This window comes from Rhipicephalus sanguineus, chromosome 4 (assembly GCF_013339695.2).
Source record: "Rhipicephalus sanguineus isolate Rsan-2018 chromosome 4, BIME_Rsan_1.4, whole genome shotgun sequence".
Classification (NCBI taxonomy): domain Eukaryota; kingdom Metazoa; phylum Arthropoda; class Arachnida; order Ixodida; family Ixodidae; genus Rhipicephalus; species Rhipicephalus sanguineus.
The window spans coordinates 74,387,263-74,531,441 of record NC_051179.1 but is presented as its reverse complement, the minus strand read 5'-3'; the positions used below and the strand labels follow the sequence as shown (position 1 = coordinate 74,531,441).

Here is a 144,179-nt window from a genome sequence, read left to right as displayed (position 1 = left end):
TTCTTGTGTCAAGCCCTCACTATGGTTACAGCTTGCTTTACGTGGCTGCCTACATGTGCGTGCATATGTGTGTGTGTGTGTGTTGTGTGTGTGTGAAAGAGAGAGAAAGAAATAGAGAAGTTAAAGCCAGGAGATGGACCTGCCCGATTCGCTAACTTCTGCAGGCAAACAAAAAACAAAACGCACGAAAGATGAGAGAGAGAGAGAGAGAGAGAGAGAGGAGAGAGAGAGAGGAGAGAGAGAGAGGGAAAGAGAGAGAGGAGAAAGTAAGACTTGCTATGTAGCCTTTAGTAGTCGGTGTGTTTTCTGTGGAACTTAGCTGTCGATGTTCCCTCCTCGCAGGAAAACGCGCGTTTCAGTTCCGGAAATTAGTTCAGTGCAGGCATGCTCGCTTCACATCGCTTTTCACGCTTCTGTTGGTCGGTCTCATCACCCACACAGAGATGATTTGCCCAGCGGACAAAGTAGAGCCCGCTCTGTTAAAAAAAAAGAAGAAATGGTGGTGCTTATTGAGTCGGAACATCAGGTGCATAGTTATGAGGGACGATGCATTGAAGGAATGGATAAGCATGAACCTTTCGTTGGGCCCATATGAAGTGTTTACTATGTACTCCTATTGAACTTTAGGAACTATGTCTGGAATGCACCAACCATATGTCCAATGCCTTGTCTGAGCAAGACCAATCAACAAAAAGGAAGAAGCGAAGGCACCCAGCACCTGAGGCATTTCCCTGCGCGTATGCCTAATACATGCCGTCGACTAAGCTTTTTATTTATAGCCATTAAGGTGTCGTAACTGCATATATAAACTTCCAGGCCCGCACATGCCGGCCTAGAATCTCGTGAACACATTGTACCAGCTAAAAAGATGGTTGAGCGTAGAGTTAACGCACCAGCCCTGAGCTGATGCACCATTTTTTCGGCGCCGTAGATTTCGGCAGGAAATACGCGAGCCTCATCGCAAGTGAGCCGTGCGTGGGCAAGCAGATGCAGGTCCGGAGAGATTAACCAACACAATCTAATTACCTAGGAGAGCGGGGAAAGGCGATTCGCGGCAAGGAATCAACAGCCGGATCGGAAGAAATAAACACGGGGGTGCAGCCGACCGAAAAGAAACAAAAGAAATAGATACAATACGGAGCTAGAATGACACCGGCTGTATATATCCCGAGTTGGGTTCGCCAAACGACTCAGCAGCTGTTGCCAGAAATATGAATCGCTGCTTGCCGCCCCTGAAAGTTGGGACGTTGCCTTACAGCGGTACAGAAACGGTGACTGTACACAACACGAAACACGGTCACGCTGTCGTGGAGAAGAAGGAAGCCGCACAAGCTTGGATCGAGGCCAGCCAACTCGCTTGCAGGCCTGCGTTGTGGCACCACATGCCACCGCGACGAGCGCCAGAAACCTTGGTGAGGGTCAGATCCGGCGGCCGGCTGCGTGTAACTGGCGGGAGAAAATTGTTTTCCTCGCTGCTCCTTGCTGGACGTGCCGTGAGGTTATGAGGCCTTTCCCTCTTGCCCTCGACTCCCGAGGATCCCCTTTTTTGACGCTTCCGTCACTCACCATTTTTCTCGCTTTTTCCTTACACTTCCTGCTTTTACACAATGGTACCACGTCTTCGCCATACTACCTTTTCGCAGCCTCCCCTCGACTCACGCTTGTTGTTGTCCGCGGGCTTTCTTCTAGCCTACGGGGAACAATAAGTACGCAGGATATTGCGCTTGGCTTCGAGGATGGCGCAGGAAGGCGTCATAAAAACGCGAAGCCTTCGCAGTGAGGCGTTCAACCGAGATGTCTTTGATACGGCATCACATAACCCTCGTTCTTTCTGGTTTTTTGCTCGCCTTATGGGGTACGCCGAACACTTCCATATCGAGCACACGCATTTGGAGCTGTGATCTGATGGAGATGTGTTACGTGGAAGCTGCTCGCTGTTGGCGCGCAGAGAGCAACACGGACCTCTGGTCCTGCAGTCGGCTATTTCATTCTGCGGCGTCTGGCTCCTTTGTTTATTGTTAAAAAAAACCAGGTCAGGATTGTGTTCGGAGCATTTGTGACGAGAAAAACGCAGATGCCATGAAGGTACTGAAACGACGAAGTTAAAAAAAATATTTCAATGCACCGACGGGGTCCCACAACCATAACCTCGAGGCGACGCGCGCGCTTAGGAATGGTTGAAGGAGCGTTTAGTGTTTCCTATATGCGAACTGAGTCGATATTGCACGCATAAGATATGACTGGCCGTATGCATGGACAGTCATTTTTGTCCGCATATTTGAGCAGCCGATGAGCTAATCAGCCCGAGGCGCCTGCGATTGAACATCATTGCGTCACCGTGAAATAGGAAAGAGCGTTGAAGCTACCACGTCAGTGAACACATAAAGGCAGTTGCGTTTTTCTTGCGTGGTCAAAAAGACGGCACTTGAACAATCAAAGGAAACTCGGCGATCGAAGAACGGCAGAAAGGTTATTGACGCTGAGAGGCCGTTGGCAATTATTTCTCTGAGAAAACAAAAAAAAAATTATAAGGAGTTTTAAAATTATCACGCATCGTCGTTGCGAAGTGATGGACATTGATAGGGTTCCATATTGTTAAAAGCAACCAATTTACAAAGCCGCAAGGCTGTTTGAAGCTAGGAAATTAACTTTAAGCCTATTAGTGTATACTAACCATCATCTTCATGCTCGATGAACCTGCCTTCTCATAGGCGCGCACGCACGCACGCACGCACGCACGCACGCACGCACGCACGCACACACACACACACGCGCACACACACACACACACACACACACACACACACACACACACACACACACACACACACACACACACACACACACACACACACACACACACACACACACACACACACACACACCGGGTGTTCAAAGTTAAGCTTTATAGTTTTGTGAATATTCAGCTCTGAGAAGAACGTGCAAACCACCTTTGCAGATAAGTTATGCATCCAGGCGGACACAAAGTCAGACATTAATTATCGCCGTCAGCCGCCCAATTAACTAAGACTGAATAACAAACTTTTTAATGAATGCAGCAAGCGGGCATCTTTGTAGTGAAAAGTTGGAGGCAGTCGCGTTTCTAGGCAGTAGCACTTGGAAGAATTCTTCTGGCATGTCTGCGCCCCGAGATATCTCGCTGCAAAGTTTAATTGCGGTATGCATGATTACGCAAGCAAGACGGTGAGGATCGGCGCAAAGCTCCACCCTGATGTTACGAGCAGTCATTGCTTGCTATCGCCAGCCGGTAGCAAAAGGGTAACCGTTATCATCTTTGCCTAAGCCTTCGACCCGTTGTCAGATTAAACGCCGCACGCAACTGCCGCGGCACATCGGGGAGAAGCTTTGCGCCAGTGCTCACTGTCTTGCATGCGTAATCATGCAAACCGCAATTAAACTTTGCAGCAGGATATCTCGGGGCACAAACATTCTAGAAGAATTCTTCCAAATGAAACTGTGTGGAAACGCGACTGCCTCCAACTTTTCAATGCAAAGATGCCCGCTTGCTGCACTCATTAAAAAGTTCATTATCCAATCTTAGTTAATTGGGTGGCTGACAGCAATAATTATTGTCTCATTTTCTGTCCCCCGGGCAGAAAACTTATCTGCAAAGGTGGCTTTTCACGCACATTCGCAGTACTGAATTTAAAGAAAATCATAAAGCTTAATTTTGAACACCCTGTATACATATTCAAGTGTCGCTGCACGTAGGCGTGTCAATGAAACATCTTTAAATGGAGGTGACACTGAGCACCCCCCAACGGCGACCGTAGAGACCAGCTACTGCTTCTAATTTCATACTTTGAATACTTTCACAGAGGAGGGCGTAAATTATTTTTGTCTCTAACTAAAGGCGACAGCTGTTCGAGGGGATGATGAAGTAGCACCGTCTTCGAACTTAGAACGCAAGTACGGCGCGGTTCTTTCATGGAGGCAGCCAGTCGGAGTGAACTTAAGACTATGATCCAAATGCACACGGTGTGCATGAGAGTGACTCGCGTTTCTCGAGGAGACAAAAGAGAGCGCATGATATCCGACGGCGGGGGGTCCCAGTAAACAAAGTCAGGCTGCTCGCTTGCAAAGAAAAGAGATGCGAGTGGCACGGCATATTTGAATGCAATAGCAGCCGACAGCCCCGATCCGTCTTCTGTTGCTTTCTGCAGAGTTGCAAGGCACGCTAAACAATGAACGGTGCGCGGAGGGAGCACCGGGGCGTAGTAAACACCGCGACGCCTTTCGTTCCCTGACAGAGAAACAAGCATTGGCGTGAACGCACGACCGAGCACGTCCGTGTAGTCGGCCTCCCCCTGAGGCCTTCCTTTCGCGCCACTGCGTGCCCATATGCAGCGTTCCACGTCCGGTCGACAACAAGTACGACGCACGAGACAGAGACAGCCGGCGCGTTGTCCAATTTGCAAATGCATCTGGCTCGCGATACAGCAGCTAGCCCATTTTTTTTCTGGTTTCTTCGGATGACGTCACGGCGCTTCTCTTGCTCGGCTTCGATTCGGCCCGCGTCGTCCAATATTGCGAGCTCATCTCTCCACGCCCTTTGCCTACGAATCCCCGGAAAACTCCTGTTGCTGAATCGACGATGTACGGCCTAACTTTCCTGTAGTTCGTATCGTTGACGAGTCGTCATGAGCGATGTTTGCCGGCGACGCTATTGACGCATATTGCGTGCGCCTCTTTTAGTGCTGCGTAATGGCTCGCATCTCCGTTATTAACCTTACTGACTCTTCCTGTTGTTCGATTGTCTGTTGGACAGAAAGACATACTTTACTACTCATTCCATTGACCTACAGTGTTAGCATAGCTCTGAAACAGCACTGCATGACCCTGCTAGTAATTTGTGAAGAGCCACAGTTGCGCCCAGTTTATGTGGAAAACGCACGCAGAATACGCCAAGTCACCGCAGAATTGAACTCGTGCGAATGAACTTGAAGACCAACTACCCCTCACGTGCGACGTACGCCTGAATGAAACGAGTACGAAAGTAGGGGAATTGTCCGAGGGGCTCGTTCTCCGTGTTTTACACAACTAATGAAACCGATATTCGACATTCGAAGGTTGTGTGTTCGGATCCTACCGATAGAAAGGGTGAGTTTTCGTCCACTTTTTTTCTTTCTATTTAAGTCAGAATCACTAAAATACAGTTAAGAAACCACAAATAAAGACCCCCATGCATTCCTTGGCTTAATTGTCGGTTTCATTAGTTGATGAAACGAGGTAACACAATGCATGTGTTCGGAAATAACCTGGAAGCTTACCTGACAAGAAAGGTCGCACAATGGCGTAGCGCAGAGACCAACGTGTACGATAACTGCAGGGACAGGTGCTTCGGGTGAAGGCTGACTTGCTTTATGTATGTATGTATGTATGTATGTATGTATGTATGTATGTATGTATGTATGTATGTATGTATGTATGTATGTATGTATGTATGTATGTATGTATGTATGTATGTATGTATGTATGTATGTATGTATGAATGGTTTTAGGTACTTTGTGTACGCGCGCGTGTACATATGTCGCAATGCTCATTTATATGTGCCCTTGATGTTCATAACCACTTTTGAGTTTGAAACAACGAATATTTTTACTAATAAACAATACTGTCGCCTGTAAAGCGTACACCACTGCAAGCACATCAACTTAGCGGAAGTGCTGACTTTACAAAAAGCACTAAAACAGTATCTCGCAGAATTCTGTCAAGAATTTTGATAAATGGGGAGAATTTGTGAGGGGCCGCCCACTGAAGTTTCTAATGGGATAAAGTTTTAAAAGTCTTCTCATTAGGCAATGTTGAAATAAGTGAAATGTTATGACGCCCGTTATGCGATGTGGAGAGCTACACCTTTTCCTCAGCCCGGACTTGGCACCATCGTCTCGATCAGCAGACACCGGCATCATTTTTATCGAACTAGTGAGTGCATGGGTTCACTGGTATGTCACTGATAAAAGTAAGATCACGAAACACGGGTGAGCTAAACGCCACAGCGCTCCCGCGCACACTCCTGCTTCGTCAGAATGAGATTATTCCGACTACACGTGATTACCCAGGCATACTTAAGGGGGGACGTGGCTTTCGTTACCAACTTTCTTATTTCTTCATGGATTTTGATGAAAATTGGCACACTTATTTGAAATGTTGTTTTAATGCTACTGTAGAAATTTCATGAATATATCTTTACAACTTTTTGATTTACAATATATTTCACCTTCTGCTCTTGTTCCGAGTCTGACTCGCTTAAAAAATGTGATAGGAAACTCGTTCAAAGTGCTATGCATTCTAAGATGTCTGATTGCGGGCGTGACATTCTTAGATTTTCTTATTTGCAACAAAATTTTTTTTAGTTTTCATTTTTCATGAGGTGACTGCGCAACAGGCATCGAGGCTTTGTGCAACTCGTCAAATAGCTAATTATCAAAACGCCATACTGAAAAAGCAAGAATGTCACGTCCTGAACTGTGCTTCAAGGAATATAGAACAAAAAACGGAACTGAAATAGACCCAGCGGTCAGTGAGAAATCAGCGGAACAAGCGAAGCAGGAAGCAAGAAAAGTCGTTTTGAGAAAACGGCTTTTAAAGTTGTACCAACGATATTACTTCATCAAAAGGCACTGGGGTCGTAATCTTTTGAGTCCTTCGTAATGTGCACTTTCTTGAGTGCCCTGTCTTTAGTTTGAGGTGCCTTGCTTCTCTCAAACACAAGAAGATTGTGATCTTTAAGGTGTTTTATAAGGTTGGACCTCCTGCACATGTGGCCTTTCATCGGTTGTGCCTTTGTTTTCTTTCTTTTTTCTTAAAATCCTTTTCTGATATACAAAGAATATGTAGCATGAATTTTAAACGAAGTTATGAAGTGGTGTAATAGACATGACAAAAAACAAGATATTGTAATTCAAGTAGGTCATGTACTATGATGATTTGCCAGCTTTCTTGTATTCATGCTCTCATTAACATAATTAACAGTCTTGATTGCAATTGATCATTGAATCATTTTTATAGGATACTAAGAGCGGCTCTCATCATGGCAACCTATCCCTTCCTCCTAAATAACAGGCAGTTATGGCCAAGACATTGGTGGAATGGGAATTCCTTAGCAGTTTATTCAAGACGCGAACTGGGCAGATATGAATTCATCTCCCTGTTTCACTCGTCAAGCTAATTTGTACACCTCGCCTGCGATGCGCTTCATCATTCACCCGGTCGCGGACACGGTTTTCTGCGAGGCTTTTATTTTTTCAGATGATTCATGAGCGCTTACGGCGATACCAAGCACGGCCCCAAGCGCGCCTAAATTGCATCAACAGTGCTTTATTTCACCTCTAAGTGCTCGGCCGCATAGTCCGGGAAGTCGGCACGCGATGTGCTGGGTGGCGGCATTCGGTGACGATGCGCAATATGCCTAGGTGCGGCGACGAAAAATAGGCGCGCAACGTGTTTGGCCTCGCATTGCGGGACGCCGACGCGCGCCCGCTGCGCGACGAGCTTGGCCGTGGGGTCCGCTGCCGATGTGTAAAATGACCATCCGCTGTACCGAGAAGCCGGCGGGGGGAGCGCTTCGTTCCTTGCGAAGAAGCACACTGCCGCGAGTCCGCTAACGCGTTGCTCTTGCCCGCAAAGTTCGAGGTTCGTCTCGCGTGCCGACGCCGTGAGCGGAGTTAGGCCTAGTGACGACTCCGAGCAGTAGACGCGCCGGCCGCGGTGCCCGATGTTTCAAAGTACGTATGCGTGGTCGCGAGTACAAAGAGTCGTCCTGCGATCATCTTCGTCACGACGTCCGAAGTGCGCATAAGCAGAACCCCCAACCACGGATCCGACGAGTCAACGCTAGAAAGTCGGTCCGAGACGCGCGTTTGCGATGTTCGCTACGAGTGCGGCGCGCCATCGTAATCCCACCGAGCTTCCGCTAGTAGCTCCAAACTAAAACGTAGTTCTTGTTCAAAGTTATCGTCGAGCCGTGAACACAGAGCGATTGCGAACACGCGACGAAGTAGCGCGACTTTCGACAGCCGTGAGCTCGAGACGCACGAGCTGCAGACGACGATCTCCCGGAGCGAGCATCGGACCAATGGCGAGGCGCGCTGGGGCAACATGGCGGACGCGGCCAATCGGAGGGCTCGAAACGACCTTCGAACATTTGCTTTTTGTGCGATTGTTTTCGAAGGGAGGAGCCAGCTACGGCGGGGAATTTGAAGACGGAGAAATGCGCTTTCCGATGAGCCCAAGATATCGGCGCCCGGTGGCGTCGTTGCGGAGCTATGATTTTTTGAAATCAGTGTTTTTTTGCGATTTCCCCAATAATTTTCGCCACCTCGGCAGGCGCAACAATTTTTTTATAGCACTTCTACGCGGTTTTCGGTGAAGATATTTTGGAATCGGATATAAAAAGGGCTACAGAAACTGAAAATGTGATTTTCAAAAAATCGATTTTTTTGCCATTTTTCGCGATACGAAAGCCGCGTCCCCCCTTAAAAGAGAGATATCAAACGCTTCATCCGGGAATTTGGTCAAGCACAGATATTCAAGTTACATTATGCACAAGGAAAACACCATCGAAATATGGGCATCGTGCACAAACAATAAGTGGCCTCAGTGTCTGAACTTATGCTTCAACGCAACAGAGAAAACAAACACTGTACCACAGGATGAGAAGTGTTGAATCACCGGGTATAACATCATAATACATATCAATTGAAGCAGGCATTCTATGCCTCACTGCTGCTTCGCCTCCACTAGCATTACACAACCTTGACAGTCGTGCTCTTCAAATCTCGTTTCCGAAGCAGAAACACTCGAATAACTCTCTATCGTTGGAAATAAAATGACTAGGTGATTCAGAAAAAGCGTTAAAAAAACAGCGGCTGCGAAATTTGTTCCCAAACGTCTACAGCGCGAATTTGCTTAACAAAATTTATGTCAATATTAACGCATCTTCGCAACACAAGAACGCTGGCAAATGAAACAGAAATATTTTCCAACGCCAAAACGTCAAGTTATTTCTACTCGCCACGTTTCTCTTTGCTAGGAAAGACGGCCGTTCAAAGTTTCGAGATTTAAGCAATCTAATTTCAAATTGCCTGATGTGTACTGGCCGCAGTGCCATTGGCTGCGCTCCAAGTAACAAAGGAGGCGCTGGGCCGAAGTAACGTTAACCTTTCAGACCATCCCCTTCAATCTCTCTTCCATGCACAAACCACAGACACAAAAGAAAAGAACCAATGAAAGGGCACATTAAACGGTCCGGCGCCTTTCTTACAAGGCGCAGTTGGCGATTGGAGCTCGGCAAAGCAGGCCGTAAAAGAAAGCCACTGGGCAACAAATTTCGCGCCAGGCGGGCAACTTCAATCTGGACGGCGAAACAAGTGGCGCTTGTGTGTAGACGCTCGGCTTGTTTCTTCAGTAGCACCACCCAATCCTTTCTGTATTGTTACGTGCCTTGTATTCTCTCCTCCTGTTGGGGCCATGACAGGGGAGGAGAAAGAGGTCGTGGGGCATGACGCAGTATTGTACAGCAGGCGCTGAGGGACGGCGAAATGACAGAAAGGCGGTCTGATGTCAGGATCCGGCCAACCGCAACGACCCGGGAGTTTTTGTTAAATTATTTTCTTCTTTATCCTGTTTTTTTTTGGTACTCGGGGTAATAAAGAAACAGCAAACAAAGAAACAGAAACCAGCTGAAAGGCGCAGTTACAAGAAATAAAGAAAGTGATTGGTGGATCAATCCGACGCTGGAACAATTAGACGGAAGAACAGAAGCTCGCACTGATGTACAAGTGCAGATACGCTAGTGTGCTGATATAAATTCTCTCAGGCACACAAACGAGTGTACTAGAACCGCGTGCAAAAGCACATTGCTTTCGGTTGATCGTTCCCTTTGTTCCTCCCAAAGGGCTGTGCAGCCGCGACAAAGGTGGTGAGGTTTACGGGGGCGTAAACTTCATTTGTACGAATAAGAGATAATTTTTTTTATGTAATCGTTATTTCAATAAAGAATCCGGGTTATCCGCTTATATAGGGAAGCAGAAGCCAATCCTTACATTAGCAAAAATATCGCTTTACTGATTCACCAGACTCGTGTTTTCAAATTGGGGATACAAAATTTGCTCTTTGTCACTAGCTCGTAGCCAGAGAGGGCGTAGCCTAGGCAACATGCAGTTACATGTGAGGGTGGCTGTTCTTTTGGATATTTTCGCTCTCTACTCTTTCTTTCTTTGACGAACATCTACAAACTACGGATATGTATCAGCATACATCATTGCAAGGTGGTGGCACGCACACGTCATGTCGTGCACTAGAGTGATGCAAGCCTTTCAGCCAATGTTCGTGTTCGCCCATAATACTGCAATTAGCTTAAATTAAAGTGCCCTGCAGTTGACAAACAAGAGGCTGATAATGAGGATGATTTAAATAGTTCTGGCTGGGGTAGCATTGTATAGCAATTACATTTAGTTTATTGAAATAGATATTTACAATTTGCAGGTTTATGTGACTGTGCAACTAGTTATTTTTGTGCACGAAGGCCTGAAGTGCTGATGAAGTTATTTAAGACCAACCCATGTACCAACCTATGAACACCTTATTACACAGGCGTTAAATGTGACTAAATAAAAAGGAATGGCGTCCAGTATTCACAGGCGTTGTATTATTTACGCTATAATTTTTTGCAAACCAATATCAAAGCCAGTCGTATTCAGGGGGAGGCTGGGCAAATATCATTAGCGAACATTGCCGGACAATAGAAAAGTGACCTTGCCAACAAAAAGTTTTGTGAAACGATGTGGGAACATGTGTCAGGGAGGAACTGGGATTAACTTTGGTCTCATGGGACGCTTCACGGAAAAACAGTGCAAATTTCTGTAATACGAGCGTTTCTACAGGCTGCCCAAAATAAAGAAATCTTGCACCTCCTGACTGCTTGATATACAACTAGCAACCTCTTGATATGGCAACCTTCTATATTTGCGTCGTGAACACCAACCATTATTTTATGTGAACTTCAGATCATACGAATACGCATTCTATAATAATGATTGTTTATTATAATATTAACTAAAACAGTATTTCCTATACATATTACAAAACGCCTGCTACAAAACGTGCCCAATAAAGATCCCTTAACGACCCGTGTTTATCCACTGCTGGGCCTACATCTTCGCTGCCATAGCTTCTGCAATGGAGTGGAAAACAATATACGCTAAGCCAGCATACAACCATATGAATGCTCCATTTACACGCCGATGTGTTGCCACAAAGTCTTCCGGGCCCGTATTCACAAAAAATTGTGCTGAAAATTTTCGCAAGAGAACAGTTTCAGCCAATGACGATGAGAGACATATTAGCGAAGCCGGCTGACTAATGGGAGAACGCACTTGCGAAATAGAGGTTTTGTGAATTCGGCCCATGATGTTCATTCGCCACAAGCGATCAAAGAGCCCATTCCAGAGCCACGCCCATTTTTCCGCTGCCATTTCTATAGGTGCGGAACATGCGGAGGCTATATCCTTTCGTGGCCGCCGTGTGCGTGTCAAGGCGAGGAAAGAGCCTTGGAAGATCTCAGGACTTGTCTAGCTGCAGTCATGGTGCACTCTAAGAAAAAAAAAGAGTATGCGTGACTCTTTTCGGAGAGTTCTGACTTGCCACGTATAGGACTCTCTTTAAATAGTCACGGTGACTCTCTTGGTGGGTCAGGGTCGGCTCGCTCTAGGAGAGTCCCCTGACCCTCTAGGAAGAGTGGAAAGACTCTCATCCGGAGGATCACGTTACCACTTATAGGGAGTCAGACGACTTTTGCCGGTAACGCTCCTGGGGGGGTCAAGGGACCCACACCGAAGCATCAAGCGACTCCACAAGTATTTTAAGCTACTCATTGAACCCTTGCTCTACTTTTGCGCGACTACTGTTGAAAATAGTGGAGTATTCACTTTAAGCAAGTGCAATAATTTTTGCCGTTCTGCCCAGCGACTGTAAAAAAAGAATGGTTCAGTTTTAGCATTATTTAAAAAAAACTCGTCAAAACAACACATATTTTCCAGCAAAGTTATATAGAAAGCGCGAAAAGATGGTCTGTGATTTCCAATTAAGAAGTTTGGGTATTCCTCATTTACATGCTTCTACGAGTATAGCCAACTAAAATGTGTGGCTGTGATGTGCACAGTGTCATATGGTGCTAAATGAACAGCAGAAATCGCCATCATGTTTCCATATTTATTCCTTGTGATTAAGAATAAATCAAAAAGTGGCGACAGCTTGAGGCATCAGACTTGTGGCTTGCTAGGTTGTCGCTCCTGTCCAGCGTGAGCACCATGAAAAACGGTATCTGAAAAGCAGAACGTGATATTATGATGAGAAAATGAAATTGCAGTAAAGGTTTGCAAAACCTACACAATAAGTGGTTCACACAGACATAATAAAGGCTAACAACAAAACAACAAAGCACATCCTCCGGCAGCCAGGGGCATGCCGTGAGCGGTTATTGACCGCATGTTTTACAAACGTAACCCATCCTTAAATACTCAGATAAACAGATGCGAGTACTAGGGCCCGAACGACACCCAGCGCGTGCGTACGCCGTCTACGTCGAGATCAGACATGTCATATGCTAGAATTAGCGCACATAACTCCCATAATCACGTACACTCACTCGATTCTGTTATAGCGCCCAACGTCATCGCAGTGTATGCAAACCACGAAAACAGCAAACAGAAACGAGGGAAAAGAGTGCACGCCGGCGGCCGCAAGAACGCCCGCCGTCGAAAGTCTCGAGCTTTTTCACTTTACCGGCGAGGCGTGTCCAACTTGAATGACTACCGCGTACGTTCTGGAAGCCACTGTACTATATCTGCACCTCAAACTACCGTCTTTAAGCCAACAAAAACCATTACATATAGTGCGTCTGAGCGTTCTGTACACAGGCTTTCTTTTTTCCGCGTTCCCACGCGTGGAAGCACGCTGCACACTCAAGGTCGATGGAAATGTTATTATGAAGTAGACTAAAGTGCATCTCAAAACGACATCTTGCACCTTCAGTAGTGCAGACACGACGTGCGATCAGCAAGAAATGACCCTCGATTATTTTTTGCATCGCTCACTTTATGGGAGCTTGTACAGCAACGCGCATAACGATGGCAACTCGTTAACTGACAGCTCTAGTTGGGCATCCGCAATAGCCCCGCGGATACAGGCTACTGTTGGAAATGGCTGGCAGATTCCGCAGAGCTGCTGCAGACGCCCAGCTAAAGCTGTATAATTAGTACCTACGAAAGCAGTACACTCACCGTTAACTGGTGCCCGTTGTCGGTGTCCGCAGCTCCATGAATATTCGACCTCCAAGCGTCACTTCGTGCGCGGAGCCGGCGTCAACACCACCGAAGACGCGCAACCAACACAACCACACAACCACGCAACGCATTCCAATAGACCAGGAGACTGAGACTGACTGAGACGACTGAGAGAGGAGAATGGCGCGCCACGGCGCCACCCCGGCGCCAACCCCGTCTGCGTCGCCGAGCAAGGCGCCACAACGGCGCCAAAGGGCGAGCGTGCGATATGTATGGCGTATACGGCGGCTCTTCCGTATACCGAAGCCAATCGAAACGCGCTTCAGGAGGGTCCAGTGACTCCTTCCCAAATGCGAACTCTTTTTCTCTGCCTGTACCTTCCAAAAGGGGTCAGATGGACACCCGAAGAGAGTCACGGTTCCATGACCCTCTTTTGACTCTCTTTTTTCTTAGTGTGGACGGAAGCGGCTGTGTATGGTGGGACACACACCGCGCGAGGAAAGTAGCCAATAAAAGGATAAGGCGCAGCCAATCTGACTGCAGGTCTTCTTTCTCGAGCACCGTTGCAATCACAAGCACGGGCACCACAAGCGACGGGACTTGGCGCTGTGGTTGTCGGCCAAGCACCACTGTCTACGGTAAGAAAGCCAATGAATCAAGGGCTCGTTTCGTTTTTTTTTCAGCACAGCCTAATGAAACCCTATCCCCCATACTTTCCTTCGTTTCAATGTCTGTTTCATTAGATTGTGTCTAATACGTGCACTGTCTTTCTCAGAAAGAACGCATGCCAATAACGAGTTCAGGTTGAACGAAAATTCTTTTATTCAACGCAGTAAATTAGAAATTCTTAAGCTAGAAACAGTCATTCGTTTTTAAGCGAATACGTAATCTCTTGTAGCTTTTGTCAGCCGTCGTCTTAATTACCTAGGGAGAAGTTGAAGACCTTCTCGCCACCTTCCTCTACTTTGTGCGCTTTTCACCAAGGCTCAACGAAAGAATAGCGACAACGGGGACGGCAACGCTGTTTTCTGTCACTCCTGGTTAAGAGCTCCTCCTAGAATGGTGGCTGCGCCCGTCCGATTAGCGGATGCTTGTCGGCGTGGTAGTCTACCATCCGCGGCGGCTTCCTCAGCACCCGCACCAGTCACAACAACTGTTGGATGAGTGCCTTGTTCTGTCACGGCTCCTTTCCCGTCATCGCGTCGCGTGTCCCCTTCCGTCGCCAGAAGAGACTCGAGGATCCAGGTCGACGCTACAGAGTGGCCACTGCTCGGGAAAGAGGGGCTTGCGAATATTTTCCTCGGATTACTCACGTCCTTGTGGGGCGGCGAATTACGGGAGGTCTATTCCGTCTTGGCAGAAGCCGTCATGGCGAAGGGGAAGGCCGTTTTCGTAGTCACCGATGTAGTCTTCGATTTCAGAGGAGACAGACAGTCGGCATCCATCGCGCAGGTCAGTCCTGTCTTCGTTAGCAGCGGGATTCTGCTTGGCACACCTGGTCTTGTCTGCGGGCGCTTCCATCTGGGCGGACTTGTGCTCCCCTACCGAGGCTATTTAGGGCACAAGCTCGTAGCCTGGGGTCGCAGTCTACAACGGCTGTCGACTTGTCCCGCTGTGTTCGCGCTCCACGAGAAGCGACAAATATGTCGCTAGGACAGCTTCTGGAGAAGAGCCACGACAAGTGAGAGGTCACCTGCCAAGGAAGAAGGAAGGCACAGCCAAGGATACTCCCGTCTTGAGACCCATTTGATCTGGCTGTAGATGGTGTTGTAACCGGCAATACAAGGAACCGGCCTGCAAGGGACGCTCATCAGCGTACCTGCCATACGCTGTCCGCGTTCCACAGGAACGCGGGAAATCACCTGGTGCGCTGCGAGGAACGCGCATCGGCGGGCCTGTTATACGCTGTCGGCGTCTAGCGCGTGCTCGGACCGAGATAAAAGGAGCGCGTCGGGAGTGCGCTGGGGGCTTTGGCTGGGGACTCACTGGCCTTCGCTCGCCCTCTCGTCTCGCTCTGGGCCCTTGTGATGTTAAGGCGCGTCTCTACGCCTTGGTTATTAAACTTCCTGTATATATGTAAATTAAACAGGTTTTCTTCTTGTACGTGAGAAGCCTCGCAAGATGCCTTCTTCGCCGGAGCCTGGGTGCCAGCCTCAACCTCTCCTCGGGCACATCAACTGGTTGGCAGCGGCGGGATCGGTTCGTGTTCTTTCCTGGTACCGATGCTGGTGAGTGCTCACTTTCCGTAGAGATTCTACCAGGTGTTTTGGATAGATGGTGATGTTTATCCCAAGGGCTGCTTTGTGAAGGCTTGGGTTTATTAGAGGTACCTTCACGGCAGTTTGAGCAACGGAAGTCTGCACGGAGTGGCCATGGATTTGAACAAATTGAGAAAACCGGATTTAGTGCTTTTGTGCGAGGAGCTGGGGATTGAAGTGGCGACTATACATAGAAAGCCACATTTAATACAGGCAGTTAAGGACTCTGGCGCGGATGAAGAGGAGCTTGCCGAGTGCTGGGAGCTAATTCAGGAGAGGATAAAAAGGGCACAAGAAGACGAAGAGCGAGAGACCATCAGGCGTAAAGCAGAAGCTGCAAGTCAAGAAAGGGAGCTGGAAAGACTGCGACTTGAGCTTCAGATCGTAAAAGCGAAACGTGCCAGTAGTCAGGATGCAGAAAATGTAGGGATTCAGGATAGACCGTGCGAGAGTAACATTAAATGCGCGGCTGAGCTAGGTGATGAGTACAGCGTCTGTCGCCATTCAGGGAAAGCACGCGTTCGTCCACATAGCAAACTGCCTCACAAAGATTGCCCTGAGGGTCAAAACGATTCCTACAAGGAAGAGGTAGAATTGCCCCTGTATAGCTGCACTGAAGGAGCACAGAAAGGTTTTTTGGCTACTGGCGGCCACTTTAGTAAAGAAAGCTTTGAGCTGGTGGCCGCCGATTCTGGTATACCGCCAATTGCGGTAACAGGCGTCACAATCACGGCCGAAGACCAGGTGAATGACTCGCTAGTAAAGAACGACAGATTGACTTCTCGGTTTAGTGCAGTTGCCATTTTTTCGAGTGAGCAGAAAAAGAGCGCGCAGTCACTCGTCAATGGAGAAAGTATACAGTCGGATGTGCTGTCGTCAATATAGGCACCGTACAGTCGAGTTTTCCAGTGCGACTGCAGCGCCAGAATGCAAAACCTAGCGGACAAAAAACGCAATAATGAGACGGGGTTGATCAAAATGGAACGCGATGTGCGCGTCTCCCTCTCTGAATGAGTGGGCGGACTGCGGCCGGGATACACGGGGGACGCGTTCGCGCATCTGTTTTCTGCGTGCCCCTAACGGCCAATGCCAGCGAACTTGGGACGGGCCAGTGCGAGCAACGCAGCTCCCTCTGGTCAGTGTACGGTGCCTATACAGAAATGTTGATGGGCAGGACGGCCAAAATGGAACGGTCAATTGTAGGGAGCACTATGATAAAGCTGGAGAAAGCGACATAGGAGAAAATAACAGATTGTCAGTGCACAGCTGCTTCAGCGGCGAGGAAGCTGATGCATTTTCTGTGGTGTCTGGGGTTTCAGAGGGCACTTTCTCAGATATTTTGTCTATTAGATCTTGAGCCAGAGGAAGGCGTTCGCATGCAGGTAGGGGTCGTTCGGACGCTCCTGTCTCCATGCGACCGGAGACAAATCCTGCGGTTTGGATCCCCTCTTTTCTGCACCGAGGATAGAAATTCTGTGAAGCGTCCGGGTCTTTTCATGCGGATTTGCAGACACACGTCTCAAAGAGCACACTTCAAAGCGTCTTTCTGTCTCGGGTCTGGTCAGCATGTGAAAAGTTTCACCCGTCTGGTTTGGGACGCTATCACCTAAGCGTCGATTCAGCTGGCCACCACCATGCAGGCTTCTGCTGTGCCACAAATTAAGATAGGAGCCTCGCAGTAACGTAAACCTGGTGGATCTCGGGAGAGCTGAGTGTTCTCAGCGTTGTTGTTGGGTTTGAGCGCGTCGCTTCCCGCTTAAGCCAGGCAGAAATCCAGCTACAACTACTGAACTCACAGCGGAAGATAGAGGACACTATTAACTAGCCACTGCGGACTGGCCTTTCTGCAGCGCTTCGTGCCTTGATCAGTGGATGCAGCGGCGACCGGGCCTCTGCAGCTGTGAACAGTCCCATGCTGTGACCAAGCGTGTGTTTGCTGTGGTTCGTTGCGACGTCCAGGTGTGCCTTCCGTAACACGGGCTGTGTGGTGCGCGTCTCTGTGTTGTGGTGGACAATCAGTGTGACGCCTATGGAGATGTGCAACGGCCACTTCAGGGAGCAGTGCCACTGCAGCCCTTACGTGACCTCTTCGGGCGGCGGACGAGCTGTTGTAACCGGCAATACAAGGAACCGGCCTGCAAGGGACGCTCATCAGCGTACCTGCCATACGCTGTCCGCGTTCCACAGGAACGCGGGAAATCACCTGGTGCGCTGCGAGGAACGCGCATCGGCGGGCCTGTTATACGCTGTCGGCGTCTAGCGCGTGCTCGGACCGAGATAAAAGGAGCGCGTCGGGAGTGCGCTGGGGACTCACTGGCCTTCGCTCGCCCTCTCGTCTCGCTCTGGGCCTTTGTGATGTTAAGGCGCGTCTCTACGCCTTGGTTATTAAACTTCCTGTATATATGTAAATTAAACAGGTTTTCTTGTTGTACGTGAGAAGCCTCGCAAGATCCCTTCTTCGCCGGAGCCTGGGTGCCAGCCTCAACCTCTCCTCGGGCACATCAATGGCAACAATCGGTTAACTTCAAAGGAGAGAAACGTAGTCAAAGGAAAGTTGATCGCTTGGTCGTTTGCTGTACCTCGGTGCCGTGGCTAAACGAGGGCTAGTGGATCCTCTGTGGGATCTGGTTCTGGCTGGCGCCAATAATGTTAAGATGGTTGGCAACCGCTTCTACGAAGGATACGTCATATTCTGGTGAGGATGACGACAGTACTGTTATAGATTGGTTTAGGTTTTGATTTCGAAACCTGCTCCCTTGCCCTGATGGGGCGCATTAACATTGTATATATACCACTTGTCGCTGTGTCGCTATTACAATGAGTCTTTCGCTCGGCACTCGGCTGCGTCCGTTCTGTCTGCGTCGGGGCCGCCGTCCCGGCGTGCACCCGGTACTTCGTTCCCGACGCCACAAGTACCCCATATCGTTGTCCATGCCCACAAGAGGGGAATGTTCGTTTGAAATAAAATATGAATAATTTAGTAAATAGAGGACAACAGAATAGTGATGGAGAGAAAAAGAGCAAAACGTAAATCACGTATGTGTGATCGAAGGTAACCAGAAGAGCTTCCCAATATTATGTTCTTGAGTACACCGTTGCAATAATGAAATTGAATGAAATGAAATAATGAAATAATGAATGGCAATAATTGTGGCATAGAAACTAGGAAATGCAAGAAAGAAAAAAGCGTGAAAGAAAACAACCATAAAGATGTTCCAAAGCAATAAAAAGTTAGTATGTGGGAATTGAACGTAAGCTACGGCATATATATTGAAAAAAAAAAAGCAATGAATGGGTGTAAATTTCTGGACGAAGATACACAACTACAAAAGTTCGACCGCTAGAAACCTTATGGGGTCTCTTGCAGTTGCTTTTATCTCTTTGACTTTCTTAAACAACGTTAGAACCTCGAAAACGAGCATATTTCCGTGGCGAGATTCCTTTATCGATGCGATTTTTGCAAGCCCATATATAGTGGGTACGAACCACGATATGGAAGCAGAACTAAAACACGCGACGGAGGCGCGGTGCACGCGCGAATGGTCGTAGCCCCGGCGCGTGGTTCTCGCGACGCGATCGCCTGGTCTACGTGGTCACTTCGACGCGCCTTCGTGCTGCGGGATCGACACTGGACTGCGTGTACAAATGCTGTCTTTGAAGAACAGAGGTACGTATCGTTCGAGGTATTCGAGCGCTTCATTCCTATCTCTTCGCCGTGTTCTTTGTAGTGAGTTTTTTTTTTCTTCTTGAATCAGCAGCAGGGGCATTTAAGGAGATATGGCGTTATGCTGCCGTAAAGAGAGAGAAAGAGAGGTATAGAGCGAGAGAGAGAAAGAGATCGGTAAGAAAAAATCCGTTATTTTCTGCAGCTGTTTAGGGTAGTTGCTAAGCGCTCAAGGTTGGGGAGAGCAGAAAGGAGGAAGGGGTTGGCCATTCTTAAACGGGGAAGCGGCGAGGTGGGAGTAACCACATAGGGTCGCAATGTGGCCACATTTCCGTGCATTGTTCTGTTACTAAGCGCTGTGTGTTCACCCTCTCTTCACATAAGCTGAAATGTCACGACAATTAAACACCATAACAAGTATGCTCTTCGTCCGTACACCATACACAAATTCCTGCAAATGCCATTGGGAAAGGACACACTCTGCGCTCTCAACATCTCAAAGCTAACTTTCTAAACCAAGCCGATGTTAAAAAATAACGCTCAAGTCAAGCACCGCTATCGTGTTATCACTATTATAGCCTCAAACACTAATTTCAAATGTTAAACACACACACACACAAAATAAACTCGATCACTCGACAATTATCATTCACCATTGTTGGCGTTTTGCATTCCAAAATCCAGACATGATCATGAGAGGCGCCGTAGTGGAGGGATCAAGAAATTTTGACCATCTGGTGTTCTTTGACGTGCACATAAATCTGAGTACACGAGCCTCAAGCATTCAGCCTCCGTCGAAATGCGGCCGCCATGGCCGTGATTCGATCCCGCGACCTTCAAGTCAGCAGTCGAGTACCATAACCACTAGACTACCGTGGTGGGTTACTTGACATTTCACTGTCGTCTATTGAAGCAGGTGAATCAATACCCGATTTAGGATAGTGTATCTGAGTATACAACATGGGGTCACTGTCATTTACCTGAATGGCATCTTCTTTTGTAGTTCGCGCAGTGTCCGCCTATGTGACAGCGAAACAGCGATGGTTCGACGGGACGCAGATGTTGGTGGCGTATTTGGCGCCCATTTACCTCGCACCCCTGCTCCTACCAGGAACCACGGTTCGTAGAAACGTTTTGCTTGTATTGCATTTTTTTTTCTCTCGCTATCATAGTGTGCCTTGAAGATGTTGCATATCTTCTCGACGCAGGCTGCGTCCCTTTTTCCATTTTTTTCCCTCACTTTGCTAAGCCCTGTCTCGTACATAGTCGCATACGAAGGTTTGGCGGGCGGCTACAAAAGCATATTTAATTACAACGTGAATGAAACGTGATAAAGTACTAACAAAGAACTGCGTAAAATGTATCAAAGAACTAGGACACAACACACGTTGTGTTGTCTTTCTTCAGTATTGCTGTCGCCTGCGGCTTAGTATTTCGTTTGGTTCTTTTGCACTGCAAGTAATCGCACTAAACAGAATATGCTTGGGAAGCTGTGTAGAAGTAGTGTGGTCGTAAACGCGCACGTTTGCATCGCTGTTTCGTAGAGTGGCTATTTCGAATCTGCAACGCTTTCTGCGGAACATAGACTTCATATATTGCAGCTGCAACTTGCTACCGCATGGTTAAGTGGAATTTCATATTCGAGCACATTCGTGCTTCCAATATAAGTGTCCACGTGCGGGCATGCGCTTTGGCAACCAGGTGGCGAAGAATCTAAAACTTCAACCAGATGTCCGCATGCTTGCTGCCCCAATAAATAGATAGTCCATCACAGGGACTCACACAGGGTCACAGCTTTAGAAGAGACGACATCTTGCTTTGACAGCCTTTTTCACGATTCATAAGGAGAACTGTGCTGTAAAGTCGTATAGTGAAGCTACGAACACGATCCCGTTTCTCAGGAAGGTCGCTGCGCCTACTGCATGCTGATCGTGTTCGAGTTCTGGGTGCTGAACGTGATCCCGGCGCCCATGGCGTCGTCGGTGCCCTTGGTGCTGCTGCCGCTGCTGGGCGTCATGGACCCGAACCTCGCGGCCGGACATTACATGAATGTACGTGAGCTGCGTGCACTGTATTCTTGAAGTCGAGCAATTGTCTTCGATATGCTCGCAATTCGCATGATTTATACGAGCATGCGTGTGGCAGCACGACGCAGCGTTCCTGAATGACTTCTTTTTTTTGTTGCTTGCGGGGGACAGATGTCATCTTGCGATCGGACATCCTTGTGCGCGTCCGCAAACGCTGCCCGGCTCATGGTGTTCGAAAGGTGGGACGATTTAAAGCTTCCCTGAATGATGTCTTTAACATCGACCAACCTCTAAAGCCCGCTTTATGGTTATTGCGCTGCCGACACTTTGTTTGGCTTAAGCAACAAGTAGAGTTTTGTCGGAGGCGCTTATTCGCTGGAAGCACGCAAGCCGGCACTCGATGTATACGCCAGGGAGGGGAGAAGGAGGGGCGGAAGCGATAGATGCTCAGAAAGGAAGAGGCGTCGTCTACGCCTCACCGGAACTGGTTACCTGTACTGCACTTTTGGGGAAGGAAGAATGGGAGAAAAATCAAGGCCATTCTTCCCTGCAAAGTGGATGACCGGCCGGGCTATAAAAATCGTGGTAAGAACATGTGGGCCGCGTCCGGCCAACACCACCGAACATTGTGTGCCGGAGAGGCCGATCATAAGCGGCAGGCTGGACGGGACGACGCGTGCCGCCAATTGGAGAAGGCGGCGAAGAGACGCGAGTACCATACCACCAAACTGCAAGGAGCATAGTCGAAGTTAGAGAAGCTTACGATTCGCCGCGTCTCTAACGTTGCCAATCGCGGTCAAGTCGTCAAAATACAGTCTATCACGCACAACACAACTAAATCCGAAATGTTGATCCATAAAGTCTCTCTTCAACCATCTTTTAAGACCAATCAATGAAGCTTTCTTGATTCCAATCCAGTACATAAGTCCCCCAAACGCAGGAGACGATGCTGTTCATCGTGGGCGTGGTCCTGCTTGCGCTGGCCATGGAAGGGACCAACATGTACAGCCGCGTGGCGCTCGCAATTCTTGGCGCGGGCGGCGCCGGCGTCAAGGCCGTGTTCACGGCGCTCATGGCGCTCGCCTTCTGCGGCACGCTGCTCTTCGAGAACGTCCTGTCGACGCTCATCGTGATGCCCGTCGTCGAGTGCACCATCGTCGAGATCGAGAACGACGCCCTGACGAGTGCTCGGCGACGGCGCATGCTGCGCAGGGCCTCGATACTGGCGCGCCTCGCGAACCAGCCCGAGGTGGAGCCGTCCAACCATCGGTTGCCGGCACTCATGGGCTCGGCACCGCAGCTCGTCGGTGCCGAAGGGCTTCCCCAGACGTCTCGTCGCAGCAGTCGCAGCAGCCGCGACATCTTACGGACGCCCGATTCGGGACAGTCGTCCACCTACGGCAAGGGAGCATTAGGTGCGTTGGATGAGGATGTTGAAAAAGGAAGAAGTGTACTTTAAGCTATCCTGAACCAACCCTTCGCTCGGTAAGCAACTGCAGACTTTGACCAAAATGGCGCGGTCGCGCGCTCTGTCTCGACTGACATGAGTAGACTGTTCCTACCCTTGTACTTGCTGTTCGCACCGCTTGCTTCGCGGCGAGGCTACAGGCAGCACAAAAACCGCTTCGGTCACTGGAGCGGCCGTATTCTCTTACGTCAGCGTTTTGTAGAATTGTGCGATATCGGATTTTGATGGAATTAGCTGCTAGCGCTACTTTGTGTACCATTCTAATTTGTTGCTGTCGGATTGATTGCTTCGCCCTTGCGGGGAAACTGTGACTTTTTTTTTCGATGCGTTAGATTCATTAAAATTACTTATGTGAGTCCGAGAAAAATATTTAAAAATTAAGAAAGAGCTACTGTTGGGGTGGACAGTGTCTGCGTTTCCTGTCCTGACTTCAATGTCCTTGGCTCCGGAGGAACAGGACAGCGCCGGTTCCAGGTGTCTATGCTATAAGAATCTGCCAGCTGGCGTCGGCTGACAGCCTCTATAGCGGTCATTCCACGCGCTGTGTTTGTAAAAGTAGTGCTTCAACTATGTGCTCCAATTCGCAAAATTTGGCTGCGACGTTCACAGGTCCGTCCTGTATCTGCGTGATATGTTCTCTTAGTAAGCCAGACGAGTGGTTAAACGCTGTTTGAAAGGCAAATTGTAATGAAATTCAGGACAACGGAAAAAGCTGCAGTTTCAGACGTATAGCCAACGTAGGGAAACCTCATTACATACATCTAAGGAGTAACCAAAAACACGCAAATAAAAGCGGCGATTACCGCTTTTCGAAAATAGAACTGTCTTTAGGTCATGATCTCCTTGACGCGCCATTATACCACCTAGCTGTTCTTGGCACCCCTCTTATTTAAAACGACACCAGAATGGCTCAGGTAAAAGAGAAAAAAAAAGGAAACGTAATTTCAGAGAATTGCGCGCAGTGTGTGCGTCTTTGTATAACGTTTATCCAACGCGACGAAAAAAAAAAGCTTCGGTTTGTGCAAGGTTCAATTAGAGCGTTCGAAGTGCCATTCCTTCTTGCGTTGCTGTTGTCCGCAGGTAGTCGCAAAAGGAGCAGCGTGATCACAGTCGACTTCGCTGCCAAGCTTGAACAGGAGTCGCAGTGAGTGGCTTATCGGCGCATTCGTTGTGCGGAAGGAAATGGTTTAAGCACTTCTTCTACAGGCTCACAACTTCGCTGTTGCTTTTCCACTGGCGTTATTTCGGGTCAATAATACAGCTCTCGGTACACCAACCAGTAGTCCTAGGGTCCGACAAAGTTTTATGCATTTGCGTAGTAAACAATGCTATGTCTCTCGAAAGAAGGAGTTGGAATCTTATACAACAGTTTCTCCACAAACCCATCGACGACGAGGATATATTGCAGTGGTTCTTGGCGTTCAGGCGTGCCGATAGCCTAAGGGAAAGGCCTGGGCTTTCTGGTATAGTGTGTCGCCACACGACTGTTTACAAGATGGCGGAAAAGCTTGACTGTGGCGCAAAATACATGTATCTTGGACTACAGTCAAGTATATCTAAGCAGACCAAGCCCCAACTCGCCCAAAAGAAAGTAATTTTGCAAGTATTTTTGGTCATGGATGTGATACCTGTTACAGGCAACTGCCCCACTGAGTTGAGCGCCGAAGGAAATTTGAAACACATAGAAGATGCGTCTATGTAGGTAAAATGTCTCTCTGCTGCTGGCTTCTAATTACTGTACTGAGTGCATCGAAAGGTAGAAAGGCAGCAGAAATGCGCAGTGAGTTATCGCAAGAGCGATGAATAGCCGTATCGTGTAAAAGATAGTATGATGACTCGAGCTATGTTGTTCTTGTTCATAGTAACAGAGTGTAGTAGTGAAAATATGAGGCTGGACACACGGGAAGAAGTAAACAAAGCAAACATCTCTCGATCACTCAAGTTTCTTAAAAAGTGCATACACGTTAATATTAATACACCGCATATTAGGACCCGTAACGAAAAACAACTGGCATCGGAGAGTTTATCGATGACAACACGGTAACCCGCTAAGCATCAAGCATTACGCGTCGAATTCTAGAAGAGAAGTGAACAGTGCTTATCTGAAACGCACACTAATAAACTTTTAATTTTGACTTCACATCACTCCCTCTGTCTGCCGCAAATTATCCCATAATGTCCCCGTTCGTGTAAAGCGTATTTGAACCCACAATGACCGTATATACGCTCTTTTTGTCTCTTCTTTACTTGCACTCTAAGGAAAAAAAGATAAGAGGTGTCCCCTGACACTTCTTTGCTCCACATATGACTCACATGTATAACTCTCTTTACAGAGTCACGCTCTCTTTTGCAAGGTCGTGTGTCCCACGACTTTCCTAGAGAGAGTCAACGTGACTTTCTGAAGAGAGTTATACACCCCACGACTCGTCTAAAGAGAGTCAACGTGGCTACCTAAAGAGCACCTGTGAAAGTCACATGTGCTGCAAAGAAGATAGTCAAGAGAGTGACATGTGTTGCAAAGAGAGTCAACGTGCCTGCCTAAAGAGCACATTTGAGAGTCACATGTGAGAGTCACATGTGTTGCAAAGAAGCGTCAAAGGACGCCTCTTTTTTCTTGGAGTGCGGGTGAAGATCGTATCAAGATTTGCCTTGCCTTCGCGCGTGTTCGCCGAATGAAGAGGACTTTCATGCTGCGGTGTGGAACCCTTTACCGCAGGAAGTACCTGCAGATCCGGCGAGTGTTACTGCTATCCGTCGCCTACTCGGCAACTCTCGGCGCTGTCGGTTCGGTCTTCGGCAACCCAGCCTCCCGGGTTCTCCGCACGGTGCTTGAAGAGTAAGAAATCAACACCTACAGAGCTCGCTCTGTTGGTTCGCTCGTTTCATTTATTTGCTGCCCTTCGATACAGAGCGTTGTAGTGTTGACAAAAAATCTGAAGGTGACTCTGATTGTTGACTTAAGTGTCTGGTAGCGGCAGTCGCACGTCGGCGGCGTTCTTTGTACCATGGTGTATTCCTCGGGTTAGCCTTTGTGTTTCGTGTGCTGCTGATGCGGATCTCAGAATACACGTAGAAAGAAGTGCGTGGTTAAGATCTGCTCCACCAGGTGTTGCAACGATCCAAGCTGCTCTCAGGATAAGCGTTTGCTCCTTCAATGAACTGATTCAATTAATTTTTGTTGACAGTTAAGTGCTCCTTATTTTATGCAAACTTATGCTCCGGTGTCGTATGTATCCAATTTAACTCTCATATTCAACCGGAACCATCGATTTCGCAGCTGTTTGATTTTTTTAAAACATATTTTCGACTAGAAGTGCCGGGAAGAGAAACAATAGATTCACTCGTTGCATGTGCCACAAATAGAAATACGCGATTGCAGGCATTGACAGATTGTTCTTGATAGAGTGGCGAGAATGAAGGACAGAAAAACACGAGTAGTTCCTTCTGTCTACCCTTGGTCCACATGTAAACTTCGCCTTGTAACAACAAATTAGCCCTATCTGAAACCTTTTGGCACAGTCTTAGTATTACAGCGTTTGTATGGAAGAAAAAGATACGGCCATCGGCGGCATCGCAACCTCGCAGCTTGAAAAAGAGGGCGCTTAAGCTTGCATTTAATTTAGCTTTCAGGCTCCGTACCGGTGACACATGCAAAGACAGTAGGCGTGCAAACACGGACGCAAGAGAAGTCACTGCTGACCCACAGGTCACGGGTTCGATCCCGGTCGCGGCGGTCTCATTTCCGTCGAGGCGAAATGTTGGAGGCCTATGTACTGTGCGATGCCAGTGCACGTTAAAGAACACCAGATGGTCGAAATTTCCGAAGCCCACCACTACGGCGTCCCTCATAATCATATCGTGGTTTCGGGATGTAAAACCAGATATTATTATCATTAATAGAGAAGTCAGCTCAACAGAAATACCTACAAAACACTGAAAAGGCGCACAGCGGCCTAAAGTAGGCACAAATACTTGCATAAAGAAGAAATGCCTGAACCGTTATCGCTCGCGTAGACCCCCACGCGTGCCAGATTGATAGGCGTTAGCCTCTTGCCTGGGCCTGTGCAGATAAGTATTTGTGCCTACTTTCTTTTTCCGCCGCTGTGCATCCTCTCATTATTTAGTCGGCAATTGTGTTGCCCTGTTTTCTCTTCTGTCCTGTTCGCACGCAGTCGCTTATCACGAAACCCTACCAACTAGTTCAGCTTCGTCATTCTAAACCAGTGACTCTCATACGGATCACTTCGTTCTTTTGCCCTGACAGGCGCTACTCGTTCGACCGGCTCAGCATGTCGTCGTGGATTGTCATCTGCCTGCCTATCTCTGCCGCTGGCATCCTGGCTTGCTGGGTAGCCGTATTCGTCGCCTTTCTCAAGCAATAGTGAGAGCGCTTGCTTTCGTTTCGCTTAAAACGGTGCTTGTTGACAAGCTTGGAAGCAAGCGCATGCTCCGATTTCGAAGCACCACTGAAACCGCTCTTTTTGAATCCGCCCGCTGTACATTGGCGGGGTGCACCTTAATTCGCGGCATACAACGCATTCCGCATCTAGGCCTAGCGAAGCCGCTGCGTCAGGGATTTAAAACAGCGATCTCGAACTGGGAATAAAAGAACAAAAAAGAAAGCAGAGTACCTTGTTTGAATAGAGCCATCAAAAAGGCAGTGAAATGCTAAATGAGATTGCGGCGCCGACGTTCATAATTACTATGACTATGGGGGATACAATGGTGACGGTGTTTTGACCGAGTGCTACGAGCGAGCCCGTAAAGTACTCTCGGTTGCCCTTTGAAGAGAAGTCGTTTCTTGATACAATTATGCGACCTTTGTTTAAATATGACCATGAGAAGATGACCCTGTCTTCCCTTTTATCTGCCTCTTTGTGCAGTGACTGCGAAGAGGACGAAGAAACGAAGGAGAGCATAGCGAAGATACTGGAAGAAAAATACCGCGCTCTCGGAAACTTCAGGTGCAACTCATATTGGAGTTCGTGTGTGTGTGTGCGTCAAAACAGTGCCAATCTCAAGCTTTGTCACTGTGCACGATAGTGCGCAGTGACATGCTAGTAGTCGGTCTGTAGCACATTTCTGACGTGGAGTGGATGGGCCCGTTTTTTTTCAAGGCCCATGAACGATTAATTCGTTCACGGTTCCTGTAGGAGTTTCTTGTGCCGCCATTCGGAGACGCATTGACCCCGAAAATCTCGGAGGACGCGACGTCAGTTCAGCCCTATACGCGTGACGTTTACCCGCCGAGATCATCGTCGGAAGTCGTTGTTTAAGCATAATATTCGCTAACTTGCTTGCGAGGCACGCTGTTACGAGTGATGACTTGCACTTTACGGCTACCATTAAAACAAAAAGCGTATTATTGCAGTTTATCAGTATTGAAATTTGAAGCAGAGACTGGAAAGATAACAAAATAGCTTGAGATGAAATTATAAGGGCCGCGCAAAAAGCGTTCTAAATAAATAAAAATCACCAGCATATATTTCAGCTGGCATATGTTACAAGCTTGGTTATGCAGAAACTGCGGCTTTGGCTTCGATGCAGCTTGAGCTGACTCATTGAATACGTTTAAGGAGCCGTAGATTATGTTGGCCTAAATCCCCGCACCGTTTGTTCTGCGCAGTAAGCTGGAGTTCTTCGTCATGAGCTGCCTTCTTGGGCTTTTCGTCGCGCTGCTGCTCCGGTCCGAGTTTGCCACGCCGTACGCTTTGCCGGACGAATTTGGACTGGTGTAAGAAAGAATTAGCTCTTATTTATTATTGCTGGCTAAATAATAAATTCGTGTATCTACGTGGCTCTATAATTAAACCGTCGCCATGTTAATGCTCGAAATTTGCACGGAGGTGTCATACATCAGCAGATGTTTCTTGACGCCGCATTTGTATGTCGTATTGCTGTTTCTTTCTGAATGAGTTAAAAACTCGCGACTTTATTCAATTAAAAAAAAAGTTCTGCTCCTGTTAAGTCTTTCAGGTTAGGACAGCTTACAATGTTAACTCGAAGCGACCGCATGAATGAATGAATGAATGAATGAATGAATGAATGAATGAATGAATGAATGAATGAATGAATGAATGAACAACTTTATTTGTCCCTGGTTAAAGGGAAGGGGGCAATGGGACAGAGGGTGGGGGGGGGGGGGGAGGAACTACTTGAAGTAGGCCTCCTCTACCCTCTCAGCCCACTCCAGGATGACTTCCTGAATGTTGGGCCTCGAGCTGCGCAAGGCAGCCTCCCACTGCTCCTCATTAGAAATTAAGCGTGTCAGGAAAGGGGAAGAGAGATCTTAGGGCAGCGCCACTTGATGTGGCTTAAGTCTGCTGTAAAGCGGCACATGAAATCGCCACGTATACCGTACTCACGTTTGAAAAAAAGTGACCTCTTAATTTCAGCGTAACGACTGCGATGAGCAATTGTTCGCAGTAACAGCGTCATGTGGCTTCAAATCTGGCCACTAGAGGCAATTTTGGCTCTGATATAAGCGTTCCAGTAAAAGCTACGCCGATGTGGCACGAACTGTAGACCCTCGAAACGAGAGTACGTGCATATTTACTTAGCCATAACTTTTCGCGTTTCAATCTGTGAGTATACTCTGCACTCCAGGCGTTCACGTAAGTATAATTGAAACGATTTCACGTATTCTCTTGGAGCCACGTTCTAGAAAAAGACACATTTTTTCTAGAGGATGGCAGAATAGACTGAAGTATGCAGCGTCCCTAGTCCAAGATGCTTTGCCCTGAACCGGCCAATAACAAAAATAAGTGTATTTCAAATGAACGTATTGAACAAGTTCACCTAGTCAGGAGGTGCGGATTTTAATAGTATTCCATAATTATTTTGAGGTGATGCATGTTCGCTATGCGTATATTTGGCAATTATACGGAATAATCTATTTCTTACGGGTCGCAATCTTCGCTGAATACCTCGTACACGAAGCTGACATTTCTCTCCACGTTGCTTCTTTATAGGGTAGCGTTGCCGTCCTCGTTGATTTTTTTTTAAATTACGCTGATGTTCTCTTCCTGTGAAGAACGTCTACTAACAATGGACCGAATTTCCCGCATGTCTATCGCCACTGTCATCAAGCTCTTTATCAGCAGGTTGTATAGTTATTGTTCGACTAATAAAAAAGTCGCAGTTTCGCCGCAATGGCGAAGCAATGAATGCGATAGCAACAAATTGTAACGCGAAGAAAGGAAAGCAGCTCGAGATATCCAGCGCGTCAAACAAGCGCAAAGGACGCACGAAAAGAACACGCACAGGACGAGCGCGAACTATCAAGTGTCACAGCTCGACACACAAAGCTCGCTGCTCAAACATAAAGAAGGACGCATGAAACGAACGCGCAGGTATAAACAGGACGAGCGCGAACTGACAACTGTCACAGTTGTTACTTATTTCTGTTTGAACAACGTTCTCCTTCCGCAAACGCGGCTGCTGCAGCGAGCGAAGTGACCTTCGTGCGCTGTGTAACTTCAGCGCGGAAATCGCGGTGAAAGCACAAGATATACACCCCCTCCCTCCACGAGATAAGCGCGCGCGCAGGCGACCACGCCCTGTACGGTGAAGTGCAGGGAGGCGCGCACGCATCGCTACGAGCGGGGCAATGACCTTTAAAGCGCGCCACTCGCGAACTTCGCGCCATCTCGCTGGTGAGCAAGAAAGCAAGCTGAAGTAAATGGCGTATATAAATAGCTCGCCGTTAGCATGCTGAAAGCCGGTGCTTTTCGTGGCCTAGCCGTCGAACGTCGAGCGCTGCGGAGTGAGAGGTCGCCCGTTCGATTCCGCGCGTCGGAAAGTATTTTTCTGAATTATTTCTCTTTGTGGGTTTTACACACACACACACACACACACACACACACACACACACATATATATATATATATATATATATATATATATATATATATATATATATATATATATATATATATATATATATATATGGGACATGACGGCGACGCCGAAGGCAAAAACCAGCCGAGAGGGTTCATATAATAGCTATCGCAATAATATTTTCACCCCTTTAATTAATAATAACCCGCGTACTTCAAGTCTTGTTTGATACACACAGTGGAACGTCGTGCTAACGTATACAACGGCCACGTAGCAGCCGTGCCTCGGCAATGCGAGAGCAGAAAATTGAGTCAATGCGTGATCTCTCAAACGGAATGCAATGCCTCAGACAACCTCCTTGAACGCACTTCAGAGGCCTCCAAGACACGACGCTCGTGTTCGTGTTGGTGCTGGTGTTCTTCGCGACGCCGCAAGAGCCGTGCGAGCGGCTCTTCAGCGAGTACGTGCTCGAGTGGAGCCTGGTGCAGCGGAAGGTGCCCTGGAGCGCGTTCATCACTTACGGAGGCGGACTGTGCGTCGCCGGCGCCATCAAGGTACGCGCTCGATCACTGCCCTGCAAACACTTCCTCATCTACGTCTTCCTTGAATATATCCGAATAAGACACAAGTTAACAGAAAGAGTGAGGCGTTAAGTGATGGCGAACTGTCGAACAAGCAACATCACTCGAGCCGCTGTGTCGTCGAAGGGTCTTATCTTGCTCTGAGAAAGACACGTCTTCGAAGCGTTGGCTGCCGTAGTATTTCTTGCTCGAAAACTTCGTATTCCATCACTGCCCAACACAAAGGTAACACAAGGAATGAGAGGGAAGACCACGTGGCGAGTTGTCTTAACGATAGCCCGGGTGTTAATTTGGTGCTAAACTTCAGAGGGCGAATTCTGTACGGGACATAGAAGAACACACAGACACACAGGACAAACGCGTGTATATATGCGTGTTCTTCTACGGTCCCGTACCAAGCTTGCGCTCTGAAGTTTAGCATTATGAACCAACTAGCCCAGCAACAAACTCTCTTAAGGTTAATTTGCTGCTTCATAGCAAGAATCGGTACCAACTGGCCCCGATTTACCATCCGTATAACATCTCATTTCTTGAAAATTTGCGGAGAGAGGTTGTCAACTTGCCTTCGCTAATGAACAGTTTATTGTGCGAGGCATCTGCAAGTAGGCAGGGTATCATTCGCGAAAGTGCAGTGTCAGATGTGGCATGCTCCGTAGCCCCTCGACATCTTGCAAGAAAGACACGATTATATTAGTAGCGTTATGGATTGTTAACCGAGTCGTATCCGTGTGTGTGCTGATTTAATTGTACAGCATAGGTAATATTTTTTTACTCAGCTTGAAAGCTCATACCGCGCGCCACTAACTTCTAGATTCATTTCCGTGGAATGTAAGCATGCACGGTAAAATTAGATTCTTTCAGTAAGCTTTACAGATGATATGTGAAACGGCTCTCTGATAGCTGCCGGATCGTCCTTTTGCGTATTAACCAACACGACTGTTATGTGTCGTACTTGATAAGATCCCAGGAAATTTTCTTTTGCAGTTACTCCCATGAGCAACTGAACTCGTCGTAACTGCATGGTCGCAAACTACGAGGGTTATGGCTGTAGAGGTGGTGCAGGTGTTCAGACGTATTGTTAGCGCCAATCCTAACGCATATTTTGAATGTTTTGAATTATAATTGTGTTTTATACGCACTGTAATATCCGTGTTCCGAGGCTGTCACGCGAAAACAGAAAGAAAACTACTGACACTTTTTTAAATGCGAACAGCATTTTAGCTGCTTCCCTGCAATTAGCACCTACCGACCGGGCGGGTATCCAACATACGATACCGCATATAAGTCAGCAATGAAGTTGTTTCCGTAGCTGCAAACGAGGAGTTGCACTTGGGTTAAATATTTATTCGATTAGTCACCGAAGTGGTCGTTCTCCTTTACGTAAGAGCGCTTGAACAGAGATCCTTCTCGTAAGTTGAAGTAGTTCGTCCATTTTCTTTACTTGGACTGTACGTTAAGTCAGAACAGTGTGCGTGCTGACAGTTTCTGATTGCTTCTCGACAATGATTTAGTTCTGACTGACGTCAACGTGTCTCCTCTCGCAGGAGTCCGGTCTACTGGCGTGGCTGTCCAGCGCGATGATGGTTATGCGCCACTGGCACCCGGTGTTCGTGCAGCTCGTGCTCATGCTCATCACCACGGTGCTCACTGAGGTCAATAACGACACCGCCGCGGCCACCGTGCTCATCCCCATCGCCTGCGACCTCGTGAGCCTCTCCTAATCCCCTGAAGCATTCACTGCGTAGAAATTAGCTTTTATTTCAGTGCATACCATGCGTTGTCTGGCTTTGATCGTGGGTAGTTTCGGAAAGCCATGTTTAAAAACGCATCGAAAAGCTTGAATAAAATCCATCCATTTTCGTGGGTGTGGTGAGAAAACCACGTAATTTACATCAGCGGCGCTTTATCGAATAATTTTCATCGTACCTCTGGCAGCCATTACTACTTGATCATAAGCGGCAAACGACGACACATGACATGTTTAGTCGCCTGTTCGAACAAAGAGTCATGTTCCTTGCTGTCCGGCTGAATTGATGTTGAGGACGCTGTCTTCCTGGTTTCTTCTATCCAGATTCTCTAACGGGGTACGATCTATACTGCTGGCCAAAAATTACCGTGTTTACTTGCATATTACTAGCACAGCTTAACACTGCCAAATTTTGCCTGGCGTTGGTTAATGATGGCTAATGATGAATAACGCTCACAACCCGTTCAATAATGATTGCCAATGTTGGTTTCTGCTGACTAACCATTGGCAAATGGCGATTAGTGTTAATAAATTATAGTTGGCGATTGCTTAATTATGGAAAGCAGTAGTGTTCGCTATGGTTAACTTATGTTGGCTACCTAATGTTTTAACCGTAAGGCTGTCTTCAACCTGAATCGAATGATTGAGTCGTTTTTCCTCCAAGTCTTCTGCGCAGCTCAATTATTTCATTATTATTCTCCGCTCTTTGGATTCAAATGCATGAGTGGTCAATCTCGCTGAGCGAGTGCACATTTCGAAAACTGCGCAGGCCGAGTCCACGCTGGTGAACCCGCTGTATTACGGCGTGCCCGTAACAGTCGCCTGCTCGACGGGCTTGCTGCTCCCGGTGTGCTCGCTGCCCATGGCGCTCGTGCATGCCAACCTGATCGAGTACCGGCTCTCCAGCGTGGTGCGTGACAAGTCAATACCTCGAAATAAGTATATGTTGCATCGCTATATAGCGTGTTGCTGTGTACCACCCGCCTATGGACTGGTAACACTTGCTGAGCGTATACGTAAACATTGAAAGCTTGTGTTCAGTGTGGAAAGCTTCGGCTAACGTTACTAAGGTGTCACGAAGCGCAAGGAAGTTGATGCCAAAACAACCGACTCGCAAACACATTTATAAACAGAGAGTTAGCAGGTAAAAACAAACAAAGAAACAAAAAAAAAACATTCGGGAGTTTTACATACCGAAACCAAGTTATAATTATGAGGCACGCCGTAATGGGGTCCCCGGATTAGTTTTGAGCACGTGAGGTACATAAACGTGTACATAATTTAAGTGGACGGGTGTTCTTGTATGTAACATGTAGGCGAACCCGCACCCTTGTGCGTAACAGCGCAACGCCGTCAACGTTGCCATCACGACGGGTCAACACGCGGGTTACACACTCCGGCTCTAAGAGCGCTACGCAGTCGGTAAACCTAACTGAATGATATCCGTATGGTAGCAAGCATCAAATAATTGCCTACATTGTTTAACTTAAACTGAAAGTCTTCGCGCACCACAGCACGTTTCCACTTGCGTGACTGCGCTTGAATCGGCAAATATTGCAATGAGTCCAGTTGGCGGTGCTGTTGCGCTGATTCCACTGATTCAAAGTTCTCACGATGCACCAGCTAAGCCACAATTCGATCTTGCTTTTTAAAACCACGCAGTTTGAATCTGAAACTCGTCTTACATCAGTGCAAGACGCTTTAGAAGCCACTTTTGTGACTTTTTGTCCAATTCGCTCTACATGATCGCTTTAAAATGTTGCTGCTGCATATTGAACTGAACATGCACCATACGTAGCTTGAAAGAGTGATTACTAAATGCCAGAAATACAGTGTAGCCATGCGGTTTCGAAAGAGATATATTAAGCTCCATTATTAATCATGTAATGCTTTTAGCTTCCGTTTTCAGCGACCTTCAAGTGATTGAGCGAAAAGCCAGAGAACCGTCATCCGGGCACTCAAACGACAACATCCTGGCATCGTTGCGAGAACAAAACGGGTACATCCGGGCAACCAGTCAGAAGTTAAACTACTGTCTCTGGCCCTAAAACCTTGGCACAGTACCGCACTGCATACGCTAGTTACTGTCCAAAGAAGTTAAAAAAACTCCGAAATCTATCACTGAAGCTGTAAATTCTAGTACGCAGTGGTTTTATTTGTCATTTCCAATAACGACGTTCCCATAGATGGCTTGCACCGACTTCACGGAAACCCCGTATGTTGGAGCACCAGCATGTGGAGACGCGACGCTAGCGATGCCACATTAATGCTATCAAAACATCACATGCAGGTTATTTCATTACGCACGCGCAGAGGCGCTCCTGCCACGTCGTCTTCACATTGTCGCGATTTGTTTGTCATCAAAACCACCATCGTGGAGTACCAGTACATTCAGAAGCGGCGTCCATGACGTCACGTGCAAGCCATCTATAGGCCTGATACAGGGAACCATACACTTTGCCTGTGCACTTTTCAACGCCAACGGTCATGAGCTACGCAGTGCGAGTTTTGCCGCCTCCTTAGAGAGATGGCGCCACGCTGCGTGCGGCGTTAGAGTTGCTTTATATCCTACCTGAAGCTAGCATATACAGCACCTGTATGCGGCGCACTTGCGACAAGGTTCAGTTCTAAACAGGTTCATTCCGGCTTAGTAAGCTTTCTGGCCTGCGTCGTATTGTGGCTAGCATCTCCAACAAATCTGCTTTGCCGGTATACCCATTTCGTGCTTGCATCTTGCTCACGAATATTGGAGAGCCAACCATTTTTAACGTCATGCCTCGCTGTGGTCCAAACGCAAAGGAATGTATAAAAAAACAGTTGCAGTCTAGCCCCGGGCACAAGTAGCAATAACCGTTGGAGAAATTAAGTTTATTCAACTCTATTTTTACGCAGCTGTCGCCAGTCTTTTTCATCCGTCGGAGAAATTAAGTTTATTCAACTCTATTTTTACGCAGCTGTCGCCAGTCTTCTTCATGAAAGGCGTCACCATCCTGGCCATTTTCGTGTCGGTCCACACCACCGGCAGCTATTACTACAGCTTCAACACCTTTCCGCAGTGGGCCAACAAAACCCTGATGGGGATCAACAGCACAGCCAACCAGTCGCTCTAGCGTCGCGACTGAATTTTGGATGCGTCTAATAGCAATTAACGCGATACGCAATGATTGATATACGATTAATCGCCGAAATAAATCCGTCAACCAATCGCTCGTCAGAGACGACGGCGCTTCTTAGCCTTGTGCCGCCGTCAAAAATGCTGACGCGCTGTGAAGCCGATGCCTATTGCCGCGGCTCCTCACTTTCGCCATGGTCCACTCGCACGGCTTTTCCACTCGAAACACGGTTGTTCTGCAGTACGGTAGCGCATTAACGCATTCACTTGCTTTTATTTCATATTTCGCGGGATTTATCAGCACGTGCACGGTTCTCGTTTACGAAAGGGAACACGTGATCGCGTGGCCGGCGCTCTGCGGCGGCTGCCTACAGCCCCTTCAACCGACAGCTAACGAAAGCACGCCCGCTTTTGGCGTCATTTATTGGCAAACAAAATAACCAGTACTTGCCCATGGACAAGCGCTGTTAGATTACACTGCCTCTCCGCCCGCGCAACGGACGATGCCTGCAGCGCGTCGTCTGCTGCCAACAAATCGAGTGAGGTGCGCCAGCACGGCGCAAGCTGATGTCAGAACAGCAGATGTCAATTTCCTGGCCTCTCCAGTAGTGGCGTCACATACACGCGCTAACGTAGGCTGTTGCTGCCTTGAGAAGACAAGACCACGTGTCTAAACGTTGGATCCAGCGACATCCCGTGTGCTAAGGATTCTTCATCGCTTCAGGCTTCCATCTTCCCCTGACCTCCTACATTATTTGGATTACTATGCAATAAAGCATGTTCCGTTAGAGTCCGCCTCTTCGTTTACGGAAGCTTCCCCGTCACCACAAATGCGTGTCACGCTCTTCCCCGCTGCGGCAACTTCTTTATTCTATATGTTTCCTTTACGTCACCATTACAGCGCTTAAAGTAAATCGTAGATCGTGGCTTGTTGGAACGTGGTTTGAGCTAGTATACTGAAGAACAAACGTAAGATTACTAGATATATCAGTTAAGATCCACTTTCGCGGTCGTGTTTTCGAATTTTGGGCAAAAACGTGATCGCATTAAACGCGCGAGCATGCATTATTTCCAAGGGCCGCTTGCCGGGAACAAAACCAACAACGTATTAGGCCGATAAACGTATTATGTAGAATGGTATAAACGAGATTCTACCGTAAAGATTTTATTCTCTCTCGGCGGTCTTTTAGTATAGTGCTAGAATTACACACGCTACAGAATTACACTAGCGCGCTCGGGAGCAAAGGATAAAAAAAGAAAAAAAAAAGCGCTCACGGTTATGACGTGCGTTGCCGTACGCACGTAGCTTCTTGCCCTCTTGTTATTTCCCCTGTGTAGCTTTTAGCGCGCACGCTGGGGCGAAAGGCAAGAGAAATTGCTTACAGCGTGCGACAAATTCATATGTAATCATATCGTGGTTTTGGGACGTTAAACCCCAGATGTTATTATTATTATTATTATTATTATTATTATTATTATTATTATTATTATTATTATTATTATTATTATTATTATTACAAATCCCTATGACTCCGCTCGCACTTGAGGAATTCTAAAAATTTTTGCGGCAGCCGATTCCTGAGGCAGTAAACTACGATAGTGAGGTCATTACCTGGAAAAATGTTGCAGGGCTGCTTTAAGGCGGCATGCAATGGTTTTGCGGCCAGTTGTCATCACCAAATGTTTACGTGATACACGACGCCTCGTCATGAGGGGTTGTGCTGGCGAACTTCCCAGGGTTTAAATATATACGCAATCATAAACACTCGAGGCAGCGGACCGGAAATCAGCACCTCGGTGGCGAAGTCATCTCACGCGTAATTCGAAGATTTTGAGTCCGCATCACACATGCGACAACTTGTCGCTTTTGCTTACGCTTTAATTTCCATTCGCGTAATTTTTACTGAATTAATTCAAATAAATAAAAGTTAGCTGTCTTCTGTTATAATTGATTCTCTTTGTCTCAATAATTAATTCTGACTAACTGATACAGAGTACTTGAATTTCGTTCGATATGTCACAAATAATAATAATTGCTAGAGTGATGAGTCCCAAAACCACGATATGATTGAGAGACGCCGTAGTGGAGAGCTCCGGAAACTTCGACCAACAGGGGTTCTTCAACGTGCACCTCAACCAAGTGCATGACCCTCTAGCATTTTGCCTCCATAGCAAGGCTGCAGCCGCGGTCGGGATTCGATCCCGCGACCTTCGGGTCAGCAGCCGAGCACCATAACCAATAGACCACCGCGGCGGGTGATATGTCCCAATTTAGGTTACGTTGTTAAACTGCGAAAGTTCCGAAGCCGGCCTGGCCTCTCATTTCGAAGGTGGGAAGGTAGAACAGCCGAGGTAAGAAGGAGAGGCCGATGCAAAGACTACATATCTCGTTACCGTACCGTGAGCAGCTCATCGGCCCCAGGTGTGGGCAACAAGTGTTGTGGAAGACGGCGGAGCCATGATCGCAATGACGCGTCGGCGTGCTGCACATTTTGCACGGGATAATAAATGACGTATCCCATGCGTAAACGTGAAGTATTTTTTTGCATAATTCATATAAATATCATAATTCATATTGCGGATCGTCGAAGTGCCCATTAAACGTCCGTAAGGCAATGCGCGCAGCTGCACACATTGTTGATGCTTTTGCTGCTGCTGCTGATGCTTAATTATTCCTTAGTGCTCTGTAATGGGTGGGCATTTAAACCACCCGCTCGTTTCGCAATTCACATGGTGTGACACCCGGTGAAATTTTATCCTTATGCCACGAAATATTAATTGCGTTAACGGGACTCTTCACTCTACATCATGCCTGTACGGGGTTTCTTTCCGAAACTTGGCTCAATTGTAAAACATCTGACTGCCCCGCAGAAGGCCTCGGTTCGATTGCCACTCGAACTCTATATTTTATCATTAATTTTCATATATCTTAATTTTTCGCTCACGACAACGCTTATTTTTTTTTTTTGCTCACAACCAACACCAGCAACGCCGACACTGGAATTTCTGCGACGTGGGCTGTTTAACACTCTCACGTTAAAATATACAATACAGCAGTGCTGACTAACTGGTACATTGCTCCTTTTGTTACATATCCTCCGACATACTCAAGTATTCTCGGAATATAGGAAGAACATGCTAAACTTGGAACCCTAATTCAGACTATCGTCTTTTGATGGTAACATGAAAAAAAGAAAACCTCTTAAATATTATATCCAGGGCTGGGCAAAGATACTTTGAAAATGTATCGCGATACGATACAAGATACTCAGGGAAGAAGTATTTGAGATACAGATACAAGATACTGCAACACTGATTGTATCCGATACGATACATTCCAATTGTATCTTAAGATACTTCGATATATTCTCAAATTTGTTAATATATATCTATATAATGCAGCATTAAACGCCTATGCACATAGATGTTCGCTTGAAAATTTATTAACTGCGACCAATTGTGTTTCATTTGAATGGAAACTGTTAGTATCTCAAAAGTTTTGTACTTCTTGTTCAATGTATATCTGTTTCATTCCGAAACAACTTATTGGCGCTGTTTTAGCTGCTTAACATGACAGCTCTTTATACATTTCGCTGATAGTGGTTCTTGCTTGTAGCTTTTGTATAACTGATGGAAGCTAGTCGCTGCTCTGCTTGCTGACCAGCAAGCGGATTGCCAAGTGACCATATGAACTTCAATAAGAAGCCTCCGCACGATGGTGCAAAATACCGCTGTGGAGTTCTACCTTGCCGGTAAGCATATTACGGATTTCGCAATAACGGATCACTGGACAGGTGTACGTACCAAGAACATGTGCAGCACAGAAACGTTTCAGACGTATTGTACAGTTGCGAAAGCGCTGCAGGACACCGCCGCTATTCATGTTATTGACACTTATAGATCCGATTACCTGGTGATTAGCAACAGTAAAATGATTCAGGGAAGCCTAAACAACGAAAAGAAATATATCTAAGTAAAATAGAAAAGCGGTTCCGTATTAAACACAGCTAATAAGTATAGAAACACGATATAGGAGGCACCCCCAAGAGCTAATAATAATTGTTGCGTTTTACGTCGAAAAACCACGATATGATTATGAAAGACACTGTATGGAGGGCTCCGGAAATTCTGACCACTTGGGGGTTCTAAAACCTACATATAAGCACATGAGCACCTACCATTTTCCCTCCATCGAAATCCGGCTACCGCGGCCTTCGGGCCAGCAGTCAAGCGCCATAAGCACTGGACCACCGTGGCGGGTAACCCCTAATAGCTACGACAATTAAATTCAGTGCCTATGGAAAATGGCGTAAAACGACTCTTTGGGACGCTCATGAGAAAAACAGAGCATGTGGTATAACAGTGTTTCTCGAATATCTTTGCGAACGTATTTAAGATGGCGCCTAATAATCTACGTTATTATAATGCAAACTCAAATTTGCTAATTTACTTTGCAGTAAGCGGAATTGTCGTTACTGTGTACTCCAGGGGCGCCCGGATTATTATATATTTGTTCTCAACATCACCTTTATATAACAGTAAATTCAAGTGGAATATAAGCATATAAACTTACATTCACTTGAAGAAGAACAGAAGCAGAAATGACGCATATAGTTAAAACCATGTATAAAGCAGAGAGCTTACATTGGCAGCACGTTAAAGGCATATTGCAGTGAGCAGACCGGCAGAAAAAAAAAAACAATATAGAGACACAGGTAATGTACGGGATGGAAAAGAAGGACAGCTAAGAAATAGCTTCTGCTAACAATCAAATTATGTTTTTAAAAATTCTTTGGATAAAAGAAAAACAGACGTACGCCAAGATAGCGTCTGTTAGGTGAATGCTTGTTCTGTTAAATCCAGCATCGGTACCGTTGGTGCTATAGCTGTTAGAATCTTATTTGCATATAAGTCAATCTCATTGCATGTAATGCAAACTTACATTCACGAGATCCTTCAAATCGCCGAAGTGGGAAAGCCACGAGAGGCAAAGCAACCCACCATTCTTGCATTATTCGGACTTCGTAACGAAGCACCACACAAGAGAAACTTCGATAATGACTTTACAGCGGTATCAGCATGTGTGCGAAAGACGCCTCACGTATTGGAGTACGCGGCACAGGAGAGTGGCTAAGTGTCATGGCACGGACAAAACTAAAAAAACGATTAAACAAAAATTCGGCTGCGCGCAGACGTTCGCGCGCTTGTCTGTCGAGACGACGCGAGCGCCACCGGCGTAACTCTGCTCAACCAATATATAGGGACGCTCGGAGCTTATCGCCTATCCTCGCTGGAAAACTCTTGCAGAAAGATAAAATAATGTCACTGCCTTTCGTTTTATTCCGGTGACTTAGTGGCAGCAGTTTCAGCTTGAGAAGCTCGAGCTCAGCCAACGTTTATAGCTTCGCACGGTGGTGGTGCGATCGCAGTATCTTGTATCTTAAGATACACGATACATTCTTCAATGTATCGGAAATACAGATACATATACTTGTTTTGCGAGACGTATCGCGATACAGATACAAGATACCCAAAAAGTATCTAAGATAGTATCGAAGATACATGTATCTGCGATACTGCCCAGCACTGATTATATCGCATGCATTTTATTACTGCAATGAATAATTACTCGCAGAGTTCATTGGTTAAATTGCAGTCGGAATCGTCAAATTTCGAACCTAAAAAGCCACGATAGAATTTAAAACATCGGTTCTGCCTTGAGGCATTCTTCCCCGGCGTAGCAGTCCCCGGCATAGCACTCTTGTGACGGCGCTGTGACGGCACGTGGGCGTCGTTGCTGTCAATCTCTGACGGATGGGGCGTAGGCCTCGGCCGTTTCTGGAAGATCAGCGGCCAAGCGAGACAGCAGAGCGCTCGTCATTACACCGCAGCAAAGCGGCAGGAGAAATCTGGTGAGGGCTGTTATCGGCAGCCGCAGCCACGTTGGAATACCCTCCCTCCTCCACCGCTGTATCGTCCGAAACAGGCTGCCCCTGCCGGCGCTTGCCTCGAACTTTGCTTGGAATCTCGAGGCAAGGGACCCCTTCCTGATGCCCATGTTGTCAAACCCGAAGCGTTCGACTAGCCACAGCGTTAGGCGTATCACGAAGTTGTGAATATCTGCGAGGAAATGTAACGCCGTTTGCAATTACGACCAGGATACGAATTACGTACGCTTGCAAAATGATAATGGTGACGCAGTAGTAAAATGAATTACAAGCTCGGCCCTTAAAAACAGAGCGCCTGTGTTGTGGTTTCGTACTCTCTATCACTTGCGCAGGTTTTTTTCTGAGATGAATTTGCACGTACAGTATACTCACGGACTTAAACGTGACATCATATGTTTTAGTATAACGACTGCTCGAGATAACCACGTCATGTCGTGACGAATATGGCCTTTAATGATAATATTGGCTCTGATCTACGCGTTCGAGTTGAAATTACGCCTATATGATCCGAACTGGAGACGGTGGAAACGAAAGTGATGTGCGTTACTTAGCCCTGAATTGTCCTGTTTCAATCCGTGAGCACTGTACTTGGCCGACATACTGCCTTGAAAAATCCCAACGCAGGCACCCCAGATTGATTTTACTAATAAACTTACTTAGTGCAGACTAACCAGAAGGCTTAGTTTGTTTCTTTATATCGCATTGCACAATGCTCCCTCCTAGCTGCTTCCTTCTTCCATGCCGGATATTGAACCGCCATCTGTGTGTTTATTAGCGCAGCACTTCAGTCGCTACAGGCAACAATGAAGGTCATGCGTTCGTATGCAGGCAATAATGAAATGTGACAACGTGAAATGACAGGTCACCTCGATGCGCTCGATAAAATCAGATTTCCGTATCGGAAACGGCTGGACGCCGACAAGCCCACGATAGAGATGATCAATTATTGGAAACGGCGCATACAAAATACGCATGTGACAGGCGCACCCTCGAGCGCCGTGTTAAGGCCCGAACACACGTACGCGTTGCAGCGCGTCAACGCGTGACTTCTTGACGCGGCGCCGCGCCCTCTCCCTATGTGGAGAGAGGGCGCGCGGCTACGCGAAGCTGCGCGCCCTCCCGCTCCATAGGGAGAGGGCGCGGCGCCGCGTCAAAAAGTCACGCGTTGACGCGCTGCAACGCGTACGTGTGTTCGGGCCTTTACAGTCGAGCGCGATTTGAAGGTGATCGCGCGAGCGTCGACCAAGAACTACAACAGCGCCACGGCCCAGAATCCCCTTTCGAGGAGAGGGAGATATCATGCAAGCTTCCCTCACTCATTTCGCTGTTCCTTAAGCTGCGATCACTCCCGTCTGAGAAAAGGAAGGCACAGTTTCACTTCGTTTTTTTTTGTATGACAACGAGATATATTTTATTCAACTTGGCAAGCCGTTCCAACGAAGCAGTGCCAAGCTCCAGCTTTACCAGATATTTCCCAAGAATTTTGTTGTCATCCGCGGAGATAAGAGCCAACGAAAAATACACTTGATCGCAACGAATGGAAAGCTTAAAATAGAGAGAAAGGGTGTAGAGTTCGTCGTAGGAGAGATTGTTCTAGCATGGAACAGCCAAAGAGGGCGAGAAGAATTCGTAATCTTGATTTTCACTGTTTCGAAACGTGCCGCTAGGCCCCTGGGACGCTAGGCCGGTCGACGCTCGCGCGATAACCTTCATATCGCGCTCGTCCACCCGCGAACCTCGGGCGGGGAGGGGGGGGGGTGATGGCAGCAGAGTGCGCGAATTATGCCACCGACACCGAAACCTGTAACTCGCAGAAGCTTCGCTTAATGTACGGTGAACCACGGACGTCGTGAGTACCGCTTGATTAAGTGCAGGTAAGTTGGCGTAGCGCTGTCAAACATAAAACTCACAGGGTCTTTTATGCATTCGCCGAAGAGGACTCGAATGCGAAAGCCATCTTCTTTTTCCTTTCAGTCGATGCACTGATCCTTCCCCGCCCCCCTCCAAAAGATTTATGCACTTCACCTGCTTTTGCACTGCCGTCGTGACTGGCCGCCTTTGACCAATAATAATATCAGGGGTTTTACGTTCAAAAACCACGATATGACTATGAGGGACGCCGTAGGGGAGGGCTCCGGAACTCTTGACCATCTGGCGTTCTTTCACGCGCACTGACGTCGCACAGTACACGGGCCTCTATTGGCCGCGAGATCGAGCGGAGTCGCCGCCTGGCGGCTACTGGCTGAAGCGCGCCTAGTGTGGATTGCTCCCTGCGTCGTCTGCTAGCCACGTCCGTGTTTGCATGTGCACGTACGTCCTGCACGTTCTCAAAAGGCGGTTTGTTCTGTTATTTTAGCGCGAGTTTAACTGCTCGTACGTATATTTAACATTGTGTACAGAAGCAAATGAGCTTGCTCGGCTGCATGCGCATTGTAATAAAACATTCGAGAGGGCTGTGTATTGGTGTCGTACCCTTCGTTCGCCAGAATCATTTCAGTGTTGATGCCGCTTTCTGGTTCAAGCACACCCTAAAGTGCGCTTGGCATAGTCCCAAACATGAGGAACATTAAATAGTGTGTGAATTCAGCGTTTCAGCGACTCGGTGGTAAACAAAAACGAGGCTCATGCACTTTCGCGTTGTTGTTAGGTGTATAACCGCGGCACTCCAGTTCACGATGAGCTTTAGTTGTGCTTAAGATGTCCTTTTATTGTACGGTCGTGGTCCCGCTACAGCGAAATATTTCTATCAAGTGAAGTCTGAGACTTCGATACTCAAACTGTCCCTGAAAAAAGAAAAGAAAGAATAACAGACAAAGGAATGACACGGTAGTGATAAAACGGAGTTGCTGGCGCAATTTTAACTTGGGGCGAAATTTATGCAGAACCACCCGTGTGCTTAGATTTAGGTACGCTTTGAAGGACCCAGATGTTCAAAATTAATTCCGACGGCGTGCCTTACATTTATGTCGTATAAGTTCACGCAAAACCTCATCCTTTCTTTTTACATTATCTTGATCGTTTGTGTGGAGTTGTTATAAATTGATGGAAGGCAGCGGACATTATTAGTTTAAAAAAAAAGACACTTCTTCCACAAAATAACTGGACCTTTGTTGCATCATTGTCATGCACGTAATCAATCGATAAAAGCTCTGTGCTAAACTCTTTCCTGCGTATATATGCGTATTCGCGTGAACAGTGCTGTTGAGCTCATTGCACAGGAATATGGGCTGGTATGCAAATGAACAAGAAGTAAACACTTAGGTAGTTCAGTCGTGCGTAGTACACAAAACACAAGCTAAACACGTACAGAGAAAACAGCAAAAAGCATCATATAGTGCGTAAGCGCCGACTGTCATCCAGGGCGAGCATCCCTTTCATTATTTTATTATTATCTGGGGTTTAACGTCCCAAAACCACCATCCTTTTCATCGGCAGATTGCGCTTCTCTCACTAGTAATAGTAACGTTGGATGATCTTCGTGCATCGATTCAACAATGACGAGCGTATATATTACCAGTAAGCTGCAATCAACGCATTTTATTCGCCGACAATCGGCTCAAACCGCTTGCAACGAAGCGCCGCTGTGCGCATTTGTATACGCGCCTCCGACCGCCTCTCCACACTAACGCGGCGACGGTGCTGCCACCTATAGGTCGATCTCGCGGCCAATATCATTTCGCCTCTATCGAAATGCACCGCCGCGGCCAGGATCGAACCCGCCACCATCGGGTCAGCAGCCGAGCACCGTAACCGTTACACCATCGCGGCGGACGCCTTCGACCAAGCCGCATGATGGCGTCATCACGCGACGTCAAGGTGGACTTCATGATGGCGTCACAAACCTTGGTGATCTGTGACGTCACGATAACATCATGTGGTGACGTCCTCACATGACGACTTTTTTGCATCACTTATGTTGACGCCGACGCCGCGGGACGCCGACACCGATGGTTGATTTTCGTCTTTGACAAGGCATCTAAAGCTTTTTGAGGTAAAATAGTTAACGCTGAAGAGGGACAGCATGACATGGCAACATGGCCACTAGCGCGCAGTAGATTGCACCACGCATGATTACACTGAGCCTTCTTGTACGTATTAGTAATTTCACCTGGTAGAAGTAACTTGCACCGTCAATTTTTGCAGCTCAACACCCTAGGCGCTAAGCTACCACGTTAGGTACAGCTCGGTTTATACTATATTGCCTTTCGCGCGCATACGTTACTAAACATATGACTACTCAGAATAAAAAAAGAAAACAGCCAGTCACCGGTAGTAAAACTGCCTATATATCATTCATCTATTAACCCCACTGAATGTCTACCTAAAAATGTAGCAAGGTATTCATGGAGGATAAATTTATTTTAAACATAACGAATTTCCTTAATATTAGGAGACTGCTTTTTACATTAATATACGCACCACGACTAAAGTGAGTGCGGTGAATGAATCTGCGGTGTTTTTTTTTTTCTAAGAAAAAGGTTTAGCGCCGCGCTGAAAGAAATTAAATACCACACGACCACATATTAACCCCCGGCCCCACTCCTAACTTCTTTTAAAGATTTTTAAAAATAATGTGGTAGAATTGTGTGAATACATTTCCTTTTACCCAGCCCAGTGTCATTACTGTACAGACAAACCCGGTATATAGGCGTGAAGCTCTAATTCAAGATATTCGCTCAATCCTCCACAGGCGGGAACGGATTAAATTCCCGCCAAGAAAAGTAAGTCTGGCATTTCTTTTAACGAGTGTCACGGATATCAGTCAAACGGTTTGTTCGAGGCCAGGCAACTATATACACGGGCCAAAGTGGGCGCGGGTAGCGTGGAGTAACACTCTCTCATTTGAAGCACATCCGCCGTGGTGAAGCACATCCGCCTGACCTGAAAGGCGCGGGTTCGATACCTGTCGCATTTCAATGGAGGAGAACTGCTAGAGGGCCGTGTACTGTGCGATGTCAGTGCACGTCGAAGAACACATAGATGGCGTAAATTTCCGGAGCCCCTCCACTGCAGCATGCCTCATAGTCGCACCGTGGTTTTGGCGCGTAAACGCCATAAATTATGAGTATTGCTATTTGAAGCATTTTTATTTTTGTGTCTTGATGAACGCAGGTCTGGCGTCGACATCGCATCAAAATTGGGTCACCGCAGAAGCGTAGCTCTTAGTGATATTCCATACTTGCTGACGAAGGCAGACGATAAAGAAAGGAAGGCCTGTACTTACGTTTGAACGCCCAGAACCACACCAGAAGGATGACCAGGGTCAAGAGTTCCATTTCAGCGATTCACCGACAAAGGAAGATCACCTGCGACTGAAAAAAAAACAAAAAAACAAAGAAAACCCCGATATGTTCTTAAGCGTGTCGTTGGGGACATTTTAACAAGACAGAAGTTCAGGGGAATATGGATGCTTGAAGTGACAAAAAAGTCACAGTTTCGCCGCAACGGCGAAGCAATGAATGCGATAGCAACAAATTGGAATGTGACGCGAAGAACGGAAAGCAGCTTGAAATTTCCAGCGCGTCGCTCAAGCGCAAAGGACGCACGAAAAGAACACACACAGGGCGAGCGCGAACTATCAAGTGTCACAGTTGTTACTTATTTCTTTTTGTACAGCGTGCTCGTTTCGCAAACGCGGCCGCTGCAGCGAGCGAAGTTACCTTTGTACGCTCTGTAACTTCAGCGCGGACATCGCGGTGAAAGCACAAGACATACAACCCCCCTGCTCTCTTCACGAGGCGCACGCAGGCGACCACGCCCCGTAGGGCGAAGTGCACCGAGGCGAGCGCGTGCAACGCTAAGTGCGGGGCGATGACCTTCAACGCGCGCCCCACGCGCACTTCGCGCCATCTCGCTGGTGAGTAAGAGAGCACGCTGAAGTAAATGGTGTATATAAATAGCTCGCCGTTAGCATGCTGAAAGACGGTACACTTTGTGGCCTAGCCGTCTAACGCCGCGCGCTGCGGAGCGAGAGCTCGGCTGTTCGATTCCGCGCGTCGGAAAGTATTTCTGAATTATTTTTCTTTGTGGCTTTTACACACACACACACACACACACACACACATATATATATATATATATATATATATATATATATATATATATATATATATATATATATATATATACGATGCATGACGGAGGCAACGGCGACGGCAAAAACCAGCCGAGACTCTTCATATAATTGCTACCGCAATAAAAAAAAACAAGTCATTGAGCAGGGAATGTCTGGAGCCAACGCTGCGTCAAGCGGGCTTGCGGAAACGTTGGCTCATGCGAAGTTCCGTGTTGAATTTTTTGCACCATTGAGGATAGAGCAGCGATTATCTCCCGCGTGAATTGTAACTGACGGAACACATTTGGGTTAGAAAGCGAATATCTCGCACTTCGAAGATAGGTGCGTCAGTGAGGCTTCTATCGCATTGTCAGCAAAAGAAATGGCTTTTTTTGAGTGGTTGTGCACGCGTTTGATGGTGTTCCTTGGGACATGCGCATATATGTAGATGAAGTATAAAAAGGCTCCCTCTGCATCGAAATAAATTGTTGAAAGCTTGCGCCCTGTGTGGTACGTCGTGTCCTTTATGCGCAACGTTGTATCCACTAAGGGTTAGAAAGCTTTTCTTGCGTTTTGGATTGGTGTGCTCCATTCACAGCTACGCCACTTGCGTACCGAGTAAAGCGTTGTAGTATTTTTTCTCCCTCGTATTGTAAGCAGAAATGGCCGGAGCGCATTGTGTTTGGACCTATAGACTTGAGACGAGCTCCGTTCCTCGCGGTGCCTTATATAATGTTCGAAGTTTCTTTGTTTCTAGCCGGAAAGCTATTCTAGAGATAGATGAAACCAACAGTATCGGAGAAAGGTATCTTCGCAAGAAGGATGTACGCATGTAGTTGACACAACTTTCTTGTTTATCATCGTATGGAAGACGTCATCATTGTAATGAAGCTCTTCATTACTACGAGCTTGCTGAACGTTGCTTCAGACCTCTGAATACTGTCAGGATCGCGATCTTTTTTTGGCGAGAGATAACCTAAATAGACCAAAATAAGTATAATGTTTAAATAAATGTAACCTTAGAAACGTTCACAGCATAATTTCTCAATGTTGTGGAACAGAAATAGATACAGCTCTTGCTCGTCCTCGAAAACGTTAATATGTCTCATACGTTGAGATTAGGTTTGTGCGCCCTATTTATCGTTGCTACAGTGTTATGCCTATAACCTTTAGGACCATAATAATTCTGTGCGATCTAAGCAGATGGTCTTTACAATCTGAGATGCGCATGATCACGGTAGTCCAGAAAAATGAAAAAAAAAATTGACGAAACTTGCATTAGGCCACGCAAGGCTTAATGCAAGTTTCTCGAATACCAGCAAACGTATTCAGGTTTCGCAACACAAGCAGACTGGATAGCGGGTTCCCAAATAATGCTTCATCGGGCTTCTCAGTAGAACAGGTTTCAAACAACGTTCCTTGCCATTACATGATGGAAAAATGAAAGTATTTACTCCTGACTATTTGTAGCTCTCACACTTTGCGAAATGAGCAATATATAAAGAAAAAGCCGCGTCAGCGTTTCAGAGCATGAACTTAGTAGGCCATACCTTCCAGGGCGTTGTTTGCTTGCTTGCTTGCTTGATCCTCTTCTACTGGCTCTTACCCACAAAGGGGGATTGGCCATGAAACCGGCGGTAAACATTACATGGAAATTTGGAATTTAGACAAAAGTAATTGAATGAATCGGACTACAAGCGAGTATTGAAAATAAAATAAGAATCTTTGGGTTATGTGCCAATAGAATGAGAAAAGAACTTTAATATCGAAAATAATCAATTAGAGAAAAGAATTATAAAATACCAAATTGCAATAGGAATAACTTAATAAGGAACTCTTCTTGTGTCTCGAAGAAATTCGCAGACAGCTATGCAAACGTTACTGTTGCTGTGGCCCAGAGAAGACGCCCCAAGGGAAAGAATATTTGCAGAATCTAGAGGAATGTTCAAATTTCTCAATAAATATTCGAAATGTTTTTTCCTGTGACTGGAGAAACGACGGCAATGTATTAAAAAGTGATCAATGTTTTCAGGCTCTTGACATAAAAAGCAAAGAGGGGACGGAACCAGACCAGCCCTGTGTAAATAAAAATTTAGAGGAGGAATACGGCGTTGTTGTTGGTTGGTTGGCCCTTCGCCTTGGGGGTTCTCTTCTTCTTCTTCTGCTGCTGCTACTCAGTAACAGTGGCATGGCATGGACCTTCTTTTTCGTCACATACGGGCACACAGCCACCAGTCATTGTAAAGTTACGAATATTTGTGCCGTGTAATTGGCGCCCATGTGAGAGACGAATGCCAGGAGCTGTTTTGGTCGAGGTCTGCCGTGTGTCTTAGGTAGAAAATTATTATCATCATGAACGGGCACGTGCTCAATGAGCGCCCAAACACTGGGCACAGATGGCTAACAAGAGAAGTTGAAGCGTACGACCCCTTATTGGTGTTTGCCGGCCGTGTGTTACCTTAACGTTTAGTGGACCAGTGTGTTCAGTAGTGGGATTTGCCCAATTTCTGTGGCCCATAAACGCTATGGGAGTTTTGTTATGGCCGAGGAGGAAAAAAGCTAGAAGGCGAGAGAGTGACTACATATAGAGAGAGAGAAACAAAGAAAGAAAGGCATAAAAAGAAAGAGAGAGAAAGAAAAGAAAAAAGACAGAAAAAGATAGAAAGATAGAGAAACAAATAGACATAGAGAGAAAGAGATAAAAGGACAGACTCATGAAAGAGATAAGAAAGGTGAGCAAGCACAGCCATGTCTAGTATAGTATAGTATAGTATAGTATAGTATAGTATAGTATAGTATAGTATAGTATAGTATAGTATAGTATAGTATAGTATAATATAGTATAGTATAGTATAGTATAGTATAGTATAGTAGTATAGTATAGTAAAGGGCGGGAGAGGCACAAGTGAGAGGGTAAAAGCCTAGCCAAGCCAGGGCCAGCTAGGTGCCCACCAGTGACCAAGCCTTGCGCGGCTGCAAGCTGCGCAAACTTTTTTAGTACGCGAAAAAAAAAAAAAAAAGAAGTGATTGACGAGCGCAAATGCACTGTTCAAGATGTTGTCGCATTAAGGCTTCGTTGTCATAGAGTGTGCCGTTTAAAGAAAACACTTAATACATATAGGTTCATACGAATGAAACACTATAGGAATAGCCACGGCATTGTTATGGTTTTCCAGGAGTGGCTCATACACGCTACAGGGAATAATCAAGAAGCAGGAGGCTTTACAAGCTTTTTACACGATATCACATTGAAAGGTGTAACGAGAACATTAATGGGAGTGAGAAAGGAAACGTAAAAGAAAAGAACAATTCAGTTCATTCTGGAATGAAATAGTTTAAGGTTACGAATAAAATGAAACGAGATCAGTTCATCCCTTTTTAACTGCGCTGCGTTACCTTTTTCATGTTGCTATTGAAGTTATCACTTACCTGCCACGGTGGTCTAGTGGTTAAGGTGCTCGACTGCTGACCCGCAGGTTACGGGATCGAATCCCGGACGCGGCGGCCGCATTTTCGATGGAGGCGAAAATGCTAGAGGCCCGTGTACTTAGATTTAGGTGCACGTTAAGGAACCGCAGGTGGTCGAAATTTCCGGAGACCTCCACTACGGCGTCTCTCGTAATCATATCGTGGTTTTGGGACGTTAAACCCCAACAATTGTTGTTATGAAGTTGTCACCTGAATGCGTGTCTATGTGGCTGATTATTAGCGATGACGCCCCAAGGCTGATAATCGCAGCCGAAGTTTGTGATAGCGCAAAGCGGCAAGTTCATATCACATCGACACCTTACGTGCCGCATCTCTGTACGCGTGTGTTCTCGTGATAGCGTTTTACTCTTCTGTGACGGAGTCGGTAAATTGATTACTTTCGCCGAATAAGTGTGTATAAGCGGTTGCCAAAAGGCTGGACCGAGCAGTCCTTATCCCCTTGTTCATCAGTAAATACTCAATAAAGTAGGTACCACGCTATAAATTATATTCATGTTACGTTTGCCTCCTCCGTTGCGGAAGCCCCAGGACACCTCAAATGTGTGCCAGGCTCTTCGCGCTTGCGGCAACTTCTTTCTTCAACTATAAGTTTGCTTTGCTTAATCATCACTGCCTTTAAAATGAATGCAAGTAAATAAAAAAATTAAGCGAGCTTCGTGGTGCCAAGACTGAAGGAAGTGCGGAGCCGGAAGACCTTCCTAATTACTCTTTATTTGTGATTCTTTCATCCTTTCTTTCTTTCTTTTTCTATCTGTTTTTTCATGTCTCTTTTTTGTCCCTCTTCATTCCTACTTTTCTCTCTGCCTATTTTTTTCACCTTCTCGCTCTCTCTATCTTTCTCTTCCTTCCCCTTCTTTCGCTCTGTCTCTTTCTATTTTTTGGTTCCTCTTTCTTTCTATCTCTTTCTCTCTCTTTGATTTTCTTCCTTTCTGTCTCGCTCTCTGCTTTCTTGTGTCTCTTTTCTACGTCAGTCTCTTTCTCTCTCTTTCTCTCTGTATTTCTTTCTCTGTATTTTATGTTTTTGTCTCTTTCTTTCCTTTTTTCCTCCCCTCTTTTCTCTTTGTTTCTATGTTTTTCTTTCTCTCTATCTGTACTCGTTACCTCGCCCATCAAAGTTATTGAACCCCACGCCGGATAAAGCGGAGCACGCTTTCTAGGGGCGAAGAAGAGGATGAAGAGGATGACGAAGAGAGGGCGCGCTTGGTTAATGGCAATGATAATTTTTGTTTGCGACAAACGGAGTTACTCCGAGTTTTAACAGCTCCGCTCTCAAAGGGGCCCTGCAACACGTTTCTAAGTAATGATTGAATAGCTTCAATAAATGCGTTCATTGTCTCACGAACCGACTACCGCAAGAACTTTTAGACTCCGTCAAACACGAGCGGAGTTACAGGGATTTGCCGCACGCTCAAGCGCTTTCTCTGTACTTTCGTACAAGCGAGCGCGCTGAAAGCTACGCAGAGGGAGGGGGGGATGAAAAGGGGGCAAGAAGCTACGACCGTTCATAGGGCACCGCGAAAGCCGAGGAAACGTGTTGGCAGACCAGCTAGCTTCTTCCACCCACGAAAACGCTGCCGCCAATACATCCATAGATATCCCTGCACTTGACCTAAAACCCTTCCTTGAACGAAAGCTCAGGGAATATTGGCAGTGGTTATGGGATAGGCAAACACATAATAAACTTCATCTCATCAAGCCACATATCGCGTATTGGCCGTCAGCAACAAAGTCACGCCGCACAGAAGTAACACTTACCAGGATAAGAACAGGACACACACACAGTACACACTCACACCTTCTATCCGGTGGTGATCCACCCATGTGTGAGAGATGTGGTGAAACACTAACCGTAATTTACATCTTAATACAGTGTAAGGAACTAGAAACGCTTAGAAAACAACACTTCCTACTACCCTACCTGCAACAATTACCCCTACACCCATCAATGTTCGTCGGTAGGGAACCCGTTTTTAACCCTTTCAGTCACGAATTATGATGCACTGTCTGCAAATGCATCAAATTTGCATGGCATGATTTAAAGACACTCAGTATTACATTCCAAGAAATAAAATAAAGGAATGTGCTGTACTGTGTGAGTTTCAGCGATTAATTTATTTGCGTGTAATTAAATATCTAATTATTCTGCAATCAGTCAGCTTCAATGCTTGCAGAAAATGAATAAAATGTTAGGCCCAAAATGCATGCAGAGTTTGTTTTTTGGTTGTATGCTTTTCGAGCGAAGAAAAAAAATACTCTTGACGTCGGTCCTGGAACCTCGCACGTCGAACGATCGTCGAACATGGTAGTGTCTCTAGCAGAGTGATAATCTGCAGCTATAAGCAGCATAATGAAGTTAAATAACCGCTAGTTGTCCACTCAGGAAGCCTGCACGAATGTGCACACTAAGTTTCAGGCCATTTGAAGGAACACGTGGTGCGTGATGCGACTCCGAAGTTGATGTGTACAAATGTACACACCGTGACTGAAAGGGTTAAACACGAGTCACTGTTTGCGTTTTTTAAAGACGTCGATAGCTTTCACGTCATATACCCAGGGAATCCGTAGCACGACCTCTGAAAAGAGGTTGTTGCTGCTGTAGCTACATTGCAGAAAGCACCTGCCTCCCTGCCTTTGACCTGCAAGGCCTCGAGCAGGCATTCCTGCTATCTTCCCATCTCTCACTTGTAGATATCATGCTCACTTGTAATTCCTTCCACACCCATAGATCACATCACGTATCACTGCCATAATTTTATACTCTGTACACACCTTTTACGCTTCTTTATGACGCGTGATTTTAGGCCTCTATACAGCCATAAACACGCTGTCGTCGTAATCATTGGTCGTCGCTAACACCGCATAAACGACATGGCGCCCTTTGGCAGAGACATGGCCCTTGCGCTACAAAAGCCCACTAATCATCATCATCAGCACATCATGACTTTGAGGCCTTTGTTTTATTTCTTTTTTCTTCGAACGTGCGGCTCACTTTCAGTGTGAATGAGAGCGCGATCGCGGGCACGAGGCGACATCCCGTGGCGGCATCTCGCTGTGGCAGCGGTAACTACGCACTTCATGAAGCTCAAATGAGCCAACGGCCGTAGACTTTGGGTTTATGGCGCAGTAATTTGGGTATATGGGATCATTCGTAGAAAGAAGAGGCAGTGATTTTTGGCTCACTTTGAGAATTAATCGTAAATTCCAGGCCGCGTGCTGCGTCCTAATGTTTGGATCACGTGCCTTCAGGAGCCCGGACTACCGATCGGCAGCGTTTTCTGACCAGTCTTAAAAACATGTTGCAGCATCGATTTAATATTTCGATTTTCAACGTTTTCATTACTTGTTGCCTTCAAATGACTAACGGAAATCGACACATTCGGTTCTCTTTTTATTGCGATAGCAATTACGTGGATAGTCTCGACGGGTTTTTGCCGTCGCCGTCATGTCCCTCCCGTATGAAGTCCAAATCAATAAAATCCCCCCGCGCATCGTATGTTCTACCGCGGCTAAAAGCGCGCGAGGGGGGTGGGCGGCGAACGCGGCCGAAGCAGAGATCAAACGAGCTGTCCCGTTTCCGTCGCTCGAAGGGTGCATGCGATAACATCACCCCGCTCGGGAGGCCTGCCGTCGAAGCAGACTGCAAACGCCTCACCCATCTTTAACGAGCAATGAAAAAGACGCGAAGACGCGAGGGAGTGGGGGGGGGGGGGACTTTGCACTTTGAATCTAAGGGCGCGGTCGCGATCGCTGGCGCGCGCGCTATCTCGAAAGCCATCACAGCGGGCGGCTGGTATACCTTTCTACGTGCTGCGCTCTCAACGCGAAGTGACTATGCGGAGAGCATCTCTCCCTGGAGCGGCCGCATTCTCTTACACCAGCGTTTTATAGTTACGCGAGATCGGATACAAAACAGTTAGCTGCCAGCCTCACTTCATGTAACACTACAATTTGTTGCTATCGCATTCATTGCTTCGCCCTTGCGGAGAAACTGACTTGTTTTCTCTTTCATTACGAAGCGAGAATCTCGACAGCGGGAACCCTGAGGCCTTGACGTGGCGTGCAGTTGTTTGTGGCGACTCGCCATCACGAAAAGTATATCTGTTACGTGAAGCCTGCTGTATACAATATATTAACGCGATAGCGTTAGAGAGCTCGTTTTGCAGAAATGCCGCCGTCTGTGTCGGCGTCGCTACGTCGCTTGTGCGCGAAAAATCGTCCGTGACCGAAAAATCGAGAAAGATGCAAAAAAAAAAAAACACGGTTGATCCCTCCGTCATAGGAATCGGAATAACACGAAAGTAAAGCGTGCCCTTAGAGAAGTGACTGAATGCTTACTGTACATTGATATAAGAGGAGAGGAGGAGAAAGAGAGAAAGGAAAGGCAGGGATGTTAACCCGTCTAGAAGGACCGGTATGCTACCCTACACTGGGGGAAGGGATGGGGGAGATATAAAGAGAGAGAGAGAGAGAGAGAGAGAGAAGGAGAGCACGCACGCACAATGAGTCACACACATCTCACAGTCATGCTAACGTCGTTAGTCTATAACCGATGGTGCAAGTCTGATGCCTTCAAGAAGTTGAGCACTGCCTTCGTCGCCTTCACCCGTGATGACCTCTCAGGACGATATTCCAGAATGGTTTCTGCCGTCATCGGTCTGGGATCTATGCGAGCAAGAGCGACTGCGAGGTTTTTTCTCTGCGCATTGTAGCGAGGACAGTCGCAGAAGTTGATATAAACTCTCTTGATATAGGAGAGTTTGCACAATGTGTATTAATGTCTGGCAGCTAATGGCGCCGTTTAACGTGTATGCACCCACTTTGATTATTGGTGGTACATCTCCATCCTGACGACTAACGTCCATGTTAAATGATTACACAAAACCTTGTGGTAGCTGTAGTAGTTAACGGCGAAAGCGTAATCAGTGAACGAGGTGTGATAGCCAGAAGAGCGTCGCATATTGGACGCAGAGCTTGTTCGCCATCCCGCGGCATGTTAAAATGTGATTGAACACCCACGGCCGCACTAGAGGGATACGCAAAGCGCGTCGTGTCGCCCCGGTAGCCCGGCTAGCCCGGCTGCGATTCTTCTCGGGGCGAGCGCGACAACGGGGAACGCGGTGTTACAGCCAGGTGAGGCAGGCGCGCGTCGCAGAGCTATTTTTGGTGATGCTGAGCGAGGCCGACGCTTTTACGACGCTTGGGCAAAGGTCGCCACCTCGCGGTGTGTTAAGGTATTGACAAAATTCAACTTCTATTGAAAACGCGCCGAATGGGACGGACGCGTAACGCGTTGCAGGTGCTAGTCGCGGAGGCCACAGCAATGACGAATTACTTTACCTTACCACTCCCAGAGGTCAACACCACCCAGCCAACCGGGAGAGAGGTAGATATAAAAGGCGCGTTCGTAAAGCCTCCAGAGTCTGTGACCGTGGCGCAGTGGATAGCGTGCCCGGCATCTGTTGTTGCGGGCCGAGCGGTCGTGGGTTCGGTGCCCGTTGACGGTACCTTTTTTCTTTGCCATCTGATTGCGTATATTTTTTCGACGTCATTTCCGTGACGGAAATACGTCACTGAAGTCTTGGTGGACCCCGGCATAAAACACTTTCGTGTTAAAAAATAAGCAATAAAAATCTTCGGTCCCATTGAGGATCGAACTCAGGCAGTTTGCGTGGCAAGCAGGTGTCCTACCAAAAGGCCACAATGTTACTTGCAACTGCTTCGGGAAAAAACAGTACATAAATGCCATGTAGTGGAAGGAGTCTCCATTTTGTTCGGCAGGTGTCACGACAAAAACGAGCCCATTCGGCGATTTGTAGGCGCATTGGCGAGGCCATCACACTACGTTTATTGCGCAACGCTCTGCTTCGAAAAAAGCCGGGATAGTGCAGCCATCGCCGCTAAAAACGCACACGAACTTTCAAAGAGCTCCCAAAATGGACAACTATGTCCATATAGCGGAAAACATATCAAGCCAACGCCTCCTTTTATGGCCTCTGAGATGGCAGGCGCGCGGCGTCCCCGCCATCTCGGAGGCCATGCTCCTTTCCAGAGGAAGCGTTGATCAAGCAAACAGCAAACATTAGATAATGTGCTGCCATCTGTGAGGCATTGTGAGAAATGTCTCGACTCTAGCATGGCCTCCGAGATTAGCCCCGCCGGCTAATCTCGGAGGCCATGACTCTAGCACAGGGAAGTGCTTTAGATCGAAAACCTGTACCAGTGTTATACATGGAACGCGATCACAATGAGTGGTGGCGTTGTCAGACATCCCTGGAGTTTCATTTTAGGCCGAGAAAGAGAGAGCGGAAACGAGAAGCCACCATCTCCAGACGAGTTCAGAAAGTTGACGCGATCGCCTGGTAGCGTATGCTCCTGCGCACTAGCTCACGAAACGCAATCGCCGAGAGCAGGTTCCGGCTTGTGTAGGACATAAGGGGCTGCGTCACATGCCAATGCTGTCAAAAAGTATTAGTATGACGGACTATGAAACGGGAAACCCTACTTGCAAATGTGACTACACTATAACCATAGCTCTTAATCTTGCGAACACGTGTAAATGTGCAGTGTTCACCTATTGTTTTGTAAGGGATGGTTGTTATTTGAACTTAAGAATAGCAAATCTCTGTGAGGAAAGCAGGAAACAATACAAGCAGGATACAGGATACAAGCAGGAAAGCGGGAAACAATTTATCAGGATACAATAGTTAGATAAAATATTTGAATAAGCTGTTTCCAAGAGCAAATCATCTCCACGTGTGGCGTAGCAATCTCTCGTTGTGGAAGTTTTCGTAACCATGCTGGTGCGGACAACTCGATGGCGATTACATGTCGTTTCACTACGAGGAATGATTTTTCATACAGGAGGCGCAGCAACGGAGTTGGTTCTTTGTGGGTGGAGGCGTAACATAGATGACGACGCATGGTATTTTCTACTGAATGAATGCCAGAATCTCATCGAGATGGTGCCCACGAGAGCAAGAAGGAGTGCGATGGCGCATGTTGGGATGAGCCAGGTAGACCCTACTGCCAATTTCGCCAAGATGCTTCGGTCCCAGCGTTGAAGCGCTCTGAATGTCCCTCTTTTTAATATGCCTTCCTGGATGCCAGCTGCCAGAGATGCATTCCTAATCCCGAATGGCTTGATTCTTTCGCATCGGAGGAGACGTCGCCTTAACTCGACGACGTGTACGTGTGGGCCTGCAAAGAAAGTTTAAATCGGTGTAGTCGTGGCCACATGACTGCATCGGTTAATGAACATGTTTAAAATGAAATGGTGATAAAGGGGCCAGAATGAAGTACAACACAGACACTCGGCCCGCCATAGTGGTCTAGTGGTTATGGAACTCGACTGCTGACCCGAAGGTCGCGGGATCGAATCTCGGCGACGGCGGCTGCATTTTCGATCGAGGCGAAAATGCTTGAGGCCCGTGTACTTAGATTTAGGTGCACGCTAAGGAACCCCAGGTGGTCGACATTTCCGGAGCCCTCCACTACGGTGTCCCTCATAACCATATCGTTGTTTTGGGACGTTAAACCCCAGATATTAATAATATCTGGGGTTTAACAGACACTCATATCGGCTATAGGAAAGAACCGATTATGTCGTTGCCTTTTCCGTCAGAAAAATAAAGAGACAATATTTGGTGCCGCATTCATCCTTGGCAGACGATTTTAGTGGAAAGAACACAGCGCAAAAGGCGGAGCACCAGAAAAAAGGAGGACACTGTGCTGACTTACAACAAATACTCATTCGTGAAAACCGCGCATTATGTACTTGCGCAGTCTAAAACGAAAAGAAAAAATGAACACAAGAATGACAACCAATGATTATACAATCAAACTGTCAGCATCATCGCTGCATATCATGCGCATTGCGCGTAAAATCATATGAGAGGTAATCGCTTTTCTTGTCTGATAAAGCAACTGAATGCCTGCTCACGAACACGTTGCCCAGCCACGCCATTTGCAAAGCCATGGCGTGGCCCATAACCTGAGGAGAATAGCCAGCAGATGCCAGGTCAATGTGGTTTTCAATGCCCCTGAAAAGCTGTCTGGTGTCTCCGTTCCTGAGTTTCGGCATTGTGCGGTTGTCATGCGTCATCATGACCAGCTGACACGAGAAATCCTGGACGCCTTGGAAATGGCTATAGACTGGGGAGCGTGTTCGTGGGCAGGCCTTCAATTGCTTTGACAGACAAGGACGTTGATTGCCTTTCAAATGGTCGTCCGCGCAAGGTGCATGGTATGCAGCGATGATGCTGACAGTTTGTTCATCTAACCAAGCCCGTATCCAGGGGGGGGGGGGGGGCTAGGGGCTTGGGCCCCCCGAAATTTTGGTGAAGTAGGCTTTTTTACCAAAAATTTATAATGAAAATAGGCGTTTTTCTCAAATAGTCAAGGTTTTCAGCAAGTCGCCCCCCCCCCGAAAAAAATTCCTGGCTACGGGCCTGCATCTAACCATTGTTTGTCATTTCTACGTTCCTCCTTTCTTTTCATTTTGAACTGCGCAAGTATACATTGTGCGGCTTTGGCGAATAAACCTTTGTTGTAAGCCAGCGCTGTTGTTAGTGCCCTTTGTTTATCTGGTCCTCCATCTTTTACACTGTTTTCTTTGCATCATGTTCCACCAACAAGCCCAAGCATCTACTTTGGGAGCTGATTCGCGGCGGTGACACGTACAGTAACCTATATTATAGCGGGTGTGTAAAAGTAATATTTGTAGGTTGGAATGATTACGACGAAATAGCGCACCCACTGAGCCAAGCTGGCTTCAACGAGGTTCATTAAAGAGCGCCACCGACCGTAGCGTACACTTTCTCTTGGTAATTTTTATTCGCTTCTTTTTGACTGAGGTCTCTCAGCAATCCTTATGATTCCTTTGCACATACTTTCATATTGCTCAGCTGTCTTTCTTGGACGTAAAACCCCATCAATTATTATCAGAGTTGTTTGTCCTTTATTCCTCTTTGTGCGCATTAGCGACAGTACTAATACATAAACAGCTATGCAAAGTTTCCAGGTATTATCGCACATAGTACAGCACGAAACATTCGTGCACTAATTGCCTATACGCGTATTGGCAAAGACGGACACCATTTACTCGATTATAGCTAACAGTCGCCCTCAGAACGCTGTCGTGGCGAGCAGCGCAAACAGAGGCGCGCAAATTGCACCGCGTCAGCACTCGCTCCTTCAAGGGACACTAAAGTCAGACAACGAAGTGGTTTAGATTGATTAATTGTAGCCTGAAAACTCTAACGTCAATAATTTCACGATCATGCGTTCATTAATAGGGGGCATAATCAAGGTGAAAGATTCGTTTTTAAATTTCGCGCCGAAATCTCCGCGCGCGACGTCACTGATTTCAACGTGTATTTTTCCTGTTTCGGCGACATTGGCCGAACGAAATTTCCTGAAACTTGAAATATTAAGCCTATGGCTCCCTCAGAGGTCAATGCGCTTCATTTTTACTGATTAGGAACTACGTAGGACCTAGAAGACGCCATCAAATATCTGACGTCATGGCGTTTAATGCGGGAATTTCAAGGTGGCGTCGCCACCCGCATTTTCTTTCGGCGCGTTTGCTCGCTTACAAAGTGTCCACTCGCGGCAAGCGTGGTGATTTTGGAATCGTGAAAGAGTAATTTACTAATGCGAGAAAAATCGTTTTTCTCTTCAGTGTCCCTTTAAAATAACGCGGGCCGCAGCATCAGCATGCATATACCCTGGGGTGTCGGCGGAACTTCGTGTTTGTAGACAGCGAATAGAACATTTACAACATGGCGTGGTCACAGGAAAATGCATAATGTCGCAAATAATTCATGCGCCTGGAATTATTTGCGTAATGTAACGGACGAAACGTAATTACTCCTCGAAACTGTAAACGAATAATTGCTCTAACGAGACGTCGTCTTTCATCCTTGCCGTAAATTCAGCGGATCCAATTCCCAGTAAATAACACCGCAATGTGGTTTCTGGGTATCTGATTAACCTTTCTGCAGGCTAAGGAAACAAATAAGTATCATTTATGGATGCAAATTGTGCCTGCATCCTCCTCCCAATCCCTATTCACTTAATGTGAATGCGGAATTCCAGAGAAGCAGATGTTCTGGCCTTGCTCAGTATTACACAATGTTGCCATAGATTCAATTCCGGGGCATGCGGGCTTAAATAAGTTTCTATAAATTACCTGTGCGCTAGTTCAGTTCATGAGTGTTTTGATGGGAGTGCAAGTGTTTGCTTAACTGCTTTTCTTCATCTTCATAAAAAAATTCCAACCATAGTGATTATTTTAGTGATACATTGCCCAAGTACCACTCCGGTAACCATTAGACGTTTTTACTGTCATGTTCAATGAGTCGCAATTAAAACTTCGCTGTGCGATACAGATATGCATGCTGATGATCACACAGACGAAATACTAACATTGAACAGGCATGTACCGCCATGCAGTGGCGCGTTCATAGGCACGTGAGAAAAACGTGGGATGTTTTTTTACGAGTTCGGTAAAAATAGAAAAAGATGACTACGAACGGTTTTTGCCTGGCCACCTTCACTAATTATGTTGCTGTCATCGCCACTTGCTGGCGTGTACTATTAAGGTTTAGCGCAGAAAATTTTTTGTCGACGCGGAAATGGACAGCCTCAATATGGCTTTAGGAATAACTAAGTGACGTCACACAAGAGCATATGTTTTATCTAACGATTAGACTAATGTAAAAAGAACGTGGACATTGTGCTTACTTTTTCCCTGCAGAAAATCCAGGAGGACCATGACAAAGCACCACATAATTTCGGTCATGTTTCTAGGATCACCTGCCGAAATAAATTCGATTCGATTAAAGTCGCTAGTTGATAATATTTTGGCAATATTCTGGTTGGTGAATTTTCAGTAAACTTCTACATCTGCATGCGTAGTTGAAAGTTGAAACCGCTGCATTCAGAGTTGTACCACATCCGCTAGAAAGACTCCGTTTTTTTTTCTTTTCGTAGCCCTGAGAAATCAAGTAAACGCAAGATATCAGGTTCCTCAGGCTGGTCTTGTGAGCCAAGTGCTTTGCGAAGTACGGGAATTTCTTTCTATAAAATAGTATTACGTTAGAAGGCAATTTTAGAAGTTGAGTAAACGAAGGACTTTAAGATAAAGTGCTCCTATATTTGCTGACGTTCTCGTTGAAACGTTTTTTTTTTTCAATCTCTGGAATTGGCTTCCGATGTATTTATGAAAGACCCAGCTAACCTACTCAGTGTGAACTTTTCGAAAGAGTCAAAAGATGCAAAGAGGCAAAGGCGAAACGATATATCTGGGCGGCTGTGGTACGATGTGTTTTTCGAGACTATTACGGGAGTGTGGTGCATTCAGGATCGACTGGCATTCTAAACAACTCTGGAATATTTCCATAGACACTTACAGCACAGCGTTTACAGGAGTCTACCCAACCATTCACCACTTTTGACTACCCATCCCTAGGCATAGTCACAATCATGAGTCACTCCACCACCGATCAGGCTTGATTATGCCATGACCTGAACTGTCAAATTCTAGTTTTTTTGTCGTCGTCTACTGGCCACCTTGCTTATCACTAAACCAGCCGATGTCAAAAACAGAAAGAATGAAGGAATGGGCTCTACATGCTTCGCTTGATCTGGACAATTTTCATAAGCAAGCGAGCCCCTGAATACATGAATAATAAAAAAATATGAAAGCAATTTACCGAGCATATCCAACATTGCTTTCGCAGTCTCATTGTGTTCATCCGTACGTTCTGTATACTTCATTTATTGTTCTCTCACTTTTCGTGACCCTTTTACGTTTTCTTAGTACGTTCCAGCCGACCGGATGTATCTTTTAGTTATTCATCTTGTTTTTGCCTTTATCCATATCTCTATACAACCGTCTATTTTGTTTTGGAGTAGCAGGCTAGAGGCGAGATTGTCAGGCTGACCTCTCAGTTTTATTATCATTCTATCTTTCTTCTTTGGCTATTTCTCTTTTTATACTACGAGAAAAAAATTATATCATATGGATTTACTTGCCAAAGCAAAGCTCTGATGTCAAAGCACATGCACAAAGGGATAGTACAGATAGAATCTCACTTGTCTGAAGCAGTCGAGCGGCCGGCTGCGGACTGCAAAAGCGCCGCTTACCGGCAGTCGCTGGGTTCGAGATATGTTGGATGCAAGCGCCAAAAGCCTGCATGCGTCATGACTGCTAGCGGCCATTTCTGTTATCGGCCTGTAGATTTTCGCGCGAACGAGGGTGGGCGGGATCTGCGCTTATTCGCTGCCTGCTTTGTCGCGTGCAGCCGCCACCGTAGCTGATAAAAGAGCGAAAAATGAAACACGATTCCCCTAATAGATTCGTATCTTTTCGAAGCCGAAAGACTGGCAGTGTTTAAGCTATTAATTTTTGAAAAATCACAGCAACTTGAGAAGACGCTTAACGCAACGTATAGAATACGTTGCTCATCCCTCACCTCATTCGCACTTAGAAAAGGGTCTGCTGCTGATGCGGCAATCAGTAGGTCTTCCTCAGGCGACGTGGACCTTTCAGGGCGACCACGGATTCCGTATTCGATGCGACCTGTGTCACGGCACGCCTTTAAGACTCTGCTCACAGTTCCCATTGGGCGTCCTGTCACATCATAAATGGCTCTACGGGTCATTTTACGCCCCATTATTGCGATCGCTAGCCGCTCTTCCTTCGTTAGCCCCGTGGAGCCATCGCAAAAAATTCGTTTTACTGCGCGTCAGTCGTCGTTTGCGTCTATCAGTTCATGTGGTAATTGGCGTTAACGTCACCATTCACCGAGACACCGATGAATCATTGCCATCTTTTATCTTGAATCATGTGTAGTTCTCAGAGCGAGTGCATGCATTCCGGTGCACATCGTCGCTTATCACGGGCAGCGGTCGTTCCACAAGCGACAGCAAGCAAAAAACTAAAAAGGAGAAGAAAAAGAAAGTAACATAACTGACTATCTCTTATGATCAAATTTACAGGCTGACATCGCAGATAGGCCGAAGTGCACACAGTGCACATGCCACGTGCAGGCTTTTGGCGCTTGCATCTAACATATTTCGAACCCAGCGACTGCCGGTACGCGGCGCTGTTGCAGCCCGCAGCCGGCCGCTCGACTGCTTTTAGACAAGTGATTCTATCTGTACTGGTTTGATGACTGAAAGAAACGAATGGTCAATGGTCTTCTATTGTTAAAGATACGAACGTTATCGAGTAGACGCCTTCGGAATTGGGGCTGCATACCTTGCTGATCGTCGTGGCTGCTGCGCCGGGTATCTCGGTGCTTGTTTCTTGGTCTTCCCAGTGCATCTGGCTAATACCCACTAGTGAAGATTGGCCGCGTGTCACAGAAATCGGGGTGAAATTCTACCTGCCTGAGCTACTGCCATGCGGATGCCCTGGCTGGCAACTCTACTTTTTACAAAATACTAGGGGTGAGCGAACATTAAGACATTTCCAACGACGAATCGAATAGCGTTATACACGATTTGTTACTTGAATCGAGCAATGCTTTCCTAAATACAAAAAGCTTGCCAATAATTTTTAAATAATAAGCACCGACAGGAAAACCCCAAAGAAACAAAACGTAGGAACAGTGAGGGATAGATTGTTCTTGTTTTAATCATTGAAATAAAAAGATGCCACTTTCCTATTAAGAATGCTATGTCACGCTGATAACGCGCGCAACGTTGCTGACCGCGAAGTCGGGTTCGGCGAAAAATGAAAACCTGGGCAATGGCCCTTGAAGCGTGGAGGTGGAAGGCGGGAGAGGAGGGTGCTCGGCGTGGCGGCTCGGTTAAAAGAAAGACGGTACTTTCCCAAAAATATCCAGGGACTTTAGTTGTGGCTAGAGTCACTGTATATGCTACCTTTAGGTAGCAGAGTTGCGCATCTGTCTTCCAAACACCACTAGCAGCCATGCATTGCGGAGAAGCTAACGCACGGGACAATTTTGTATTTCTCGACGCCGACGCTGCAGCGAACTGAATTAACAATAGCCATCGAGAGCCAATGTTTATCGCCGGTCTTCGACACGCCAGATATATTAATCGGCGACACGGTAGGCATGTCGCCTGCAAAAACAGAGTGCGACTTCACCGCATAGCTGTGGTCGCTAGCCGGACCTACGCGCAACTCTACTACTCAAACGTAGCATATACAGTAACACTAGTGGTGGCGTCCGTTGAGCCACCTGGCGAGTGAGGTTACGTGGGGTCACGAGGAACCTAACTCCGCCTTTTTATTGCGATGGCAATTATATGGAGAGTCTTGGCTGATGTTTGCCGTCGCCGTCGCCGCCGTCATGCACCGTATATGTATATGTCTATATGTATGTATCAAAGCCACAAAGAAAAATAATTCAGAAAAACTTTCCGACGCGCTGAATCGAACGGGCGACCTCCCGCTTTCCAGCGCGCGGCGTTAGACGGTTAAGCCACCAACAGCACAGTCTTTCAGCCTGCTAACGGCGAGCTATTTATATACACCACTTACATCAGCATGCTTTCTTAGTTACCACATAGATGGCGCGATGTGCACGCGTGGCGCGCTTTAAAGGTCGTCGCCCCGTTCCTGCGAACGCCGTTGCTGTTCGACCTACAGGGCGTGGTCGCCTTCATGCGCTTATCTCGAGGAAAGAAGGGGGCGGCTGGCGGGGGGAGGGGGGGAGCGGGGGGTTGTATGTCTTGTGCTTTCCCCGCGATGTCCGCGCTTAAGTCACAGAACGTACGAAGGTAGCTTCGCTCGCAGCAGCGGCCGCGTTTGCGAAAGGAGCGCGCTGTTCAAACAGAAGTAAGTAACAACTGGGACAGTTAGTTCGCGTTCGTCCTGTGTGTACCAGTTCGTTCGTTTCGTGCGTCCTGCTTTATGTTTGAGCAGTGCGCTTCCAGTGTCGAGCTGTGATGCATGATAGTTCGCGCTCATCCTGTGTGCGTTCTTTTCGTGCGTCCTTTGGGCTCGAGCGACGCGCTGGCAATTTCGAGCTGCTTTTCGTTCTTCGCGTTACATTCCAATTTATTGCTATCGCATTCATTGCTTCGCCGTTACGGCGAAACTGTGACTTTTTTGGGGGGCTTGGCACTAGTTGTAGACAGTTGTCTCTCGTGGGAGGTTCATGGGGACGATTCTGAGGATCGTTCCCGCGGACTCCCTTGGTGAGTCGAACGTCGGCAACGTCGCATTCGCGGTACATTGCGTGTGTTATATGCGTTTGTGTGTTATATTATCATTATATCACTTTATTTGTCTTATTGCCGTAGTTATATGAAAGATTCGGCTGGCGGGCTCGCCGTTGTGCAAAAGCTGCCAATAAGTGTCCATGTGTTCGTTGCCTCAACATCAACTTACCAAAATCTTATAATATATACAGTGAAAGAGTAATTCAATTTAGTGGCATAAAAATCCGAACTATATATTACCCCTAGAGGTTAAGACCGCGCGTAGCTTCAAGCAAGGTAGTAAATAGCTTTTCTTGAGAACCGACACCTGTAACTTACTTACATTATCAATTACGCGTGATTAGTGAAGACATTTTTTAAGGCGAAAGCCTTATATGCCTCACTTAACACGAAATTTAACCGTCGGGGTCCGCGTCTCGCGTCCTGCGGCGTCGGGGATGAGTGGTGCAAAAAATCATCACCTGATGACGTCACAGATCACAAGTATTTGTAATGTCATCATGACGTCACAAGTTCTGGCGTGACGTCATGTGACGTAACGCCACATAATGCCGTTGTAGCGCCCTCCTTTAGGTGGCGAACAAAACCGGCGAGCGCGCGACCTCAAGAGAAAGATCACAGTTTCGCCGCAACGGCGAAGCAATGAATGCGATAGCAATAAATTGGAATGTAACGCGAAGAACGGAAAGCAGCTCGAAATTGCCAGCGCGTCGCTCGAGCCGAAAGGGCGCGCGAAAAGAACGCACACAGGACGAGCGCGAACTATCATGCGTCACAGCTCGACACTTGAAGCGCACTGCTCAAACATAAAGCAGGACGCACGAAACAAACGAACAGGTACACACAGGATGAGCGCGAACTGTCACAGTTGTTACTTATTTGTTATTTCTGTTTGAACAGCGCGCTCCTTTCGCAAACGCGGCCGCTGCGAAGTGACCTTCGTACGCTCTGTGGCTTCAGCGCGGACATCGCGGGGAAAGCACAAGACATACAACCGCCCGCTCCACCCCCCCCCCCCCCCCGGCCGCCCCCTTCTTTCCTCGAGATAAGCACATGAAGGCGGCCACGCCCTGTAGGGCGAAGACCAGCGGCGTTCGCAGGAGCGGGGCGATGATCTTTAAAGCGCAACGCGCGCACATGGCGCCGTCTATGTGGAGAATAAGAAAGCATGCTGAAGGAAATGGTGTATATAAATAGCTTGCTGTTAGCAGGCTGAAAGACGGTACTGTTCGTAGCGTAACCGTCTGACGCCGCTCGCTGGAAAGCGAGAGGTAGCCCGTACGATTCCGCGCGTCGGAAAGTTTTTCTGAATTATTTTTCTTTGTGGCTTTTATATATATATATATATATATATATATATATATATATATATACGGTGAATGACGGCGGCCGGCGACGGAAAAAATCAGCCGAGACTGTCCATATAATTGCTATCGCAATAATAAAATAAAACGGCGATTCGCGGTGGTACGTGCTCGTGTTCCCTGCTGGCGTTGATTCTGGTTCATCCGTCTCGTTCCTTCGCTCCTGTGGCTTATAAGCCTACACCGTCATCACATGACATCGTAACTTGGTCAAAGGTGGGCCGATCACGGAGGCAGTGCCAAACCAGGTGATGTGCCTCCGAACCTGGAGGCAGTTCGAAACAACGCTAGGTGCACAAAGCTTTCGGTGGGTGGCAGGGCAGCATAAATACATCTAGGGAGCCTACACGACCGGCCGTTCATGTGGGCTCCTCAATTACATCGACTGAGAAGAAAAAATTGGCCGCGTATCTGCGTGCTTCGCTGCAAATGTCGTCTAAAGACGATAGAAGAGGCGCTGCGTGAGATATGGACGCCATCTGGCAATACGTCGGGAAACACGAGTGCTGTGTCGCGGGCTGGTAGTCCCGGCGCAGCGGCAGGCGAAGACCGGCGGTGACCAACGCGACCGGTGGGGACGCCGGCCAGCCCGAACACGCTGTTTGGCGCGATGCGCCGAAGGAGAAGAAACGTCCGCACTCAACGAGTACTCTCCTCAGACTCTCTTACTTACACGTCGCCTGGGTAAAACAGGAATGCCAGAGCGGCGCCCCCTGTCATTCGTACAATGCAATACTGAACCGAAACCGAAACACAACATGAGCTTGTGCAGAGGGCACGGAGGAAGACAAGTTTCAGTGCAGTCGCATTTTCAGCGCACCTTAAGAAACTAGGGTTGTAACATTGTAGGGCGAGTAGGGCCAGAAGGACCGTCACGACGAAAACCTGCCTCCTCAGTCGTATTCGCCTCTAACGTTGGTGGGGCTTCGCGTTCCCTCCTCCGCTCCTGGCCTTTCCACAAAGCTACTGCCTAAGTACGAAGGCTCCTACCGCGTCCTACGTCAAGCATCCCCAGTTAACTATATGATTGAGCCTGTTCAATCATCTACGTACCGCCGTCGTCGCGGCCGCGAGACTGTTCACGTCGATCGACTGAAGCCGCATTATGACCCACCAGTTGTACCTGTTCCTTAGGTCGCCAGGAGGCCAGGATGGCTCCTTTTCCGCGGGGGAGTGATTTGTAACATGGTAGGGCGCAGACAAGAACGCCTGCGAAAGAAGACGACGAAGACGGTTGTTGTTGGCGCTCGCGCTTGCTCGGCTTGGACCGCTGATCGCTTCAGCTGTGGCAATCTTTTAATAAACGCGTTACTGTCTCAACGTTAAACGCATACCATCAAGGTCTTTAAAATTGCGTATCTATGTATTTTCTGTTAAAGGAACACACCGCCTAATACTTAGCTAGTGATGTTGCGCCTCAGATATGCGTAATGTTTGCTTTTTGATCAACAATGTACACAAGTATGAACCTATTCAGCCGTTCACGATGGCTGGCCCTTGGGCAAGTGGTTCAACTTTGGCCGAGTGGCTGAATCGAGGGACGTGCCGACAAACAGAAAGACAGACAGAAGGACAGACAGAAGGACAGACGGAAAGACAGACCAAAATTTCTGCGTTTAAGTTCCCCAAGAAAGACTATCGTCTTTAAAAGAAGATGGCTTTCGCCTTCGAGTCGTCTTAGGGGAATGCACAAGGGATCCTGTGATTTTGTTTACTATAAACCACGACATGTAATAACATACCGTTCTGTTAAATTCTGCATCTGACATGTGTGTTTTATTTTTAACAGTGGACTGGAAACTAGCATTCCCTGGCTATCGGTCCAGATATCTGTATATCAATGATTATGTAAAGAAAAAAATAAAGCACTTCAACAACAACAAAAACAACACTACGGTGTGAACTGCGTCGATTTGTTCCACGAGCGGCTTTCTAGACCCCACAGCATAATGATATTCATGAACAGTTCGTCTCTCTTCTCGAGTGCGCTGGGGGAATTCTTGCTCACATTGCGCGTATTTCTCGCACCCGAGTTTTTTCTTTTCATCGTCTGCTTCTACGGCCTCCTTTGAAGAACGATGTCGCTCATTAGCATTTTGATTAGGACGAGGTCTCTTGAGCCGTAATTTTTTCACACGATCTGACATCCCGTCGCGTAAGGGTGACCAGAGTGAACGCTCATCATCGATCGCCTCCTGCGAGTCAAGGATGGGCGCATGGTAGGGATGTTCTTGCCCCACCATTTTTTCGTTGGAGGAGCCGGCTGTGGTTATTAAGTGGTTGAAAGCAGGGCTGGGCAAAGATACTTTGAACTTGTATCGCGATACGATACAAGATACTCGGGCAAGAAGTATTTGAGATACAGATACAAGATACTTGCGGAATTATTGTATCCGATACGATACCTACCAATTGTATCTTATGATACTTCAATACATGTGCAAATTTGCTTTTATAGATGTATATAATGAAGCAGCAAATGCCTATGTACAAAAGTGTTTATTGAAAGTTTCTTAACTGCGACCAACTGTGCTTAATTTTTAATTTTAACAAAATACCTACCTGTTTGTATCACAAGATTTCTGTCTTTCTTGTTCAAGGTATATTAGTTTCATTCCGAAACGACTTATTCGGATTCGTTTGGCTGCTTCACATGACTGCTCTTTAACCGCTGCGCTGTTAGTGGTTTGTGCTTGGCACTTTTGTAATTGATGGGCGTCGCTGCTCCACTTGGCGACCAGCTAGCAGATTGTCATCTACTTGCAGGCACGTCATTAAGAAGCCTCCGCACGATGGCGCAAAGACCACTGTGCAGACTTACCTTGTCCTCAAGCGTATTACCGTTTTCGTAATGCCGCATCAAAGGACAGGTGTAGAGAAGCAACAACGTTGGGAGCGATATCGTTTGTGACGCATCGTGTGTAGACGATGAACTACATAGTCAGCTCACAATTGAATGAGGACATAAAACTACAATGATTTTTCATATTATACTTATCAGCTGGCGTAAAACGTTCATTAGGAACACGTTCACTAACGTGCGTTTTCTTTTCTTTTACCAATTCTACTCCGAGAGAACTTTTGTTACCCAGAATCGTCTCAGACGTATTGTAGTGGCACAAAGCGTCGCAGGATATTACTGCTATTCACACTATTGCTACTTCTAGCTATGCTTACCTGCTGATTTGTAGCAATAAGAAAACTCTACGGTGACCTAAAAAAGGGAAACGAATATATCTAAGTGAAATATCAAGGCAGTTCTGTATTAAACAATCAAAGTGAATGAGTATACGGGGTGTTTCACGTAAGTAGAACCAAATATTAAAAAAATTTAGACAGCTTCGCATTAGTGATGCCAAACGGCTTTTATGTTTCTCTTTAGTTTTCTCTTTCTTTTTCTCTTTTTTCTCTTTTTATTTCTATTTATTTCTTCCTCTCTCTTTATCTATTTATTTCTCTTTCTTGCTCTTTCTATATTTCTTCCTATTTTTCCTTTCTTTCTCTCTTTCTATATTTATCGCTTGCTACCTCTTTTCTTCTATTTTTATACGTGATTTTGCCTGCATTACGCCAAGCGACGACAGCATACGACAGCCCAGGCCCCATAAGTGCTCCGCACTTATCATCATCAAGACGCTCGAAGAACAAGAGAAAGAAGAGTTCCCTTTGGCGCGAGCGCGCGCTAAAAAATGCTATGCTATTCTTGGTTTTGCCTGCGTTACGCGAAGCGACGACAGCATACGATGACAGCATACCACATCATACGACAGGCCGGGCCCCTAAAGTGCTTCGCACTTAAAAAAAGTGGTTAATCGCTACTGAATGAAACCAACGGTATATAGTTTACTGTCATGTGGTGCTCCTAATCATATTTTAGATACGAAGCATTTTATGGCGGAGTTCAATTTGGTGAGGGTGGTGGTATGCGGCGTGACCACCCTTACTGCGCATGCGCAAACCCTCTCCACACACCTCCTCTCCACTCCCCCTCTCCACCCCCCCTCCTCGTTTAGATAAAAGGCTTGCGTTAGGTCGTACAGATGCTCGGTCACTCCGCCGGCTCATGAGTTCCAACGTCAACGTCGGCGCCATTTGCAGTAATACCTTAACGCCTCCCGAGATCGCGAAGCAGCGGGTAGAGCAGCCGAAGGCTCGACGCGCCGAAGCGCAACGTAAACGTCGGCAAGCGGACCCCGAGCTCCGGGCTAGGGAAGCACAGCGCAAACGGCAACGTCGGCGGGAAACTGCTACGGATCAAACGCGGGCTCGACACGCCGAAACGCTGCTTTGCATAGCCTCATCGTTCCCTTTAGCGGGATAATAATATAATAATATCTGGGGTTTAACGTCCCAGAACCACCATATGATTATGAGAGACGCCGCAGTGGAGGGCTCCGGAAATTTCGACCACCTGGGGTTCTTTAACGTGCACCTAAATCTAAGTACACGGGCGTCAAACATTTTCGCCTCCATCGAAAATGCAGCCGCCGCGGCCGGGATTCGATCCCGCGACCTTCGGGTCAGCAGTCGAGCGCCATAACCACTAGACCCTTTAGCGGAGATGGTGTAATTTTTTAAAAGCGAACTATCTTATGGCGGAGTTCAATCCGGTGGTGGTGGTGGTGTGCGGCGTGACCACCCTTACTGCGCATGCGCATGCCCTCTCCACTCACCCTCGCCACTTCCCCTTTCCTCCTCTCCACTTTCCCACTCCCATCACCCTCTCCACTTCCCCTCTCATCTCCCCCTTTTGACTCTTCCTCTGAAACGCGGGCTAGACATGGCGAAATTCTCTCCTGCGCAACGCCGCGATGAGCACCAGCGCATGCGCGTCCCCTCCCCCTATCTCTCCTCTCCTACGCTGCCCCCCTCTCGCACGCCTGCCGACCGCGTTCCCCGCTCGCCCTGTGAGAATTAACGGCCAGGCTAGAGGGAAGACAAGACGCGTGTAGCGTTCCTCTTCGCGTTCCACGACGCGAGGTCGGTAGCATGCCCAAAGAACGCCAACGGAACGTGATCGTGCAAGTGCTCCGGCTTCGCATCGCCTCATGGTTCCCTTTAGCGGGAAATGGTGTAATTTTAGGGGCGAAGCTCCTTAAGGCGGCACCCGTTCGTCCCTCGTAGTCGTCGTGGTCGTAGTAGTGAGTAACAAGTCTTACGCTCTGACCTCCAAGGTGGTGCCGGTGGGAGATTTCTCCTGTGCGTTGTTGAACAATAAAAAATTCGCAGCGTGCGCGTTAACTAAAAGCCGAATTCTTCTGTCTCTCATTCCCCATTAGCAGCCATTGGCATGTTCCAGTAGAACGTTAGTAGAAGTAGAAGTGTAAGTGTTAGCTAAAAGCCGACTTCTTCTGTCTCTCATTGCCATTAGCAGCCATGTTTACCTCCAAGGTAGTGCCTGGTGAGATTTCTCCTGTGCGTGATTAAACAATAAAATTTTGTTCAAAACGCCGTTGATTGATGAAATAAACCAACGAAAGACGCCAGATGTTTTGTAAAAGCAGAACGAAAGAACGCCAGATGTTTTTCTTAAAGTGTAGTAGTAGTAGTTGCATGTAGCCACCTCGCCCGATCGTCAACGGGCGAGGTGGACCGGCAACGGCGCGAGGACCCTGCCGTACGAGAGTTAAATCACACTAAAGACATACTTTGCGGGCGATACACTCTAGTGAGCTTTCACTTTTCGTCTTAATGTACATGATAAAGAAATTATTTCTACGAAAAACGCAAGGCACACCTTGAGCAATATGTTTGGTTTTGGGACGCTAAATGGAACCATGAGGCGATGCGAAGCCGGAGCACTTGCACGATCGCGTTCCGTTGGCTTTCGTTGGGCATGCTACCCACCTCGCGTCGTCGAACGCGCGTCCTGTCTTCCCTCTAGCCTTGCCTTTAATTCGCACAGGGCGAGCGGGGAATGCGGTCGCTCTTGGCGCTCTTTCGCTCGGGAGCGGACTTCTTCCTTGCATTTCACCGATCACAAGTGATAATGAAGGGACCACGTAAACCAACAGTACAATAAAAGTTTGATGTTTAATATATACACGATGTTTCACACTCTTTGCTCTTGGCGCTCTTTCGCTCGGGAGCGGACTTCTTCCTTGCATTTCACCGATCACAAGTGATAATGAAGGGACCACGTAAACCAACAGTACAATAAAAGTTTGATGTTTAATATATACACGATGTTTCACACTCTTTATATTATGTACTGGGCGCATTTCACGGAAGAGTTTCACGGTTTACAGATGATTCCCTCCGTAGCTTCGCCCCACTCATCATCATTCACCCCGTGGATATGCTGTGATTTTTTTTTTTTTATACTGCGCTTAATTGGTCAATTAAATAAGGTCAATTATGCCACATTTTTATTACTCCTTTAGGGCCAAGTGCGCTTCCTCACGTCGTAGAGCGTATTTAAAAACGACTGGTCCAACTTTTTCGCGGCGTACATGCTGTGACTTGAATATTTTCGGGCTTTTAAAGAAATCCCACGAAATAAGAAATAAAAGCACGTGATTGCACTCGTGTGCTACCGTACTGCAGCGCTCTTAAACGTGCTGAAACAACCGGCACGCGGACCGTGAGCCTATCGCTTCTCAGGGACGTTGGCGTTTCCTTGCCGTGTGCAGCCGTCAGCAGTGTTGACGCACTACAGAAACGATGCCTATCAGCGGCCGCTCATTTCGCCACAGTCTATGCGCCGGTTGTTTCGCTAGAAGCACATTTGGGAGCGCTGCAGTACGGTATGGCACGAGGGCAGTAACGCGGTCATATTTCTCGGCCTTTCATTAAACGCCGGAAAAAAATCACGAAGCAGCATGTACGTTTCCGCAAAAAAATGGATCGGTCGTTTCGGAATGCTCCCTGCAACATAACGAAACGCACTTGGTCCGAAAGCGAATATCACAAATGTTGCATAATTCATCTTAGTTCATTAACAAATTAAGCGCGATATACAAATACCCTAACGAGAGCCACATGACGGCAAACTATGTCGTTAGTTCTATTAAGTTGAGAATTTGTAAATAAATATTTGGTTCCAGTTACGTGAAACACCCGTATAAACACAATACAGGCGGCACCCCTAACAGCTATATATATATATACGTATATATATATATATATATATATATATATATATATATATATATATATATATATATATATATATATATATATATATATGACAATAGCTCATGACATACCGTCAACTCACACGTTAAAGGGACTGTCTGCCGTCCTTCATCGCTTTTCTGTTTTGTACTGCAATAGAAAGCGTACCGTCTGAAGTGTCCAACCTTGCAGCGGTTTCTCTGGAAAGTAAGTAGAAATTATTAAAACAGAATTTTTTGATGTGCGTTCGGTCTTCTTCCATTGGCGTGAAACAACGCCCACAACACTGGTTGGTGGATGCGATGACAATAGTAGTGCCGGTAAAAATTAAAACCGAAAGCACATGTAATTTCTGTAGGATTACTTTATTTTCGCTGAACACTAATGTAATGAATGTAACAGTCGTTTTCAACGCGCTAGCGGTTCAATGAACCCTTATTACACGATTACAGAACACTTGTTTTGCTGTAATCGCAGTCTATGCGTTTATTTGAGCACTGCTGCCGCAATCCAAGCCAAGTTGATTTATCAAAAAGAGACGATAAATGCACGCCTCCACAGCGCAGCCCATCCTAATAACAATCCTAATAACAATATCCTAATATCCTAATTTTCCTATTCTAAGTTATCCTAATAAGAATACAGCGGCACAGTACGACCAGCGCGGAGGGTCGCATGGCATAGCGCATGAGTTGAAGCAGACGAAATCGAAGACGGCGCCGCAAGCAGCGCCACCGGTCGCCTTTTTGGATGCGCGAGAAAAAAAAAGCAAAAAATTACTCTCTGACGCAACCGAAACCTGCCTCAAGTGCGTAAAATACAATTTCACGTTATACACGTTTGTTTTTAAGCTAAGTGAGTCTACCTGCGAGGATTTCTTGTCCTACCAGTATTTTGACCGCGTCGTCGTTGGGTGACGCTAGCTGTCATTCTTTCGCGATTTTCAACATCAAGGTAAAAATATAATTCCTTTTTTATGGGACAAAAGCGTGCTCGTTACCGCCGATGTGACGAACGATCTTCTCATTTTCACCACAATCAGAAAAAATTTTTCCGATTGGTAGACAGTCCCTTTAAAGTCAGACAATAGAAAACTCAGTACGGTACGAAGAACTTTATTAAAAGATCCGGAGAAGTGCCACTCCTTGCCAATGGAAAATAGCATAAAACGGCTCATGGCGACGTGAATGAGAAAAACGGAGTACTTGGTATTATGTTTCTCAAATCCCCTTCCTAACACTTTGAAGAGTTTTTCTTATAATATCCAATATTATCATGCAAACTCAATTTCGCCACTTTTCTAAATCGTAAGCAGAATTTTCGTTACTGTATACTCTACGCACGCTCAGATTATTTTACCTTTGTCCTTAACATCGCCATGACATCAAAGTAAACTCACATGAAATGTAGATACGTAAACAGAAGCAATGACGCAGGCAGTTAAAACAATAAGAATAAAGCAGAGAACGTATTTGAGCAGCAGGTTACGAAAGACATAATACAATAAACAGACGGGGCAAAAACTACGCAGAGGACTAGGATGCAAACAGAGGGCAGCAAAGAGAGCACTTGTGCTAACAATCAAATTATCATTAAAAGAACTTCTTGAATATTTCAGCAAGGAGAACGAAGATACAGTACGTCAAAATATTTCTGCTACGTAAATGCTTATTCTATTTCATCTAGCATCGGCACCCATAGTGCGGCATTTGTTAGAATCTCATTCGCATCTAAGTCAATCTCATCGTGTGTACGTCAAGCTTACATCCACAAGATGTTTAAAATCGCTGATGTTTGAAAACCGCGAAGACGCAAAGCAGCCTCATTCTTGCATACTTCAGACTTGAGGCAACGAAGTACCACGCAAGACAAACTTCGATAACGACAGTATAGCGCCATCAGAAGTGCGAAAGACGCCGCACGCATTGGCGTGCGCAGCACAGCACAGTGGCTATCGAAACGAGTGTCATGGCACCAAGACAACTAAAAACGTCGAGCAAACAAGAGGTAGGCTGCGCATAGACGTTCGCGCGCTTGTCTTTGTCGAGGTGGCCTCGAGCGCCATCACGTGACTCTGCTGCATCAATAGGGACGCGTACACCTCATCGCCTGCGCTCACTGGAGCACTCTGACGGAAATATAAAAGAATGTCACTGTCGTTAGCTTTATTCAGGTGGCTTAGTAGCATCAATATCAGCTTGAGAACGGGAATTCAGGTCGACGTTGATCGTTTCGCACGGTGGTGTTTCTATAGTATCTTGTATCTTAAGATACACGATACATTATTGAATGTATCGGAAATACAGATACAGATACTCGTTTGCGAGATGTATCGCGATACAGATACAAGATACCCAAAGAGTATCTAGGATAGTATCTAAGATACATGTATCTTCGATACTGCCCCGCACTGGAACTTGAAAACAACACCTCCATAAAAGGAAAACAGCCTCTACTTGTTCATAAGATATGTATAGCCCTCGCACCCAGAAAGTTCAAGCGCGATACCGCTTGAAGGAACATTATAACCTCTTGTTCACCGTTATTTCTGGTATTGGTGTATCTACATGTGAAGAAAATCTCCCACCACGGTGGTCTAGTGATTAAGGTGTTCGACTGCTGACCCGCAGGTCGCGGTATCGAACCCCGGCCGCGGCGGCCGCATTTTCGATGGAGGCGAAAATGCTAGAGGCCCGTGTACTTAGATTTAGGTGCACGTTAAAGAATCCCAGCTGGTCAAAATTTCCGGAGCCCTCCACTATGGCGTGTCACATAATCATATCGTCGTTTTGGGGCGTTAAACCACAGCATTTATTATTATTATTATTAGTATTATTATTATTATTATTATTATTATTATTATTATGTAAAGTAATTCGACAGAACCAAATATTTCACAGGAAAATAAGTATTCTAATTTAAACATAAATGCGAAACGCCTATATTTCTAACTTCCCTTTTTTAAAACTCCAAAATACACCTCTGAGTGTGTCGCAAAGAGGTTTTCTTCTCCGTGCCAGTTCTCAAGTGTCTGCTTCTTTAGCCTGCAGGACAAAATACACGCGTCAAGTAGGCTGCGTGTACTTCTTTTGTTTGCAGAGGAACTGTGGTGTCTATATGACGGCCAAGTGGGTTTCTGGGCCTTTATTTTTTCTATACGATAGGTTTTTCTTTTTTGGTGTCGGAAAGAACTGAGCACTTGGCGACTTTTCACTCCTCAGCCCTCTCGAGGTGATTAGAAATGCTCAGCACGGACAAGCGTGGACGGCAGCAGGACTTAAGGAAATGGCGCCCGTTTGCGAAATACTCCGCTGGTCGCTAATTCAGTGCCGTTAACGCTTCGTGGAGCGTGCTCAAGGGGGTAGTTTGGCGCTTCACACTTGAAATTAAGTCGACGTTGCAAGGAGGAAATCTTTTTTGGAGTCGTAATTATACAGAGGGGCCGCCGTGCGCCAGGCTATTCGCAGCAACGACTGCGGACGACACACACCACTGCCCATTTCTGATGCACTCTCTAGAAGCATACGGCACTAGCTCGCCGTGCGGCTTTCCTCACCAGCCTGGTTTCATAACGATAGGGCCAAAGGCTGCGTAATATTTAACGAGAGTAGAAGACGCACCACTAATGCTTGAAAGCTCTCTTTAAAACAAAGTGTAAAGTGTAATCTCTCCAAACATCGCGTACGAGCGTAATAAGAATATTTGAAAATTAAACTCATCCTTACGAAGGGCGCGGGTGAAGGAAAAGCTCCAAGGCATAGCGGCTTGTGAAATAGCTTCATGAAACTATGATGTCGCCACTTCGCCTGCTTACATGAAATTCCTTGCGATTGCATGTTTCAGCAACCGGTGCTGAAAATAAAATCGGACATTTCTTCCATTTCACACGTAGAACGTACAAGCATTAGCAGGAAAAAAGAAACGCTTGAGTGCTTGAGATCGTTACGTCACGACGAAGATAAGGGTTGTGAATTGAACAGCCACAAGTATACCTGTCAACGTCAAAGCGAGAATATCTGATGAATAGTACATAGAGTAATTTGTAAAACTTCGTTGGGTGTAGTGATTTCTGTAACAAACAGCGCAATATTCTTGTCCACATCCTGCAGCGCCACATCCCTCCCCGAGCATCGACGCTGCGCTTGAATTTTACAAAGGGGCTGAGACCCAGCAGGTAGCTTGGTGATTATGAAATTCTGATGCTGACCAGAAGGTCGTCGGTTGCATTTCTGGCAACGGGAGTTACATTTCAGTGGCAAAATATGTCAATAACCTTATGTCAGTGTCCTGTTTTCGGGAGCATGAGACAATTCCGTGCGGGCCAAAGTATAGTTCGCAGATTTGCAGGACGCCGTGTCAATAAGAACCCATGTTTAGCCCAGGTATTTCTTTCGACAGGTAAGTGCCATCAATTATTCGGTTAGCGTAACGTACGTGGTCCTATGTTGTCGGCACAGGGACAACGTCTTGCTGTAGTATATAGGTATTTGTTCATAAACGGCAGGAAAGTCCTTCCACAAACAAGTTAAAAATATGTGCGAGGGGACGATTTCTGCAAGGGCGTGGGGCGATTCGAAGGTAACTATATATCGACTCAAGAACGATGGGCACGTTTCTTTCCCTGACTGATTGCGGCTTTCTTAAAGTTGTTACGGATATTATGATTGGCATTCTGAAGATTTTTTTTAACAGCAAAGCTGTTAGTGAAATCATGAAAACGGCTGTCGTCACCGAAAAAACTTCGACGCACCGTTGCCACAGCAACCACCACAGCTGCGCACCACCTGGCCTCGCCGCGCCTCGCTACCGTGACGTCACGCCAAGCCGCGCACGCACCGAAGCCACGCCTGCCGCGTCTGACTACCATGACAGCTGCGATGACGTCACGCCGAGCTGCGCGTGCGCCGCGCAGCAGCTGTGTAGAGGCCACGCCAAGTTTAAAATTGGCGGCCCCTAGCAACCATTTACGTCATAAAATACGTCATAAATACAGTTACTGCGCATGTGCGTGTCTTCGGAATCGCTATAAAGGAGACGCGCCTCGTCGTGCTGAGGAAGTTCTGGCCATGGGGCGCCCGAGGAAGGTCCTTAGTCTCCGTATAGCAACTAACTCTGCTAGTGCAGAGGTAATGGGGATGTCTAACGCATAAGAGCAGGTCTGGTTGACATGTGGGTGAGAAGGGCACACTAAGGAGGTGTGAAGTATAAAAGATGTCAACCCGGCGTACACATATGCTCTTAGTTCAAGTTGCTGAGGTACCGAAAATAAAGGGCGGAACGAGGGGGTGTACCTAAAATAGTGTTTCCATTCACTTCCTGACAGATGCATCCAAGTGGCTTGCTGGTGGTCACTTGGCAATGATCCCACGGGGGCAGTGACAACGTAGGTTCATCAAGAAAAGGGGCTTTAGGGTCCATGTAATTCACTGAGGCAGCAGCCGCAGGAACATTGCTGTGCTTTATCATCCTTGCCTTGCCTCCTCGGTGAATGGGCTCGTACAGCGTATTGAGATGTGCTTCTGCCTGGAGTGTCGGAATCGGTGCGAACCTTGGAAGGCCTGTGATCACACGCATGGCTTCACGATTAAGAGATTCCAATCACGTTTGTTCTGCTTTGGTGAAGCGCTGAAACTGTGCTTGGTACACTAATAGAGGCTGAAATACAGAGCATACCAGTTGCCGTGCGATACGAGTTCGCGCTCCGCCCCCTAGCTGAGCGACGCGACGAAAAAGATCCTTTTTTTGAGGCCGAAATACGATCTGGGCGTTGGATCTGGGGTTGATACCACTTGAAGAGTTCGAGCCACCATGTAAGGCGCGTAGCCACCATTCGCTCCAGGAGCTTACATAAAGTTATAGTAAGCGCAATTGGTCGCAGGTTCCCGAGAATCCCAGGTGGTTTGCCTTGTTTTGGGATGGCTCCAACAACCGCATGATGCCAATACGCTGGGACTTCTCCCGATAACCAGACACCATTAATGGCATCCAGAAGCCACACAAGTGCCTGTCCTTCCATGCTTTTGTATACTTCATATGGTATCCCATCAACGCCTGTAGCTGTCCCGACGTTTAGCCTTGTTGATCGCCGCCAACAGCTCGGCCATTGTAAACGATACCTTCCAGACCTTCCGTACCTTCCAGATATTCGGTGTTTGGGACGGCGTCCGCCTGTTTCGGAATGCCAGATTTGCTCAGGAGTTTTTGAAGCTCGAGTTTGAACATTCGTGCAAGGTGTGCGATAGGCTTTGGTTTAACGCAAATTTAACTTCAGCCAGCTCCGTGCGTCGTTGCAACGAAAAGCGCGCCAATGCCTACCGAGTTCTACGAGAAATGTTCCCTGAAGAGAACGACCACGGTGAACTGAAGATGTGCAGGACGTGCCGGGACATGGTTTGTGCGTGGAGCCGTTCACAGTTTAACGTCACCAACGGTTTCAAGTACTACGACAAGCCCGCATCGCTACCGCGACTCAACGAGGTGGAAGAGCGAATGGTGTCCCCGAGCACCAGCCAAGAAACGCCATTGGATCGACCAGCTTTGCTGTTTCAAGTCTTGCGCAGCCAGTGCAAGTTTCTTGATTTTTTTTTGTTGAGTTGCAATAGCCATCAATAAGACCAGGATGAAGGACAGTCATCACCAGTGTTTCAACAGTACTGGAGCTTTCTAGCTTTCCGCCAGTAAACTTGTCTTGCGCGCTCTTCTTAAGAGACGCCACAACAAATTGTTACGTTGGACGTAATATAAGGGGAGCTGCTCGATCAGTGTCCGACAGCCCGAGCCTTGCAGATTAAGGACGACTGTTCCTTTTTTTTTCTGTTGAATTTGCATCACCATTCAGTTTCGTATACCAATGCGATTCGTGGTAGCATTGCTTTCATAGACCTCGGCTGTGTACACATGGGAGTGTAAAGTATCCGCACAGACCTTGCGCACGTGCCCTACTTTGTTTTCAAATATCTTTCATTCTTCTTGCCAGTCCGTAAGGATAATGACATGACGAGCACTGCTGTGGATAGGACCGTACCGCTGGTCCAAGATCTACGTAGTTTAATTGGTCTCCCATCAGTCTTTCCTTTTTGTTCATGACCCGAACCTTTACTTGCTGAACGGCCTTTATCGAACTGCCCTACATTATTATTTTTTAGCCGCTCTTTGATTTCGAGTGCCTAAATTACCGAAATAAAGAAAAACAATAAACGTATGTAGAAAAGGGACGCAATGCTGCAGGCGATCATTTATGCAACTGACTGAGTCAAAGATAACGTGCGCCGTTCCCAGGCATTCTCTTCGCGATCGATCGCAGCTCACTTTTTCTCCATTATTCGACATTTTCTGTCTCCTCCCATTGCGCGTGTGGCCGTTCGTACGATGGCCAGCTAAGTCTTTTTGTTTTGCGTTCCATCGTTGGCCGTTACAATACTTTTTGCTAACTTCACCGCGTGTACTCACAGTAACGCTCATTTCCTCCCTTTCTCTTTATGCCGCTGTCTATACATCACTAAGCTGGTCGAAAGAAGCGGGAAAGAGTAAGCACAACCTGGTACTCCTTTTCTCTCTCCACCCTTGATATTCCAACATTATCTCACGCCCCCGGCTTCCTTTGTCTTGCCCGAATCTCATGGCATTTCTCGGTCATGTTTCTCCTTTTTACGGGGTACATAAGTACAGCAGCGCATGTGCTTAAGAAACCTCCCTTGTTTTTCTCTTTCATTTGTGCGGCCTTCTGCCTTCCTTCCCCGCTTTCTACCTCGGCTCATCTCTTCTGACTCCCTGTACTGGTACTGCATGCAGTTCCTGCCTTACTACAGCCCACCGTCTTTGCTCCTCCTTCCACCCTCACTGCCGTCGCATTGTGCGAGGGTATTCTTTGTCCCAGTGCTCGTTTTCACCCGCCGTTCTCGCTCGTTACCTTTGACTCGGGCCCTCTCCCGGCCAGCCTGTCCAAACGCGCTCAATAGTGCCCTCCGTGTATGTTACACGTGAAGGAATGAAGGGCTTCCTTGGTGCATTGCCTGCTCATAGTCTCCTTTGTTCTCAGGTTCTTTTCAACCCTTTGTCCTGTTGCGATCCCTTTTGTCGAAAGGTGGTACGAGGGCGAGCATGTGGAAGTGGTATGGATGGCGTCCACGTTCCTCGGAGTTGCACGTCTCTGGTCGATGGAGCAGAGGGCGTCAGGGCGGAATGAAAAGGGCGGTCAGAATTATTTTCGGAGCGTCTGAAAAGATGCGGGGATGTCGTCTTGCATGCCTTTCTTTGCTTGCACAAGCGATCTTTGAATGGCGAGTCACTTTCAGAACTTCTAGCTAATTTCTCATAGGCTGCCCCTACTCTCTAGATTTTAAACGGACCTCGAAGGCACGTGCATGTTTAGTGTGCATCGGAAAGCACGCAAAGCCCAACTTTCATGCACTACTGAAGAGGTTTCGTAAACAGGGAAATTGCGCAAATCTAGGTAAAATTAGTACTCCGATTGTAGAAGAGCAAAAAAAAAGAAATGTTGGAAAGCCTACCACATCTGCGTTCGGTTTCTTTACCCTACGCAAGAAAAGAGGTTTAAAGTGAAACAGACGAACAAGAGCAGAAGAAAAGCACTAATAGTAGGAACACGTTCAGCTGCCCTTAACGCCTACATTCGGTGACTTTACTCGTCAATTTCACCATGTGTGTAATCCACATGCTCCGCCCCTCCACTTGTGTGCATCGGCGCAGGTGCACGTTTTCCCTCACGGACGCGTAGTCAGCACTTCCAAGGAAGACTTAAGGCGTAGTGGGTGCTTCGCAACTGTGCTTGAAGTAGGCGCATTCTAGGGTTGTTTGAAACGGCCAACGTCACACGCACGGACGTTCTTTTCCTTGCGGCGCAGTTGAGGTGTTCACTGAGAAGCGAAGCGAGGCTAGCGATTGAGAAGGCGATGCGAGTGGGGCCCGATTATGCTGTCGCGTTCTGATCTTGAAGGTGAAGCTGAAGCGTCCTCCGAGTTTTTCATAGTCCCGAAATCTTGCTTTCCAAAATAAATCTGCCGTCCAAACCTGGCAGTGCAGCCTTCTGTCATTACGGTGCTGTTATAGGGCAGCGGGGCGAGTCTTGCACTCTACTAAAGAGACGCTCTTGCGCCAAAAATACAACGAATTCAATATTTCGCACTGTGCGAAGCGCTACCGTCATTCTACGCATTTGCGCGACATGGATAACGCGACTCGATATGAAAAGTGGATTCAGTCACACGGAAAACGTTCGAAAGACTGCTTTCTCCCCATTTGGCCTTTTATAATCTGTACACGTGCTACTCAGCCCACAAGCAGCACGTGGAGGTCGCTGCACTTTACTGACGTCATCTTTGAGGCGTGTGCTTTATGTTCGTCCACCTCGGTGGGGTTGTTGCCACGGGCTTGTTTTTTTTTTTTCAACCAAGCATTTACGATACCTGCTGATTTCGATTTCTATGATGATAATCAACATACTACAATTGATAATGTAGATGAGTGCATATAGCCAGCCGGAAATATTGCTTCCGTCACCAGCATTCCAAAGAACACATTGACATTCGATGCTTTTCTCAGAAAGGCTGATGTTTTCAGATATTTTGAGTGACGCACATCCTATACTTTCTACGAAATATACAATAGTCATACTGCTACTCACAAGACTATTTTAAGGGCAACTCAGCTGTGATAGCTCGGTTCCACATCGTTGTATTTATTTACGCACCACCCTGCGCTCTGCGAAAACGTATAGGAGTTGACATGGGTAATGGATTGCCCGGAGTATTCAAAGGAAAACAAGCGTTGGAAGCAGCTGCTGTACTCAGCGAAAGGTCATTAATGGATGCGACGGAGCTCGGCAAGTGTTTCCAGTCCTGATTTGGTCTTGAAACGAGAGTCACAGTGCTCACTAGTTATACATCGAATCACAAAACAGTGTGCATTGGTATATGCACACTGACTGGGCTATCGATGCAAGATCAGATGGAACTCGGCCGGCTGAAACGAGGATGTCGTTAGTCGTGCCGCTGGCATAATGTGTGAGATGTGAAAGGCGCCGATATGTTCAAATGCCCCAGTGAAGATCTAGAATGTTTCATTTTCAGAAACAGTGACAGGGAAAAAGTAATTCTATTGGGTGAAGCTTGCATAAAGGGGCTCTGACAGAGCCCCTTTATGTCGTAGCACGTTTATGACAGAGCGGCTCTGTATGGGCTTCAGCCTCGGCGCAGGCCAACTCAGGGTGACCTGCGCGGAGTTCATCACGCAGTTTAAATTTTCTTTCAATTGAATTTTTCAAAATTTTTCATAGACACATAAATATGCAAAATATGTGCAAAATATGCAAATAAATGTGCAAAAAACTGTATCGCCAGTAACCGATGGTTAGGGTAGGCCTTTGGTCAGTTATATACATAGCAGATACAAAGTTTTGTGTGCAACTGTTTAGATTATCTGAGAAGACCTGATAAGAAAAAAATCGGTACATTTTTAAACAAACTGAGAAGAAAACCAATGGAAAATTACATAATTTTTTAGAAGTGCAGTTTTTTCACAGAAGCCTTGATTCAAAATGGCGATTTCTACCTCATCAGGTACAGAATTCTAGATTTTGACGCCATGAAACTCAGTCAGTCTTTGGGTATACGTGTTATTAAGTGGTAGGTTAAAAACTCACAGGGTCGCCTATGCGACCGCCTAAGACGACTGGAAGGTTTAAGACATTTTTTTCTTCTTTTCATTCGATTTACTGATCCCCTCTCCCACCTCCTCCGAAAGCTTTCTGCACCTAACGTGGTTTTGCACTGCCTCCGGGATCGGAGGCACTGGAAGCCTCCTGCACATCACTTCGCCCCGCCACGGTGGTCTAGTGGTTATGGCGCTCGGCTGCTGACCCGATGGTCGCGGGATCGAAACCCGGCCGCGGCGGCTGCATTTTCGATGGAGGCGAAAATGATTCAGGCCCGTGTACTTAGATTTAGGTGCACGTTAAAGAACCCCAGGTGGTCTAAATTTCCGGGGCCCTCCACGACGGCGTCTCTCATATTCATATCGTGGTTTTGGGACGTTAAACCCCAGATATTTTTATTATTATTCTGCACATCACCTTGTTTTGCACTGCCTCCGTGATCGGCTTTCCTTTGACCAAGTGACGATGTGAAGTGATGGCGTCGTAATGTGACATCATGATGTCCCAAGCTTTGGCGACCTGTGACGCCATGATGACGTTGACGTCATCACGTTATGATGATTTTTTTGCATCACTCGTGTTGACGCTGTCGCCGACGGTCAGTTTTCGCATGTGATGAGGCATTAAAGGCTTTCACCTTAAAATTTATATTTGTTGCGTTCCTCTTATTTCGATTAGGTATAATGAAGAAGCTTTGTAATAATGAGTGATTTCCGCATAAAATATTGCAAATGAATATTGCAACTTTGATTTCGGATGCAATAGAAAATGGAAACCTACCAAGACAACCGAACAGCGTGGTATTATCATAATGTGGGCTTCTGTATGCTTTAATGTGCTGTGCCCCCCCCCCCCCTTTTTTAAACCGAATAACGGGATATAAGTATGTTTTATATGTGCCAGACCATTGTTCCCAACAACATATGATGTGACAATAGAATAGAGAAATTTTAAGTAACATTACGATGTTCCCTACATTCGATTAGTGAATAATAATAATTACTGGGGTTTAACGTTACAAAACCACGATGATGGATGCCGTCGTGGAGGGATCCGGGAATTTCGACCACCTGGGCTTCTTTAACGTGCGTCTAAATCTAAGTACACGGGCCTCTAGCATTTCGCTGCTATCGAAATGCGGCGCCGCGGCCGTGATTGGATCCCGCGACCTTAGGGTCGGCAGTTGAGCTTCATAACCACTACACCACCGTGGCGGGCGGAATGAGCCAACGAACGCTGCTTATAATTTGCATGTCAGCGCGCTGTAGAGGGCACCATTCTTCGTTGGAACGGACGTCTGCGCTCGAAGACGGGCGTCGACCTTACTTCGATCTTGGAGTCTAAAAGCTACCGTTTATTTGTCACACTGTAGTTGACGTCAAGCACAAAACTACTTCCGCCCGGCTCGTCGCACTTGGCTCAAAATAAAATAAAGCACCATAGTCATCTCGATTCTGACTGCTTCGCACACCATCAATCACCGTAGTGCGTGACATCTCTCGGAATTTTTCTGACCTTAATATATCTTTGCACCGCATGAATAATAATGGATACATGATTAAAAATTCTCCCTTTCATTTCATGAACCATGTGCTTTCGCTGATAGTGAGAAACAGCTTCTCTGCTTACGTTCGTCATGACGCCATGCTCACGTGTTTTTAATGTATAAAAAGAATCAGTAGGCGACACGAATTTTTATTCGATATTGTTTCGTATATCAGAACCTAAGATGCCCGCTTTAAGGAATATGGCATTTATTCTGCTCTTGCTGACTATAATTAACGGGTAAGTACGTCAGCTGTGCGCCTCTGAGCGTGCATTCTTGCTGTTTTGCGCTGAAAGTTGGAAACAGAGTTAGCTCTCCATGCTTTCGATAACGCTCAATACGATGGTGTTCCTCGAGTAGTTGTAGTTGGGCCGTCGCCGCCTGCTGCGTTTCACCTTCAATTTACAGCGGAACAACAATATTTTCCTGATCACCACTGGGATCTGAACGACTGCCTTCGCGGCACCGAACCGTTTTCAGCTGGACCCGCTGTGCACAACATGACCAATCGTGCTGCTTTGCTGCTGTTTGTACCACGGTGTAAGAATATACTCAGGTGATGACACTCTTCCCCCAACGCACGGGAAACCGCAATCCACGCGCGTCCAGATAATGTTCGGGTTCTTATCATATGATTTGCAGTTTCATCGGCGCCGTCTTGGAGGGCGCTACGAAAAGCGGGGCAGTCGTTTCTATAGCAATGCGCATGCTGCTGATAACGTGCATTTTTTGTGCCATTTTGTTGGATAATGTGCATCCGCCAAGCGGCGTCGAGGGGCGAAATCGAGAGAGCAACAGGAGAGGGCACGGCGAGCGCGGTGCACTCCGCCTCAAGCCACTAGATGGCGCACCGTTCAACGGACCGACGACCGATTATTTTCTGGCCGCTTAGGCGCGCGCAGTGTCAACACCTGAATATTCTTACACCGTGGTTTGTACACGGCTTAGCATCCAACATGCAATGTGAATACGTGTACGTTCCGGGATGAGAAAAGGCAATAATTACGACTTTGCATGTATCGCCAAAAACATGTTTTCCAATATAATGGGTATGTGGATAGTGAAATACTGCTACTGGCGAAGCGAATGGACTAGCCCAACACAGATGATTCAACTCCGTTACACTGCTGCCTTTCTTTCTGGATCAGAAAATGAAAAACAAAGCAAAAACTAAAAAAACAAACAAAAAACAAAGATAACTCTTCCTCCACCTCACGCCGCAGGTATGGAGCAAATGTTGTGAAAATGACACGCGGTACGTTAGGAGTGTTTTTCCAAGAGTGAAAACCGGTTCATTCTCTGTGACGTTATGGCACATTGGGTTTGTAAACCTTCACGGCCTTACCAGTGTCATGCCAGCACTTTCATTTCTCTTCCTTAGGTTGGTTCTGTTGAGAAGCTCAATCCCAATTCTTATTCTTCCTGTTCCACAGCCACTTTTTAAAAATTGCGAATAGAATTGAAAAGTGCGACTTTTAAAAAATTTACGAATATTTGTGCCTGTGACAAAAATATATGAAACCGAGTTCTTCAACGTAACGTGATGCTTCACGGTCACGCTAACATGGTTGTTTTCGCGTTGATATGGGCAAATGTGTCGGTGAAACATTGATCGCAAGAATTATCGGGGACAAGACTTTTTACTCGCAGGCAGCCTTTAGTTCCTTTCAGATATAAACAAAGTTAAGCTTATATATTTAACGCCAGGTACTCTGAAGAATATATATTTTAGTAATTACTAAGACGAAAGCCTTATGTGCTTCATGAAAATGGTAACGTGGTGAAAAGGCGGCGTGAGGTATAGAAAAGCGCATGAATCACAAAAAACCAACCACGCGCCTCGTGATTGCAGGCAAGTGAGCTTGTTTGTTTGTTTGTTTGTTTGTTTGTTTGTTTGTTTGTCCTTCATCACCATGGCACATACCCACTCCGGGGGATTGGCCAAGAAATCGTAGCTTAAAATTTAGAAGTTAATTTGCACAATGTTTAATCATAAAGAAGATTAATAAAAAGGAAATATTAGATAATATATCAAATAAATACTGCACTTACAATAAGATGCGATTTCGCTAGTAGACCAGACTGCCGCATTAATTTGATCAGAAAATTTTCTAATAAATTTGTTAGATTTTAGCGCATTTTTATTTACGAATAGTTGACGTCGCGATTACTGGCGTTCACTTCGTCTTTGCGACGTTCGCATCATTAAAAAAAAAAGAAACAAGAAAGCGGCGTTAGCATGACTCAATCTTTGTATTGGCGGAAGCGTGAAACCGAGGCGATATAGGAGTATATAAAGAAGACGATCCCCTGGCGCAGCAGACGCCGTGGAAAGCTTCTGTGGAGCGCTGTCGGCCAACATAATTTGCCGTTATTTGGCGCTCGTTAGGGTAGCTTTATATTGCGATAAATAATTAAATATGATCAATTGTGCGAAATTATTATTTATTCGCTTCAGGGCCAAGGGCGTTTCGTTACGTGGTATAGAGGGAATTGGAAGAACACCGATCAAATTTTTAAGGACAACGTAGACGCTGCGAGACGATTTTTTTGCTGGCGTTTAAAGAAAGCCCGCGATATGTAAAATAAAACCACGTGACTGCGCTCACGCGCTAACGTATTGTAACGCACTCAACCATGCTTCGAGCGAAAGAACCGTACGCCCAGACCGTGGCTAAACGAGCAGCCGTGGCTGTAGGCATCGGCTTAACTGAGCGTTAGCATTGTTGACGCGAAAACTTGAAGCAGCGCGAAAAAAAAAAAAACGACGACAAAAATAGGAACACAGACAACAGGACTATTTTTGTGCCTATTTTCGTCGTCGTTTTTTTTTTCGCGCTGCTTCTAGTTTTCGCATCATGAACCGACTCAACCAAAAGCTACAGGTTGTTGCTAACATTGTTGACGGCGGCACAAAGCAAGGAAGCGCCGTCGTCCCTGATAAGCGATAGGCTGACGGTCCGCTCACAGAAAAACATTTGTGGTACATTCAACAAAAACATTTGTGGTACATTCATAATGATTCCTTTACATGGTATTTTAATGCATTTCGAGTCATAATGAAATTAAAATTGCCTTCTAGCGTACTTGGGACTGGACCACTAATTGATGGTGGAGGACTATATCCGCCAACAACTCCAAGCCCAATAGATGGTGGTGGGCTACCAAGCTGCGGCGAACCGGTGAGGAGGCTCTGTTCTGAGATCTCATGTGTAGCAAGCCATCTAAATGCAACTAGATATGAATGTAGCCCTATAAATTTAGCGTATACCTTATCTTGGCAAGGAAGGAAGGAAGGAAGGAAGGAGAATCTATTGCTGGGCCTGTTGGTACATACTTGAAGAAACTAAAAAAAAAAAAACAGCTTACGGACGCGTACACAAGTCGACAGACACTCGCTGGAACACACCAGCGAGTGTCTGTCGTCTTCCCTTCTTGTGTACGTGTCCGCAAGCTAGTTTTTTAGTTTCATGAAGGAAGGAAAACAGGAGAGAGAGGAAAGGCAGGGATTTTAAGCCGTAACATGCACGCTGCCTGCATGCGTGTGACATATAGCTTCTTGTCAACATACGCCTGAGCCTCTCAGTAAAAAGGCAACTTGGAAAATTAAAACTAGGGATATTTTTTCCTTTTATGAAGCTTCTCTTTTACGTTTATGTAACATAACCGCAGCACAGGTGCCACTTTGTAACTCATGCTTTGGCGATGCGTATTTTCACAAGGACTCCCTCTATGCTGTCTATAAATTATTTATACAGGGTGTTTCGATAACTTCAAACAAAGATTTCACAAAAAATTCGGCAGACCCCACGTACCGTGGGAATCGATGTTATGCGAAGCATGCGCGGGATGGTGACTGTGGCGTAATTTTTTACATTCAGCGAAACATTACGGAATGACGCTAGAGAAATGCGGAAGTGGCATAGGCGCACTCATATGTTGGAGTCTGCCAGGCTCTGCCACTCGCCTAGCCACATGTACTGCTTTATTTGAAGAAATAAAATGCATCATCATCATCATCATCATCATCATCATTATTATTATTATTATTATTATTATTATTATTATTATTATTATTATTATTATTATTATTATTATTATTATTATATAACCAGCTGTTTACATGCCGTTGCGTATACGATGCCAACAACAACATGGGTGTTACGAACACCAGACGCAGTAGCTGATATGTAGTGCTTATATTCTTCAATAGTGAACAGCGCGATTCCGAACAGGACAAAGAAGGAACACAGATGCACAGGACAGGCGTTACTCGCAACTAAGCTTCATTCAGGACAGATTCCCTAGATATGTACACAGCCGAGTGGCACGCGCACTGCGCGTACGTTAGAGTCACAGTTGCAGTTGTTACAGTTATGCTTGCACTTGTCTGTTATGAAGGAGAACGCACGCATGTTTCACGAACCTTTTGTGCATGTGTGGCAGGGGTTCTTGACAGTTCTTGAACAATGTCATCATCGCCGTGATCAGTGAGCACCAGCAGCTGGACCGGACTTGTTAATCTGATTCGTTCGTGATCGCGGTTACGCGGAGTCTAAGTGCAGTGAAGTGCGAGGCATAATACAGCTGGTGGAAATCCTGGATGCCTCTTACGATGAAAGAATCTATGATGCCTCCTGTCCTGGACGTGGCAGCGAGGTCTATTGATGCCCTGTCCACATCCAAGCCGTCTTTCATGCAGTATAAGGACCAGGCGTTGTTGGGTCTTTATAAACCAATGTTGAAGTCGCCGGTAATGATGAGAGGCCTGGTGCTCTCGGCAGATTTATTGCAGGAAGCATTGGCCCCGGTTTTTGCGTAATCCACATTGTCCACGTTGCGGACCACGTGAACGAGTGGATAGTAGTTGAGAGTCTTCCAGGGGTGTTCTGTCGTCAGCTCCCTCACTTTCCTTGCGTCCGCCGCGGTGGTTTAGCGGTTACGGTGCTCGGCTGCTGACCCGAAGGTCGCGAGTTCGATCCCGGCCGCGGCGGTCGAATTTCGATAGAGGCAAAATGCTAGATCCCCGTGTACTGTGCGATCTGGGTACACGTTAAAGAATACCAGATTATCAAATTTTCTGGAGCCCCTCGCTACGGCGTCTCTCGTAATCAATCGTGGGTTTGGAACATAAAACCCCAAGAATTATTCATGTTATCACTTTCCTTGCGTGTCAATGTGTGTGTTCGCGGTTACCGTGTTCTTTGAGGCTCTGTATCACCTGTGGTACATGCCCGCATAACATGAACTCTGGAACGCGGGTATGTGCCACACGTGACTGAGAGAAAGGATTTCACGATGTACGCGACAGGTATTTTGCGTTATTCATATCATGACCAATGAATCGTGTTCGTAATACATTGATCCCCTGCTATGCCAATTTTGGTATATTACAAGTTATGTAGACGACCAGGAGAGCACCCAGTCGTAGGCAGCTAGAGAGAGAGAGAAAAGGTTTATTATGGCAGAAAAGCTGAGAGGTCGGCCTGAATCAATGTTCTGGCCTGCTACTCAGCAGTAGGAAAGGGGAGAGTGGTAGCGTAGGCAGCTAGATAGATAGATACGTAGATAGAAACGGCCGAAGTGCATGAGGTTCGCTAAGAAATGCTTCGCATTTATTAACGTGAAAATCTTGCCGCGTACGTCGTCAAACCCTTTCCTCCAGAGACGCGTGGCACATGTTAATAACAGAAAACATAGCGCGCGCTAGAAGAAGAGGGAGACGAGAAACGGCGCGTGGTACGCGGAGCTTTGGTTTTTTTTTCACTGGAATAAACGGCAGCGTTGGGACGCGCTGATCTATATCTTCAGGCGTATTGTCCTTAAACCCGGTTTATATTAGGACGAAGTCTTCGGATTTTACAGCACATCCCGTTTACCACGGGACGCGGTATACGGGTATGCGCCACAGATGATTGACAGTTTATATCAGGGGCGTAGCCAAGGGGGGGGGGGTTGGGGGGGTTCAACCTACCCCCCCGAAATTTTTCATTTTTGCTTGTGTATATATACACGCACACATACAAACGCACGCACGAACATACATAAAGTATGGTTGAACCCCCCCCCCCCCCGAAGAAAATTTCTGGCTACGCCTCTGGTTTATATCTACCCAGGAACGGCGAGAACAGACAGTGGTAATTTAAATGCGAGAGTGTTAAGAAAAACCGACATCGGCAGCGTTGACCCGACGAATGAAAAGAATAAAATTAGGATCCTAGCTGGAATCGAACCCAAGCATTCTGCGTGGAAATCAGGTATTCTACCACTGAGCCACGCCAGGTCTATGAACTGGTTTGTAAAAGCAGCCTATGCAGGCGTAATGTTGGTGCAACGTCAATTGTGGTTGTGGTGCTGGCTATATAATTTTACAAGAAAGACATAAACACTACATATGTACTCCTACGATAGAGGCGTCATATCAGATTAACGTCTGTGGTTCGGTTGGCTCCGCTTTTATAGCAGTGTAATAAAACTTACATTTGTATTCCTATGATTCAGCAAGCTATATTGAAGCACTGCTCGACCCCGGAGGAATACATTAACGAAAGTTACGTATGATATTCACATGATTGCACCATAAAGTGCACTTAGTTTCGATAATACTGACGTATGTACCCTAACGTGAGGGTTGACGTTACGTCGCACTATTAGTTACAATTTAGATGCCAGTGTTGACGTGCCTGGTAAGCCCACGATGTGCACACAGCTAGCACACTTACAAAAACACGTTGATCCACTTCGTAACACCTGTCTCAATGCCATAAAATACAGCATAGAAGTACTCGCTGACGGCTTCGCATGTAAACGATTCCCACAACGCGTGGGATCTGCCGAATTTTTTTCCGAAGCAATGTCTTGGCGTGGCGTGGCTCTTTCGCAGAACACCTCGTTTCCACGCAGAATGCTTGGGTTCGAATCGTGCTGGGATCCTAATTTGATTCTTTGCATCTTTAGGGTGAACGGTGTCAATGTCGGTTTTTCTTCAAGCTCTCGCATTTAAATTACCAACGTCTGTTCTCACCTTTCCTGGGTAGATATAAACTGTGGATAACCTGTGGTGCATACCCGCATACTGCGGATCGTGCTACACGGGTATGTGCCCCACGTGACTGAAAGAAAGAGTTTCATCACGTACACGGCAAAATTTTCGCGTAATCATGTGATGACCACACATGTTCGTGATATTCTCATGCCTTCCTATGCAAAGTTTGGTCTACACCAAGTTAAGGAGGCGATCACGAGAGCATCCAGACGTAGGCGGGTAGATAGATAGATAGATAGATAGATAGATAGATAGATAGATAGATAGATAGATAGATAGATAGATAGATAGATAGATAGATAGATAGATAGATAGATAGATAGATAGAAACCCTCAAAGTGCCTTGGGTTCGCTAAGAAACGCTTTGCACTTAATATTTTAACGCAAAATATACCTCCCGTAGAGTGAGTAATAATTACTCATATATATATATATATATCATCAGCCTGTCTACGCCCACTGCAGGGCAAAGGCCTCTCCCATGTTCCACCAATCAATAACCTGCAAACACACACACACACACACACACACACACACACACACACACACACACACACACACACACACACACACACACACACACACACACACACACACACACACACACACACACACACACACACACACACACACACACACACACACACACACACACACACACACACACACACACACACACACACACACACATTACAAGACAGAATAAAAACATAGATCATTTTGCCGAAATTTCTGGAGGCGTATATGAGAGAACAATAGCCGTAATATCTTATTGAACTTCGAACACCTTACACAAGCCCCTTCGCTTAATATGTAAACCAAATTTGGTATTGAAACGAGAAACGTTACACTCACAATAATGTTTCTGACAAACAACACTCAGACGACTTCTGCAAGATTCGGAAAGCTCTTATGTGACAAAAGATGTTTCTCTTTACGACATTCCTTTGCGCGCGTCATAATCATATGGTGGTTTTGGTCTGTAGAACCTAACAATTAACCTTACGTTTGAATAGGTCGCACAGTGATCCGCTATGTTCACGTTCACAAAAAAAAAACAAAAAAACGCCAGGCCTGCGAGGATAGCGCGGCACAGTCACAGCGAAAGCTGGAATAGCGGTATTTCTAGAGCCTGTTATTAACTCTCTGGGGGTACTAATACAAGTACACTAGCAAGGTACCCACTACGGCTTAAATCATAATATTTGTGAAATTAGGAAGCACACATAACGCCATTATTCGTCATTCTGCGGAGAAGCGAGGTAATAGCTACACATCTGTAAGACGTTATGTGCACTTTGTTGATGCGACGGCTGATGACGATGAATTTTGGCTGAGCCCTTTGTAATAGGTTAGAAGCTTTAAACGACTCAGTAGTTACGTAATTCGCATTGCGTGACACATGGTCGTTATTTCACTCTCCCACCACGCTACATAACATACGTTGACATGAGAAAGAAAGTGAGAGAGAGAGAGAGAGATATGGAAATAACTTTATTGAGATCATGGGGAATTGGATCATGGAGGCCTTCTGGGCTTCTTTGGCAACCAACAGAATTGCACTTGCGAGGAACCTACTACGCTATAAATCATCATAATTTTTTGTGAAGTAGGGGAAAGACCCCCTATGTCATTTTTCGTGATTTTGCAGAGAACCGTAGTACTCGTTAAACACTTGTAAGGCATTGTGTGCATTTTGTTGACGCTGTACCTGATGACGACTAAGAATTATGGCAGAGCCTTTTGTAATGGGTTAGAAGCACTCAAGCATGCGTCATTCCCCTCAATCGCGCAGGTTCATAAAGACTTCGGCATTAGAGAGGTCACTTACGTCTGCACGTTTTTTTTTTAATTTCGAGAGTTTGCCCAACGGCATACATAGTTAAATATACAGGTAGAGGCCGGCTTCCGCTATATACATCAACAATGCTCTATGGTGGGGCCCATAGAGCCACAAATCATAATCTGGTGGTCTTGTCAGATGAAGGCCCACTGTTCTCAGGTAGCGCCGCCGTATCTGATTCAGGCCAGGGCATGTCCACAACAGGTGCTTGATTGTAACCGCGGACGCTTCAGTGGTACAGAATGGGCAAGTATCCCCAAATGGTCCATGCAGATGTTGTGGCCAGGCATATGTGACCGACGGAGTAAGTGCCGCCCCCACACGAAGTCTCCGCAACACCACCTCCTCCTGGCGGGTAAGCCCACCTGGGAGGTTTGAACCACACGGTGGAATTAAATCTCGTGTGGTGCGGCGGAGAATCTCCTTGCGGTGGAGGAACTCACCCCGGGGATCACTCGGGAAAGGCGCTTCTAGAGTACGTGGCAGCTCACTGTGGGTGGTGGTGTCAGCTTGTATGTGAGCAGAAATGGTGTCCCGTGGTATCCACTGTATCCTTACCTGGCCAGGCATCTGTGCAGTTAGACGCTGTATATCACCTGCGAAAGTGTGCGCGTTATATACCTTGCGGAGCTCCTTTATGGCTGATGTAGAGTCTGTGCCTATTATAGTAAAGGATGACGACGATGCGGAAGCCGCGCTCACCAACTTTGTTGCGTCTCGTATTGCCAGAAGTTCAGCACTGACCGATGGAACCGGAGCTCTCAGGAGGTACAATCGATTGACACACAGGTTTTGGTGCCCCGGCACCACGATTGACGTAACCACCTGCGTGTCCGTGCAGCTGGCATCAGTATAGGCCACCAGTGATCCTGTCGGGAGTGCGGCATCTGCTTCTTCAATGTGGCGCCGGAAGGTAGTCGTTGGACGAGGGACTGGATTTCGGAGGCGGCCAATAGGTTTGTTATCCGTTAGTTGCCGGTGATCCCGCGGTGAAAGGCTTACTATTGAAGGTGGCGAGACAGACACTGGATTGCCCATATATGCCGCTAAGTCAGCAGCAGGCGGTAGAAATGACGGCTTGAGTTCTCTTGCTTGTCGGCGTTGATAAATCAACTCGTCGATGGTGTTTAGTTGCGCCTCTTCCTGAAGTATCGGGATAGCTGTGCATCGTGGAAGCCCGGTAACGACGCGCATCGCTTCTCTGTTGATGCATTCTAAACGGGCCCAATCTCTCACTGTAAGGTGCTGAAATTGAGCCGAATAAAAAATTACACCATCTCCCGCTAAAGGGGACCATGAGGCGATGCGAAGCCGGAGCACTTGCACGATCGCGTTCCGTTGGCGTTCGCTGGGCATGCTACCGACCTCGCGTCGTGGAACGCGAAGAGGGACGCTACGCGCGTCGTATCTTCCATCTAGCCTGGACGTTAATTCTCACAGGGCGAGCAGGGAACGCGGTCGACAGGCGGGCGAGAGGGACGCAGCCTAGGAGAGGAGGGAGGGGACGCGCATGCGCTCGAGCTCATCGCGGCGTTGCGCAGGAGAGAATTTCGGCATGTCTAGCCCGCGTTTCAGGGGAAGAGTGGAAAGGGGGAGGGGAGATGGGTATGGGAGAGGGGGAGGGGAGAGGGAAAGTGGAGAGGGGAAGGGGAGAGGGAAAGCGGAGAGGGGAAGGGGAGAGGGAAAGTGGAAAGGGGAAGGGGAGAGGGAAAGTGGAGAGGGGAAGGGGAGGGTATGCGCATGCGCAGTAAGGGTGGTCACGCCGCACACCACCACCACCACCGCCACCACCACCACCGCCACCACCACCACCACCACCGGATTGAGCTCCGCCTTAAGATACTTCGCATCTAATAAGGCGAGGCTGCAGCACTGCTCGAACAAGTAAACGGGCAATCTTCGTGCGGGCACCTCCAGCATTGGAGCTGATTCGTCGTATCAGATGGAGCACCTGGTGCGCTTGTTGCTTAATTTCGCGAATCCAAGCTTTTGCAGATCCATTTGCCGTAATGACAACGCCTAATATGCATAGCTGGGGAGCTGGCGTAAGAGGACGTCCAGATAATGTCAGCTGGATAGGCGTGTTTACAAGTCGTCGCCGGCCCCAGCTGTTGGCAATCGCCATGTAGAGAGTCTTGTCTGTTGAGAGGGTCAATCCTATGCATCTGCACCACTCGTCGGCTGTGTTAAGAGCTTCTTGTAACGCCGATTCCTGTCGTTGAAGGTCGTTGTGAACACTCCACACTGTGATATCGTCGCCATATATGATGTAATACACGTCCGAGATCGCTGCCAGAGCCCATCCGAGGGGTAGCATTGCCAGGTTAAAGAGCAATGGTGCAAGTACTGATCCCTGTGGCACTCCCTGTTTTGAGTTAAAGGTGCCGGTTGCGTTTCCCGCCACACGAATAGCAAACGTTCGTTGAGTCAAGAATCTGTGTACGAAGGTGCACACGCGCTAGGGTAGTCCCACGCAACGCATAATGGCAAGTATGGCACTGTGGCTAACTTCATCATATGCCTTGTGCACATCCATGGCTAATATTGTTCGCACCCGGCGTGTCCTATTGCCTGCCAAGACCATGCCAGTAAGTGCTCCAAGTCCATCTTGTGTGCCCAAGTGCGTGCGAAATCCAATTTGTGCAGGATGGTACCATTTGAATTGTTCAAGCCACCAGGTTATTCGCGTAGAGAGCATTTTCTCCGTTAATTTGGAGACAGTCGCTGTTAAGGCGATAGGGCGCAGGTTGCGTATATTAGTAGGGTCTTTTCCTGGTTTCGGTATCGGTATGATCGGTAAGAAGCAGGAATATCGCCTTCAGCCCACACGTGGTTGATGTTATCCAGAAGCGAGGCCAAGGATGTCTCATTCAGGTTTTTGAACAACTCGTAAGGTAATCCGTCCGGTCAAGGAGTCGTCCGTGGTTTAGACGCGTCGATAGCTGCTATCAACTCGGCCATTGTGAATGGTGCTTGGATTCCAGTAACTGCCTCTGAATTAGGTTGTTGGCCTATCGTCGAAGGCAGGGTCACATGGTCATTTATAGGGGAAGGAAGTACATCGTAGTGTGGGAACAACGTCCGGGCGATTTGTTGTGCAGCATGGAACGGGGTATCCGCAGTGGCTAGAAGCACCGAAGCCGTTGGGTCGGGCTGACGTTGGCCCTTCTCCATTGCACGAAACGTACGCCAGACAGAGGCTGTGCGTGACGAGGGTCCGAGAGACGCGCACCAATCTAGCCATCGTCCTCTGTCCAGTCTTCGCTCAGGCCGACGAGCTTGTGCCGCGATACTCCGCATTTGAATTTTTGCTTCTATCGACGTAGGATCGCGCACCGCAGCAAGTTCAGCCCGGCGCCGGGCCGCCCAAAGGCGAAACAGCTGCAAGTCTGGGGCCGGGCGGCTTTCATCTACCCAGGACGTTTTAGTTGCCGAATCCAGTGCCTTTCGAAGAAAATCTTGAAGATCTTGCGGCGACTGGTCCTGTGGTATGAGTGCTGCCTCTCGAAAGGCGTCCCAGTGAACAACTCGACAACAGCGGCGAAGTCGGGAGTGTCCGTGGCTGGGAAATTCGAGAAAGATGGGGTAATGGTCACTTCCCCAGCAGTCCGGTTCACGTTGCCATCCAATTGCGCCGGATCCTAACCACCATGACAAATCGGGCGAGTACGATGAAGCGTGCGGTTGGTCAGCACGGCGCGTTGGGATTGTAACATCGTTCAGCAGCTGGAAGTGTGCATCCACAAATGTGTCCCAGACATGATTCCCACGAGCTGATGATGTGGGATACCCCCATGCCACGTGCGGAGCATTAAAGTCGCCACCGACTAATATAGGGCACCCTGAGTGCTGAGTTCGAAGGAAGTGAATCCATCCCAATCTTAATCGGGTAGATGAGCCAGTGTGCGGCTTGGCATAAAACGATACCAGAATTACGTCAGTTTTCTGAAGGCGGACTTTAACCGCGACGACTTCCTGTGATTGCGAGCACCATTTTGACAGATTGATGCCCCTTTGAGGCAGCCTTGTGAGCACATATATTGTGGCTTTACCTGGAAGGACATTACTAGAGACGCAACGTCGATCTGGCATATTGGGATTAGCGTATAATGTGAATGACGGGATACTTAACTGGGAATTTGGTTCTTGTAGGAGTACTGCCCAACAAGCATGACGTCCGAGGTGAACCCTTTTGCGAAGTTCACTTAACTTGCCTGGTAGGCCACGACAGTTCCATTGCAGGACGTTTTGTGGCCGGGAGTGTTGCGACGACATTATTGAGGAAGATTTGAAGCCAGAACTTGCATCAGTGACATCAGCTGTTTAGCCACGAATTGTAGAAGTTCCATGGGTGTCAGGTCCGCCGACGAAGACCGGGGCTGTTGGATAGGCTAGACGTTTGTGTCATGCTGCGGTGTGGACGACGATGACGCTCGTTTTGCTAGAAGTTTTCGACGGCACCGAAGGTTATCTATCTCCTGTTGGAGTCGGGCAAATCTTGTATCCAGTGATACAAGGTCATCTGGTGTTTCCATTTGCGAAGCAGGAAGAGCAGAGTTTGTCGGGGAGAGCTTCTTGCGCGGCTCTTTGACCGCGGCACTATAACTTTTCTTTTCGGCGAAAGACGTAGCCTCGGTGATGTGAGAGTCGTCCGGTTCTAAGTCCGCCAAGATCTCGAAACTATTATTCAAATGCAGAACGCTGGCGCCGCCTAAATGACTTGATTGTTGACGCTTATGTCGAAGCTCTCGAGTGGCGTTTCGTTTAGTCGGGCATTGAGGTGATGTTATGTCGTGGTCATCGCACTTGCAAAGTCCACAGCGAAAATTGGAGCCGGCTGTTGCGTCCATGTCAGCATCCGACTGTGTGTTAGGGCAAGATGCCTTCATGTGTCCTTTTCTATAGCATCCATAGCAAAATATGACAGCAGGCTTGAAAGGTCGGGGGCGGAGTACGCAGCCGTAGTAGTACATCTTCTCCGGAGCGGCCAAGGGACTTTGAACAATGACGAGACAAGTGTCGCTCTTTCCCATGTGGCGTTTTTCCCATGTGGGTTTTTCAGGAATGAAGAAACCTCACAGCGAGTGAGGGAAACAATGAGAACATTTAGCAATATATCGTATTCTCTGTACGCCGACGCAGCAACGATATGTACTATCTGTAATGCAGGTCAATTTGCTACATTACTCATTCTTAAATTTATGCCATCATGACCTTTCCGCGCAATGAACTTTTGCAGCTATTGTGAGAATTCTTAAAATAGCTGAGTAAAGATATAAATTCATCAAAAACTTGGAGGACGCTTGAGCTTCGCCTTCAAGGGTAGAACGCGAAGTAATCGGACACTGTTCGAATCTTCTTGTCAATCGATAGCCTGGCTTGGCTTTCCGGAGGACACTTAAACCATGCCGCAAGAAAAGGAACATCCGTGCGGCTGTAAATTGGCCCTTTCAAACTATCCTACCATGCCTACTGCAGCTACAGTTGCTAAGTACCCACTACGACATAATTCTTCGTTTTGCGAGTTGGCGAGGTAACAACTACGCGCCCGTAAAGCAACAGCAACACGCGCACTTGGTGTTGTTGATAATGATAATTAAATATGCTTGCGCGCTTTGCAATTTGCTCTGTCGCATGTTTGCGATAGAGCTCCTTAGCTCTATCGCGTCGGAAAGTGAGCACAGCCGCACCGTTGATGCTATAACAAGAATTTAGGCAACTGAGAAATAAACCAGTGAAAAGATATCAACAAGCACAAGAAACCTCAAGCATGGGAGCGAGTCAGAAGCATGGAAATGAAAAATTGATATAGAGGTAAGCGTATACGCCGGGGTCTCCGTGGGGAGGAGGAAAGTACATATTGCCCCCCCCCCCCCTACCCACTCTCACCTTATTGACAGCTGACCCAGAAACTAGATTCTTCTCCGATTTTGCGTGCGTGGTGCAAAACGACGGTATCTGTGAAGACTCATGCATAATCGAGCAATGGCTTCTTGCATCTGCACTGTGATACAGAAATACTTTAGTCGCTAGCTTGGTGTAGCAAATGTCAGCAGTTGGCACCACAAGTGTTTCAATTCAATTCTAAATATTGTGTTATTTTTATCGCGCAGTGCACCTCTACAGGATCTTCAGACACCAAACCATGCCCGCCAGGCTGCATTTGTAATACGAACTCTCCAGGTGAAACAGGTACATGCATTGTTGAGCCATAGCACTGTCTTCATGAGCTTCTAAATATATTCAAATAAAGTCGACGTAAAACGAATGGCCTCACAGCATCATGTCTTTACAATAATCTACTTCAACCGGACTCACAATGAAGACCGAATAAATTGAGCATGCTTTTTTCTTGGCTGTGAAATGTGTAAAAAAGCGTTAAATATACAAAGACTAGCAATACATGTAAGCAAAACTTAATCAGGGTCCGTATTCACAAAAAACATTTAAGCTATAGTTCGCAAGGAAAAAAGGAATGCGCAGCTTGCACTAGTAGCGCAAGGCTGGAACCAGGGCTGGGCAGAGATACCCGGAAAAGTATTCCGGAATGCAGATATCCAAATACATGGGTTTGAAGCCTAAAATACAGATACTGAGATACATTTTCCTTTACCCCAACGGGATATTTCAGAGATATTTTCGCAATAAGACTAAAAAAGTATTCTAGAATACAGATACAGCAATACAGATGCTGGAATGCTGTTTTTATTTCGGTGATGCTCATATTCCGCAAAGACTATTATTAGGTGCAGCATAATGTTGCAAATAAAGTTGCAGCGCATTGTAATTTGCAGTTTATTTATTCATTTATTACATTAGAATAACAGAGAGCCGAGATAGTTGGCTTTTAGAATGGACATTTATTAGAGTACCCTACGCACCATTAAGACATTACAGGGGAGGGGCGTTGTTGTAATGTGATTTTAGTTCCAGTTTCGTTCTGTTCTTTGTACCCGAGAGGGGGCGTTGTGTATGTGTCCCTGTCCTGTATATATGTCTGTGTCCTGAATAATAAAGGAGATTCGAGACCATGTTTCGGACTGTTCAAGGTCGTTCTTCCAACACTACAATGGCGACGAGGTAAACTGCAAATTATGCTGCTTCGCAACCGTTTCCGGGCTCCGCTCCGAAGATCTATTTTTTCGCCAGTGACCAGGGTCCATATCTACCATGAGCTGTTCTGGGTTGGCCCCGCCACCGTCATTCCTGCTCAGCCCCGGCCGTCCAGCCGTGCCATGGGAGCAGTGGCATCGCATGTTCGAGACGTACCTGCTTGCTTCTGGAGCTACCGAATTTTCGCCGGAGCGACGCAGGGCCATCCTCATTCACTGCCTTGGAACGGAGGGACAGCGCATTTTCAACACGCTACCAGCCGACGCAGCTACAACGCCAACCGCGTCTGCCGACAAGCCCGACGCAACTGGGACGCCAACTGCACCGAATGTCTACGACGTAGCCGTCGCGGCGCTGAGGCAACACTTCGCGTCAACCAGCAACGTCGTCGTAGAACGCCACCGGTTCCATCGTCGCTACCGAAGTACAGGCGAGTCTATTGCTGACTTTGTCGCCGCGTTACGGGAGCTCGCATCCGTTTGTTCTTTTGTTTCCGAGGACGATGTTCTTCGAGACCAGTTTGTGGCCGGCGTTTCATCAAATCGTGTACGCGAGCGTCTCCTGCTGGAAGGTTCTGCGCTTTCATTCACTAGGGCAGTTGAGGTCGCACTTCAGTTTGAGCGGGCGAGCGAAGAATTGAATGAGTTTTCTGCGCATGTACAGCCTGTTTTGAAGCATCCACATACGCATGCTAAGCACTCATTGAAGAAAGAAAGTGCATGTCCGAAAGCAGAGGATAGTCCGTCAACGCATGATGGCGTCTCACATGCGTCGCAGAGTGGTCCTTCTCATTCACCACATTGTTTTCGTTGTGGCTCCCGGAACCACAACGCTTCGTGGTCTCGATGCCCAGCTCTAGGCCAGCGTTGCTTATTCTGCCGTCGTAAAGGTCACTTTCAACGCGTTTGTAACCAGAAACGGTTTGCCCAAGCAGACGTCCATGAGCTTGAGTTCGACGACGCTCCTTCGACACACGATGGTACCGAGCAGGTTCTGGCCGTCTCTCATTCGGCACGTGATGCGGTACACATAAATGTGCACATTGCTCATGTCAGGTTGACACTTTTAGTTGATTCGGGTTCATCCGTCTCTATTCTCTCCGACGAAGTGTTCACTGACAATTTCCCTAACGTGTCACTCTTACCTGCTCCGCGCGTTTCCTTGCTTGATTATTCAAAACGGGCAATCTCTGTGCGTGGCTGCTTCTGGGCTGACGTTATTTTCAAGGGTCGGAGTGCGCAGCTCCTGTTCTATGTTGTCCATCGAGGCACTTCTTTGATTGGCCTTGATGGAATAAAGGCACTTAAGATATGTATTGAAGGTGCGACATTGCAGTGCCTCCAGACATCCATTGCTCCTTCGGGAAGTGTAGTTGAGAATACGGCACACTCTGAAGTTGGTCCAAAGAACACACGGTGCCATTATGGAAGCCTTCCACCAGCTCTAGAACGTGACTTTTCTGCGCTTTTCACTTCTGAGCTTGGCCTTGCTAAGGGATTCGTCCACAAAGTTAAGACACGTCCAGATGTGGAGCCAGTGTCTTCGAAGCTTCGCCGTCTTCCCTTTTCCCTTCGGGCACAAGTTTCTGCCGAGCTTCACAGGCTCCTGGACTTAGATATCATAGAACGGATTGACGCTTCAGAATGGATTTCTCCTATTGTCGTTGTTGCCAAGAAGGATGACAGTATAAGATTGTGTGTCGACCTTCGTGAGCCAAATAAGGCCATTGTTCCTGATAGTTTTCCACTACCACGCACAGAGGAACTTCTTCACGCCCTTGTAGGTGCTACCCATTTTTCTAAACTAGACTTGGCTTCTGCATACCATCAGGTTGTCTTGCACCCTGATAGCAGGGATCTCACTGCTTTCATTACCCATGAAGGTCTATTCCGCTTCAAAAGAGTGTGTTTTGGATTGGCTTCTGCCCCTGCAGCCTTCCAAAAGTTGATGGCAACGATTCTTGATGGCTGTTCAGGAGTCCTTTTCTACATCGATGATGTAATTGTATTTGGAAAGACAGCTCATGAGCACCTTCTGAATCTGAAAGCTGTTCTGCGGAAGCTTAAGACAGCAGGCCTGAAGTTAAATAACAAATGTATTTTCGATGTTCCGGAGCTGACTTTCCTTGGGCATAAGGTGACTGCCAATGGTATCGCACCGCTTCCAGAGAAGGTAGATTCTATCGTGAAAACGCCAGTGCCAACAAATATAGCTACATTACGTTCGTTTCTTGGTTTGGTGGAGTACTACTCCAAGTTTGTCCCTCGGTTGGCTCAGGTGGTGGAACCTATGAGGCGCTTACTACGTCGAAATGAACCTTTTATTTGGTCAGCAGAAGCAGACAGAAGTTTCAAGAGAGTCAAAGAACTCCTTTCATCTAGCACAATACTGCACATGTTTGACCCAGCACTGCCGGTGATTGTGTCGACTGATGCATCTGATTGTGGGCTTGGAGCCGTATTGCAGCAGCAAGATGGGCGTGAAATGCGCACGATAGCTTTCGCATCCCGCACACTATCACCTACAGGAACGAAAGTATTCGGTCGGTGAACGCGAAGCGCTTGCGTGCATCTGGGCATGTGAAAAGTGGCATACCTACCTTTGGGGGCGCCAGTTCACACTTCAAACTGACCATCAAGCATTGGTTTCTTTGCTGGCATCACACGGATCAGGACGACGTCCACTTCGTATTGCACGCTGGGGTGCTAGGCTCCTCCGCTACAATTTTCTTGTCGAGTACAAAAAAGGGTCGACAAACACTGTAGCAGACGCTCTTTCTCGTCTACCAATTCCTACTCCAGAAGCTGAACTTGCCACAGATGATGAAATTGTCTCACTTGTCGAGCCTGCTTGTATCTCTAAAGACGAATTCAAGCAAGCTGTTCTCGGTGACATCTGCTTACAACAGGTCAAATCTTTTGTAATGACTTCTTGGCCACCACACAAATGCATTCGTGAGCAGATCAAGCCATTTTTCAACATTCGCGAAGAACTTTCAGTGGTCGATGACTTATTGTTGCGTGCAGAGCGGCTGGTCGTTCCTTCATCGCTTTCTGCCCAGATCATCGCCACCGCGCATGAGACGCATCAGGGCATCACGCGCACGAAAGCAAGACTTCGCGAACAGTTCTGGTGGCCTGGGATGGACAAGGAAGTCGAAACAGCTGTAAAGAACTGCAGTGTGTGCTTGGAGGCAGATAAGTCTGCCAAAACGTCACCAGCACCCATGCAGCCTGTAGAATGGCCTCAGCGACCATGGCAAAAACTTTGCATTGATATTGTGGGCCCCCTTGAACATGTGCCTCAGAACAACAGGTTCATAATCACGCTCGTGGATTATCACTCCAAATGGCCCGAAGCTTATTTCTGTAGTAGCGTGTCCACAAGCACAGTCAAGGAGTTTCTAACCGGCGTATTTTCGCGAGAGGGTTATCCCGAAGAAATAGTCACTGACAATGGTCCACAATTTATTTCTCGTGAATTCAAAGAATTTCTTCACGATCGAGCCATTCGCTTGTCTCATTCTTCAGTGTACTATCCTCAGGCCAATGGGCAAGTTGAGCGTTTTAATCGAACACTTAAGAACTATGTACAGGTGTGTCTTCTGGAGCGACAACCGCTCCGCCAAGCTGTTACTGAGTACCTGGGTGTATATAGATGCACACCACATGCCACAACCGGCGTTGCGCCAGCAGTGTTGTTGCATGGCAGGATGCCCCGAACAAGGCTGCCCGTAGTCGGCTTTTCAGCACCAGCTTTTGAAGAAGATCCAGCTAAAGAGCTCTCACGATTACGCCAGAGGATCAAGAAACAGCAGCAACGCAGCAAACAATATGCGGACCGAAGAAGAGCTGCCAAAGAGACTACAATCGCAGTAGGTGATTTCGTTCGTGTCAGGAAGCCGTCTATTCGTTTCAAGGGAGATAGTGTCTTTTCACCACCAACAAAAGTTGTGAAGAAACAAGGGCCTTCCTCCTTCCGGCTACAAGATGGTAGGACCTGGAACGCCTCAAAACTTTCTAAAGTTCCTCAGAGGAGCCAGTTTCAACCTTGTGAGTGTTCCAGTGAGCTGCTGCCACTTCCTGGCGAGTGTGCTGTGCCGTGCTATCATTCTGTGCCTACTTCTACAACGGTGCAAACACATCTCTGCCAGCTTCTCCTGCCGGGTTGCCTACACCGTGGCCTTGTGCTGAGCCAGCTGTTGCGGTGCCAGTGCCACAACCTACTGGTGTACACCCAACATCGTCTGATTCTGTGCAGTCTCAGCCTGTGCCGGCGCAGACTGCTGCCACACAAGCAACAGGGCGGCCACAGCGAGAACGACGACCTCCTGCATGGTCGAAGGACTATGTGTCGGAGTAGTGCCTATATAAAACTGTTCTCTATTTGCACTAACCCCTACTAACACCGCTAACCTCTTTAAATAAGGAAGGGAATATGTTGTAATGTGATTTTAGTTCCAGTTTCGTTCTGTTCTTTGTACCCGAGAGGGGGCGTTGTGTATGTGTCCCTGTCCTGTATATATGTCTGTGTCCTGAATAATAAAGGAGATTCGAGACCATGTTTCGGACTGTTCAAGGTCGTTCTTCCAACACTACAGGCGTGTTACAAAGTACATAGCCACTAAGAATGGCATATGGCAGGTTTCATTTGCAATTAAAAAGTACACTATTTTACAACAAGAGTAACAAGCATTGGACACCGAAATCGCCATACTTGTTCACAACAAAATCATCTATGTTAGAAATAGCATACTTCAAGCAAATCACTCGAATCACTAACAAACAGCAGTTAACTGAGGAAAAAAAAAATACATTAATTTTACACATAAGATCTGTTGTGCTGAGAAGGGCGCTTTGTTAGTTGCCCTTAAGTAACATGAGCTTCTAAAATAGGCTGTCTTCTAGACAGCATCGTTTCGGCCGCAACACAAGACTTGCGAAAGAAAAAAAGTATCATATACCGCTGCAGACGAGCACCAGGGGCGTAGCCAGAAATTTTTTTCGGGGGGGGGGGGGGGGTTCAACCATACTTTATGTATGTTCGTGTGTGCGTTTGTATGAGTGCGTGCCTATATACCCAAGCAAAACTGAAAAATTTCGGGGGGGGGGGTTTGAACCCCCCAACCCCCTCCCCCCCTTGGGTACGCCCCTGACGAGCACAACAAATTTGTGATATAGAAAATAAACACTGCCTTCATAGCCGGATATTCCTGCAGCGTGGCGATATCTCTTCTCAGGTCATCCAGGTACCGAAGCACTTCCGCCCTTAGTGGGTCTGTTCGGACTGTTGAGAAGCCGAAGTCGGTCCCCATCTTCGGAATCTTCAGCCGTCTGGCCCGGTGGGCGCCGCGACAGACGGCTGAGGATGGCTGGCCATAATTACCTACGCACAATGGAGCCCAACGTGTCCAAACTTCCCAATTCTAACAATGGCTACCTAAAATAACGTTCTTTGGGTGTGAGAGCGCTTAAAGGCCAACTCCGGCGATTTTTTCACCATGTCAAGGTAATGGTGCTTTTACGTTCCTGAGACACTCTTATCACGCGCCCGATAGCAGAAATGCTCAGCAAATTCGAAAATAATTTGTAATAAGCAAAAAGACGCAATAACGAAACCGAAACCCAACCGAGTGTACTGTCTACGTATGACGTAGTAGTTGTTACGAACCGGAAGTCGTGCAAGGCATGCCGGTCACGCCGGCGCGGAGTATGAAAACTGTGACAGCCGGGACGAGCAGGCGCACAGTGGAGAGGTGTGCACGCCGCGCATCAGCTTTAATGTCTGCAACTGACAGTGCCGCGTCTGATAATGACAGTTAGCGGTGCCCACGGCTGCGTCACTTCCGTCGCCATAACAATATTGACGTCACAGACGCAATGTTGCCAATAATTGTGGGAAACCGGGAGGCCCTTTGCAGACAATCTTTAAAATTCATTTACAAACAATCTGCGCGTGTCTCAAGCGTGTAATTTGGCATAAATGACGGAAACCTTCAAAGGAACATACCGAGCGAATTTCATTGAGATCCATCGACCTCGACAAATCGCCGGAGTTGGCCTTTAAGCCCTCCCAGGTAGCTCCTGCCAGCTCTCTAAACAGACGTGAAAACAGGGACAGTTGCTCAGAGCGCGCGATCAGAGACTACGGCAAGCACTCGGCGCGCCTGGTCTGAAAGAGACCACCACCGCCGCTAGCAGCAACAATTTCAGCAAGCCGCAACAGGCGAAGTCAGCTACGGCGCTTGGGGAGCCTGGTACCACAAGAGACCGTTTCTCGCTTGTGAATCAATTAGGAAGGTCCCTGACACGCTGCAGGGGTGGCTGAAAGCGCGACAAAGATAGCCATCTTCTAGTCACTTCCGCCGCGACTACGGGAACTGCTTTTGGAAGTGCCGCCGCTTTGAGAAATGAACGCATGCGAAGCCTTGGGTCACTAAGTAATGACTTACCACACACACAAAAAAATTAGGTGAGCTGCACTGGCCTTGAGACAGCGACTTTCGTCGGCAGAGGCCGACAACACTGTCTCCGCGATTCTGCCGTCAGCGGTGTCGCGCGCTTTACCACATGGGCCATTCTATGCTTGAGGGGAAACCATCACCGCCATTACTATGTCGTCGACCGGCGGTGCGCCTTTGCTTATTTTGGCAAAAAAAAGGGAAGCTTCATTCCCCCTTTGGAAACACGCTTCCGCTCCTTTCCGACAAAAAAAAAAAATGTAACGAGATACCCGTGTCCTGCATAGTATCGCGATACAATCGATACATCGTAAAAATATTTCAGTACTAAGATACAAATACATTTGCCAAATGTATCTCGATACAGAAGTACGGATGCTCAAAACTTTACAGCGCGAGCAGGACGGAGCACAAAGACGAGAACACAAGACGAGCGTTGTCATCTTGCGCAAACATAGAGATAAAAGGGCACGGGAACTCATGGAAGCGTACTTCATTAAAGATGCGGGAGATGATTGCATATCTGAGCCGTCCGTTTGCCTTTTAGATTGTGAACTACGTAAGCCTAATGAGTTCTTTGACTACAGGTAACTTTAGTGCATGTGTTGTTGGTTGTCAGGTGTTTGAATTTTCCTTTAAATAAACTTCAGTTGTTAGACAGCGCTCGTCTTGTGTCCTCTTCTTTGTGCTCCGTCCCGTTCGCGCTGTAAAGTTTTCAAAATGCATCAGTTCCAACTCGCCCACCTCTCTACTTCACTACCCGGCGCAAAGAAAAGCTTAAAGAGCTCCTCTCTTAAAACTTTATCCAATAGCGATGCTTGATCCATCACTGACAAAAAACAAAGAAAAAAAACACAAGAAATTTACCGCCATATCCACGAAGTGAATGATGTCAGAGGAGCTTGCTCGGAGATCATCAGGTAACCAGCGAATGCTCCGTACACATTCCTCTACCATCATATATAGACGTGACAACGTTTTTATATATGCATGACATACACAATATTTATTAATTTACGGTTGGATGCACTATATACATTTTGATGGAGTATATATACATTTGGATGAACTATAAACATTATATATACACAAGAGATGTTGTTTCACCAAGTTCAAGAAGGGCGTCCCTCGATGAGTTCGGGGACTGGTTTCCCTTGAAAGATTATTGCTTTATGATGGATGAACTATATGCATTACATATACACAAGAGATGTTCTTTTACAAAGTACAAGAAGGGCGTCCCTCGATGAGCTTGGGGACTAGTTTCCCTTTAAAGATGATTGCTTTATGATCAGTAAAGTATGTTGCCAAGGAATCATCGATGATGGGACGCAATGGAAAGTTCGAGAAGGCAACATCGATACAGGTGCCCCTGATGGTGGTGGGACGTTTGCAGTCGTACGATACGCATCGGAGAGCGTAACGTGACATCATGTGTTGGACTAGCCAATCGCTTTGCATGATGTCAACGTTCAGATCTTCGACGAGTACGAAGGGACCGCGTTTGAAGTCGGTCTTGTATTGATGCATTGCCTTCTCGATGTACTTGGCGACGTCTCCTTGTGACAAGTTCGGGGCCAAGTACATGGCCATGACTACTATCCCGGATGAGAGCTTCACAGCGGCGTGCTCCCCGTTATGGCTGTGGCTGGTTATTGGCAACGCGAGATCTTCCCGAGCTGCTGCTGCGTTGCGAGCCCGTCGCGCTGCTGCCTTGGCTGGGGTGTTCATGCTGCGGAGCGGCAACGAAGAGTGTTCACTTAGTGAGCTCCCGGCGAAGAGAAAGGAAGCGAGCCAAACGAGAGGCGCGGCCCTTGAGCAGTCACCTAATTAGCGCTTGCGCCGAGCGTGGTCGGCGCGCCATCTAGTGAGCATTCTTGAGAGCGCAGCTCTCTCCGGTGAGAAGTAGTGTACACGCCGTACACGCCGGGCACGGAGAGATGCTCGCCGCATAGTAACTTGCGTTGACAGCGCAGCACGTATAAGGGTATACGAGCCGCCCGCTGACGGACAAGGCGCGAGTATAAGAAGCTTGGCGGGCAAGCTCCTAAAACACTTAAGACGAAATACCTCCGTCAGTGAAACCCCATGTTTCTAAGTTTGCCGCGTACAGACGGGTTCACTGTTAGAGGGAACACTTGCGTACATGGTATGTCCGGATTGCGTACGTATCGTTTCTTTGATTTGCATAAGGCGAGCGGCAGTTCGCAGTTCTGACTCCTTTTGAGAGACAAGCACCATACACAAACAATTATTCCTCATTCACTTGCGGTAAGGTTAGGTGCAATAAGAAAGGTGCTCATTCGAGGTTTAATAAAAGGGGTACTGACACATTTTTTTCGAAGGCGAGTTTACTCTGCCATACAAATCTCCTGTATGCAGAGACGGCTCTGAGCAAGTGTGAAGCGCAGCAAATGCTGATCAGATTCTTTATTTTCATATTAAAGTCAACTTTAACACGAGCGTTTTATGCCGGGGTCCACCAAAACTTTCATGACTTATTTCCATCACGGAAATCTGTCAGCAAAATGAATGCTAATAGCAGTCGACACGTTTTTTTCATGGCGCACCGACCGACATCGACACGTCAGGCTACAGAACTAATTCTGGTGACTTCACGCAGCAGTCTGGCCTGTTGTGATGACGTCAGGTACCAAAACTTCCAAGATGGCCGCTTGTGCATCACCAAAACATTCAAAATGGCTGCTTGCGCGTCGCCAACGGAGCCACGGGACGGTGCGGCCGTAGAAAGGTCACTATATATTTGCGAGCAAGTGACGAGAAGCTCGCACCGTGTTTTGACGTCACGGTACAGTAGAAACCGAAACTAGCTTTAGAAACATATTGTAATTACTTTTTCAGAGTGCACTCGCACTTAGCACTACTTTCCTAGGCTCTTGAGAGTTTGGCCTTTCATTTAACGCAAAAAAAAACAACTGAAAATTTTTGCGTCAGTACTCCTTTAAATGCGAAGCATCTCTTAGCAAACCCAAGGCACTTTGAGCGTTTCTATCTATCTATCTATCTATCTATCTATCTATCTATCTATCTATCTATCTATCTATCTATCTATCTATCTATCTATCTATCTATCTATCTATCTATCTATCTATCTATCTATCTATCTATCTATCTATCTATCTATCTATCTATCTATCTATCTATCTATCTATCTATCTATCTATCTATCTATCTATCTATCTATCTATCTATCTATCTATCTATCTATCTATCTATCTATCTATCTATCTATCTATCTATCTATCTATCTATCTATCTATCTATCTATCTATCTATCTATCTATCTAGCCGCCTACTTCTCTGTGCTCTAGGTATCACCGCCTTAACTTGGTGTAGACGAAAATTGGGATGGGCCGTTTACCACGGGCCGCGGTCTACAGTATGGCACCACAGGTGATTGACAGATATCTACCCAAGAACGGCGACAACAGACATTGGTAATTTAAATGCGAGAGCGTTAAAGGGAAGCTGAAGCACTTAAAAAATGACTGTGGAGCGTGTAAGATCCCTGCTAAATTCGAAAATTGAGGTGAGAGTTCTCAATAATGACCGCAAATGGCACTTTTTGGCGAAAAACACCGGCTGTGGCCGCAGGGCTTCTGAGATGCCGAGCGAACGCGGGGACGTCATCCTCGGTAAGCCGCGTTATCTGCAACAGCAGCACTGCTGAAGCGTGGCCTCGTCGATTAGCTCCGGCAACGGCGCGTCACGAGTTAGTCACGGAGGCCATGGTTGAAGATACGAGAGACGCTTGTTCACGTTGCGCTCGGCTGTTTGTCGCTTTTCCAGATATCGTAATCCAGCTGCAGAACTTTCAGCTTCGCTATACTTACTTGAGCCTTCGTCATATAAACAGCGCTCTCGTCACAGTTCGGATCAGTGAGCGGCGGGAACCTTTCGGCTCTGCCAAAGAAACCGAAGATGACGTAGGTTTCCACGCCCACGCTTTCGGCGCGCTCGCGTGGGTGAAGCAATGCAAACTTTTCCTTCGCTTATTCTAATGCTCCTCTGCAACAACCGCGGAAAATATGACATCCTCGACAATAATGTCGGTCCTTGCTAACCACGAAGTTTTATCGAACGCTAAAACCTTGTCAGCTTCCCTTTAAAAAAATGCGACATCCGCAGCGCGGACCCGACGATTGCAAGAATAAAAATTAGGATCCCAGCAGGAATCGAACCCAAGCATGCTGCGTGGCACTCAGGTATTCTACCGAAGAGCCACGCCACGACTTGAAACGGCTATGGAAAAACACCCTTGCAGGCGTAATGTCGGCGCAACTTTACTTGTGGTTGTGTTGCTAGGTATCTAATTTTATAACATAGCAATAAACACTGCATATGCGCTCCTACGATACAGGCGTCATGTCAGGTTAACGTCTGTGGTTCCAGTGTTGGCTCCGCTTTTATAGCAGTCTAAAAAACATTACATTTGTATTCCTATGATTCAGCAAGCTAAATTCAAGTGTTGCTCGACCCCATAGGAATACGCTAACGAAAGTTACGTATGATATTCACATCATAGCACCGTAAGGTGGACTTCGTTTCGATAAAACTGACCTATGTGCTATAACGTCAGTGCTTACGTTACGTCAGACCATAAGTTACCCTTTAAAAGGCAATGTTGTCGACGTGCCTGGTATGCCCACGATGTGCACACAACTACTACACTTACAAAAGCACGTCGATCCACCTCTTAACGCTTGGCTCAAAGCCAAAAAATGTAGCATAGAACTACTCGCTGACTGCTTCGCATGAAACCGATTCCCACGGGGCGTGGGATCTACCGATTTCTTTTTAAGCTTTGCGCCGAAATCTCCGTGCGCTACGTCACGAATTCCAAAGTATTTTTTGTACTTTGGTGACATTGGCTCGACGAGTTTTGCTGAAACTTGGTATGTGTAGTCTCTGGCCATCTCAGAGGGAATCTATTTTTTTTTACCGATTATAAAGTTCGTAGGCCCTAGTGGACGCCGTCAAATTCTACGACGTCATGGTGATTGGTGTGGGAATTTCAAGGTGGCGTGGTCACCCGTATGTTTTTTTTTGCGCATTTTCTCGCTAACCAAGCTTCTTCTCGAGGTAAGAGTGGTGCTTTCAATTGCGAAATTGGCGTTTACTAATTCCCGAAAAAGTCTTTTTCTGTCCTTTCAACAGGGGACCGCACTGTACACCGGGACTGCGACGCAGTGCAGTTCTCTGTGCACAAATTATTGTGGTTTGTCCTATCGAAACCTTCCACGCTTTTCTTTGAACGTCATAATGACCGCTGAATGACCTACTCGTTGTGAAGCGTGTCCTGACGAGGACTTAGATGCTTAAATTGGTTTTTGCTTAAACCACAGTTGGTTTTTGCTTAAACTGCTTAAGTTGGTTTCTGCAGCATCCACAGGGACGCGGATATCTTAACGAACCACAGCTTCCACCACTTGGAAATCGCCTTACTCGAACCAGCGGGGCTAGCCCAACGTAACCAATCCAAACACAAGGTTGTAAGATCCGCTCACTTTTTCCTCGCAATAAAACTGCTCTATGCTCCATTTCATACATCAGGTGCAACGCTACGGATGCTAGCGAAACTTCCTGCAGTTGATGCGTTGGTTTCAAGGAATAGTTCGATGATTTTACCACCCGCAATGCAATTTTCTTTTCGTTTTCATACTCAGTAATAGATCAAGATGTTTTGTGCCTAAGAAATAAACAAACCCCGTTATTTATACGGTTGTCAGTAAGTTGTTCCGCATCCGTTAGCGTCTCTTTGTTTTGGTATCGTGGCCTCTGCGAATCGCGGAGGCCACGTTTAAAACGACGAAATCCAAGTGCGAGACGCGCGGACTTACACATTTTGCTCAGCGAACTTCTTCCATAGCTTTAACAGCGTTGCACTTGACGAACGGCACCCGACACCCGGAGTAGCAAGCCAGGCGACAAACCAGGCTAACCCGAGGGATTTTCATCAAAGATTATTATCTCTCTCACTTCACGTATGAAACGGATAAAAAAGCAGCGCAGTCCAGCAAGCGACCGCGATGCGTACGGAGACGCTTCCGTTTCTCTGGCTGTTTCGCTGCCTCACTGCTACGTCACGTGCTCGTTTGGGCACGGGGCTCAAAGGAGCGAACCGAGTGCAGCCAGATATTGTCTGCATGTGTTTATCGGGGGGTCTCCACAGTCAGTCGAAAAAGAAAAATGCTTCCCGCATAACATTGGCTTCGCGACAATATCTTTTTAAATGTTGTGTTCTTTGTGGACTGAGCCAAGACCTGACATTTGGTCTAATAAACGCAGGCACCACCGGACACGCTTCGTCATTTTCCTAGCTTATTAGAGCAACTCACATTATGTTCAGAGTAATCGGTGTCATACTCAGCAGGCGTAGCTTATAGTATGCAGTGAAACCTCGGTGATACGAATCTTACGGGACCACCAAAAATATTCGTATCATCCGAAATTCGTATCACCAGAAAGCATGGAAATTAGCATGCGACAAAAGGAAGCTGGCGTGCATTTTCATTTATTGTTTTTCAGGGCCGCAGCAACGTTAGGAAGAACCCTGAATGATTTTCAGTTAAGTTTTTGGATGTCGGCAATCATACCAGCACTCGTAAATATACAGCCCGTACGCGCGTATTTAATTAATGAACCAGGTGCGTTGCGACTCGCGACAGCAGTAGCCCCTTCCAAATTTTAGTATGCTTTTTTGCATAACAATGGAGTACTGCAGCGAAAGTAACAAAAGGAGCCCTTTGACGCGATGGATCAAGGCCACAAAATTACAGAACCACGGTCCTGTGTTATGATTTTGTTATCGCGGAGGTGTTGGGGATGTTTTTTGGGAGATCTACGGCCGTGCCCGCACCAGTGCGACCTCAACGGTCGCGCATGTTGACGTTGTGAGGCCTGACTCCTTCGCCAAGACCGTCCTGGCCTTGTCTCGGTCCTCGTCTACCTTTCATAGGATGTCTGATGCACGATGCACGCACGTGTAAACACAGTACAACGACAGCAGCCCGCGTCGACGCGTGAGAAAAACAAAAGGTATGGCGCTAATGTCTTCTGTAATCTAAACGCGAAGGCACACGGAGGCACATAAGAGCCTCAAAGATTCGCGTACACAGTCTCGGAGGCCGTGACGCGTCTCTGAAGGTTTATTCTGATCGTAAGAAAAGCGTTCTTCTTACACCGTAATTCTGACGATTTGGCGGTACGGCGCGCATGCCCAGGCTTGCGTTCCCGCGCTCGCACCTGCTTGGCGCGTCTTCCACGATAGCGCGGACAGCACCTCTTCGTACCTGGGTGGTAGCGTACGTTCGTATCAAACGTCGCTGGGTGAAAATCGGTTCACAACAACCGTACTCCATTACATTGCAGGTCAATGGGCCTTGGCCGGGACCAACGAAAAATTCGTATCACCAGAAATTCGTATGAGCTGTGATCTTATCACCGAGGTTTCACTTACTCAACAGATGCCAATAATGCTTAATAACGCTTGGTACCCATTGCTGGTTTATGACAAATTTGTTATCTATATGTCAAGGAGCGACAGGGGGAGGGGTAGGATTGAGACGGCAAAGCCAACGTAATACTTTGTTCTGAATTTCAGTGAAATGAGCTATGCTTGGCTTTCTCAACAAGCTGATTGCAGAGCTTGAAGGAAGGAATAAGAATCCTGAAATGACTAAGCGCAAAATAATACACGCATTCTCAGAAAACGGTATAGCATTATAAGCTAATCAGGAAATCCTGCAATGGTGATTTTTTTTAATTCATTATGTTGGCTTCGCCTGTTTCATCCTTCAATGCCTTTCTAGAATTTAGTTTTCTTGTGGCAGAAGCCGGCGTTTGCCTTCTTTGCTAACACTGTGGTGTCTGTGTTACGAAGAAATCAACAGAGCACAAATCTGGGGAAGTACACATCATATCGGGCTGCTTTCAGGCGCACGAACGACGACAGAGTTCGCGTAGACGACGGCCGAAAACGAGTTTGCCACCAGCGTACGATGCTAACAAAGCGTTCTCGAGGGAACTGTAGCTTCTATGCAGAGACAGCGTACAGGTGGGTGAAATTTTGTTAAGGGGTCGCCTCACGGCCTGGGGGACTCTTTTGGAACATCGCCAGGCGATCTAGGTACTTCCCTCGACTGCTTGCTCTATAAAAATGCGGGATACGTAAAGTGAAGCAGCAGGTAAGAGGAGGAGGCTGACGCTGAAGCGACGGAAACGGGCGCAAGGCACCGAGAGAAAACACAATCAACAGCTCGTGTAAGCATAGTAAAGCCCTTAGGCTCGTTGTTGTGAGCTGAGTGGCCTTTCTCCAGAGATTCAACTAAGAAAGCGTTCTGTCCCGGAGAAAAGACAGGCCGCATAAAAACGACCTTGATAAACATTCATGGTGGGTTCTCGATTTTCAGCACCTCGAATTCGCATTTTATGCTTATCAGGCCATAAGTCGTATACAACGAAATAAAAAAAATTCCCCTTTTACCACGTAAGGCAGAAACAGCGCACACTTTACGAGCACAGACAGAAGGAACGCGAGGCACAGGTGCTCAGTAACAGCTGCGGTTTTGTTGTGAATACACCGCGCTAAATATACTCGAGCTTTAATGTGCGCTTCTGGGTAGCCGCGTAACCTACGCCTGTGCTCATGCATACGCTACCACACTGCGCTTCATCAACACTGGAGGCCGAGGTTCGTAGCTTGAGCCACGAACGCGCGCAAGCGTTCCACATCCCTCTGGCCTCTGTCTCGCTTCACCAAGGCAAAGCATTCGCCCGCCGACATCGTGCCTTTCTGCATCGTTTATTGTAGCAGTTTTATCAGTCGGCGGCGAAGAAACACCGTTGGTGCATGTGCAAGCTGCACTACTCCGACAACCAGCCGTCACACGCTAACGCGAAGCGAAAGGCGAAGAACGTAACTACGCGTAGGACTACTCCCAGATGCTAGCATGGCCAGTGTTTTTCGATGGTATCGAGACGCTTTAACTGTGGCCTCCGAGAAAGCTGCCGGTGTGCACTCTCGGAGGCCACGCTTTAAGTGCGTCGTCGCCGAATCGATCTCTATCGGTGCTAGTAAGTGTCATGCCGCAATAATTCTCTTCAGCGCTCACAGACGGCGGCACCGCCTCGCCCCGCTAAGAGAAAGCACCATGCGAGAAGGAATGTGTTAGAGATATAAGGCGCGTTTGCGGATTGTCGCGTGGTCGTCTCGGTGGCTTAGTCGGTAGCGCGGTTCGAGAGGTCATAGGTTCGATTCCCGGCGGCGGAACTTATAGTTTCTGCTTTCTCATCCATTAGCGTGCATATTATCAACGTCATATCCGTGACGGAAATGCATCAATGAAGTCTTGGTGAACCCCGGCATTAAACACTTTCGTGCTAAAAAAGGGAGACGATTAATAGTACTTTGTACTCCACTACGTTATGGAAGCTTCGAACAAAGACTTCAATAACTCCCACCAAAAGCTAGAAAACCTTTGTGTGATAGGGTACGAGTAATCACGTAAGAGCAACTGTTGTATGTCAAACGTGCTTCCCCGATTCGCGGCAGCAGTTCTACCGAAATGCGCAGCTGCGCCTCCCGGCAGCGAGACCATCCCGTCGTCGTCACTATAGATATCGGGGGATTTCGAGCATTAGCGTACGTGTGGACGCCAGTGAGTGGAGTTAGAAAACCATTTGGTTTTTTATTCCTTCGTATTGGATGCTGAATTATTTTCTATACTGCACATGGTCGCAGTCATCATATTCTCCGTAGGCTTCTCTAACGTCACACCTTTTGCAGCTCTATTTTGAACTTTTCGCTAATGCTAATCGTTGTCACGATGGGTCTGGAAAAATGTCTGGAAAAGGCGCCACGCTTCGTTTCTACAATTCGTAATAACATGCACAATGAATGTTTAACACATTCACACCCATATACGAATAATTTGCCACAAACAGCTGGGTATACATATGCACATTACAAGTTCAAAGAGAAAGCACGAATAAAGCATGAGAATGTACACTTTGCGTAATTATATGACAGCACTGCCCATGGTAACTAATGCATGGTATGTGTTTAGAAAAATTTATTATCACAGACGCTCCACATCAATAACAATTCAACGTAACATTTGCTTGCTAGACATACGTTTACGAGAATGACAAAACAAACTTCAGTTACATGGAACAAAACACGAAATGACGGAGGCAACACGTACAATCGATGTTTCACATATATATAAACACACACAAATTTGTCACAAAAGGATGGATATACATATGTACATTACATGGCAAACAAAAAGCACAAATAAAACGTGAATATGTACATTTTGCGTATTTACATGATATTTCGGCCGGCACCAAAAGAGACATCAGCCTACCAGAACCAGGAAGGCCGAAAGACAAGCTTCACGCGTCTGTCACAGACCAACACAAAAGGGCAAGACCACTGCCTGAGGAATTCCTCCTCCCCGAGAAAGAAGAGCTCCTCTGACAGAACAGACAGAAGCTCCGAGTACAGTCTCTCTAGGATCGGGAAGAGAGCGCGACGGCGACGGCCTGCTGCAACCGCCTCGCAGCGGTTGCGCCAAAGACAGAAAGCACCGGCAACAACGAGAAGGCAGGCGAAGCGGCCTCGAGAACAACGCCCAGAAGAAACGAAGCGAGCTACTCCGAGCCCGCGAAATCCAGCATGTACGGCCCTCCAGAAAATACGAGCAATAACACATTGCTTCAGAACATGCTGATTTGTTTCCTGAAGGGAGCAGTTCGGGCATGTTGCGGACTGGACCATTCTCCACCGCTCGAGGCGGTCGAGAGTGGGAAGCACACCCCACCCCAGGCGCCACACGAAGTCCCGGAGGTGGCCAGGCAGAAAAGATGCCGTTAGCGCGCTCCAAGACACACGACTAGAGCGAGCACGGCGAGCCGAAGGAACTAACAGGAGCAACAAAGCAGCTGTTGTGTTAACAATAGGATTGTTTTGCACATCTACTCCAGGACAGGTCAACTGGACATGGCGAAAAAATGCAACAGCTGTTGCATAAAATGCAGGGAGTGTTATTGACTGAGGGCCCCTGTTAAGATGCATATTAGGCATCAAATGCCGGAGGTGAGTGCCCAGAAAGTAATACGCAAGAGTACGCGCGGGCGATTCTTCCCCTTGTACAAGGCGCAACAGGAAGCGCAGTGCCAGCAGCCGGCAGCGTATAGACACCGAAGGGAAAGCAAAGCCTCCCTGAGCGCGCTGCTGTCCTAGTGCCGCGCGAGAGACCAACTCAGTGCCACCTGACCAAAAAAAGGAACACAATGCCGACTGCAGCGATCACACGATACGTAAAGGCGGCTGCACCACGTGACAGAGGTACCAAATACGACCGCAAAATACAGTCTGCGCAAGGTACCTTCGCTCGAGAAGCGGAAAGTCGAAATCCCGTGCGTCCTGAATTTTACAGCGAAAGCTGTTATGAGATCATTTCACCGGCCGTTTTTGGCGCCGTAGTTGTCCGCCGCCGCCGCCGCTGCCGCCGCCGCCGCCGCCGCCGGTGTCCGTAACCAGTATCGCTCGAAATAAGAAAAAAAAACGAAATAAGAAAAAAATTCCAGGATGGAACGAGGTTCGAACCTGGGTCCTCTGCGTGGGAGCCCAGTATTCAACCTCTGAGCCATGCCAGTGCTTGAAACTGCTTTGCAAAGAGGTCCTATACAGGCTTCATGTCGGGAAGGAACCACATTAGCATATGCAATATAGCGTGGTAGAAGCGTAAAATAAGCACCAAGCGTCGCACAACGAGAATTCTGTAACCAGGCGTCACACAATGCGAATTGCGCAACGAGTAGGTTGTTGAATGCTTGCAACCCATTACAAAGGACTCTGCCATAATTCTTCATCGTCATCAGGCACAGCATCAACAAAGTGCGCATAATGCCTTACATTCGTATAGCAGGTACCAACGCTCTCCGTAGAATGACGAAAAATGGCACAGTGCCTGCTGCCCTACTTCTCAAAAATTACAATGATTTATAGCGTAGTGGGTTCCTCGCAAGTGCACTTGTATTGGTTGCCAAGGAAGCCCATAAGCGCATGATCCACTTCCTCGGGGTCTCAGTAAAATTACACTGATTTATAGCGTAGTGGGTTCCTCGCAAGTGCATTGTATTGGTTGCCAAGGACGCCCATAAGCGCATGATCCATTTCCTTGGGGTTTCAGTGAAGTTCTTCGCCCTCCCCCCCCCGTCTCTCTCCCACGTCAACCTATGTTATACAGCATGACGGGAGAGGGAAATAACGACCGGGCGTCACCCAATGCAAATTACATAACTGGTGGGCCGTTTACAGATTCCAACCCATTACAAAGGGCTGAGCCTTAATTCTTCATCGTCATCACTCGTCGCGTCAACAAAGTGCACATAATGCCTTACAGGCGTGTAGCTGGTGCCTCGCTTCTCAGCAGAATGACGAATAATGGCTTAGTAGGTGCTTCCCAACCTCAGAAAAATTGTGATTTATGGCGTAGTGGGTACCTTTCTAGTGTACTTGTATTGTAACCCCAAGAGAGCTTAACGGGCTCTAGAAACACCGCTCTTCCAGCTTTCGCTGTGACTGTGCTGCGGTTTCAGCGCAGGCCTGGCGTTTTTTTTGTGTCTTACTTCTTCGAGAGCGGTTGACCAAACGGAGTCACAAATGCCGTAGTGGGTGTATAATATTGCCACGCCCACTTCTTGTCTTGTTTTGATGTATTCGGGTTTGACCGGCAGGGACGGTTATCAACGCTCGACGCTGTCCGCGAAGTAGTGTTCTAGAAGCGTCGCGATTGTAGTAGATCGGTTTGTTAAGATTGCGCCCCGCACGCGAATGTTCCAGCCTTGTCTAGAGATTACGCCGCCACCAGCGATATTGCTGGAAAGTTCGATAGCGCCTGTATAAAAGCCGACGCGCATGACCGCTTGTCAGTTGATCGACGGACGACGCCCTGTTGGCCGCTATCATTGTACAGCGTGTATTGCTGTAGTGCTTGTTCTTATTTTCCGGCCACAAGTTCGGCTAAATAAACAGTTTCACCCTGCAAAGGCCTGCTGCTGTCTTCGTCGACGTCACGACCACGTGACAATATACCTAAAATACGATTAATTAATTAATATCTGGGGTTTTACATCCCAAAACCACGATATGATTATGAGAGACGCCGTAGTGGAGGGCTCCGGAAATTTCGACCATCTGGTGTTCTTTAACGTGCACCTAAATCTAAGTACACGGGCCTCTACCATTTCGCCTCCATCGAAATGCACCTAAAATACGAAGGGACGTGGCCGGTTGAATAGGGTAAACTGAGCTAGGTCTGGAGTTTGGAGAGCCAATGAACAGATACCGGGATTTGGAGAAGTTCAGTACTGCACCTGAAATGTCACCGTACTCGAAGAATAAACGCAGGCTGTGTGAAACACTATCTTCATCTGAAAGGTACAGGGTTAGGTCGTCAGCAAAAGCTGTCACTTTCACAACATTGCTGCCAGGAAGCGCAAGACCCCGCACGCGCGAATCCGCGTCTAAAGCACACAAGAATGGCTCAATGCTGAGGATAAATAGCACAGGAGACAATGGACATCCCTGACGAACCCCACGTGTAATGGGAAAGGCAGCACTTTCCCAACCATCCAGAACCAGTGTGCTTTTTATATGAGTGTAAGTATTCCTAATTAATTCCACAAATGAATTAGGAAAGCCGAAGGCTGTGAGCACGTTGAAGATATACGCATGCTCCAGTCGGTCAAATGCTTTATCCTGGTCCAAAGAAACAAGCAGACCACGCGCTGACCGCGACAGCGTATAGGTTATTACATCACGGGTGGTAAAGGACAAGCGGTGTATTTCTCGTCCAGGCACTGATGAAGCTTGGTGATTACCCACCAGTGAGTTTAAGAGAGCCCTCAAACGTTGAACGATTACCGTCGCGAAGATCTTATAGTCAACATTAAGGAGCGTGATAGGCCTCCAATCTTTAGGACTAACAGAGGAAGCGTCTCCTTTTGGGATAAGTATAATGCGGCCATCTCGAAAACTGGACGGAAAGACGCCATCATCAAAACACCGACGGATAACCACGGTAAAGGCAGCACCGATTTCATTCCAAAATGTCAAGTAAAACTCAACCGGAAAACCGTCTGGCCCGGGGGCCGTTCCACGTTTCATGGACTGCAGTGCGGCCTTTACCTCTTCGGGTGATGGAGGGGCATGCAGAGAATCAGCGGCTTCTTGAGAAATGCGGGGTAACCCCTTAAGCATGGGCGGTAATATGTCACAGTTTGCATGGTCGAACATGACATCGCTTCGAAATGCTCCAAGAAAAGAGACCGGTCACGCGTAGGAAGCGGCTGCGCAGGTGGTATCTGTGTGGTCATAGAGGGAGAGGGCTGCGACTGCCCAAAAAACGAATGCCTCGCATAGCGTAGTACTTCAGGATGTGCAGAGGGGTTGCGCCTACAGCGCCATGCTGCCGCCGCCAAAGACGAGGCAGCAATCAAGCGCTGGAAGCGTTCACGTAACTCACGCTGCCAAGCTCGCATCAGGGGAGACGCCGTTTCGGCCCGCAGGGCGATGCGCAACTTCGTTGCAGTAGCGGCCAGCTCCTCAGAAACGCGACGACGCAGCGAACGGCCTTGAACTGAACAGTGTAGACGCCACTGCTTTTTAAGAGCGTCCCAATCAGCTGGGCTAGATGTAGCCAGCGACACACGTATTGCACGTGACAAATCCGACCGTGAGCGCGCGTCTTGGAGGACGCGAACATCAAGGCGCCATGGTTTTTCCGAAAAAGAAAATAGAATTTTGAGCTCCAGGACAATAGGACGATGATCAGAGATGTACACAGGAGAAGGGGGAAAGGGCGGAACATGGAAATCGGAGACAAACGCCTCTAAGGCACGCGGAATATAAGCCCGGTCGAGCCTACTGGAGGACGGTCCGCGTCGCCATGTCCAAACAAAGGCATTGCCGTGCACGACATTGTGCGCATCCAATAATGAAAAGCGCTGAACAAGGCGGCACAACTCGCGTGAATTCCATGCAGGCCGACCCCAGCCAGGACCCTGTACATCGGTTCGCGTATTCAACACACAATTAAAGTCGCCAATTAAAATAACGTGACGACCGTCGAGAAAAAAAACCATCCAGGTCCTTAAAAAAGTCATTAGACTGCCCGCCTTGTGCTGGCCCATACACGCATAGTATTCGTAATCTAAAAGCAAAGTAAACGCAGTCTAAAGCCAAAACCCTTCCCACGCCGTCGTAGAAAACGTGGTGATCCCTCAATAAAGCCCGATTAAATATTGTTACGTGAGTGACGAGTCGCTTTTACAAGTCGTTATTCACACGATATATTTGCAAGAGCGGCTGCAGCGCTGACCAGACCGGCTCCGAGCTCGAGCAGCTAGCGACCTTCGTCCTCTTCGTCGGGCGCACACGCGCGTCGACCATATGAATTCCGGCAGCCTACATGTAGCATAACCCCCGGCGGCAAAGGCGCCGTCTCGGCGCATCTAGACGTCAACGTCATTGGGCGAGTGGTACTGCTTCAGGCGTGCGACGTGTACAATGTCGCTGGCATGCGGGGTGGATGAAGACGGCGAGGCAGCAGGAGCGATTTCATAGGTGACGGGAGTCACCGCACGAAGCACTCGGTATGGCCCTGTGTACCGAGAGAGCAGTTTGTCGGACAGGCCAACGTGCCGGGTCGGAGACCACAGCAGAACCAAAGAACCGGGCGAAAAGTGTACGTCGCGGTGTCGTTGATCATACCGACGGCGTTGGTTCTCTTGGGAGGTCAGAAGGCGAGTACGAGCGGCTTCGCGTGCATGAGCGGCCCGGCTGATGGCGTCCAGGGCGTATTCAGTGGTCGGAGCTGCTGGCAACGGAATGACTGTATCGAGGGGAAATGTGGGTTCGCGGCCGAACAGCAGGAAAAATGGGGAGTAACCAGCCGTGTCATGGCGCGAGGAATTGTAGGCAAATGTCACGTACGGTAGAGCAAGGTCCCAGTCGGAGTGGTCTGAGGAGACATACTTTGAAAGCATGTCGGTTAGGGTTCGATTCAGACGCTCCGTGAGGCCATTCGTTTGCGGATGGTACGACGTAGTGAGCTTGTGCCGCGTTTCACATGAACGCAGGATGTCCGCTATGACTCTCGATAGAAATGTGCGGCCACGGTCCGTGAGCAGCTGGCGTGGAGCACCGTGTTGCAAGATCACGTCGCGCAGAAGGAAATCGGCGACATCTGTGGCGCAGCTTGTTGGAAGAGCTCGTGTGATGGCGTAGCGTGTGGCGTAGTCTGTGGCCACAGCTATCCACCTGTTGCCAGCAGAAGACAGGGGAAAAGGGCCGAGTAGGTCCAAGCCGACGCGAAAGAAGGGTTCAGACGAAATGTCGAGGGGTTGAAGGCACCCAGCCGGAAGCGTCGACGGTGTTTTGCGGCGTTGGCATTTCTCACACGCCGCGACGTATCGTCTGACGGAGCGTGCGAGACCTGGCCAATAGAAGCGACGGCGGATTCGGTCGTATGTGCGGGACACACCAAGGTGACCGGCAGTTGGAACGTCGTGAAGTTCGTGGAGTACAGCCGAGCGGAGGTGTTTGGGTACAACAAGCAGCAGAAATGGTCCGTCTGGATGAAAGTTGTGGCGGTATAGTGTACCATTCTGGAGTACGAACGAGCGATGAGATCGGTCCGAAGGTGAGGATTCGAGGCACTCGATGATAGCCCGTAAGGATGCATCACGGCGTTGCTCGTCGGCTACGTGGGTCAGTTGGGAAACGGTGCACACGCAAGCTTCCGTGTCAGGGACGGTGCGCGACTCGCCAACCGGATAGCGAGATAGGCAGTCGGCGTCCTGATGCAGGCGTCCAGACTTGTACGTCACTGCAAAAGTGTACTCTTGCAGTCGCAGAGCCCAGCGACCAAGTCGACCTGTGGGATCCCTTAATGATGAAAGCCAGCAGAGCGCGTGGTGGTCGGTGACTACCGAGAAGTGAGTGCCATATAAATATGGACGGAACTTGGAGACCGCCCACACAAGAGCAAGGCATTCTCGTTCGGTGATCGAATAGTTGCGCTCCGCAGGTGTAAGGAGGCGACTAGCGTAGGCGATAACGCGGTCGTGTCCCTGCTGACGTTGGGCGAGGACGGCTCCGATCCCGTGACCACTGGCATCAGTTCGGACCTCAGTCGGGGCGGATGGGTCAAAGTGGGCCAATACAGGTGGCGTCGTCAAAATTGTGATGAGGTGAGAGAAGGCGGCAGCTTGAGTGGACCCCCACGAAAATGGGACGTCTTTCTTCAGAAGATCAGTAAGTGGTCGAGCGATTGCTGCAAAGTCTTTCACAAACCGCCGGAAATATGAACAGAGTCCCACAAAACTCCGAACATCTTTGGCGGATTGGGGTACTGGGAAACTGGTGACGGCACGAATTTTCTCAGGGTCCGGCCGCACACCAGAAGCATCAACGAGGTGGCCCAACACTGTAATCTGTTGGCGGCCGAAGTGACACTTCGACGAGTTCAACTGGAGGCCAGCATTGCGGAAGACGTCGAGAATAGCCGACAGACGCTCAAGGTGGGTCTCAAATGTAGGTGAAAATACGAGGACGTCGTCTAGGTAACAAAGGCATGTTGACCATTTGAACCCTTGTAGCAGAGAGTCCATCATGCGCTCGAACGTGGCTGGGGCGTTGCATAGACCGAAGGGCATAACCTTGAATTGGTACAGGCCATCGGGAGTGACGAAGGCGGTCTTTTCTTGGTCTTTCTCGTCCACGGCAATCTGCCAATAACCGGAGCGAAGGTCTATGGATGAAAAGTAGCGTGCGCCATGGAGACAATCGAGAGCGTCATCAATGCGGGGCAAAGGATACACGTCCTTTTTCGTAATTCGATTTAGATGCCGGTAATCGATGCAGAAACGCCACGTGTTGTCTTTCTTTTTAACCAGGACGACGGGTGACGCCCAAGGGCTTGATGAGGGCTCAATAATGCCTTTAGCTAACATCTTGTTTACTTCTTCTTGAATAATTTGGCGCTCCGATACGGACACCCGATACGGTCGACGGTGAATGGGAACAGCATCACCTGTGTTGATACGGTGCTGCACAAGAGAAGTTTGGCCGAGTGGTCGATTGTCAAGGTCGAAGATCTCGCGGTAAGAAGCCAAAAGGCGGATGAGGGCAGCTGATTGCGCTGGGGGGAGGTCTGGGGCAATCATGGGGCGTAATGCCATGTCGAGGCTTGTGGCATCGGGTGGGCGACAAGGAAGATTGGAGCATACGTCTGCTGCAAAAGAGGTGACGTAGTCATCGGCTAAGGACCGCAACGTGGCGATTAAGATGCCTTGAGGGAGGACTTGCTTCGTGAAGCCGAAATTTATGACGGGGAGATGTACCCGGTTAGCGGCTACAGTAATGACGCAGTGAGGCACAGTGATGTCACGTGCCAGGAGTACATCAGTAATCGGCGTGACGACGTAGTGCCCATCCAACACGGATGAAGTCGTTGTGAATTCGGCGAATGTTAGGGCTTTAGGCGGTAGGCGGATGAAATCCGTGGTGCAGAGGCTGTGTGGAAGGTCGGGGTGAATATCTGGCTGAAGAGGAAGGTCCAAGCAAAGAGTACCAGCGGAACAGTCTATCAGGGCAGAATGGGTCGATAGGAAGTCCATCCCTAGGATGAGGTCATGAGGACAATTATGGAGCACCGTGAATAGGACAGGAACGTAACGGTCGGCGATGCTTATGCGAGCTGTACACATTCCAGTGACAGGAACAGTTCCGCCATCGGCGACGCGTACAGCTTTTGTAGTAGCAGGCGTGAGGACTTTCTTCAGTCGGCGACAAAGGCGAGCACTGATTATGGACACGTGAGCTCCAGTATCGACTAGAGCCGTCAAAGAAATACCGTCCACATGCACATCGATGAGGTTCTTGTTCGTAGGAAGCGTCAACGGAGGATTTGGTTCAGAAGGAGATGATGCAGCACTACCTCCAGGAGCTGCACGATCTAGTTTTCCGTCGGGTACGATGCAAAGTTGGGCGGCGAGGGGTGGCGGCGTGGTTGGGGCGACGGGGAACGACGGCGTTGAGGGGACGGTGAACGAGCAGGAGGGCGGCTGTTAGGTGTGTCACAAGTAGGGTCCGTACGGCTGGGAGGATACCGGAGAAGATCTTCATATGGGCGGGAAGGCGAGAAAAGTTGGGTCCTATAGGGCGGCGTCCAAGTGGCGCGGCAGTAGCGGGAGACATGACCAACGCGGTGGCACCGGAAGCAGATTGGTCTGTCGTCGGGAGTTCGCCATTCCGCTGGGTTGCGAGATCGTGGAGGAACGAATGGGTCACTTCGAGATGCATTCATGGGCATTGGTCGGGACGAGGGGCGAGAGACCGGGCAGGCGACAGGGAACCCGAGGTTGGCGAATTCTTGTCGTACGACCGCCTGAATAACGGAGACCGCGGGGGTTGGTTGTATAGTGGCATGGTCGAAAGGAGAGGGCTGGAACGACGCTGGACTTGCCGCTTCAAGTTCCCGTCGAACTATACGCGTTACACACCGCTCAAAGGGCGGTGTAGCGGCGGAATCGGAGCAGGTGGACGTGGCAGCCGTGTTTGGCAACCGAGAAAATTGAGGGTGCACACGACGGCTTTTGGCCGTTTCGCAACGGCGGCATTCTTGAATGATGCGGTCGATAGTCGAGACGTTGGTGTAGACCAGCAAATGAAAAGCGTCGTCCGCGATGCCTTTCAAAACGTGACCCACTTTGTCAGCTTCGGGCATTGCCTCGTCCACTTTCCGGCAAAGAGCAAGCACTTCTTGTATGTAGGAGACATACGACTCAGTAGGCGACTGGACACGGGTAGCGAGCTCTTGTCGTGCAGCCGCGTGGCGACCGGTCGGGTTCCCAAAGATGTCACGTAGCTTCTCCTTGAATGTGTCCCAGCTGGTGAGCTCGGTCTCATGTGTTTCGTACCAGATGCGCGGGGTTCCGTCCAAGTAGAAGAGAACATTAGCGAGCATCATGGTAGGGTCCCACCGATGAGATTGACTGACCCGTTCATACAGGCGAAGCCAGCAGTCAACGTCGAGGCCAGGTTGCGCGGAGAATGTCCCGGGGTCGCGGGGGGTGGGGACCGCGACAAAGGTTGTCGTAGGAGCCGCAGATGGAGATGGGGACGGGTTGTCATTGGAAGCCATGGCGAGACGCTGAATGACGCGGCCACTGCGGAGCTGCGTGGTGAGGACGGGGAACGTTCCACCTCCACCAAATATGTTACGTGAGTGACGAGTCGCTTTTACAAGTCGTTATTCACACGATATATTTGCAAGAGCGGCTGCAGCGCTGACCAGACCGGCTCCGAGCTCGAGCAGCTAGCGACCTTCGTCCTCTTCGTCGGGCGCACACGCGCGTCGACCATATGAATTCCGGCAGCCTACATGTAGCAATATGATAATTCCTACTCCCGTAAAACGAGATGTAGCGTAAGAGAAATAACAATCGAGGTTGAACTTTCGTTTGAAGGCCAGCACGTCGGATAGCGAGAAGAAATTGGTTTCCTGCAGGCACAAAACATCACAATTTGCAGCACGGGCTACACTAATCACTTCAGCCTGTTTTGCCGCACTGCGAAAACCTTGAACATTCAAAGAAATTATATTTAGTATAGCAGCCATAATGAAAAGCAAAGACTAACCTGGACGTACAGTTCTAGACGGTGTCAAGTAAAGTGTCCAGGGGACACTTTCTTAACCATGTCACGACTCACAGTTCGACCCTCCGGAAGAGGGTCGAGGTTTTAGGGGCGAAGCTCCTTATAGCGGCACCCGTTCGTCCCTCGTAGCGTAGTATGTAACCAGTCTTACGCTTTGACATGCAAGGTGGTGCCGGTGGGAGATTTTTCCTGTGCGTTGTTGAACAATAAAAAATTCGCAGCGTCAGCTAAAAGCCGACTTCTTCTGTCTCTCATTCCCATTAGCAGCCATTCTTTACCTCCAAGGTAGTGCCTGGTGAGATTTGTCCTGTGCGCGATTAAACAATAAAAATTTTGTTCAAAACGCCGTTGATTGATGAAATAAACCAACAAAAGACGCCAGATGTTTTGTAAAAGCAAAACGAAAGAACGCCAGATGTTTCTAAAGCAAAACGAAAAGACGCCAGCTGCTTAACGAAAGACGCCAGATGTTTTCTAAGCAATGGTTTTCTAAACAATGAAAATTCACAGCGTACATGTAAAATTAAAGTGCGCTGCAAGTCGTCGTAACTCATCGAACCTTTAGTATAAACGCGCCCGATCTCACGTCGCTGATGATGTACTGGGCAGAATTCACGGAAGATTCACGGTTTACCGATGAACCTCCGCAGCTTCGCCCACTCATCATCATTCACTCCGTGGATATGCTGTGATTTTTTTTGGGCCGTTGGGATTCAGAACGGCCATCGCTGACTTCATCCGAGCAAGAACCAGAAGTATGCCCACGCTTGACTTCACGTTGAGCTCCCATTTCGACGTCAAATTCACCAACACTAGACAGTCCGATGCTACTGTCCAGTCCGAGGCTGAAGCTGTCCTCCGAAGACATGTCCTGTGGAGGTAGAGGCTGAGCCGCCGGTAAGCTTGGGTCCACGTTCTCGATGGTAGCAGCATGTTCCATGTCTCCGCGGGCCGTTGTAAGTAGCTTTCGTGCAGGTGGTTTTTTAGGTGCAAGGCGCGACGTCGAAGCAGCGACGGCAGGGGTTGCGATATCCTCCTGAGCACCCGATGAACAGGCACCGTCGTTCCTTGAAGCAGATGTTAGAGGGGTAACACCAGCAGCAGCAGCCTGAGAGCCAGGCTCACTTGAACACGGAACATCAGAAAGCACAGGAGGATGAACGCAGACACCGTTCTCCGGAGCGCGCGCTGCGTCGGCCAAAGCGCACGCTTCCTGCATCGGCGGGGAGGTCGACGCACATGGCGTCGCATCGACAATCAAGCCTTCATCTTGCGATTCGTTCAGCGGAACGTGAAGAGGCGAGGCCAACACAGTATCCGTCACCTCCTCTCTGTCCCCCGAGGCTGTCGTCGGTACTGGCGCTGGTTTCAGTGGTGGGAATTCACCAGTGGTGGCGTCTGAGTACGAGCGACGCACGGGGCAAACGACAGTGGGGTGGCCGTCCCCACAGCGTCGGCACGGGCGATCACATCCGTCGCTTACGTGACCATGTACACCGCAGCGACCACAGTAAGGTGCTGTGCACTGGGCTCGGAGATGATCACTAGAACCACATCGCCGACATACACGCTGGAGGCCACGGTAATCGAACGTGGCTCGATGACCGGAGATACGTAGGTAGTTTGGCACAGGATTAGCGGCGTTCATCTCCATTCGAATGTAGCGCGTTCCCGTGAGTACTCCTCGCCGCGCACTCATTAAACCACTGGTGACAGTGAGCACCTTGCCGTATGGAGACAAGGCCTGCACAAGAGCTTCGTTGGAGACGAACGATGGCAGGAACAGGCAGGCGACGTTGGTCACTTGAGGGCCAACGGGGACGACTTGGACACGCTCGCCGCCGATGACCAGGCAGCCAGCATTGACGATGAGAGACATGGAAGCCATGCTCTTAACAGTGACTTGGAAGTTGTGAGCTCCCTGATGCTGTACGCATTTTCGGTCGGTTTCAATATTGCGATAAAAGCAGCACGTGTTGCACCCAAGAAACTTCCGGTCACTTCAATTATCACTCTCTAACGCCGAAACAGAAAGCGGATTTTTTATGTAGTGCCAGAATAAGGAAAGACTCTTTTTCCGCTTTCAGGTAAAAGGAAGGCGCTTATAGTGAAGCCCTAACTTTTTTAATGTTGCGTGTGCAGCTTAGAAGAATATTCATTTAAAATGTTTGGCCATACACAGGGAGAAAAGCGTTGAAGATGTGCGGGCTACTCGCCAAGGCTTTTGTTCCCCGCCAATGATACTAAGCAACGCCGGCGCACAAAACCGGAAGCCGTCCAGCAGCTGTGTTTGTAAACAGCGAAAGGGTTAACGATAGTCTCGGGACTAGTCCCCGTAGGGACAACAACGTCGAAGACGAGTGCCTTCGAAGGCGTCCAAGAGGCGACAGGCGCCATGGCTCGATCTGATGGACGCCCCTGACGTGCAACACGCCATCCATTCTAACTACCCCGTTGAGCCCATTGCGAAGTAACCTGCAATGTGGTGCCGGTTAAACGCTATGTAAGGAAAGAAAAAAAGTCAGGTTTACCAAAATAATGTAAAGCGCCGAAGAAGCTCCGCGCGCCTTCTTTAGACAATCAAAGGGTCAATTTAATTTAAACAATTTATTATAAGGATTTTAAACGAATTGGCATTTCTGGCAGTCCTTTGACGGTTATCATCGACCGGGCCGACGTGCGCCAGTCTTAACAAACGGATTGTGTCGCACCAAAAACTGTAGTACTCTCTCGACAGCTTCGTTTGGATAATTTTCCTTTCTATGTTGAGCATTACTTCAAGCTCGCTTATTTTCTAATTATGGCGCCATTCCCTAACGTGAACGAACAGAAAAAAAAATGAAACTGTCTGATAACCCAGTGATTGATTTGACATTGAACGCAAAAAGTTATGAATATTTTTGTTTTTCTAAAGTTGTCGCTTTATATTTCACATTCAATTGCTTGAAGTGGGAAGCGTAGGGAAATAGGAAACCGGAACTGAAAACTGGAAGTTATTTCAAATACCAGAGGGAGACTTTCGAAGTGAACGCAAGACTGGAAATGCTCAACGTTAACTGGCTTTGGTTTAATTTTTTTTTGGTTCTCCAGCTTTTCTTCCTGTTTATTTCGGTCAGAATGCAGACGTCGCACATCACACCCCGCGGCATGATGTGTGTGGGAGAAGCAAGTCGAGTAGCACTTGTTGCTGGGCTGGTCGGTTGATACTAAACACAGTACCGTAAAACTGTCTTCAGCGCAAAGAAAGGGGCAACTTGGAAGAAGACAAGCAAGAGGAAGCAATGCTCTTGCTGCCACCACTCCTATTTCTTGCTATTGTTTTGCGCTAGTGGCCATAATTTTATGGCGTTTCGTTTCGTTAAAAAACCTGTTGTTCCACCTTCCGCCCCCCCTCACCCAACACCCCCCCCCCCATAAAAAAAGAATAAAGAAAGAAAACAAGGCGTGGAAGAGAGTTGTAGAGCAGACATCGCCTTTCCAGTTCCACGGAGATACTGAGTCCATAGTTTCAGACATTTGCTGTTTTTAAGTTGCGGGAATAGCGAGTTCCGAATAATTCTCCTTCTTCGAATGGTTAAGCTGATCCATTCCAACCGTTTATGTTACAGTAAAAAAAAACTCTTCTTCTTTTGCTGTTTTCTTTTGTGTGTTTCTGCGTGCAACAGTTCTTAACTTGCTGTTGGGACAGACACCTTAAAGGCCAACTCCGGCGATTTTTTGGCCATGTCAAAGTAATGGTGCTTTTATGTTCCCGAGACGCTCCTGTTACGGGCCCGATAGCAGAAATACTCGGCAAATTGGAGAATAATTTTAAATAAGCAAGAAAGCGCAACACCGAAACCGAAACCCAACCGAGTGTACTGTCTACGTATGACGTAGACGTTGTTACGAACAAACCGGAAGTCGCGCAAGGCATGCCGGTCACGCCGGCGCGGAGTATGAAAACTGTGACAGCCGGGACGACCAGCGAAGCGCCGGCCAAACCAACGCTGTCTGTCGCCTTGTGCACAGCAGACGCTCGCTGTAGCGGCCTAAGCGCCGAAGTTAGCGGTGCCCTCGGCTGCGTCACTTCCGCCGCCTTGCCAACACTGACGTCACAGACGCAATGTTGCCAATAATTGTGGGAAGCCAGGAGGGCGTTTGCAGACAATCTTTAAAATTCATTTGCAAACAATCTGCGCATGTCTCAAGCCTGTAATTTGGCATAAATGACGGAAACGTGCAAAGGAACGTACCCAGCGAATTTCACTGAGATCCATCGACCTCGAAAAATCGCCGGAGTTGGCCTTTAAAGAAAATAAGCACACACTACACTCGGAATACGGAGATAGCAGCTCGGCTCGCTTCCTCACTTATCTATGTTTGCCTGCATCCGAGAAAACTTCTTGCGTTACTAAGGAGACGGCAGAGCTAAAAACGAATGCCGCAAAAAAAAACAAAAACAAAAATAAAACTGAAATGTCAAGAAGGATGAAGCCTGCCTGCCTGCTTGAAATTTTCAGCACACTTTGCTCTGTAAAGCCGGTAATTCCGACCAACTCACTCGAGCTCTTACCGGGATGCACTGCACCCGTTCACGCCATTCATCGCCATCATTCACACCTGGTGTCTCCTTTATTCACCAGACTAGTCGTTGTCGATTGCCTCCGCGGAAGGAGCACTGCAGCTTTTTATGGAGGTCCTCGCATATTTTCGCACGCTGAAATGCTCTTTGTGTAATGTTCACGTTTCCCTACGTTTCGTCACTTGCGACTTTAGCGTTCACAAGTTGTTTTCCTCGTTTTATTTCGTGCTAGACACTTGCATTGTTAGTATGAGTTTACAGGAGTCTTCTTTTGAGTCTGCGACCAAGCGGAGCTCACGGAACAAAAGAAAATATTTCAAACCGGAAATGCGCGCAGCTGCGTGAGGTCTCTCTCTTTCTTTCGCCATCTGAGTTCCCCAGGATAACGCTGTCCTGATTACAGCCTAGAGACCAAGTTCTTAATGTTTCAGGCTGCAGAAACATTGCACAAAAATGTTCAAGACGTCCTGCACTCAGCATGTGAGTCTGGAAACGCAAAGGAGAACGTCTAGACAGGAAAAATCTTGCTTTCTAGTCGGAACATTTTTGTTTCTCTCTCCGAACAAAGACCGTTCGCTGCACTAACACCCCCCTTTCGCGCCATTAACTTCCTTTTGTTCGCATCACATCAAGGAGTCTGTAGTTTGCCCAACTTGCTCACCTATCTTCACTCTCTGCTCTGTCATGGATGAAACGCAGCCGGGGACGAAGATGTGCTATTTTGAGAAAGAAAAGCTGCGATATGAAAGAAAGAAACAAAATGAACAAGTAATTGGTGGAAACAAAAAACAAAAAAAAAGTTATTTCTACCGATTCTGCGTCACCAGGTGACCGTATAACCATGCTGTGCCTGCACTTCTTTCGCCCATATAACACGACACGTGAAAACGGTCAGTTCCAAAATTTGAAGATATTTTATTGAGCTCCACAAAGCGTCATTCAGTGCATCGCTTACTTATCCTGACGGCTTGATTAATCTTCCCCACTCTCTGAGCGTGTATGAGGATTGTTTTTCGTGAGATGTGCTTCTTTGTATTTATAATGCATTGTCATTTAAACATGATAGTTCCTGAAAACGTAACTATATGGTTAGGCCTACTTCCAGTGTTTTCCATGTCTCCTTTTAATATACAAGCCACTTGATATTTAAGTTTAGATGAATGTAAAGAAAGGAATCACGCTTATAAGAGGAAACAGCGGCAAAGACATGACACCAAATAGGAACGCGGCACGGGGTGCTTAATACCATGTATGATGTTTTTATTGCATGAAGAATCATTTGTAACCCTCAGAAGTATAAAAAAGTACTATAGAACGTACATCCACTTGCCTGCCCCGTTCACCTAAGTCGAGACATTACCACAGTGCAGGGGCGTAGCCAAGGGGGGCGGGGGGTTGGGGGGAGTTTAACCCCCCCCCCCCGAAATTTTTCAATTTTGCTAGCGTATATGTACACGCACACATACAAACGCACGCACGAACATACATAAAGCATGGTTGAACCCCCCCCCCCCGAAAAAGATTTCTGGCTACGCCCCTGCCACAGGGGCAAAACTTAAGCCTCTTATTTTCACTATATGTGGTGGTTGTAAAGTCAATACCTATTTTTAATTTTCATTCCCCTAGAACCTATCATCGGCACCAACTGGCGTGTAATATTCGCGACGAATATGAGTTTTACCATGTATGACTTCAAAGTTTGTTTTGTAACACTGTTGAGTATATGATGTCTATAATCCATCATTTCAGAGGTACGTTTGGTTTCTCGGAAGAATAATTGGACGCCAGGGACAGACAGAATGGCCTACACGCAGCCCTGATTTAATGCCTAGCGAGATTTCGCTTGGGCATGTCTAAGGAACAAGCGTACAAGTTAAAACCAAAGGATCTTAAAGGGACTCCGCTAGACCACTTCCAGTTGAAAGACGAGAGAGTGGTTTCTTTCTCGCATTTGCTACCATTCCTACTAGTGCTATCTTCTTCTCGTCACTTATTTATTGTTAAACACGTGATAAATGTCAGAGCTAAGCGTTGAGCCTATCAGCATTTCGCACTTTCCGGCTATACACGCTGTTATCTCCGATTGCGCAGTCCAAAACGCAAAAAAAAAAAAAAACGAAATGCAATCATGTGACCGCGCACGATAGCCATGCGAGACAAAGCAGAACTGGTGTGCGACTGCAGGCCAGAGCAGGGTAGGAGACAATCCACAACTGATATCCCTCGAATATGGACCAATTGAGAGCTTATTTCCTCATCGACATCGCATGAACTGACTGTCGGCGTCACGAATTGTGCCGAAAAAACGGGAAATGCCAGGGGAGAATAACACTCTCGTTCTTTGTATGTTCAGAGGTTGTTTAGGGGCCCTTTAACAGCCTTGAACACAATCCACGAGGTGTTTGCAAATGTCCCAGTTTGACTGCTGCAAGGACCCGCGGTAAATGCTCCTAAAATAGTTTGGTAGCCTGTGGAAAATGCGGGTACATACCTAGAAATGTAACGTAGTAACGAAATGGTTTAACCTATAGTAATGTATTCAATGGCAATAAAAACTTGTTCTTTACTTTCTGATCTATTCATTGTTACAAATAGGTATTGACTTTACAACCACCCATATTAGAATCTATCATATTCCGAACATTGCATATGAATACTGAAACCCAAAGTCTACATCATCAATAATTCTCCAAGAACGCTTAAAAAACGCTGGTTTCTTCCAATGTTTACCACACAGTTAACAAAGAAAGAACAGTGAAAAGTAGAATGCGTGGGTTTAAGCATAAGGACACCAAAGAGAAGCGGTATTTGTGTCAGAGCACTGCAACCACGACAACCACAGAACAGAACTGAGTGACTTAACCACCAGGATATGTTTAATTGTTTATCAGGAAAGACGGGCCCCAATTTAGCGACACTCTCCTAATGAAGAACGCAGGAGAATCTTAACAATATCCCGAAAAAATTAGACGTATTCTGTCTTTTGATTGTGCCACAGAAAGTTCGACAGATGTGGTCTAACGCCTAGCGAGATGTAACAGCCGCTGATGTGAAAACGAGTTGTTGGGACTCAGAGACTGGCCATAAAAAAAGAAAGAAAAGAAAAAAAGCAAAACAAAAACGAAAACAAATGCCGTTTTACTGCGAACATGAGCAGTGTTACATTGGTGAAAGAAAGAAAAACAAAAGACAAAAGAAAAGAGTCCGACGCGCTTGAGACAAGCGGAACACGAAGGTTGTTTCGCTTCATTGCTTTCGCCAAAGAGGCTTTATTTGATTACCTAGAAAGCCAAGAGCTGCTGGCGACCTTTCCCACTATTTCGTTGTGGTTTTATAGCGTTGCCTTGTTTCTCTGAATGTTCTTTCTTCTATGGGTCAAAGCTGTTAGAAAACGCCCGGAAAACTTTGCTATCAACGCGTAACTCTTCGACAACTCAATCAGGCGGTCGTCGCTTTCGTGAAACCTATTCTCAAGAAACAGCCAGATAGAAAAAGAAAGCTGGAATGAGTGACTCATTAGGAAGGAAGGAAACAAAGCCGATAGATATACTTTCTGTGAGCAAAATAACCTTTGTGGTGTGTACAAAGTACAAATAAGTGAAAGTACTGTAGCCTCCTGTGTTTGTTTAGGGAGTACTCATTGTCATTATTACTTTTCTGGCAAATGGGTGTATAAAATGCCAGAAAATTTCTGTGTGGTATTAGCGATTGTCATTAGGGAAGAGCAGCAGCCACCGCAGTGGGTTCGGTTGTGGTTGATGGCAGATTAACATGGGTGAAATGGTACATATGAATGCTGAAAATACCGGAGGCATTAGATAATAACCGGTCTGGTCACTCACTGCTCAAGTATTATATTCGGGTAAAGAGGAGCGAGCTACTATATATCATCAACCATAATCCAACTCAGTGCGGTGGCTGCTGCTTTTCCCTAATGGAAATCGCTAATACCACACAAAAAAAATGTTCTGGTATTCGATACCGGCCATGCGGGCTCACTATCTGGCGCAAGATTTCACGCACCGCGCTTGTTCAGACGACCCAGCTCTTACCCTGGATTGTAGCCCTACAGACCCCGCTATCCACATTCTACGAGATTACCTCGGTTACAGATTAAGCAGAAGGACCTTCCCTCCTCCTAGTCTCAAGCTGAATAGGGCTCAGTCGGTCACGCTCAGGTTATTGTAGACGCGAACGTATCCCACCCCTAGAGCACTTCATCGTCTTGACCCTGACTTTCCGCAGACCTGCTCTCAATTCGGACACGAGTCCTGCTCTCTTGATAGTATGATCTGACTGTGCCCATTCAATGTGGGCTCCGGTCTGCGCAATATGATTAAGTGGGATGAAACTCTTCGAAGTTTGGGCATCACTCTTCAACCACAGGCTGTCCAGAGGGCCCGGGCCGTCGCCGAGAGTCACAGTCTCCCAGTTCCGTCCTGGATGGAGCCACCGAATCGATGGGGAGCCCTGGGCCTCCCTTCCTCATCTTCTTCAGGACTATTAAATAGAGTTCTTGTCACTGCCACTGTCATGCGTACAATTGGTGCATTACTTTCCTGCGGAAAAGAGAGTCGTTGTTTTCCTTCCTGTGGCGCTGTGTCGCCTACTCCTTGAATTATTTTACTCGGGTCGGTTAGTATATTTCTATTTTCAAACAGAAAGAAAAACAAAAAAAGATGATGACGAAGATAAAGTAGATTAAGAACAACAACAACAACTAATGAACAATGAACTACCACATGTTATGCCAAAATGTGTGGTGGGGGAATGAGAAATGAGAAGGAGAAAACGATTTTTCTCATGTTAGTAAAGTACTCTTTCACGATACCAAAAACACTACGCTTGCTGCGAGAAGACGCTTAGTAAGCGAGAAAACTCGCAAAAGAAAAATGTGGGTGGCGACGCCACCTTGAAGTTTCCGCACCATTCGCCGTGATGTCACATGCTTTGACGGCGCCTACTAGGGACTACGTACTTCCTATTCGGTAAAAATGAAGTACATTGTCCTCTGAGGGGGCCATAGACCTAACATACCAAGTTTGGGGTAATTTTCTTGAGCCAATGGTGCCAAAATACGATAAATAGACATTTATATCGGTGACGTCACGCGGGGAGATTTCGGCGCGAAATTTAATAATGAAACTTTGAACTTGATTTTCTCCTCTATTATTAAACCTATGGTGGCAAAATTAACGACATTAGAGTTCTCAGAGCCCAATTCATCGGTCTAAACCGATTCATTGTTTCTCTTTAGTGTCCCTTTAATGAGAGCCATGGTAGTAACACCTAAAGCCTAAGAAGAAGAATTTCGAGCAGAGAGCTTCTGACGATGGCATCGCTCACAAGCACTGACACACGGCTCACCAGCGGTCTGCGATGTGTCATTGGCTTATGCTGGAGATTGTTTTTGTTTTATTACGTGCAACTACCGAACTCAGACAAACACCGTTCTCTTCTACCACAATACTGAGGTCACGTGACTCATGCCACGTGTGTAAACTCGCGGTTAATTAGACCAATAACGTACGGAACAGCTGACCCGCTGTTGCAGTGCTAGGAAATGAGTCGTGGATCTTTCATTCGTCTTTATCGTGGAGGCGGGACACTATAGATTCCGAAGCTTCAACATTGTACACTGTGCAGGCCTTAAAATATATGACGTCGAGCGAGAGTTTGGGAGAGTCGCAATCTATAAATGACACGGATAACATACTCCACTTTTGTACCAGTTGGGAAATTCGCGTAGGAACAGACACGACGCTGCCGTGACAAGCGTTGTATCAATTCCGAGCACTGCAGCCGCTGAAACATCGGCGATTACTTTCTCTCATCCTCGGAGGACAGTCAGGCTGCTACGCCCGAACGCCTTCGTCGCGCTCAAAATTAATGAACCGGAGATGCTTCTTAGAGGTGTTCTTTTCTGGACACGAAACGCGAAGAAGCAATGACAGTGGGACGAAAAAAAAAAAAAAAGCAACGACGTATGATCGGCTAATGCGATTAGTGGCGCAATATCATTCTCGGGGCTCACATACTTTTTAAGATGGCGAAGGGAAGAACGAAAGAAAATTAATTGCGCAGTGTATTCAGCGCCATAACGCGCGAGACAGAAATAAAAATAAATAGAAACTTCGTGGCACGGATTTTGAATCCGGTAGCGAAATCGAAGGAAAGCTATCGAAATGACGAAAAGAAAGACAAAACGTGGGCCCGTAACACATCGCGCGAGAGGTGCGGAATATAACTTATTGCACGGCTGCACGAATGCCTGGGGGATTCTGTACGCGCGTGTTTTTTGATATTCTAGTATTTCGTGCATAATACCGAGGCCACTAAGTCGCAATGCCTATCACCTGTGCAGGATTATAATGAAAACAAAAGAACTTTGAGATAAAAATAAACAGAAATCGAGAGGCCTTGACAGGAATTGGCACAACTCTGCACTGTGGCGCGACAGTTTCCGTGTTTTCGCAACCCGAATGTTCCCGGGTGTCTTGTGGGAGGTCGAGATTTCCTCAATAGTGAGGTCCGTTTCACGAAACTGAAAGCCACTCTCGCAAGTGATCACGCCAAACATTCTCACACTCAACATGCGATGACTCGTGGTCAAGTATAGGAGAGTGCATAGTGGAGCATACTTCGAACAAATGTCCCATTTTATTTAGAGATGACAGATAGAAACAGAGAAAAAAAAAATCTTGGAGCCTTTCCGCTCCGTGAACGTGGGTGACAAGCGGGACCGACGGGCGTAAAATCTCCTTTGACAGTTACTGACGGGGTGCGTAAGCGTACAGTATTATTGTAGGTTGCGGCCTTCCAAAATAATTCTGTTTTGGGCCAGCCCCGGCATCTTTCTTTCAACTTTTGTCACCATTTAGCGATCTCACTGTTGAGAAGGTTACTCCCAAGCGTGGAAAGATTCGGTGCTGTTGGTCGCAGTATAGTTACGAAGAAACAGCAAAGCGCCAACACTGCCACAATTTATAAAAAAAATGCGATCGCGCGCCCCCTCAGATGTTCTGACCAAAACTCACCAAAACTCACCTACAGACACGTACGACAAATAATAAAAACAGGGAGCTCATGCCACCAAGTAATAAGACATTGTGACATGCAGCCAAACACTTACCAGCATAAATGGACATCTTGCTAGAGAATGGCGCTTTGCAATCTCGTCATTTGAATGGCTTGTTCAAATAACAACATATATAAGAAAGCGCTTCATGTGTTCAGCATCGCTTGAAGCAGGCGCACTGTGCCCACACTGATCGCGCAAGCTTTGAAGCAGGTAACACATTGCCCATTCAGGCGTCTGCCGAGTACACAAGACGCGCTGCTTAAGTACGAGAGGGTGCTAAGACGCTCCTTAACCTGCACACGCGCGGCGCCTTAATTCCGTCGCTTTCTATAGCGAACGCCGTCGTAATCACTTCTTTGACCCGAGTGCGCCAGAAGGGTCGAGGGTGGGCAGGTAAGTATATGGCGAGGTAAGTATATAGTGAAGATCTTAAGGACCTTCGCGTGATGACAAAACTTCGTCTATTTCGGGCACACTGCAGGCACGAGTTCCTTTAGTTAAGGCTTACGTTTACTCCACTATTCTGGCGCTGACGCGGGAACGACCTGCGAATTAACACAGTGGAAGTTCTGCATTATATGTGCGTCTAGAGGGCCCATTAGGTTTGAAAAAGCGGCGATAATTTAGCGACGATGAAAGGTGCACCAAGATGCTCTTGATAACGAGTTGTTTGGCGACGCAGGAAGAAGCTGATTCTTTTTGTAGCTGATGAATAGAAAAGGTTGGCGCCTTTAGGGCAGCAAATGCTACTTTTTCACACTTAGGAAAAGAAAAAAAAAATGATGCGAAAGAAGAGAGAAAATGTGACAATAATCGGAACACCATATATGTAAATACAATACAACATAACAGCACATGTTTCACAAATGGCTTCATGCATGAGTTCCTAGAATTCGCGGTCGCTCCTTGCAACTCGCTGCTTTTATATTAGGGGAAATGTGAATAATTTTGAACTACTTGCCACCCTAATAAAGAAAAGAGGGAAACAGAGTGAATAAACAGTATTGAAGAAACACTATTATCCAAGAAGAAAAAAAAAGTGCCGTCATTTGGCAACATTCAAGTGAAGGATTTCAAGGCGCTACACAACATCTGACATCACGAAAATTGCGTGATTAAAATGCGGCAATACACGCACACAAACACAAAATAACTATAATAAATGTGTTTTGGAAGTTACCCACGAGTATACAAAAAACAAGGTGCGCCGTTTTGTAGCCATTTTAATAACGCACTTTCTTCGATGCTCACTCCTTAAGAGAACTTACACGAGCCGAATTCCTGGCTACGGCCTCGGTTACGCGTTCGCGCGCGTATATTTTTCAGATAGCCTTCGATTTGGAATCAAATTATTGCGTTTAATTTTTATAAATCTGTGTACGGGTTGTAGGAATAGTGCTGTTCTTAAAGAGTGGCAGACTTCTTGCGCAATATGTGCCGATGTGCTAGTTGGTGAGCCATGATACTGATGAATCAGCGCACGAAAGACACGTTCACTCACACATAATGAAGACGTGTTTTTTTTTTAAAATTTAGATCTTTCATTTGATCTTTCATTTGAAAGATCATGGCAGGGTGAGAAAAGTGTTCGATAATAACAGTTACATGCATCTAAACAAACAATACAAGTACAGTGAACGAATTAGTACAATGTGGTATACAAGAGTGCTTAAAAGCGCTATTACAGTAAATTTACAGGATAACGTAATGACACAATAATTACAATAACACGAATGATACAGTGCAATAACAAACGAGGGTCTAAGTGAGGCTGCTTTCAAACAATGACAGTGTGTTATGTAACACGACATCATTTGCAAGGTTATTCCAATCATTAGTAGTTCTAGGTAAAAATGAATACTTGTAGCAGTTAATCCGTGAAATTAAGGCAGTTGTTATTTTACTGTGTCGCTTGCGATGGCGTAT

General features: G+C 47.3%; 2 protein-coding genes and 2 long non-coding RNA genes across 4 annotated transcripts; 3 read left to right on the top strand and 1 right to left on the bottom strand.

Annotated features, from left to right (window-relative positions):
• Positions 1 to 14,951: 14,951 nt before the first annotated feature.
• On the top strand, positions 14,952 to 23,873 carry LOC119391293 (sodium-dependent dicarboxylate transporter SdcS). Its single transcript, XM_037658972.2, has 6 exons — positions 14,952 to 14,989; positions 17,526 to 17,683; positions 20,234 to 20,349; positions 21,132 to 21,281; positions 22,198 to 22,672; positions 23,806 to 23,873. The coding sequence occupies exons 1-6, from the start codon at positions 14,952 to 14,954 to the stop codon at positions 23,871 to 23,873; spliced, it is 1,005 nt and encodes a 334-aa protein (XP_037514900.2).
• A 3,697-nt stretch (positions 23,874 to 27,570) lies between these two features.
• On the top strand, positions 27,571 to 36,034 carry LOC125758239 (solute carrier family 13 member 5-like). The gene is made up of 6 exons (XM_049415232.1): positions 27,571 to 27,689; positions 28,352 to 28,459; positions 30,938 to 31,118; positions 32,690 to 32,851; positions 33,662 to 33,802; positions 35,847 to 36,034. The coding sequence occupies exons 1-6, from the start codon at positions 27,571 to 27,573 to the stop codon at positions 36,000 to 36,002; spliced, it is 867 nt and encodes a 288-aa protein (XP_049271189.1). The 3' UTR covers positions 36,003 to 36,034.
• Positions 36,035 to 58,186: 22,152 nt separating this feature from the next.
• On the bottom strand, positions 58,187 to 71,284 carry LOC119388816 (uncharacterized). The gene is made up of 3 exons (XR_005182848.2): positions 71,236 to 71,284; positions 62,240 to 62,311; positions 58,187 to 58,693 (listed from the first exon to the last, which is right to left on the bottom strand). It is a non-coding gene; the product is annotated as an uncharacterized LOC119388816 (long non-coding RNA).
• Positions 71,285 to 87,439: 16,155 nt separating this feature from the next.
• On the top strand, positions 87,440 to 103,002 carry LOC119388815 (uncharacterized). The gene is made up of 3 exons (XR_005182847.2): positions 87,440 to 87,631; positions 90,475 to 90,574; positions 102,394 to 103,002. It is a non-coding gene; the product is annotated as an uncharacterized LOC119388815 (long non-coding RNA).
• The last annotated feature ends 41,177 nt before the right edge of the window (positions 103,003 to 144,179 follow it).

Coding starts and splice junctions, on each gene's coding strand:
- LOC119391293 (XM_037658972.2), top strand. CDS start 14,952: ATGTCGCTAGGACAGCTTCTGGAGAAGAGCCACGACAA. Junction 20,350..21,131: donor TGCTCCTACCAGGAACCACG/GTTCGTAGAAAC, acceptor CCCGTTTCTCAG/GAAGGTCGCTGCGCCTACTG. Junction 22,673..23,805: donor CTACGGCAAGGGAGCATTAG/GTGCGTTGGATG, acceptor TGTTGTCCGCAG/GTAGTCGCAAAAGGAGCAGC.
- LOC125758239 (XM_049415232.1), top strand. CDS start 27,571: ATGACCCTGTCTTCCCTTTTATCTGCCTCTTTGTGCAGTGACTGCGAA. Junction 27,690..28,351: donor CGCGCTCTCGGAAACTTCAG/GTGCAACTCATA, acceptor TGTTCTGCGCAG/TAAGCTGGAGTTCTTCGTCA. Junction 31,119..32,689: donor GCGTCGCCGGCGCCATCAAG/GTACGCGCTCGA, acceptor CTCCTCTCGCAG/GAGTCCGGTCTACTGGCGTG.